This window comes from Oncorhynchus tshawytscha, linkage group LG22 (genome assembly GCF_018296145.1).
Source record: "Oncorhynchus tshawytscha isolate Ot180627B linkage group LG22, Otsh_v2.0, whole genome shotgun sequence".
Taxonomy (NCBI): domain Eukaryota; kingdom Metazoa; phylum Chordata; class Actinopteri; order Salmoniformes; family Salmonidae; genus Oncorhynchus; species Oncorhynchus tshawytscha.
Window position 1 is genome coordinate 23359624 of NC_056450.1, and position 144179 is coordinate 23503802.

General features: G+C 44.8%; 2 protein-coding genes across 3 annotated transcripts in view; one reads left to right on the top strand and one right to left on the bottom strand.

The window, feature by feature from the left end:
- Nucleotides 1–28675: 28675 nt before the first annotated feature.
- Nucleotides 28676–98404, top strand: sema3bl (sema domain, immunoglobulin domain (Ig), short basic domain, secreted, (semaphorin) 3bl). The gene is made up of 16 exons (XM_042303953.1): nucleotides 28676–29069; nucleotides 56412–56572; nucleotides 62852–62914; nucleotides 69565–69684; nucleotides 75715–75805; nucleotides 77376–77492; nucleotides 77693–77835; nucleotides 83629–83743; nucleotides 83849–83918; nucleotides 84131–84275; nucleotides 88278–88509; nucleotides 88623–88714; nucleotides 88833–88874; nucleotides 89006–89231; nucleotides 95772–95905; nucleotides 96974–98404. The coding sequence occupies exons 1-16, from the start codon at nucleotides 28961–28963 to the stop codon at nucleotides 97466–97468; spliced, it is 2355 nt and encodes a 784-aa protein (XP_042159887.1). The 5' UTR covers nucleotides 28676–28960; the 3' UTR covers nucleotides 97469–98404.
- A 23752-nt stretch (nucleotides 98405–122156) lies between these two features.
- Nucleotides 122157–144179, bottom strand: part of sema3b (sema domain, immunoglobulin domain (Ig), short basic domain, secreted, (semaphorin) 3B) — a 94383-nt gene continuing 72360 nt past the window's right edge. For both annotated transcript variants that reach the window (XM_042303954.1, XM_042303955.1), the window contains exons 4-18: nucleotides 143256–143318; nucleotides 132377–132496; nucleotides 131690–131783; nucleotides 131150–131269; nucleotides 130633–130775; nucleotides 128332–128446; nucleotides 128088–128157; nucleotides 127784–127928; nucleotides 126655–126874; nucleotides 126243–126334; nucleotides 126081–126122; nucleotides 125694–125851; nucleotides 125339–125394; nucleotides 124656–124795; nucleotides 122157–124474 (exon numbers count right to left, since the gene is read on the bottom strand). In XM_042303954.1, the coding sequence (XP_042159888.1) occupies nucleotides 123977–124474; nucleotides 124656–124795; nucleotides 125339–125394; nucleotides 125694–125851; nucleotides 126081–126122; nucleotides 126243–126334; nucleotides 126655–126874; nucleotides 127784–127928; nucleotides 128088–128157; nucleotides 128332–128446; nucleotides 130633–130775; nucleotides 131150–131269; nucleotides 131690–131783; nucleotides 132377–132496; nucleotides 143256–143318 (2076 nt within the window). In that variant the 3' untranslated portion in view covers nucleotides 122157–123976. The remainder of the gene's footprint in view (nucleotides 124475–124655; nucleotides 124796–125338; nucleotides 125395–125693; nucleotides 125852–126080; nucleotides 126123–126242; nucleotides 126335–126654; nucleotides 126875–127783; nucleotides 127929–128087; nucleotides 128158–128331; nucleotides 128447–130632; nucleotides 130776–131149; nucleotides 131270–131689; nucleotides 131784–132376; nucleotides 132497–143255; nucleotides 143319–144179) is intronic.

The following is a 144179-nucleotide window of genomic DNA, read 5'->3' on the forward strand; positions in this document are numbered from 1 at the left end:
CCCCAGCTGCCAAACTAACCCCGATTCAGGTGACCATCCTGCCCATGCTAGACTACGGAGACATAATTTTTAGAATGGCAGGTAAGTGTGCTCTCGAGCAGCTAGATATTCTTTACCATTCAGCCATCAGATTTGCAACCAATGCTCCTTATAGGACACATCACTGCACTCTATACTACTCTGTACACTGGCAATCTCTGTATACCTGTCGCAAGACCCACTGGTTGATTCTTATTTATAAAACCCTCTTACACCCCCTATCTGAGATATCTACTGCAGCCATCATCCTCCACATACAACACCCGTTCTGCCTGGCACATTCTTATAAAGGTCCCCAAAGCAAAGAAATCCCTGCTTTGCTCCTCTTTCTAGTTCGCTGCAGCTAGCGACTGGAATGAGCTGCAACAAACACTCAAACTGGACAGTTTTAAGACTCAATCATGGACACTCTTACTATCATGACACAAGGTGAGACCCAGATGCAGACACAGGAGGTAGATGGTTGGAGTCTTAAAATCCAAAGGGGTAGGCAAGAGAATGGTCATGGACAGACAAAACCAGATCAGAGTCCAGGAGGTACAGAGTGGCAGACAGGCTCGTGGTCAAGACAGGCAGCTGGGTACAAAGTCCAGAAACAGGCAAGGATCAAAACCGGGATAGACAAAAAAAGGAGAACGCAAAAAGCAGGAGAACTGGGAAAAATGCTGGTTGACTTGGAAACATACAAGACAAACTGGCACAGAGAGACAGGAAACACAGGGTAAATACACTGGGGAAAATCAGCGACACCTGGGAGTGTTGGAGACAATCACAAGGACATGTGAAACAGATCAAGGTATGACAGTTACTGACAGTTGTGGCTGCTTTGTGTACTGTTGTCTCTACCTTCTTGACCTTTGTGCTGTTGACTGTGCCCAATAACGTTTGTACCATGTTTTGTGCTGCTACCATGTTGTGTTGCTACCATGCTGTGTTGTCATGTGTTGTTGTTTTGCTATGTTGTTGTCTTATAGGTCTCTCTTTATGTAGTGTTGTGTTGTCTCTCTTGTTGTGATGTGTGTTTTGTCCTATATTTATATTGTATTCATATTTTTTTAAATCCCAGGACCCCATTTTCAGCAGAATCGGCGGAATGAATACACCCCTGATCAAGTGTAAACACAGTTCACTTTCATATCAGCAACGTTGTATTCCTTCTCGCATATCCTCCTCTTACCCTTTCCCTTCGCTTATGTGCGCAAAACATCAGCTGTGTGTGACCAGGAGAAAAAACCCTTCCGAGCCAAACCATATCATAACTGCTACACACAACCTACATCGTTTTCAGCATATTAGCTGAGGTAACATGATAGTCAACATAGCTAATAGAACTAACGCGTTAGTAAACCCACTACAATCATGAAGTATCGTTACACTGTAAACAGTTCAGCAGTTACACCGGCGGGTCCCAGTGGCAATATATTAGTAAAACCAAACGCTTACCTTGACTTGGAAGAGTTCCAGTGTTGTGTTGGATAGTCATAGCCAGCTAGCTAACATGGCATCCCTCTGTTTGAGCAGGGTGTTTTTAGTAGGCTAAACTAGCTAGCTGCATTTGCTAGCTAAGTAAGTGAAACTGAAAGTGAAAAAAAATACGATCTCTCTCTTGCTTCTCCTTCATTTTGGAAGAAATGAATTTGTTCCAAACTGTTCAACTATTGTCTTTCACTCTGAGCCAATTACTCACCACGTTTTATGCACTGAAGTGCATGTCACCTCATGCTGCAATAGCTCTGATAGGTTGGAGGAGGTCCTCTGGAAGTTGTAATAATAACTGTGTTAGTCCTTGGAAGGGGGTGAGAACCATGAGCCTCCAAGGTTTTGTATTGAAGTCAATGTACCCAGCGGAGGACAGAAGCTAGCTGCAACACCATGGTGCTACCCTATAGAGTGCTGTTGAGGCTACTGTTGTCACGACCGTCTGAATAATATGACCGTATGAATAATTGGACCACATTTTAATAATAGTGAAACTTCCAAAAACAACAAAGATATAATGATCGTGAAATACGTAGCGCGCATAGGCACTCACACAAAACAATAACCCCCCTAGTCACGCCCTTACCTATTACACCATAGAGAACCCCGAGGGCTCTCTATGGTCAGGGCATGACAGTACCCCCCCAAACGTGAGGTTTCCGACCACGAAACCTGAAACTAGATGGGGAGGGTTAGGGTTGGCAACTAGCGTCGGTGGCGGCTCCGGTGTGGGACGTAGCAACCGCTCAGACCGCAGATCCAGCCATGGAGCCGGGATGGATGCCGTACCCGGACTGGGCACCGGCGCAGAGGAAGGCTCTGGCCATGGAGCGAGACTGGACGCCGTGCCTGGACTGGGCACCGGCGCAAAGGAAGGCTCTGGCCATGGAGCGGGACTGGATGCCATGCCTGGACTGGGCACTGGCGCAGACGAAGCGTCCCGCTATGGAGCGGGACTGGACACTGTGCCTGGACTGGGCATCGGCGCAGTGGAAGCTCCGGGCCGTGGACCATCATTAGAGGCTCTGAATTGTGAACCGTCGCTGGAAGCTCCGGACTGTGAACCGTCGCTGGAAGCTCTGGACTGTGAAAAGTCGCTGGAGGTTCCGGGCTGTAGACCGTCGCTGAAGACTCCGGACTGTACACATGCACTGGTGGATGAGTGCTGGGGCTGGGGAGGCGCACTGGAGGCCTGGTGCGTGGAGCCGGCAAAGGTTGCACCGGGTTGGTGACACACTCTTCAGTGCGAGTGCGGAGAGCCGGCACAGGACGTACCGGGCTAGGAAGGCTCACTGGAGGCTTGGTGCGTGGAGCCGGCACAGGTTGCACCGGACTGATGACACGCTCCTCAAAACGCCTGCGCTGCAGCATACTCCTAGCCAACATCTCTCTCCGATATCCCTCCTCATACTGCTTCATCAACTCCCAGACTGTTACTGGCTCTCTCCTCGGGCTCGGCTGACCGCCCCTTGTGCCTCCCCCAAGAACAACCTTGGGTTTGCCCTTGGGCTGATTTAGGCCGCGGACCCCGGCGTCGTCGCTGTCCTCCTTTACTCCTCGGCGACTCCCGCCAAGGAAGGGTCTCGCATCCACCTAGTATCTCTTCCCATGACCAACTCTCCTTCACCTCCTGGGCACGCTGCTTGGTCCTGCTATGGTGGGATATTCTGTCATGACCGTCGTATGAATAATTGGACCAAGGAGCAGCGTGAGTAGAGTTCCACATTTTAATGATAGTGAAACTTCCAAAAACAACTAAGATATAATGATCGTGAAATACGTAGTTTACATAGGCACTCACACAAAACAATATCCCACCTGCCAGGTGGAAAAAAGGACACACTAAGTATGATCCCCAATTAGAGGTAACGAAAATCAGCTGCCTCCAATTGGGAACCATACACACACACACCAACATAGAAATATAATACCTAGATACCCCCCTATCCCTGACAGGGCGTGACAACTGTAGACCTTCATTGCAAAATAGTGTGTTTTAATCAATTATTTGGTGACAGGTGATTATATTTAGAATAATTTTATCTAAAAAGGATATTTGAATTTTCTTGAAATTCACTGAGGAGGATGTTCCTCCCCTTCCTCCTCTGAGGAGCTTCCACTGGCCTGTATGTAGGTAGCCAGCCAGTCAGGGCAGATAAGGAGAGGGGTCTTGGCTGGGGCTGGGGCTTGGACTAGGCTGGGGCTGAGGTTGGGGTGAGGTGGGGTTGAGGTATGTGTGTGGAAGTATGTGATGGGATTAGTGGTCTTTGGCCAGGGCTAATCTGTGTTTCCCTGGGGAGTCTGGGCCCAGGGTTGGGAGGAGTTTGGTTTGTGGCTGTGGGAAAGGCTGGTGTGTTGGCCAGGCCAGCTCCGTACAGGGCTGCCTCTGTCAATGTGGCTGATGCTGTAGGCTAATGAATGCTTATGTGCTAAGGGATTGCTTGAACCTCAAGTGGGTGTCACACAAGACACAGTTATGAGTTATTATGAGTAATTTGTCCGTTAACCTTTCTAGCTAGCGGAACCCCTCGACAACATTCCGCTGAAAAGGCAGTGCGCGAAATTCAAACATATTTTTTTTAAATATGTAACTTTCACACATTAACAAGTCCAATACAGCAAATGAAAGATAAACATCTTGTTAATCTACCCATCGTGTCCGATTTTAAAAATGCTTTACAGCTAAAGCACAACATATTATTATGTTAGGTCATAGCCAAGTCGAAAAAACACACAGCCATTTTTCCAGCCAAAGATAGGAGTCACAAAAAGCAGAAATATAGATAAAATTAATTGATTAACCTTTGATGATCTTCATCAGATGACACTCACAGGACATCATGTTACACAATACATGTATGTTTTGTTTGATAATGTGCATATTTATATCCAAAAATCTCAGTTTACATTGGCACCTTACGTGCAGGATTGTTTTGATTCCAAAACATCCGGTGATTTTGCAGAAATACTCATAATAAACATTGATAAAAGATACAAGTGTTATTCACAGAATTAAAGATAGACTTCTCCTTAATGCAACCGCTGTGTCAGATTTCAAAAAAACTTTACGGAAAAAGTATAAACTGATAACGGAGCTCAGAACCCAAAACAGCCAGAGGAATATCCGCCATTTTGGAATCAACAAAGTTAGAAACAACACCCTAAATATTCACTTACCTTTGATGATCTTCATCAGAAGGCACTGCCAGGAATCCAAGTTCATCAATAAATGACTGATTTGTTCCATAAAGTTCCATCATTTATGTCCAAATAGCCACTTGTTGTTAGCGTGTTCAGCCCAGTAATCCATCTTCATGAGGCGCAGGCACTTCATCCAGACAAAAATTCGAAAAGTTCCGTTACGGTCCTTTTTAACATAAAACATCAATAATGTTCCAACCTGAGAATTCCTTTGTCTTCAGAAAAGCTCTGGAACGAGAGGTAACTTTGTCGGGAGCGCGCGTCATGAGACCAAGGCTCTCTGCCAGACCACTGACTTAAACAGGTATCAGGAGCCCCTCCTTTATAGTAGAATCCTCAAACCAGTTTCTAAAGACGGTTGACATCTAGTGGAAGCCCTAGGAAGTGCAAACTCATCCATATCTCAATGTGTTGCCATTCGGTAGGCCAAGCTTTGAAAAACTACAAACTTCAGATGTCCCATTTCCTGGTTGGATTTTTCTCAGGTTTTCGCCTGCCATATGAGTCTGTTATACTCACAGACATCATTCAAACAGTTTTAGAAACTTCAGAGTGTTTTCTATCCAATACTAATAATAATATGCATATATTAGCATCTGGGACAGAGTAAGTGAAAAAGTGAAAACGCTGCCCCCTATCCCAAAAAGGTTAAGAGGTCATGTTCATTGATATTCAAAGTGGTATCCACTACATTTGATTGATCTTGTCCTGTGAGTATGTCCTGTGAGTATATTTGTCCTGTGAGTAACATTTGGCATTTTTGTGTATATCTCAATATTGGTGTTTTTATCTGTGTGATTAAGTTTTGATTCAGGATGTACATACAATATGTGTATGTCTGTACACATTGTTTGGATAGAGGTGGAGAGGAGCTGGGACTAGACCGTTTTGGTCACACAGGAGGGTTAGGTTTAGGCACCACTTGGAAATGGGAAATTAGCCTGGTGCTGAACTGTGTGTGTGCAGGTTTTTTTCTGGGCCAAAAAGGGGCTGATAGTGTGCGTGTCAGGGGGTGTGGCAGTGGGCGCGGCTGAATTTTAGAGACAATTTTAGAGGAGCTGAGACAAATCTTTGCAGTTTTAAAACTAATTTACTGCAATTCTACATATTCTGCCATGGTGCTGAGAGACAATGTTGCCATTTTAAAGCACATTTTCTGCCATTCTAAGCACTTTGCCATGGCTAATGCTGTGTTATTTTGCTTTACACTGTTTGGCTTGTCCAAGGATTTCAAATTGTAGAAAAATCCCTGTTTTGCAAGACACACAGACCCACTCTCACACACACTCACACACACACACATGCACGCACACACACACTAGACACCACAGGCACCACTCACTGTCTGTGTGTGTGTTGCAAGGCTCTGTGCAGGCACTGCAAGAAACAAACACACATGCAAGAGTACACACTGTTTGCTTGGATTTGGCTGGTAGGCAAGGGTGGAAAGATTCTGTTAGGAATATTTTTTAAATAAAAACTAAAAAAGCAGGCACAGAGAGGGCTTTAGGGGGAGGTGTGTGGTTCTGTGTTGGGATAGGTATCCCTCCAGAGAGCCTTTCAACTGATGAGCTGGCAGATGGTTCTGTGGTTGATGGTTAATGGGGAAAGAGGGGAGTAGGAGGGTGACATCTGGAGGGGAAGGAGGGGGTAAGTGGGTTTGTGGATAGGAGTCAGGACCTGAGGCAGTTGGCATCCCCATGACCTATAGGAGCAGAGTTAGTGGGCCTCACCTATCACCCATTTACCCCCCTCCTTTGTAGACTTGTTTGTCGACTTGCTTACGTGTTGCTGTGCGGTTTGTTGCTAACCTTACTTTGCTACCCGGCAACTTTCCCTTTTTTATTTTTTAATTACCGTTGATATTTTTATTTTTTTCCCTCGCTCGACTTTTTTCATTCAATTCTTTTCACCCCGGACGCTTTATCTGGATGTGTTTCGTCAGGACCTCCACCAGCCGAAGCTAAGTAGTAACATTAACACGATGCCTTCTAATGCAGTCGTTGTACTCATAATATACAGGAGAACGAGCGCCTTATGGCGGAAATAGCTGTGCTGCAAGCCCAGCTTCAGACACAATCGTTAGGCAAGGGTCATTTCAGTGTAGGAAAGGATGAAACAGCGTCTGTGCCACCCGTAAGTACAGATAGTAACGTTAATATGAATCCCCTCTCACGGTCCCTGCAGCCGGACAACTTTCTCATGGCTTCTGGTGGGAAATGCTGTAGGAATGCTCAACCGGTGTCGCTCATTCAGCTGACAGAAACTTTCAACCGGTTTTCTCAATTAAGCAGCGAGTCGGAGTCAGAGGCCAAGCCTTCTCTTGTCTCTACTCCTCCTGTTACGGGTCTGAGACGCCGAAGCCTCCCACCATTAGCTCCGACAAATTGAAAACCCTAGTCTTGGCGACTCCATTACCCGCAGTATTAGACTTAAAACGAATCATTCAGCGATCATACACTGTTTACCAGGGGTCAGGGCTACCGACAGTAAGGCTAATCTGAAGAGGGTGCTGGATGAAGCTAAAACTGGCGAGTGTAGAGAGTATAGAGATATTGTCGGCACAAACAATGTCAGGATGAAACAGTCAGAGGTCACCAAGCGCAATATAGCTTCAGCGTGTAAATCAGCTAGAAAGATGTGTCGACATCGAGTAAATGTCTCTGGCCCCCTCCCAGTTAGGGGGAGTGATGAGCTCTACAGCAGAGTCTCACAACTCAATTGCTGGTTGAAAACTGTTTTCTGCCCCTCCCAAAAGATACAATTTGTAGATAATTGGCCCTCTTTCTGGGACTCACCCACAAACAGGACCAAGCCTGGCCTGTTGAGGAGTGACGGACTCCATCCTAGCTGGAGGGGTGATCTTATCTACGAACATAGACAGGGCTCTAACTCCACAATGAAATAGGATGCAGGCCAGGCAGCAGGCTGTCAGTCAGCCTGTCAGCTTAGTGGAGTCTGCCACTAGCACAGTCAGTGGTCAGCTCAGCTATCCCCATTGAGATTGTGTCTGTGCCTCGACCTAGGTTGGGCAAAACTAAACATGGCGGTGTTCGCCTTAGCATTCCTGCTATTATTGAAAGAGTTTGTGAAACCTCACATCTCAAAATAGGGCTATTTAATGTTAGATTCCCCACTTCCAAGGCAGTTATAGTCAATGAACTAATCATAATCTTGATGTGATTGGCCTGACTGAAACATGGCTTAAGCCTGATGAATTTACTGTGTTAAATGAGGCCCCACCCCTCCTGGTTACACTAGTGACCATATCCCGTGCGCATCCCGCAAAGGTGGAGGTGTTGCTAACATATACGATAGCAAATTTCAATTTACACAAAAAATATGTTTTTATCTTTTGTGCTTCTAGTCATGACATCTGTGCAGCCTACTCAATCACTTTTTAAAGCTACTGTTTACAGGCCTCCTGGGCCATATGCAGCGTTCCTCACTGAGTTCCCTGAATTCCTATCGGACCTTGTAGTCATGGCAGATAATATTCACATCTTTTGTGACTTTAATATTCACATGGAAAAGTCCACAGACCCACTCCAAAAGGCTTTCGAAGCCATCACTGACTCAGTGGGTTTTGTCCAACATGTCTCCGGACCTACTCACTGCCACAGTCATACTCTGGACCTAGTTTTGTCCCGTGGAATAAATGTTGTGGAACTTAATGTTTTTCCTCATAATCCTGGACTATCGAACCACCATTTGTATTACGTTTGCAATCGCAGCAAATAATCTGCTCAGACCCCAACCAATGATCATCAAAAGTCGTGCTATAAATTCTTGGACAACCCAAAGATTCCTTGATGCCCTTCCAGACTCCCTCCACCTACCCAAGGATGTCAGAGTTCAAAAATCAGTTCAGCACCTAACTGAGGAACTCAATTTAAACTTGCACAATACCCTAGATACAGTAGCACCCCTTAAAACAAAAAACATTTGTCATAAGAAACTAGCTCCCTGGTATACAGAAAGTACCTGAGCTCTGAAGCAAGCTTCCAGAAAATTGGAACGGAAATGGCGCCACACCAAACTGGAAGTCTTCCGACTAGCTTGGAAAGACAGTACCGTGCAGTATCGAAGAGCCCTCACTGCTGCTATATCATCCTATTTTTACAATTTAATTGAGGAATATAAGTACAATGCAAAATGTATTTTTGATACTGTCGCAAAGCTAACTAAAAATCATCATTCCCCAAGAGAGGATGGCTTTCACTTCAGCAGTGATAAATTCATGACCTTCTTTGAGGAGAAGATCATGATCATTCGAAAGCAAATTACGGACTCCTCTTTAAATCTGCGTATTCCTCCAAAGCTCAGTTGTCCTGAGTCTGCACAACTCTGCCAGGACCTAGGGTCAAGGGAGACACTCACATTTTTTTGTACTACAGTGCCTTGCGAAAGTATTTGGCCCCCTTGAACTTTGCGACCTTTTGCCACATTTCAGGCTTCAAACATAAAGATATAAAACTGTATTTTTTTTGTGAAGAATCAACGACAAGTGGGACACAATCATGAAGTGGAACGACATTTATTGGATATTTCAAACTTTTTTAACAAATCAAAAACTGAAAAATTGGGAAGACAAACAATGTATACAAAATGCATCAGTCTGGTTTTAGACCCCATCAAACGACTGAGACGGTACTTGTGAAGGTGGTAAATTACCTTTTATTGGCGTCAGACCGAGGCTCTGCATCTGTCCTCGAGCTCCTAGACCTTAGTGCTTTTGATACCATCAATCACCACATTCTTTTGGAGAGATTGGAAACCCAATTTGGTCTACACGTACAAGTTCTGGCCTGGTTTAGATCTTATCTGTCGGAAAGATATCAGTTGGTCTCTGTGGATGGTTTCTTCTCCGACAAATCAACTATAAATGTAGGTGTTCCTCAAGGTTCGTTTTAGGACCACTATTGTTTTCACTATATATTTTACCTCTTGGTGATGTAATTTGGAAACATAATGTTAACTTTCACTGCTATGCAGATGACACACAGCTGTACATTTCGATGAAACATGGTGAGGCCCCAAAATTGCCCTCCCTGGAAGCCTGTGTTACAGACAGAAGGAAGTGGATGGCGGCAGATCTTAATGGTTGTGCAGTCGTCCCAAATAAAACTGTGAAGGACCTCGGCTTTACTCTGGATCCTGACCTCTCTTTTGACAAACACATCAAGACTGTTTCAAGGACAGATTTTTTCCATCTATGTAACATTGCAAATATGTGAAACTTTCTGTCAAAAATTGATGCAGAAAAATTTATCCATGCTTTTATCCCTTCTAGGTTAGACTACTGCAATGTTCTACTTTCCGGCTACCTGGATAAAGCACTTCATAAACCTCAGTTAGTGCTAAACACGGCTGCTAGAATCTTGACGAGAACCAATTTTTTAAATCATATTTCTCCAGTGCTAGCCTTTCTACTCTGGCTTCCTGGGCAAGGGCGGATTTCAAGGTTTTACTGTTAACCTACAAAGCATTACATGGGCTTGCTCCTACCTATCTTTTTGATTTGGTCCTGCCGTACATACCTACACGTACGCTACGGTCACAAGACGCAAGCCTCCTAATTGTCCCTAGAATTTCTTAGCAAACAGCTGGAGGCAGGGCTTTCTCCTATAGAGCTCCATTTTATGGAATGGTCTGCCTATCCATGTGAGAGACGCAGGCTCGGTCTCAACATTTAAGTCTTTATTGAAGACTCATCTCTTCAGTAGGTCCTATTATTGAGTGTAGTCTGGCCCAGGAGTGTGAAGGTGAACGGAAAGGCACTGGAGCAACGAACCACCCTTGCTGTCTCTGCCTGGCCGGTTCCCCTCTCTCCACTGGGATTTTCTGCCTCTAACCCTGTTACAGGGGCTGAGTCACTGGCTTACTGGTGCTCTTCCATGCCGTCCCTAGGATTGGTGCATCACTTGAGTGGGTTGAGTCACTGACGTGATCTTCCTGTCCGGGTTGGCGCTCCCCCTTGGGTTGTGCCGTGGCGGAGATCTTCGTGTGCTATCCTCGGCCTTGTCTCAGGATGGTAAGTTGGTGGTTTAAGATATCCCTCTAGTGGTGTGGGGGCTGTGCTTTGGCAAAGTGGGTGGGGTTATATCTTGCCTGTTTGGCCCTGTCCGAGGGTATCGTCAGACGGGGTCACAGTGTCTCCTGACCCCTCCTGTCTCAGCCTCCAGTATTTATGCTGCAATAGTTTATCTGTTGGGGGGCTAGTGTCAGTCTGTTATATCTGGAGTATTTCTCCTGTCTTATCCGGTGTCCTGTGTGAATTTAAGTGTGCTCTCTCTAATTCTCTCTTTCTTTTTCTCTCTTTCTTTCTTTCTTTCTTTCTCTCTTTCTTTCTTTCTCTCTTTCTTTCCTTCTTTCTTTCTTTCTTTCTTTCTTTCTTTTCTTTCTCTCTCTCGGAGGACCTGAGCCCTAGGACCATGCCTCAGGACTACCTGGCCTGATGACTCCTTGCTGTCCCCAGTCCACCTAGCCGTGCTGCTGCTCCAGTTTCAACTGTTCTGACTGCGGCTATGGAACCCTGACCTGTTCACCAGGCATGCTACCTGTCCCAGACCTGTGGTTTTCTACTCTCTAGAGACAGCAGGAGCGGTAAAGATACTCTGAATGATCAGCTATGAAAAGCCAACTGACATTTACTCCTGAGGTGCAGACTTGTTGCACCCTCGACAACTACTGTGATTATTGTCATCTATGAACATTTGAACATCTTGGCCATATTCTGTTATAATCTCCACCCGGCACAGCCAGAAGAGGACTGGCCACCCCTCATAGCCTGGTTCCTCTCTAGGCTTCTTCCTAGGTTCTGGCCATTCTAGGGAGTTTATCCTAGCCACCGTGCTTCTACACCTGCATTGCTTGCCATTTGGGGTTTTAAGCTGGGTTTCTGTACAGCACTTTGAGATATCAGCTGATGTAAGAAGGGCTTTATAAATAAATGTGACTGATTTATTGATCACTACATAATGACCCTATGGAAACTTGTATCCCCCTCACTTACCCTTACCTTCCCAACATGATTCTACACATCTATGGATGTTAAAGAGTCCTTGTAGGTAGGAAGAGTGTTTAACTCCAGGCTGGGATTGATATTTGTCTAGAATTAAAACAGGATTACGGGAGCACCTGGCCTCCATCTGGAGAGCACAGTGTACAGAGGCGGATCAGAGGAGGTGCTAGGCCCCTCATTACACCCCCATATTTATACACTAAGCACCTTTAATGGGCGCCTGCCAGGGGTCTCTCACCCCACACACCAGGGGCAGAACAGGCTTAAACTACAGGAGAATATGGCTGATGTCCCTGTGTGGTTCATTAGCACTAGGCTAACCTTTATAAGATTGAAGGCTGTAAGGCTGCCACCATCATCATCATCATCACACACACAACAGCTCCCACTTTTCTGTTTGTTTGTGTGACTGTGAGGACTGGAACCCTGAGAAATAGCACACTTAGTTATACTGCCGTACTTCCTCCTCTCCTCCTCTCTCCTAACCCTGTGCAATAAACATTGTTCAGCTGCACTTACTTTTCGAAAGGAGCGGTATTGAGGCGTTGGCCTCGGAGGGCATAATTGGATTGGACACACAGTATATCGTTGAGTGTTTTCCGAGGGTGGGAATAACGTTACATAGGGGCTATACCCTGTGTTTAGATAGATAGGTACCATGTGGAGTGGATGGCCAGGTGAGGAGGGGGAGAGAGAGAGATTGATAGTTGCCCCCCTCCGTTCATGCTCTTCATAATCCCTCACAGTGGCTGCCATTCAACACTTCAGCAGCAGCATAAACATTTATGCAGGGCCACATTTTTATGTGCACTGTAATTTTGGACGAGTGCTTGTATATATTCCACATCTGTTGCTGTGGGGTATTGATGTTAGGGACAGTATAGGATGGAATCACAAGCTGTAATGTAAAATCTATAATAATTGTTTGGCAAAAATGTAGATTTTGTACTGCCAGCCCTTGTTATAAGTAACAATCCTTCGTAGGAAGTGCTTACATTACTACGCATATTATTTGTCAATTGTGGAAATAAATTAAGATATATATATATTCACTACCGTTCAAAAGTTTGTGGTCACTTAGAAATGTTCTTGTTGTTGAAAGAAAAGCACATTTTTAATTTTAAAAGGCTAATTGCTCATCACTTTTGTTGCCAGCGGTTTAGACATTAATGGCTGTGTGTTGAGTTATTTTGAGGGGACAGCAAATTTACACGGTTATACAAGCTGTACACTCACTACTTTACATTGTAGCAAAGTGTCCTTTCTTCAGTGTTGTCACATGAAAAGATATACTCAAATATTTACAAAAATGTGAGGGGTGTAGTCACTTTTGTATATACTGTATATATACAGTACCAGTCAAACATTTGGACACACCTACTGTACTCAAGTGCATTTTTAATTTGCTGATGATGTTGACCTGAAACAAAGAAATGTAATAATAATAAAAAATGCAGTACCAGTCCAAAGTTTGGACACACCTACTCATTCAAGGCTTTTCTTTATTTATACTATTTTCTACATTATAGAATAATAAGACATCAAAACTATGGAATAATTTAGGAACCAAAAAAGTGTCAAACAAATCAAAATAGATTTTAGGTTTGAGATTCTTCAAAGTAGCCATCCTTTGACAGCTTTGTACACTCTTGACATTCTCTCAACCAGCTTCATGAGGTAGTCACCTGGAATGCATTTCAACTTACAGGTCTGCCTTATTAAATGTTAATTTGTGGAATTTCTTTCCTTCTTAATGCGTTTGAGCCAATCAGTTGTGTTGTGACCAGGGGAGTAGACAGAATTTTTTGGGGGGATAGGCCTCGTATAATTTGGATAGGTATTTCTTCGACTTATCTATTACATTTTTTTGCGATGTGCACGGTATGTTACTTCGTAATACAATTGTTTGTATTGTAATACAACCTCGTTACATATACAAATAATTACCAATCCCGGCATATTAAAATAAGACAGTAATTTTAGACCAGTTGCCAACTTGCCAACAACATAAATTGTATCTTCATGCGCACTTTAATCTCGATGGAAAAACAAGTCTATATTTGATGTTACCATTTATACCACGGTGGGCAGTAGTACTATAAAAAGGTACCTTACCTTTAGTAGACGTATCATAAGGCGTAACCTACATCACAAGGCACAGACAGCGAGGCTTTGAGTTGAATATGGTGATGATTTCCTCATAATCCAATGTATCTGTCAGTTCACGGCCAACTGACACGGCAGCTCCTCGCCCAAGCCTCTCCAGGTTCTCCTTTACCCAAATCCAGATAGCAGATGTTCTGAAAGAGCTGCAAAACCTGGACCCGTACAAATCAGCTGGGCTTGACAATCTGGACCCCCTATTTCTGAAACTGCAACATGTCATTGGAAGTGTGACAATGATCCTTAACAGAGAGTTAAAATATCATCAGGGCAGCTGTCAAGTACACTCATTATGGAGGAAAAGTCACTCTTTCCCATGTTCATTTTGCAACTCAACTGCTGAATAAAAACAGTGAATTCAGTAACCTCAATTGATATTGCATAATGATCGCATGTGGTCTTCAGCTGCTCTTTAAGGCCGCAGGTTTGGGATTCTTTGGAAAAGGAGGCTGCCTCTTGCATGATCCCACATGTGTCTTCTTCTTCTGAGTTTAACTCAGTAATCTGTCTGTCTAGAATATTGTTCCAAAGTTGCCTCAGGTCACCGTCACTCTTGATGCTGGATGTTTTCCCTAATGAAGTTGTGACTACACTGTACAAACACTACACTACACAATTTTACAGGCAGTTTTCGCTGCCGTAATGCGCTCACACCCCAATTACTAATATCATGCTTAATCCTCATCTCTTCAGTTAGCTTGAGAACTTTATCAAAGTCTCCACCTGAGTTAGCTCTGAACGTAGAAAAGCTGCTTTTGAGAATTTCAATTTCAACCAATACAGTCCGTCACAGATAATGTAGAGCTTTGTAATCCCTTCGTAGCAAAATCACTAGTGTCAAACAATTTACTAAACGTGACTAACAGGAATAAAAACTTCTTGTTCTCGATTTGTTGTAAGAGGGCATCGGCTTCTAATGTGGTTTGTCCACAAGCCTCTGGAAACTCTGCAAGAACCTCTAAAATGACATCTAGCAATAACAGCACTTTACACACAGACCCTGATTTTGAAGTATGTGGAAGGTGCAGAATGAACTTCATCTTTTATTCTCCACAGTAACAATGATGCTGCACATTCCAGCAACTCGTTCTGAATTTCACTGCTCATAATCGTGGCATTGTGAGGTAGCTCATTAAACCTGTTTTGTATTCCTGAGTCATACTTTGAGATGAAATTGAAGATTTCTAAAAAGTTACCTTTGTTGATTGTCTCTTTGGTTTCTCTATGCCCTCTGAGTGGAATTTCCTGCTTTGCACACAATTGAACAATATCTATGACCATTTTAACATGTGCATCAACGGCAGACAAATCTGTCGGTGGACCTACTGCAGGTTCACCCCCACCCGCAGCATCAAGACCGAGAGGAGACGGTGGGGTAGGCAAGCATGCCTGGCTCAATGGGGCATTTGCGGTTGTGATGGCGATTGCGGTTGTTTCTATCCTGGCACCACCTGTTAATGTCTCATTCTGGAAGCCATCAGTAGATTGATCCAAATTATTTTCTGGCACACACTCCTATTCCTCCAGACGTCTTTTTTTGAAGAACCTATCGATCGACATTTGGTTTGCCATTGCTAGAAGTAATAAATTAACTTAGCTAGTGAGTCAATTCGAGTAAGCTAGCGTGGTAGAGCTTGCAAGTTTATTTACTACAAAGTTTATCCACGTGATGTTGCCAAGTAGTTCAGGTAAACCACCATATACATTTTTTTTTAAATGTAACCAATTGTCGGAAGCCAAATTGATTGTCACGGACTATTTCTTTGTTACATAGAAAGTGAATCTCACATGCATTTATTTAAAAAATGTAATAAAATAAATACAAATAAAAATGTATATGGAATCATTTCTGGAACTTTTTTTGGGGTTGAGATGAAACTGGCCTACCCGTGGCTACGCCGCTGGTTGTGACAGGGTAAGGGTGGTATACAGAAGATAGCCCTATTTGGTAAAAGACCAAGTCCACATTAGCTCACATAAGCTAAGAGAAATGACAGTCCATCATTACTTTAAGACATGAAGGTCAGTCAATATGGAAAATGTCAAGAACTTTTAAAGTTTCTTCAAGTGCAGTCGCAAAAACCATGAAGTGTTATGATGAAACGTGCTCTCATGAGGACTGCCACAGGAATGGAAGACCCAGAGTTACCTCTGCTGCAGAGGATAAGTTCATTAGAGTTACCAGCCTCAGAAATTGCAGCCCAAAATAAATTCATCACAGAGTTCAAGTAACAGACAGATCTCAACATCAACTGTTCAAAGGAGACTGAGTGAATCGGGCCTTCATGGTCGAATTGCTGCAAAGAAACCACTACTAAAGGACACCAATAATAAGAAGAGACTTTCTTGGGCCAAGAGACGTGAGCAATAGACATTGGACCGGTGGAAATCTGTCCTTTGGTCTGATGAGTCCAAATGTGAGATTTAATGGTTCCATCCGCCGTGTCTTTGTGAGACGCAGAGAAGGTGAATGGATGATCTTCGCATGTGTTTCCCACCATGAAACATGGAGGAGGAGGTATGATGGTGTGGGCATCCTTTGCTGGTGACACTGTCAGTGATTTATTTAGAAATCAAGGCACACTTAACCAGCATGGCTACCACAGCATTCTGCAGCGATACGCCATCCCATCTGGTTTGCGCTTAGTGGGACTGTCATTTGTTTTTCAACAGGACAATGACCCAATGCACCTACAGGCTGTGTAAGGGCTATTTGATCAAGAAGGAGAGTGATGGAGAGCTGCATCAGATGACCTGGCCTCCACAATCATTCGTCCTCAACGCAATTGAGATGGTTTGGGATGAGTTGGACCGCAGAGTGAAGGAAAAGCAGCCAACGAGTGCTCAGCATATGTGGGAACTTCTTCAAGACTGTTGAAAAAGCACTCCAGGTGAATCTGTTTGAGAGAATTCCAGGAGTGTGGAAAGCTGTCATCAAGGCAAGGGATGGCTAAAGAAGAATCTAAAATATATAATCTTGAAGAATCTAAAATATATAATGTATTTGTTTAATACTTTTTTGGTTATGACATGATTTCATATGTGTCATTTCATAGTTTTGATGTCTTCACTATTATTCTACAATGTAGAAAAGAAAAACTCTTGAATGAGTAGATGTGTCCAAACTTTTGACTGGTACTGTATATACAAAGTGCATTAGGAAGGTATTTTGTTATGTTACAACCTTCTTCTAAAATTAATTAAATAGCTTGTTTCCCCTCATTTATATATACGAATAAAACTGAAATACATATGTACATAAGTATTCAGACCCTTTGCTCAGTACTTTTTTGAAGGACCTTTGCCAGCGATTACAGTCTCGAGTCTTCTTGGGTATGATGCTTGGCAGACTTGTATTTGTATTTCTCTGATTCTTCTCTGCAGATCCTCTCAAGCTCTGTCAGGTTGGGTGGGGAGTGTCGCTGCACAGCTATTTTCAGGTCACTCCAGAGATGTTCAATCGGGTTCAAGTCCAGGCTCCGGGTTCCAGGTTTCCTCCAGACGTGAAGCTTGGCATTCAATATTGGTTTATCAGACTGGACAATCTCGCTTCTCCAATGGTATTACAGTCTTTAGGTGCTTTTTCGCAAAATCCAAGAGGGCTGTCATGTGTCTTTTACTGAGGAGTGGCTTCTGTCTCGTCACTCTACCATAAAGGTCTGATTGGTGGATTGCTGCAGAGATGGTTGTCCTTCTGGAAGGTTCTCCCATCTCCACAGAGTAACTCTGGAGCTCTGTCAGAGTGACCATCAGATTCTTAGTCACTTCCCTGACCATGGCCCTTCTCCCCTGATTGCTCAGTTTTGACAGGCAGCCACTAGAAGAGTCTTGGTGGTTCCAAACTTCTTCCATTTAAGATTGATGTAGACCATTGTGTTCTTCAGGACCTTCAATGCTGCAGACATTTTTTCGTAACTTTCCCCAGATCTGTGCCTCGACACAATCCTGTATCGGAGTTCTATGGACAATTCCTTCGACCTCATGGCTTGGTTTTGCTCTGACATGTAATCAATTTTAGAATAAGGATGTAACATAACAAAATGTGTAAAAAGTGAAGGGGTCTGAATACTCTTCAGAATCTTTTTCCACCAGTCTTGAAGGAGTTTCCACATATGCTGAGCACTTGTTGGCTGCTTTTCCTTCACTCTGCGGTCCAACTCATCCCAAACCATTTCAATTTGGTTGAGGTCAAGGTATTGTGGAGGCCAGGTCATCTGATGCTGCGCTCCATGTCTCCTCTTCTTGGTCAAATAGCCCTTACACAGCCTGGAAGTGTGTTGGGTCATTGTCCTGTTGAAAAACAAATGACAGTCCCACTAAGAGCAAACCCGATGTGATGGAGTATCGCTGCAGAATGCTGTGGTAGCCATGCTGGTTAAGTGTGCCTTGAATTCTAAATAAATCACTGACCGTGTCACCAGCAAAGCACCATTACACCACCTTCTCCATGCTTCAGGGTGGGAACTACACATGCGGAGATCATCCGTTCAACTACTCTGCGTTTCGCATCTACATGGAAACAAAAATCTCAAATTTGCACTCATCAGACCAAAGGACAGATTTCCACCGGTCTAATGTCCAATTCTCATGTTTCTTGGCCCAAGCAAGTCTCTCATTCTTATTTGTGTAGTGGTTTCTTTGCAGAAATTCAACCATGAAAGCCCGAGTCACGAGAATTATTTCTTTAAGCTTTTATTTTTTTCATCACATTCCCAGTGGGTCAGAAGAGTACATACTCTCAATTAGTATTTGGTAGCATTGCCTTTAAATTGCTTAACTTGGGTCAAACGTTTCGGGTAGCCACAAGCTTCCCAAAATAATCTGGGTGAATTTTGGCCCATTTCTCCTGACAGAGCTGGTGTGACTGAGTCAGGTTTGAAGGCCTCCTTGCCCTCACACGCTTTTTCAGTTCTGCCCACAAATTTGCAATGGGATTGAGGTCAGTGCTTTGTGATTGCCACTCCAATACCTTGACTTTGTTGTCCTTAAGCCATTTTGCCACAACTTTGGATGTATGCTTGGGGTCATTGTCCGTTTGAAAGACCCATTTGCGACCAAGCTTTAACTGATGTCTTGAGATGTTGCTTCAATATATCCACATAATTTTCCTACCTCATGATGCCATCTATTGTGTTAAGTGCACCAGTCCCTCCTCAGAAAAGTCCCCACAACATGATGCTGCCACCCCCGTGCTTCACGGTTGGGATGGTGTTCTTCGGCTTGCAAGAATCCCCCTTTTTCCACCAAACATAACAATGGTCATTATGGTCAAACAGTTCTATTTTTGTTTCATCAGACCAGAGGACATTTCTCCAAAAAGTACAATCTTAGTCCCCATGTGCACTTGCAAACCGTAGTCTGGCTTTTTTTATGGCGGTTTTTGAGCAGTGGCTTCATCCTTGCTGAGCTGCCTTTCAGATTATGTCGATATGGGACTCGTTTTACTGTGGTTATAGATACTTTTGTACCTGTTTCCTCCAGCATATTCACAAGGTCCTTTGCTGTTTTTCTGGGATTGATTTGCACTTTTCACACCAAAGTACATTCATCTCTAGGAGACAGCACTGATTTTGAAGGTAGGCCTTGAAATACATCCACAGGTACTACTCCAATTGACTCAAATTATGTACATTTGCCTATCAGAAGCTTCTAAAGCAATGACATAATTTTCTGGAATTTTCCAAGCTGTTTAATTAAAGACACAGTCAATTTAGTGTATGTAAACTTCTGAACCACTGGAATTGTGATACAGTGAATTATAAGTGAAATAATCTGTCTGTAAACAATTGTTGGAAAAATTACTTGTCATGCACAAAATAGATGTCCTAACCGACTTGCCAAAACTATAGTTTGTTAACAAGACATTTGAGGGATGTTTTAAAACAGAGTTTTAATGACTCCAACCTAAGTGTATGTAAACGTCCGACTTCAACTGATAAGGTTTGATAAATTCACCTCTGAAGGTGAAATGTATACTTACATTCTGAAATCTTGCTCTGATTTATCATTTCAAGCGTGCCAGAGATAACATGAAGTGTCGTTTTGTTTAGATAAAATAATTGTTCATATTCTAAAAAGGTCCATATATCCTGCACGATTAATTTTGTATTTCCACTCGTTCAATTTGCAGAGAAAGGAATCTGTGAAAATCTAACGCTAAATGTTGTTTCAACCAGTCAAATTACATTCATATTTATTTCTCAGAGATCCTAGAACGTATCCAGACTTCACTATATCATTAGGAGTGTCGTATATCCCACAGGACACCAAATTTGGTCAGAAAGCGACGCCTTCAAGGCGCACCGATGACACAGGAGGTCTTCACTTGATTGACTGTAACGTTGTCAAATAAGCACCAATTGGGATTTAACAAAGCTAGCTAGATAGCCAATGAGCTGGGCTTTATAGGAGTATGCACAATTTTGCTGCTAACCTTGTGCGACAGCAAGCATTTTCCTTTTGGACAAAAAGTTCAAGAATATGGAGAGTTGTGAAGTTATTAAAACTAGGTGTTTTGCAAATGTTGAACTTACAATATGGCTACTAATACTGGAAAAGCTAAATCAAATTCCAAGTATACAGATTTGACAATATTCTTGCAGAAAAATGTAATGTAAATGTACATTTGGGCAAATCGTGAAGGACACCTGGGTGACTTCACACTAAATGTAATGTATCTTGCTCATACTTCAAGTTACCAGTCTGAAACTTTGCACATACACTGCTACCCTCTTGTGGACACCATCGTAATTACAAGCAGAGTCATGGCTAGATTTGGGACCTTTCTGTTGGATTTCAAAGATGGTGGTAGAATGTTTTTTTTTTCTTTGTATTTTCTTTGTATTTCCTTCTGTATGTCATTTTAGGCTAAAATTGATAATTAATCATTGAAATGCATTCCAGGTGACTTCCTCATGAAGCTGGTTGAGAGAATGCCAAGAGTGTGCAAAGCTGTCATCAAGGCAAAGGGTGGCTACTTTGAAGAATTTCAAGTATAAAAGATATTTGTTTATTTATCTCACACTTGTTTGGTTACTACATGATTCCATATATGTTATTTCATAGTTTTGATGTCTTCACCATGATTCTACAATGTAGAAAATAGTAAAAATAAAGAAAAACCCTTGAATGAGTAGGTGTGTCCAAACTTTTGACTGGTACTGCATTTTTTATTATTATTACATTTCCTTGTTTCAGGTCAACATCATCAGAAAATTAAAAATGCACTTTCAGTTCTCTACTCTTTTACAATGTGTCATAGTGTTTCCTGTAGTTAATATGCACAATACATAATGCCCAGACAGGCTGTGCTGGTATATGTCAAAAGAAGGAAAAAGGGATATGCTGAGACAGACTGATGAGGGAGGGAGGGAGGGAGGGAGGGAGGGAGGGAGGGAGGGAGGGAGGGAGGGAGGGAGGGAGGGAGGGAGGGAGGGAGGGAGGGAGGGAGGGAGGGAGGGAGGGAGGGAGGGAGGGACAGATAGTCATCTGGCAGAGGTTGTCCCAGTGTTTAGATGTGGCCTCAGTGCAGAGACTGATAAGCAAGAGGAAATCTCAGATTAGCTGTAATCAGCACAGCCTCGTTTATCTGTTCACACTTTGACCCATCCATTCAGAGAGAGAGAGAGAGAGGGGGAGGGGGGGAGCAAAACTCTGCCCTTCAATTCCCCACAGCTAAGGGAGAAAGGGATGAAGAGGGAGAGGAACCAGAGTTCCAGCTCCAAAATAACATATATTCCACCAATCCAATTAATTTAGAACTTGGTTTGGTCTCCAAAACTAAGTTAGAAGAGTTAAGCACCTTGCAGGGATGGAAGTTTGCACAGTACAGACAAGGTACAGGACAAGGTACAGGATCAGTACAGACAAGGTACAGGATCAGTACAGACAAGGTACAGGACAAGGTACATGATCAGTACAGACAAGGTACAGGATCAGTACAGACAAGGTACAGGATCAGTACAGACAAGGTACAGGACAAGGTACAGGATCAGTACAGACAAGGTACAGGATCAGTACAGACAAGGTACAGGACAAGGTACATGATCAGTACAGACAAGGTACAGGACAAGGTACAGGATCAGTACAGACAAGGTACAGGACAAGGTACATGATCAGTACAGACAAGGTACAGGACAAGGTACAGGATCAGTACAGACAGGGTACAGGATCAGTACAGACAAGGTACAGGATCAGTACAGACAAGGTACAGGATCAGTACAGACAAGGTACAGGATCAGTACAGACAAGGTACAGGACAAGGTACAGGATCAGTACAGACAAGGTACAAGATCAGTACAGACAAGGTACAGGATCAGTACAGACAAGGTACAGGACAAGGTACAGGACAAGGTACAGGACAAGGTACAGGATCAGTACAGACAAGGTACAGGACAAGGTACAGGACAAGGTACAGGATCAACACAGACAGGCTGGACCACATAGCCTTTGAACATGTCACTGTGTATAGGGAGTGGGACCACAAAACCAGCCAAGACTTAGGGTGTGTGAAAGGGAAAGCCCCCTGGCCATCTGTTTCCAGTTGGGTTTGATCACTCAAACTGATCTGGGGCCAACAATATGCCCTTTCAGTGACATACTCACTGGTCGCGGCTACGTGCTTGCATTAAGGCAGCGCTGTGATCGGCCCATCAGAGGCATAAAATAATCCAGTTTACCTCAGTCTAAGGATTGGGCCCAGCACTCTGCTGTGTTGTAGGCAGGGGTCTGGTTTAGTTGAAACAGGACCATTTCTTAATTTTAAGACAAATGAGATTTTAGTTGAAAGAAGGTGTCATGTTCAGGAGAATGGGGTAAGTTGAGCCAAAAGGGTAAACTGAGTCACCCTTGTGAAGGAAGAAACCACATGGAACAAGTGGTAAGCAAGTTAAGTCCAAAAAAATGATTTTCACCAAGTCAAATGAATTGATTTTGTTAGAGGTTTCATGATGGTTGTACACTACATGACCAAAGGCACTGATGTTGGGCGATTAGGCCTGGCTCGCAGTCGGCGTTCCAATTCATCCCAAAGGTGTTTGATGAGGTTGAGTTAAGTTCTTCCACACTGATCTCGACAAACCATTTCTGTATGGACCTCGATTTGTGCACGGGGACATTGTCATGCTGAAACTGTTGCCACAAAGTTGGAAGCACAGAACTGTCTACAATGTCATTGTAAGATGTAGCATTACGATTTCCCTTCACTGGAACTAAGGGGCTTAGCCCGAACCATGAAAAACAGCCCCAGACCGTTATTCCTCCACCACCAAACTTTACAGTTGACACTATGCATTGGTGCAGGTAGTGTTTTCCTGGCATCCGCCAAACCCATATCCGTCCATCGGACTGCCAGATGGTGACTGCTTGTGTGCGGCTGCTCGGCAATGGAAACCCATTTCATGAAACAATTATTGTGCTGACGTAGCTTCCAAAGGCAGTTGGGAACTTGGTAGTGAGTGCAACAGATGATTTTTACCGTCTACGTGCTTCAGCACTCGGCGGTCCCATTCTGTGAGCTTGTGTGGCCTACCACTTTGCGGCTGAGCTGTTGTTGCTCCTAAACATTTCCACTTGACAATAACAACACTTGAATTGTTGAATTAGTGGTTGTGGTAGTGGTAATGTTTAATTCAGTACAAAAATGTGTAGGCGGCTTAATTTACCATAACCCACGGCCCAACTTACCCCATACCCAGGGTAAATTGTGCCAAGACACCACTTTTTTTGGACAAGCTATGTTTTCAAAACTGTTTACATGAATTCTGATTATTTCCAGGGATACCTAACATCCTGAAATATAGGTAGATATATTTGTTAGAAAGAAGATTATATTTCCCTTGACGCAGTGATGCTAAATGTAAAATATAGCACAATTTACCTCACTCTCCCCTACCTATAAGATAAATGGTTTGGCTTTGGATTGGTCTAATGTTCTTTCTCCAACTTTATGGGCTGCTTGACACATATTGTGCCTACTGTATGGAAGAGTGTGTGTGTGGTCTGTGGGGAGTACTATAGAGTCCAGTACATTTCTCTCCCTGCTGGACTATAACGGTAAACCCTAAAGTTACCCAGAAGATACATACGCACACTCACACACACGCACACACAGGCACACACAGACACACACACACTGATAGACCACCCGTGTGTAACACTAAAATCAAACAGACCTAAATATTGACCAAAAAAACAATCACTCAACACACAACACATTCTAGGCTCACAAAGCAGTAAAGCAGTGCTACACATACACACAACCACACTGCCACCCTCCCTTTGACAGACTTGATGAATGGCTTTCTGGACGGAGGGGGTAAACAAATAAACATCAGAAACCATGATCTCTGAGTCAGGGGTTATAGGTCACGGTGAATGACAATGCTGCTGTGATCATCTGTGTTCAGGTCACGACCTTAACATTCTGCACCAATCACAGCGCAGCATCACTGTCCCTGAGCCAAATGTAATGGACTATCTGCCGTACTTAACATTATCGTTGCATATCATAAATACTTATTTAGTAAGAGTGTTGTGTCTTCCAGATTCCCAGACGCTCTAGAGATGATAAAACCAACCATCAGGAAGGGAGATTATCCTGACATGTCTCCCCATAGAGGGAGCACTACTCTGGGGCCCGGGGCCAGGGAACCGTCCCTCAGCCCTCCTGGGTGTAGGCTAGGAGCCAGGGAGCTATCAGTTTGGTCAGTAGTGGATAAGAGGGCTATTGAGCAGTCACGCCGTTCTAGAGATATGAAGGTTTTGGAGAGTTCCAAGAATACAGTGCATTCGGAAAGTATTCAGACCCCTTCACTTTTTCCAGATTTTGTTAAATTGCAGCCTTATTCTAAAATGGATTTAAAAAATGTATAAATCCTCATCAATGCCCAATAATGACATTTATTACAAATACAAACTGAAATATCACGTGTACATAAGTAATCAGACCCTTTACTCAGTACTTTGTTGAAGCACCTTTGGCAGCGAATACAGCCTTGAGTCTTCTTGGGTATGACGCTACAAGCTTGGCACACCTGAATTTGGAGAGTTTCTCCCATTCCTCTCTGCAGATCCTCTCAAGCTCTGTCAGGTTGGATGGGAAGCGTCGCTGCACTGCTATTTTCAGGTTTTTCCAGAGATGTTCGATCAGGTCAGTCTGGGCCACTCAAGGACATTCAGAGTCTTGTCCTGAAGCCTCTCCTGCTTTGTCTTGGATGTGTGCTTAGGGTCGTTGTCCTGTTGTAAAGTGAACCTTCTCCCCAGACTGAGGTCCTGAGCGTGCTGGAGCAGGTTTTCATCAAGGCTCTCTCTGTATTTTGCTCCGTTCATTTTCCTCTTCACCTGACTAGTCTCCCAGTCCCTGCCACTGAAAAACATCCACATAGTATGATGCTTTCACCACCATGCTTCACCGTAGGTATGGTATTGGCCAGGTGATGAGTGGTGCCTGGTTTTCTCCACACCTGACGCTTGGCATTCAGGCTAAAGAATTAAATCTTGGTTTCATCAGACCAGAGAATCTTGTTTCTCATGGTCTGAGAGTCCTTTAGGTGCTTTTGGCAAACTCCAAGCAGGCTGTCATGTGCCTTTTACTGCGGGGTGGCTTCTGTCTGTTCCACTCTACATAAAGTCCTGATTGGTGGAGTGCTGCAGAGATGGTTGTCCTTCTGGAAGGTTCTCCCATCTCCACAGAGGAACTCTGGAGTTCTGTCAGAGTGACCATTGGCACTTCTCCCCCGATTGCTCAGTTTGACCGGGTGGCCAGCTCTAGGAAGAGTCTTGGTGGTTCCAAACTTTTTCCATTTAAGAATGATGGAGACCACTTTATTCTTGGGGACCTTCAATGCTGAAGACATTTTTTGGTACCCTTCCCCATTTTTTGGTACCCTTTGTTTGTTTCAGTACATGAATCGAAACATGCATTCTTGTAATACAATATGTGTTGTTTTTGACTGAGTATCAGTTGTTCATTCTGACTATGTATGTGAGGCAGTAGGAGCGTTGAGTCTGCTGACTACGAAGCTCCTCCTAGTAAGCAGCTACCTCCCATGCTGCTGTGTTTAAAGGCACCGGTCAGCGGTCACTGTACAGGTCAGTCTGCAATTAGGGTCTGATTAGACTGAGGCCCTCTGGGGTGTCTACAGGGCTCCTGAGCACCCTTGACAACCCCCAGGGTCAAAGGTAAAATGTAACTAGGGTAGGTCCATGAGCCTGGGGGTTAGGCCCACTGATATAACCATGGCAACCCAGGTGGCTGATAGGTAGGGTGGCAGGTACATTGTCTCATGAAATGTACGAGTTATGCACACAGCAACTTGTGTAGCCATTTTCCCTCAACACATCCAGACCCATCTACAGTCACTCTGCACCTGCACTAAGATACTATATATATTGGAGGTAAGCTACTATATATATCGGCTCTCCTTCCTGTCCAGACTATAGCTGCACACAGACACACACGCACGCACACACATCCCTGACTCCTCTCCTCCCCTACTCTGGAAGAGTACAGAGGATAGGCTGAGGTGAGGCGGACTGTAGAAATAGATTCTAGACTGGTCCCAGTGGAGAGACGCAGCCTACTGCTCCTCTCTCCTCACTCCGCTCTGATCCACTTCCACTCCCAGTGTCCACGCGCAGCTCAGCTCCAGAGAGGGATGAAACATTTATGAACCCCCCCTTTCTGTCTCTAATGGATAGGCTGCCCGCTGGCTGTGGCTCTCCCACCACTGCCTCCTCTAGCTAGCAGAGCAGGGAACATGGAGACCATGCATGGAGGGTAGCGGACAGCTAAGTTAGTAACGTACAGTTATATCACCTTCACTGAGTATGTGGACATCTGAGTGACATCACACTATTTCCAAATCATCAAGATTTGACCCTCAATACAGGGGCATTGGACGGGAGGAGAAAAATATAGTGAAGAAAATGCATTAAAATGTTTTAATTAAGAAGCCTCACACTATGATTGTCACAGTTGTATACACTGAACACAAATATAAACAAACATGCAACAATTTCAAAGATTCTACTGAGTTACAGTTCATAGAAGGAAATCAGTCAATTTAAATAAATTCTTTAGGCACTAATCTACAGATTTCACATGACTGGGCAGGTGCGCTGCCATGCGTGGGCCTGGTAGGGCATAGGCCCAGCCACTTGGGAGCCAGGCCCACCCACTGGGGAGCCAGGCCCAGCCAATCAGAATTTGTTTTTCCCCACAAAAGAGCTTTAATACAGACAGACACGCTCCCTCAAAACTTGAGACATCTGTGGCATTGGGTTGTGTGACAAAACTCACATTTTAGAGTGGCCCTTTATTGTCCCCAGCACAAGGTGCACCTGTGTAATGATCATGCTGTTTAATGAGCTTCTTGATATACCACACCTGTCAGGTGGATGGTCTATCTTGGCAAAGGAGAAATACTTACTAACAGGGATGTAAAGACATTTCTGCACGGAATTGGAGAGAAATAAGCTTTTTGTGCAAATGGAACATTTCTGGGATCTTTTATTTCATGGAACATGGGACCAACACTTTATATGTTGCGTTTATATTTTTGTTCAGTATATGTATTATCTGTATTTTATTTTATACTTCACACTTAAGCTTGGAGCTTAAGTATTTACTGTACACTGCATGTGACTTGATAAAAATGTAATCTAAGCACTTGGATAGTATAGTAGGGCATCTGTCATTGCGTTGTGGTTGTTTTCAATGTGTTTTATGTCATGCGATCTTGATGATAGGTGCTGTCAGACTTGTGTGTGTGTGTCTGCATGTTCAATATGGCCTCAGTATGGCCCGACTGGACATGGAGTGTGTCATAGAGACAGGCCCAGACATAATCATTCTCTGTCTCTGTCTCTGTCTCTGTCTCTCTCTCTCACACACACACACACACACACACACACACACACACACACACACACACACACACACACACACACACACACACACACACACACACACACACACACACACACACACACACACACACACACACACAGAATATAAGCAGTTCAACATTCTCTATGACATTCTCAATCATACTACTTCTGATCTGGAGGACTCACCAAACACAAATGCTTCGCTTGTAAATGATGTCTCTGTGTTGTAGTGTGCCCCTGGATGTCTGTACATTTAAAAAATCTATTGAAAATTGCGCCGTCTGATCTTCTTATTATAAGCAATTTGAAATGCTTTATAGTTCTACTTTTACTTTTGATACATAAGTATATTTGAGCAGTTACATTTACTTTTGATACTTAAGTATATTTAAAATCAGATACTTTTAAACTTTTACTCAAGTAGTATTTTTCTTGGTGACTTTCACTTTTACTCGAGTCATTTTCTATGAGGGTATCTTTACTTTTACTTAAGTATGAGAATTGGGTACTTTTTACACCACTAATTGTTACTTTGTTCAATATGTTTTTCAGTTAAATGTAAATCCTTTAAGGTCTTCTTGAGATTGCATCACTTTGCCCCAAATATCCAATAGTACTTCTTGCGCACAGACCATGATAATTTATTCGTTTCACTCCATGTCAGGTTAAAATACCTAAACAGACGCAGGGTTTGAGCTTTACTCAATTACAGCCCCTCATCGACAAAATAATGTAACAAACTTATTTATCACATAGTGTGTAAAGTGGACTCTCCGATGAGCATTTTCGTTGAGAGCGTGTCTGGCGAGAGGCGGGTCGCTTGGAACGCTTCCCTTTGCTGGCTGCTGCTCTGTTCTCTTGCTCCTCCAGAGAAAGGCGGGGTTGTATAGCGAAGTCTGTTCAGAGGTAGAAACAAACCCACGCTGTCAAGCCCGGCACAGAGAGAGTGGTGGACCCGGAACAAACTAATATCTGAGAAAATTATGCACGGAGTCTAGATACAGGAGTGACTGAGTCCTTCACGTTTATGACAAACAGTTTTATAACTTATGAAAATACAGTGCTACAATAATTTTGAATTTAAATATTCGTTTGTTACAGAAGTGAATTGCAAAACGTCCCAAACTCAAAGATCTATCGAAATTCAAAAGGACATTTCCAAGGATGAAGGAATTATCATATTTCTGCCAGCGGATGATTCGGTTTGCTCTTCTTCTAACAACAGTCTCAGCTACCAAGATGAACGTACCACGACTCAGACTTTCATACAAAGGTAAAATACATTCAAATACATTCATTTGATCACATTTATGTTTTCTGGTCAGCTATTGATTATTTTTCTTATTTTCAAATGTTTTATTATTTCAACAACGTCTAAGACCCGGATGGGTAGGAACGTTTTGACCGATCTAGGCTTACAACTGGGGAATAATTAAATTATTATTTTGCCTAATAGTCTATTCATATTCAACTATGTGTCATCATTTGAAAATAGATTTTGACAGAATGCGCACAAGGTGTTTGAACATGTGCATTACTTTTTCCAGGGCGTGTATGTGAATTATAGCCTATTGCTTTGTATCCATTATTAGGCTACCCACTCCCATGTAAGCACCTCAAAGGCTAGTGTGTGTTTGTGTTTGTGTTCGCCTGTGTTTTCGACAAGACACATCACAGACGTCAGGGCTCTCCACAGAGCAGAGCCATTCAAAGCGTGTGAGCCCAATTGTGGGCAACAGTATGAATTTCTTAAAGGTGTGTTGCAAATAATATTGTAGAGTATTATAGGCCTATGCTTGCACAATTCAGACAATGGGATAAAGGCAATTAAATATATTGGTGTTAATGAAATTATATTCTATGTGCTGTTGAATTCAATGTAATCTACATCATTTATTGGACAATAAGAAATACAGTATGTTCTATTGTTCAGTTCATGAGAACATGAGTTAATGTGTAAGATTTTTGAGAACATTGAAAAAATTAAATAGGCCTAGATACAAAAAAATACAACATTCTATAGGTATATTATAGCTACAAATTTAGCTTCTGAGTGTTTTTAATGCACAGGCCTGTTTTATATAATGTGGATGAGTTAAATATTTTAATTCCTCAGTGTTGTAACCTACATCCCACGCACAGGCTTCTTGGAGGGTCTTGTCAAGGTGGGAAATGATTGTTTAAATATGGTTGACTGTGGTCTACTGTAGGCAGCGAGCGGTTAGTCGAAGCCACACATTTAGTTTGTTGGTTTTAACGTGGATACATCGCCGACCTTTCTCCCTGAAGGGATTTTTGGTGTATTTTCACCTCTTTGCGGTCTGGCACACCGTGGCGCGCGAGACGTTTATTTCATTCCTGCGCCGCGATTAAGTTTTATAGAGCGAGCGGACACTGCTGTTCGAGACGGAAACCTCTAGGCTCTGTCTTCGCACACTCAACTATGACAATATATGGATTCATAATGTATTGTCTAACCACTTACATTCAACTGCTGTTTTATCTGCGGCTCATAGACTAGAGTGGGATAAATCAATCTCACAAGGTTAGAAATGTGGAATTATGGTTGTACATGCCTTGAACGTGTGATACCCCTGAGTATCTTTGTCATCTCAGGCTGCCTGTATATGTATATGCTTGATTTGGCGGGAACATAGAGTTGTAATTTCCTGGTCAGTGTTCACAAACATGGCCCTTCTCCAGTCCCAGTGGGTCTGCAAGCATTAGTGATAAAAGTCCAACGGGATTTCCTCCTGTTGGACTAGATGTTTTCAATAGAAAATAATTATGTTCATATTTTCTTCATCCTGTTGCTGACAAATGCCACATCTGACTGACTTGTAAAATGTAGCTGGTATTGACTCAAATCTTTCCCCTAGCCAGATCCCACTATAAAGCCCTGAGATATCATCCTTCCCTGGGGATTTAGAGGCCATTTAGAAAAAGGAAAAAAGTGTAATTATCTTATTTAATCTATTAGTATGGGTATTTAAAGCAGGAAGGGGTACTAAGCAGCACACCTTCCTCTGAATCACCACTACCTCTCCTTCCCTCCATCTGTTACACCCCTCCTCCCATCTACTCCTTCACTCAAAGATAATCATCAGACTGTTAAGCCTCCAATCGGTCCTTCAGACTAGAGTCCCAGGTCCCCCTAACCCACCCCTTTACTCCTTCCCCCCCTTCACTCCCCCATTCCCCCCTCCCCTCCTTCTAACCCTCTTCGCCCCCTGGTGGTATTGGTTGATGTTGGTATTGGATCTGGTAGTGCCCCTGCCTCCTGCTCTGTGTGATTAGTCTGGGTGTCAGGCTGGATGGATGGTTGGTGTCGGAGCAGGCAGTGTTTGTGATGTGAAGTGGGGAACCCCTGGTGGTGGGCTCTTAAAGTGGGTCTGGGTCCCCGGGGATGGGGGTCTAGGGGCCGGGTGTGTACTAGGGGTCTCAGGGGCTGTCATTGTAGCCCCAGGTCTGTTCTGTGTGTGCTGGTGAGTGTTTGTAGATGGAGACCCCCAGCCCCGTGGCCCTCTGTCTCCTCACCTTCCACCATGTCCTCCCTTCTCCCCATCCTCCCCCTCCTCTGCCCCATCAGGCATATGTAGACCTCAGCAGGGTAAATAAGCCTGTACACGCTCAAATGCACTGACACAAACAGTCGCACGCACGCATGCTGCACACACACACAACACACACACACACACACACACACACACACACACACACACACACACACACACACACACACACACACACACACACACACACACACACACACACACACATCTCTCTCTTGCTCACATGTACACAAGCACAAATACACACATAAACACAGGGCTCCTCATCTTCATCCACTTTGAAAGGATTCAATTTGTTTCCAGAGTACTGCAGATGGAGAGGCTGTTTGTTTTAATTCATTAATGTGTTTGTTTTACAGTGTTTCCCAGATGTTGTTGAGGGGTGATTGAGAAGGAGCTGAATAATCTGTCATTGTCTGGAGATCCAGAGGCTGGAATGTTGGGTGTTTCCATCCCTCTCTCTCTAGCTCCCAGACTTCTGCAATAATCTAGAAACATAAGGCAGAAAAAGGGGTCTCAGAAACCAATCCAGTTGGCTCATCACACCAATCAACAGCATTCTGTACAGCTCCGAGAGTGAAATACGGAGTAAAACCTTTTGGTGTATGACAGAGGTTGACAGAATTGGAGTGGACTAGCTCCTGCTGGCATTGCCTCTCAGCTCAACTCCAGGAGTGTGTTTAGAGTGTGTATCCATGAAAATTGTCATTATGGAATCACTTTAGGAAAGCAGAAGCTCAAGAAAGTATGAGGAGTTGTTCTAATTAAGCAATAAAGCCTGAAGGGATGTGGTATATGGCCAATATACCACAACTAAAGGCTGTTCTTAGGCCCAGAGGTGCCTTATTACGGTTTTAAACTGGTTACCAACATAATTAAAGCAGTAAAAATATATGTTTTATCATACCCTTGCTATACGGTCTGATATAGAGCTCGAACCACCCAGTTTATAATATAGACTGTCTGCCATTGAGTGGTGGATTGTTCTAGAATGTCCATCAACAATGTCTGTGTGTTCCAGTATCTCAAAAAACAAGATGGCTGCCTTGCTGCTGCTATGCAGGAATGGTGACAGTAGCAGGTAGCTATCTGCTAGACGCCCGACACCTCAGCGCTGTCATCTCTTCTCTTATCACACTCTGTGACGCTCTCACACGTGTGTGTCTGGTGTCTGAGCCCTGATAAAGTGTCACCATGTCTGCCACCTCTGCCGCAGCACTCTGAAGTTACAGCTCCCAGACGACAATGCCATCAGATCACACAGCACCGACAGAGGAGTGGAGAGAGGGAGAGGAACACATGAGATGTGTGAGAGAGGAGAGTGGAGGCTGGGAAAATGTAAGAGAGAAAGAAATTGCCCGAGAAAAGGTTCCACTTGTCAGACCTATGGAAACTCTTCGGACTCTGGCAAACCTATTGTGTTTTTCTTTATGCCTATAAAGGAAATTACAATGAAGTGATGTTGAGGAAAACATATTTCTTGTCAGGACAGATCATTTGACGTGGAACCAGAGGGTTTTTGTAATGCCTCATCAAGTCAGTGAAAGCAGGTGGGGTTATGAACTCTACGCAACCTCTCCTCAGACCCCTTCTACTCCTCAGATCCCCTCTACTCCCAGCACCACCAATATCTCCCAGTCCCAGTAAGGGCATGTCAGTGTGACTGGGAAGTAATGATTACACAGCCATGGCTGGAGCTCCATCATGAGAGACCCGTGGCTTCCTCCAGTCCAGTGGTGACTATCACTGAGAGCTATACACAGCCTCTAATTAGGTAACATGCCTTTCTCCCCCTGTTTCCCTTGCTCCTCTCCCCATACTGTCTCATCTGGTCGGGGTTTGGGCTTTTCGGTCTGTAATGGCCAGGTTCCGTATTGAGTGGAGAGTGATCTGATGTTGAGATGTTTTCAGTGTTTAGATTTGGTTCTGATAAGCTACAGTTACTGTACTGTGTTGGTCTATCCAAGTCACTAAAGGGCTAACTCTGGGCTTTCCCATGCTTTTAGTCGTTCTGTTTGGAGTCATGTCCATTTGACCCATTTCACACACACACACACACACACACACACACACACACACACACACACACACACACACACACACACACACACACACACACACACACACACACACACACCACACACACACACACCACACACACACACACACACACACACACACACACACACACACACACACACACACACACACACACACACACACACACACACACACACACACATACACACACACACACACACACACACACACACACACACACACACACACACACACACACACACACACACACACACACACACACACACACACACACACACACACACCATACACACACACACACACACACACACACACACACACACACACACACACACACACACACACACACACACACACACACACACACACACACTGATAGATAGACACACTGATAGATTCATCTCTTGGTCTGTTTCTTTAACCTCTCTGTAGATCATTGTCTGTGGAACCATTAAGGTCCAGCTGAGCCGCAGCATTTACAGTTTTTTTGGATTGCTTACACACTAAAATTAAAAGTAGTACACTATTAGCAAAACCTTACACTCAAGAAGCAAAACATCAGCCCATATTTGCACAACTATAAGCACATTGTCAACCTCACACTTGTTGCAAAACTCTACACACAGTGATTTGCAAAACGCTAAACACACTTAACATACATTACACACAAAAATCTATCATGAAGTCACGTCCTTGCAATACCAAAGCACTGACTGTCAGATTACCACACCCTCCAACCTATTGGTTCAACACAGTCATCGGGTGTGCAAACACTCGTTTGCTTAATTGTAGACACACCAATCAGGTGTATTAGCACTATAAAAAGCAGCAGGTGAGTTCATCGGCCTTCAAGCACAATGGAAAGAGTCAGAGAAAGAGGAGGAGGAGGACGAGGAGAACGAGGAGAACGAGGAGGACGAGGAGGATGAGGAGGACGAGGAGAACGAGGAGGACGAGGAGGACGAGGAGAACGAGGAGGACGAGGAGGAGGAAGAGGAAGACAAGAAGGTGCTCAAAGAGGACCGAATCTGACAAATGAGATCCGCGCTACACTGGTTGACCACGTTGTCAACCACGGCCTGACGCTGAGGGAGGCTGGACTGCGAGTACAGCCAAATCTAAGCCGATATACAGTGGCAAGTGTGATGAGAACATTTAGACTGGAAAATAGGTATTGTAAAAATATCATCATATCAAAAACATCTGCACGGTTTCAGTAACTGCTTACAGTACTGTATTCTATGCACTATCAGCACTTCTGTTACCTTTTCCTGCGAAATTACTGTACTATTGTATACTGTTTTTTTTCTACATAGGTTTGAGGGTCAGGGACGACAAGGGGGAAGGCCTCCTATGTTCACAGAACAGCAAGAGAGGGAGATAGTAAACATGGTTTTGGCCAACAATGCTATAACACTCAAGCAGCTCCAAGCTAACATGGTCAATAACCACGCCCTTTTCAACGACATCCATCAGGTCTCAACAGCAACACTGGCACGCATCCTAAAAAAACAACATATTCAAATGAAGCAAATTTATCGAGTGCAATTCCGAAAGGGTGAAATGACTGCGGCATTATTATGCAGAGGTATGTATTCACTTTAGCAGTGTGATGTTGCATACTGTCTCATAATCTTTTACTGTACTGTAATATGTATACTAGATCTACACTGAACTACACAATTTTGCCTGACACTGTTTGTCAGAGAGTTTTACGAATGGATAGAGAGGAGATCCAGCATGAGTTCATTTACGTAGATGAGGCTGGGTTCAACCTGACGAGAACACGAAGGAGGGGAAGAAACATCATTGGCCACAGGGCTATAGTCAATGTCCCAGGGCAACGTGGGGGTAATATAACACTCTGTGCAGCCATTACACAGAATGGGGTCCTCCACCGCCATGCCCATATGGGCCCTTACAACACAGCACTCATACTTACATTCTTGGACCAATTGCACAACATAACAGCAGCAAATCAAATCGATCATATGCAATACATTGTTGTCTGGGACAATGTGTCTTTCCACTGCTCTGCTCTGGTTCAGAACTGGTTTCAGCAACATCCACATTTCACCGTCCTATATCTTCCACCATACTCTCCATTCCTCAACCCTATAGAAGAGTTTTTCTTGGCATAGAGGTGGAAGGTATATGATCTCCGTCTCCAGGCTGAGGTACCCCTCATCCAAGCCATGGAGGAGGCCTGTGACCAGGTGGAGGTAGCAGCAATGCAAGGATGGATTCGTCATTCAAGACGTTTCTTTCCAAGGTGTCTTGCTAATGACAACATTACCTGCGATGTTGATGAAATTCTCTGGCCAGATCCAGCTAGGCGAAGAGACAATGTCTAGTTATTTTTTAATTTTTTATTTTATTTTGATCTTACATCTTACATTACGTAAAGTGACGTTTAGTTACAGTATTATGAATCTCCATGTCAACATTTTGGGCGTGTTGAGAAATAAATGACTTTCTTCAGTCTGCAACATTGGTCTTGTGTAGTGTTTGGTGAATTGACATTATATTTGTACTTTGTTGATAGTAGCCTACTCTAATCATAGGGAAGTAGAAGTGCTAAAAGTGTTTTAGGTTTATCACAGCAGAGTGTAACTCGTGCAAACAGAGCATAGTAATGTGAAACGTGTGTGTTTCATATGGTAACAAAGTGTGGTTTTTAAAAAGTGTATAGTTTTTACAAGAGTGTTTAATTTTGCAAAGGATCTGTAGTGTTTTGCTAATTGGGTGTGTGGTTGTGCTAATTGTGTGTAGTGTTTTGAAAACACGGGCCCTGTTTTGAAAATCGTGCTTAAGCAATCAAAAAAAACTGTAACAAACTAAAGCAGCACCATAGAGAACAGCTGGGTCAGTGTGGCAGGCCTCTACAGGCCTGGCTCTATAGGAGGACTGTGTGTGTGTTAAGGGAATGTTAGGGAAAAGAGAGGGATTGATGAATGCATGAATGGAGAGGATGGTGGTATAGCGATGGAAGGAGGATACAAGGAGGGCTAGCAATGTGTGTGTGTGTGTGTTGGTGTGTGTGAGAGAGAGATTGTCTGTGCAAGTCTGTTTGTCTATATACACACTATACATTACAGCATAAGTCTCTGTGTGTCATCTGTATTTTTGATTGTGTGTGTGCGTGTGTATTGTATATGTGTATAAATCAGTGATGTGTATAAACTCTGGATTACTGAGGACACTGTATTGAAACCATCATGCAGCCATCTTGGTACTCCTCCTCAATTATAAAAAAAGAGTTTGGAAGCTATAGAAAAACATTAATTCATGTCTAAATTAGTTTTTGACACATTCTTCCTGTTTGCCCCTGTCCGGGGGTATCATTGGATGGGGCCACAGTGTCTCCTGACCCTTCCTGTCTCAGCCTCCAGTATTTATGCTGCAGTAGTTTATGTGTCGGGGGGCTAGGGTCAGTTTGTTATATCTGGAGTACTTCTCCTGTCTTATCCGGTGTCCTGTGTGAATTTTCGGTATGCTCTCTCTAATTCTCTCTTTCTCTCTTTCTTTCTCTCTCTCGGAGGACCTGAGCCCTAGGACCATGCCTCAGGACTACCTGGCATGATGACTCCTTGCTGTCCCCAGTCCACCTGGCCGTGCTGCTGCTCCAGTTTAAACTGTTCTGCCTGCGGCTATGGAATCCTGACGTGCTACTTGTCCCAGACCTTTTATTTGACCATGCTGGTTATTTATGAACATTTGAACATCTTGGCCATGTTCTGTTATAATCTCCACCCGGTACAGCCAGAAGAGAACTGGCCACCCCTCATAGCCTGGTTCCTCTCTAGGTTTCTTCCTAGGTTTTGGCCTTTCTAGGGAGTTTTTACTAGCCAACATGCTTCTACACCTGCATTGCTTGCTGTTTGGGGTTTTAGGCTGGGTTTCTGTACAGCACTTTGAGATATCAGCTGATGTACGAAGGGCTATATAAATACATTTGATTTGAATTTGATTTGATTTATTATATTACAAAAACCTTAATGTGAACATTTAAATGAAATTATGTGAGCTAAACATAAAAAAACGTTTTCCTAAAAGTATTATTCTTTTAGAGACTACTAATGTTACTATCCCCTAACCTTAACCCTTAACCACACTGTTAACCTTGTGCCTAACCCTAATCTTAATCTAATCTTTTGTTATAGACTTTGTGGCTGTGTTAACTAGTGGAAACCCTAATTCTATGCTTTACAGATGTAGACTGACTGTAGCTCCAGATTGGATTAGATTTAGGCTGGTGACGCCATTCCAGTTTGTAATGCTCCTAATTCACTGTTTTAGTCAGACTCAGACATGAGGTAGCTACCACCATAGCTGAATCCATTATTTAGTTTTGCCCTATAAAATACAGAATATATTTGTATGAGCAACGAACTAACTTGCAAATCCAACTTGTAGTCTAACGTTAGCTAGCATGTAGCTAGCTAGCTAGCCTGCCTCGCTACTATTATCAAATGATAACATTACATAACCAACAGTATCTCTTTTCTTTCAAGGGCCAGATTAATCGATTCCCCTCAATGAAGGGAACCGAAGTGGGAAGAGGGGCAATTTGCACGTGGAGCTTGGCAAAAGGGGGTATGATTTCTTGACATCACTGAGGATCCAAACTCTGTTTTGGATGAGAATGACTTTATGACCAAAATTATCCTAATTTACACTTTGTAGTCAATTTTGACACTAGAATAACTGTTTCTGACTCGTATCGATGCCACATAGACCTTTTTAAAGGGATTAGTTCCTGTTTAGGTGCAACTCATTCTTTAAAGGTGATGGATGCCAGGGATTTGATGTCGGCTCTCGGTTTCTTCATAAAAGGCTCTCCCTCTCCTAGTCTTGGGTAAACATCTCAGACCTCTGCATATTTCATCATATTTCATTGGAGAGAAAGAGAGAGCAAGAGGTCCTGCTTGGCCCGTAGTGCAGGCAAAGAAAGAAGGAGGGAGAAAATATGAGAAAAATAGGTCTGGAGTTTGAGGAGGAGGGAAGAGTATTTACTTTAGGCTTTCAACCTACAGCAATCCCTGCATTCACTGTTACTCTGTGAGGAGTGAGTGGGGTTTGTATATTTTCTGACTGCTGGTGGGGTTGGTCCTTTCTTCCGTGGCTAGTTGACCCGGTGAGAGAGTTAGTGAACAGGGCTACAGTTTCAACTGGGGTCGCAGGGCCGTGGTCCTGGGGGTCTCATTTGGCTATGGTACTGGGGGTCTGGGGAGCTGGAGGGAGGTTGGGGGGGGTAGTAGTATTGATAAGAATGTCTAAATGCAAGGGGGTCCTGTACATTTACCCCCCCCATACTACTGTAATCACATTGATTGAGTGCCACATCTAATTCTCTGATTCTCTGATTTCTCCTATTGGCTGATGTTCAGTGCAGTAAACACAGGAAGCTGAGAATATTATTCTTGCCTTTTGGCAAATGAAACAGAGGATTGGTAGAGTGTAAGGAAGGTCCTGTGGTCTCAGTGTGTTGGTCTGGGTGAGGCTACGTGTGTGGGTGTAATGTTGAGTATCGTAGAATTAGATTGGATGAGGAATTAACTTGGAGTCTGTCTGTATGTTGTCTCTGTGCGTGTGTGTGTGTGTTAGTCAGTTAGTGTAATGTGTGTGTATATACATGTGTCTACCCATGTCTTCGCACTAGAGATCCAGAGTTGTGTGGCTGTGGGCCAGTGAAAGGTGAGCAGGAGAAAGCGTGGGGTGATGGGAACCCCCTCTGAGAGCGTTCACAGCGCAAGGGGAACAAAGTTAGTGTCGCTCACAATGATGTGCGTCGCTGTGAACAATCCCCCCACTGTAAGCTGCATTTGGACACGGACTTTGTTGGGACACGGACTTTGTTCCTCGTGCGCTGTGAACGGTCTCAGAGGAGGTTCCCATCACCCCACGCCTTCTGGGGCGGCAGGTAGCCTAGTGGTTAGAGCAATGGGCCAGTAACCAAAAGGTCGCTAGATCGAATCCCAGAGCTGACCAGGTAAAAATCTGTTGTTCTGCCCCTGACCAAGGCAGTTAAACCACTGTTAGGCCGTCATTGTAAATAAAGAATTTGTTCCTCACTGACTTGCCTAGTTAAATAAAGGTCTAATAAAAAATTGTCTCATCAATTCATTCCACCCTGGAGCTGTTGACAGGAAGTGCCAAGAGCAACAACGCCTGCTGCATTTGATATAAACTCAGCAAAAAAAGAAATGTCCTCTCGCTGTCAACTGCGTATATTTTCAGCCAACTTAACAACTTAACAGCCAACTTAGTTGTATGAACACAGCAAGATTCAACAACTGAGACATAAACTGAACATGTTCCACAGACATGTGACAAACAGAAATTGAATAATGTGTCCCTGAACAAAGGGAGGGTCAAAATCAAAAGTAACAGTCAGGATCTGGTGTGGCTACCAGCTGCATTAAGTACTGCAGTGCATCTCCTCCTCATGGACTGCACCAGATATGCCAGTTCTTGCTCTGAGATGTTACCCCACTCTTCCACCAAGGCACCTGCAAGTTCCCGGACATTTCTGGGTGGAATGGCCCTAGCCCTCACCCTCCGATCCAACAGGTCCCTGACGTGCTCAATGGGATTGAGAAAGAGGGCTCTTCGCTGGCCAACACTGATATTCCTGTCTTGCAGAAAATCAAGCACAGAACGAGCAGTATGGCTGGTGGCATTGTCATGCTGGAGGGTCATGTCAGGATGAGCCTGCAGGAAGGGTATCACATGAGGGAGGAGGATGTCTTCCCTGTAAAGCACAACGTTGAGATTGCCTGCAATGACAACAAGCTCAGTCCGATGATGCTGTGACGCACCGCCCCAGACCATAACGGACCCTCCACCTCCAAATCTATCCCGCTCCAGAGTACAGGCCTCGGTGTAACGCTCATTCCTTCGACGATAAACGCAAATCAAATTAAAGTTTATTTGTCACATGCACCGAATACAACAGGTGTAGTAGACCTTACAGTGAAATGCTTACTTACAGGCTCTAACCAATGGTGCGGGACAAAAAAAAGGAAATAAAAAGTGTGTGTGTAGGTAAGTAAAGAAATTAAACAACAGTAAAAAGACATTTGAAGAAAGAGTAGCAAGTTATATACAGACACCTGTTAGTCAGGCTTATTGAGGTAGTATGTACATGTAAGTATTGTTAAAGTGACTATGCATATATGATGAACAGAGAGTAGCAGAAGCGTAAAAAAGAGGGGTTTGGTGGGTGGTGGGACACAATGCCGATAGCCCGGTTAGCTAATGTGCGGGAGCACTGGTTGGTCGGGCCATTTAGGTAGTATGTACCTGAATGTATAGTTAAAGTGACTATGCATATAAGAGAGAAACAGAGAGTAGCAGCAGCGTAAAAGAGGGGTTGGGGGGGGAACACAATGCAAATAGTCCCGGGTAACCATTTGGTTACCTGTTCAGGAGTCTTATGGCTTGGGGGTAAAAACTGTTGAGAAGTTTTTTTGTCCTAGACTTGGCACTCCGGTACCTCTTGCCATGCGGTAGTAGATAGAACAGTCTATGACTGGGATGGCTGGGGTCTTTGACAATGTTTAGGGCCTTCCTCTGACACCGCCTGGTGTAGAGGTCCTGGATGGCAGGCAGCTTTGCCCCAGCGATGTACTGGGCCGTACGCACTACCCTCTGAAGTGCCTTGCGGTCGGAGGCAATTACCGTACCAGGCAGTGATGCAACCGGTCAGGATGCTCTCGATGGTGCAGCTGTAGAACATTTTGAGTGTCTCAGGAACAATGCCAAATCTTTTTAGTTTCCTGAGGATGAATTGGCTTTGTCATGCCCTCTTCACGACTGTCTTGGTGTGTTTGGACCAATCTAGTTTGTTGTTGATGTGGACACCAAGGAATTTGAAGCTCTCAACCTGCTCCACTAAAGCCCCGTCGATGAGAATGGGGACGTGCTCGGTGCTCCTTTTCCTGTAGTCCACAATCATCTCCTTAGTGTTGGTTACGTTGAGGGATAGGTTGTTATTCTGGCACCACCAGGCCAGGTCTCAGACCTCCTCCCTATAGGCTATTTCGTTGTTGTCGGTAATCAGGCCTACCACTGTTGTGTCGTCAGCAAACTTAATGATGGTGTTGGAGTTGTGCCTGGCCATGCAGTCGTGGGTGAACAGGGAGTACAGGAGAGGACTGAGCACGCACCCCTGGGGAGCTCCAGTGTTGAGGATCAGCGTGGCAGATGTGTTGCTACATACCCTCACCACCTGGGGGTGGCCTGTCAGAAAGTCCAGGATCCAGTTGCAGAGGGAGGTGTTTAGTCCCAGGATCCTTAGCTTGGTGATGAGCTTTGAGGGTACTATGGTGTTGAACACTGAGCTGTAGTCAATTAACAGCATCCTCACATAGGTGTTCCTTTTGTTCAGGTGGGAAAGGGCAGTGTGGAGTGCAATAGAGATTGCATCATCTGTGGATCTGTTTGGGCGGTATGCAAATTGTAGTGGGTCTAGGGTTTCTGGGATGATGGTGTTGATGTGTGCCATTACCAGCCTTTTAAAGCACTTCATGGCTACGGACGTGAGTGCTACGGGTCTGTAGTCATTTAGGCAGGTTACCTTTGTGTTCTTGGGTACAGGGACTATGGTGGTCTGCTTCAAGCATGTTGGTATTACAGACTCAATCAGGGACATGTTGAAAATGTCAGTGAAGACACCTGTCAGTTGGTCAGCATATGCCCGGAGCACACGTCCTGGCAATCCGTCTGGCCCCGCAGCCTTGTGTATGTTGACCTCTGTAAAGGTCTTACTCACTTCGGCTACGGAGAGCGTGATCACACAGTCGTCCGGAACAGCTGATGCTCTCATGCATTCCTTAGTGTTGTTTGCCTCGAAGCGAGCATAGAAGTGATTTAGCTCGTCTGGTAGGCTGTTGTCACTGGGCAGCTCACGGCTGTGCTTCCCTTTGTAGTCTGTAATAGTTTGCAAGCCCTGCCACATCCGATGAGCGTCGGAGCCAGTGTAGTATAATTCAATCTTAGCCCTGTATTGGCGCTTTGCCTGTTTGATGGTTCGTCGCAGGGCATAGCGGGATTTCTTGTAAACTTCCGGGTTAGAGTCCCGCGCCTTGAAAGCGGCAACTCTACCCTTTAGCTCAGTGCGAATGTTGCCTGTAATCCATGGCTTCTGGTTGGGGTATGTACGCACAGTCACTGTGGGGACGACGTCCTCAATGCACTTATTAATAAAGCCAGTGACTGATGTGGTGTATTCCTCAATGTCATCGGAAGAGTCCCAGAACATGTTTCAGTCTGTGATAGCAAAGCAGTCCTGTAGTTTAGCATCTGCTTCATCTGACCATTTTTTTATAGACCGAGTCACTGGTGCTTCCTGCTTTAATCTTTGCTTGTAAGCAGGAATCAGGAGGATAGAGTTGTGGTTGGATTTACCAAATGGAGGGCGAGGGAGAGCTTTGTACGCATCTCTGTGTGTGGAGTACAGGTGATCTAGAATTTCTTTCCCTCTGGTTGTACATTTAACATGTTGATAGAGATTTGGTAGTACTGATTTAAGTTTCCCTGCATTAAAGTCTCCGGCCACTAGGAGTGCCGCCTCTGGGTGAGTGGTTTCCTGTTAGCTTATTTCCTCATACACCTGACTGAGTGCGGTCTTAGTGCCAGCATCTGTCTGTGGTGGTAAATAAACAGCCACGAAAAGTATAGCTGAGAACTCTCTAGACAAGTAGCGTGGCCTGCAGTTTATCACAATATACTCTACTTCAGGCGAGCAATATCTAGAGACTTCCTTAGATTTCGTGCACCAGCTGTTGTTTACAAATATGCACAGACCGCCCCCCCCCCTGCTCTTACCAGAGTGTTCTGTTCTATCCTGCCGGTGCAGCGTGTATCCCGCTAGCTGAATATCCATGTCGTCATTCAGCCACGATTCCGTGAAGCATAGGATATTACAGTTTTTGATGTCCCGTTGGTAGGATATTCGTGATCGTACCTCGTCTAGTTTATTGTCCAATGATTGCACGTTGACGAGTAATATTGACGGTAACGGCAGCTTTCCTAGTTGCCTTCTGCGGGTCCGGAAGAGGCATCCGGCTCTTCTTCCTCTGAGTCGCTTCCTTTTGTGAATAATTGGGATGTCTGTCCTGTGGGGTGTTTGGAGAATATCGTGTGAGTCCTGCTTGTGGTTGTTGTTGTTGTTGAAGAAATCTTTGTCTAATCCGAGGTGAGTGATCGCTGTCCTGATATCCAGAAGCTCTTTGTCTAATCCGAGGTGAGTGATCGCTGTCCTGATATCCAGAAGCTCTTTGTCTAATCCGAGGTGAGTGATCGCTGTCCTGATATCCAGAAGCTCTTTGTCTAATCCGAGGTGAGTGATCGCTGTCCTGATATCCAGAAGCTCTTTCCTTCCGTAAGATACGGTTGCAGAAACATTATGTACAAAGTAATTTACAAATATCGTGAAAACTCCCCACATAATAGCACAATTGGTTAGGAGACCGTAAAACGGCGGCCATCTCCTCCGACCATCACCCCTGGTGAGACAAAACCACGACTCGTCAGTGAAGAGCACTTTTTGCCAGTCCTGTCTGGTCCAGCGACGGTGGGTTTGTGCCCATAGGCGACGTTGTTGCCGGTGATGTCTGGTGAGGACCTGCCTTACAACATTCCTACAAGTCCTCAGTCCAGCCTCTCTCAGCCTATTGCGGACAGTCTGAACACTGATGGAGGGATTGTGCGTTCCTGGTGTAACTCGGGTAGTTGTTGTTGCCATCCTGTACCTGTCCTGCAGGTGTGATGTTCGGATGTACTGATCCTGTGCAGGTGTTGTCACATGTGGTCTGCCACTGCGAGGATGATCAACTGTCCATCCTGTCTCCCTGTAGCGCTGTCTTAGGCATTTCACAGTACGGACATTGCAATGTATTGCCCTAGCCACATCTGCAGACCTCATGCTTCCTTGCAGCATGCCTAAGGCATGTTCACGCAGGTGAGCAGGGACCCTGGGCATATTTCTTTTGGTGTTTTTCAGAGTCAGTAGAAAGACCTCTTTAGTGTCCTAAGGTTTCATAACTGTGACCTTAATTGCCTACCATCTGTAAGCTGTTAGTGTCTAAACGACCGTTCCACAGGTGCATGTTCACTGTTTCCCATTAAGCATGGGAAACAGTGTTTAAAACATTTACAATTGAAGATCTGTGAAGTTATTTGCATTTTAACCAATTATCTTTGAAAGACAGGGTCCTGAAAAAGGGACGTTTCTTTTTTTGCTGAGTTTAGTTATTGATATTTATTGGATACAGATGCACGAATGTGCGCACACATATAAGCGCACGCACGCACGCACACACACACACACACACACACACACACACACACACACACACACACACACACACACACTCTGATCACACACACTGCGATACCTCAGCACTCCTGGCGATTACATAGGCCGCCATTAACTTATACTTGAGCCAATACTCCATACAGGCCACGTGTGTGTTAATTAAGAGAGTAGCTCAACATGGGGTGCTGCCTGCCACTGATAGGGAGAGTCAGCTGGTACAGGGGCCAGGGAGACTGCCTGCCTACTAGTGTTTACGAGGGTAATTTCTTCATTACAGAGAGAGAGAGGAGGAGGGAGACCTTCTCAGCAGGGTCTGACAAGACTAGCCTGGACTGGACTGGGCATTCCAGTACCCCTCTAGACCCTCCAGAAGTGGCCTGGTTCTTATCCACCTTGTTGGGAAGCACTAGAACATTGGACAGATGATGGACCATTTTATTGGGACGTATTATCACATGCCTGTCCTATTTCACGGCCCTCCATACCAGCCATTCCCAATTCAGCCCTAATTCCCCCATAATGCCAGGTTTAGGTTGTTTTATGAGCACTGTGTGTGAACCAGTAAGGTTTGGACTGAGTTTTGGGTGAAACCTCACTCCACTGTGAAAGTCATTGGCAAAGTTTACAGTGTCCGAGGCTGTCCTTCTGGCAAGGGGTTGATTGAGGTCTGGGATGCTGAGGTCACCCTCTCCCCCCCTCTCTCCCTCTCCACCCTTTTCTGGTTGGCTCTATAGGGGGATCGTGTGACCCTGTCAGATAAGCGTCCTGAGACGACAGATAAAAGAGATTTTCCTGTGTGTGTGTGTGTGTGTGTGTGTGTGTGTGTGTGTGTGTGTGTGTGTGTGTGTGTGTGTGTGTGTGCGTGTGTGTGTGCGTGTGTGCGTGTTTGCGTGTCAGTGTCCAGTGGATCCCTTCAGACAGAGCCCTGGCAGTGGTGTGAAGAATGTACTACAGCTCTACCTCAGAATCCACAGGGACAACTTATGTCTCCACTGAGGACTTTCACAACACTATCTGAGGTCTTAGACATAGAATGTCTAAATGGGTTTTTAAGAAGCAAAACAAACGAGCTTAGGAGTTGAGGGAAGGCCCAACGCACCTTCAATGTGTACATTACTCTCTCTGTCAAACAGACACACAGGCACTCCCTCACACATACTCAGTGTAGAGCTTCACCATATAATGCCATAGAAAGACCAGGTCCATACCAGTCAGTAGTAACCCAGAGTATTGTGTCACCAGCCAAGACAAACACCTGACTTCTGTCCCATAGACTCAAGTAGCCATAATAGACCCCATAGAGATTCACAGTCTCCATACACTGTGGAAGAATCTCGTTTGCATTCTCCTTGCGTCCTCTCTCCTTTCTTCACTTCTCCTTCTCAAAACCCATTGGAGGAGAAGCTCAGAGGGGAGGGACCTCTGGCATTCTCAACCAATGGGTTTTGAGAAGGAGACGAGGAGAGAGGACCTAAGGACAATGCAGTTGAGATCTTCCCTGTAAATATTATCTAATTAGGAAAGAACAGCTCTGGGGATGATACACAGCACCTATTTTTCTGGGTGAAATTGTTATTTTCCTGTGTGTATGTGTGCCTGTGTGTGCGTGCAAGTTTTCTTACTTGTGTGTGTATGATTCTGTGGTCGGTTATATATGACAGGCCCGGAGATGGTAAAGGACACGTGGGCAGAAAATACAGGGCTTTCATGTGTCACGGGCATCTGTGGTGGGGCAGGTGGACACAGATAATGGTGGCAGCCAAGTGGGTCCCCAGTGGGTCCGTGCACAGAGGAGGGGGTGGGTAGTCCAGACAATGTGGAAAAGATGGAGGAGGAGGTGGGAGGGTTGATTTGTATGTAGACCCAGATTCCTGCCATTCTTGGCACACAGCAATAATATACAGCAGTGCTAAAACAAGGAACACTGGCCTGGGAAGTATTTTAGTAGTGTAATAACTTTAGTGTATGTGTGTATGAGTGTGTGCACGTGTTTATCTATAATAGTGGGGACTAGAAGTCCCAACTGGGGACATTTGGTTAGTCCCCACAAGAGCAAATGCTATTTCTATGGGGTTTAGGGTTAAGGTTAGAATTAGTTTTAGAATTAAGTTTATGGTTAAGAGCTAGGGTCAGGTTTAGGGTTAGGGTTAGATTTAGGGTTAGGGAAAATAGGATCTTGAATGGGACTGAATTGTCTGTCCCCACAAGATTAGTTATACAAGACTGTGTGTGTGTGTGTGTGTGTGTGTGTGTGTGTGTGTGTGTGTGTGTGTGTGTGTGTGTCTCTCTCTGTGTGTGTGCACTATAAAAAAAAGCCAATATAACCAATTGCTTAAACAGCGTTCTACTGTGAGTTGAGTTTACTTTAAAAGGACAAGAATTTTAGCTAATGTGTTCAAGTTTGTTTACTCAGCAAACTCTGCTCAAAGTGAGCTGAATATCAACAAGTTTGTTGAGTAAAATTACAAATTCATGTTTGCTCAAAATCCCACAAAACTACACCCATCATTATCATACTTCCCACCATAGTTGATTAAACTTATGCCACACAGCGATAAATATCATACATGTTTCTAAAATAATGAAATGTGAATTATTGGACTTAATGTACCCGATAGTGAGATGGCTGTTCCAGTTCATATGATTTAGGTAGCTCAATAATCAATCTTGGCAAGGCCTCTGAGAAATATGAAAATAATGTAGAATACATTCTCAAGCGGAATTGTATCTTCACTTAACCTACATTTCAAAATGTAGTGATCATACAATTCAACCAGAGAATGTATGTTGGTTCTAATATATCACCAAATTTTAAGCAAACTTACAATCCTATTGCAGCTGATTGCCTTACAATATATTTTTTTACATTGTGTGTGAACCTGTCAGATGGAGGGAGAAGGTGGGTTAGAGATGTAGCGGTGAGAGGCATGAGGTGGAGACAATGAGAGAAGGGATGTGAGTGTTTCACCATAGTGTGGCTACGGGGGTCTAATGGGCATCAGATGTGCCCCCCTCCATAACACTCCTCCAGCCAGCCCTTAACACACTAACTACTAACACTGCTTGGCTTGGGGCACAATTTGTACCTACAGATGATATAGTCAGATTGAAGAGCCTTGAGCACTCCCTCACACACAGCCTACTTTTCACCAGCCTCTCTCTCTCTCTCTCTCTCTCTGTCTCTCTCTCTCTGTCTCTCTCTCTCTCTCTCTCTCTCTCTCTCTCTGCCTTAGTCTCTCCTTCTCACACTATTTAAATATTTATTTTCCTGTCTAAGCACTGAAATAATACAGCTAGATTGGGGTTATGTCTATGAGAAACCCCATCCATCAGAAAATGTCTTTACATACACAGCTGTGATGGAGGAGGAACATGTTGGCATGTGGCTGAGGCATCCAGAGGATCTGTATTGAGTACAATTTCCCAGAAGTGATTGGATGTTATGGTTACAGAGAATGTAGGAAATTGCATGTTGAATGTTTTGTGAGTTTTTTCCCAAGCCTGGAGTTGGTCAGAGGTTACCATTAGGCAAAACTGGTTAACTCATCGTTGTTTCCACGTAATTCCAACCCCCCAAGGGGAAATCTGATTGGATTTGCAAAAAGTCATCAACGTAAGGGCATTTAGTCTTTTTTTCACCCATCTTTTAACCTAAATCCAATGATAGGGTGATATTAGTTGTAGATTTCACGTTGAGTTCATGTTAATTAACAACTCAACCTAATGTAAATGAAAACTAGACGCTGAACTGACGTCTGTGCCCAATGAGCATCATTATCCCTAGTCAAAGTAGGTGGCTGAGGCATCGTCTGGGTCAATGGTGTTGTGGTTAGCACTCAGACAGACCATAATCAGGGACACTCTGCATTAATATTGAATTGGTATTGGGTTAGTATTTGGATAGTCTGGGCTAGTCTGGGATTTCCTTGGTTAGGCTGTCTTATCTGTTGAATCAATATTATCCCTGGGCTCAGGTGTCAGCTCTGAGGACCATCCAGACAGGGAGTTGGACACACGCACGCACGCACGCACACACACACACACACACACACACACACACACACACACACACACACACACACACACACACACACACACACACACACACACACACACACACAAACACACACACACACACACACAACACACACACACACACACACACACACACACACACACACACACACACACACACACACACACACACACACACACACACACACACACACACACACACACACACACACACACACACAAACACACACACACTATTACGGGGCATTAGCCTATGGGGTGCCAGTATAGTGCAACCAGATGAAGGGCTCAGAACAGATGTTTACACTCTTAATCCACTGGATAAACAAACAGGAAGACTGAAGAGGGGAGAGGAGGAGGAGAACCCTCGACTCCCGCCCTCCCTGATCCCCTCCTCTCTCTCCCCAGTCTCCAGTGTTTGGTTCCCAAAGCCTCAGACCCTCAGAGAGTGACCCCTCTTTCTCTGTTTATTTGTGTCTGTGGGACACTGCAATGGGAAGACAGTGGATGTTGGTTAAAAGCTGCATGTAGGAGCATAGTTAGTTTTGTTGAGTTTAAGGCAGAGGGTTTTGCTGTGATAATCAATATTTGACACATTGACAACAAATGGTTATTACTTAGATTTGGCAAGGATGTTCTTATTTTGGAGCATTACGTTAATGTAAATGTGGCATATTTATCTCCATATGTACAATGTTGTTCTTTACATTTGGGGTTATTTTTTTGGTAACTGTAGGGTTCTAAATGATTTGGCAGATGTTTTACTGTCGTGAGGTTTTTTAAAGAGGGAAAAAGACAGAGAGTTGAAGATGGAGAGCGAAGGAGAAAAAGAGGAGAAGTGTGTGGTGTATGTGTGAAGTATGACTGTTTTCTGAGGCGTCAGGCTGTTACAGTGATAACAAGCTACAGATGAGCTGAAATCTGTTAGGTATTAGCTTGCCGCCACCACCTTTCTGCGTGTGTGTTTGATTGTGTGTGTTTTATGTGTACTGCACAGTATCTTCAGTTTTGGGGGGTTGGGAACAGAGAGAGGAGATAGTGGCTAAAGGAATGGAGTAGGAGCTGCATCACTGATAGGTTTCATTTCCTCCGAACTTGTCAAAACACAGAGGTGAGAGCAGAGCAACAGATCTCGACCTCATAGTTGGCTATCTCAAGCTTCAACACTCACTCCAGACTGAAATCTATCCTCAGCTCATACAGATCAGTGGAAAACACTGAACCCCTACATGCATTTACAGGTGTACGCTGATAACTTAAAATGAAAACAGTGACTGAATTTCTGCAAGTGTTCAGTTAGACTCTGTTCAGTTAGACTCTGTTCAGTTAGACACTGTTCAGTGGGCCTCTGTTCAGTTAGACTCTGTTCAGTTAGACACTGTTCAGTGGGCCTCTGTTCAGTTAGACACTGTTCAGTTAGACACTGTTCAGTTGGACTCTGTTCAGTTAGACTCTGTTCAGTTAGACACTGTTCAGTTGGACTCTGTTCAGTTGGACTCTGTTCAGTTAGACACTGTTCAGTTAGACACTGTTCAGTTGGACTCTGTTCAGTTGGACTCTGTTCAGTTGGACTCTGTTCAGTTAGACACTGTTCAGTTAGACACTGTTCAGTTGGACTCTGTTAAATTGGACTCTGTTCAGTTAGACACTGTATCTTTGTCTGTAACATGGTCTGCTACAGAATAGTATTGATGGATGTTTCCTTCTGCTTATACTGTACATGTGTCTCAACCCTACTACCCCTCTAGGTATCTCTCTTCTGTACTGTCTGTATTTGCTAACCTGTCTGTCTCCAGTATATATATATAGGTATACATATGTCACCTGTGGCCTTGTGGCCCTCATCTGTGCTTATCTCTGTGCTCCCCTGTCTGTTAGGAATGTATGTCAGTACCCCCTCCCCCCCCATTTCTCCCCGTTGATGCTCATGTCTACAGGACCTGTTTTTGTGTCTGTGAGTTAGATCTCCTGTCTGTCAGTTTGTCCGTCCATCCGTATGTCTGTATGCTGAGTCAGTGGTACCTTAGGCTGCGTTCTGTTGGGAGGTAGGCTTAGTCTTTGAATTGGAAAAGACTTCAAATAACTTTTATAAGGTCTTAATAACAGGCAGCCCTGTTGTTTGGCTTCTGCTGTAGCGATGGTTTCATCAGATTCCAATTAAAGGGGTTGGGTCTGACTCGTGCCACCTCAGCTTTTCCATTCATATACATTTTATTCACAATTAGGAAATATATGAGGGGAAAAACACTGTAAAGTGAAAAGTGTTCTCCAATGCTTTCTACAGTTCATTATGGTGATGAGGGATAACTGTGTGTGTGTGTGTTGGTGTTTAGCTGGCTGTTAAAAAGCTGTAATAGTGTTTATGTACATGGGAAGATCAATGCCTAGAGCTTGTATGATATCATCAGTGTATGTCTCTGCATGTCTGTCATCTCTCCGCTGTCACCTTCTCTACTGAGTCTCTCGGCCTTTCCGCGCGTGCACACACACACACACACACACACACACACACGCTGATAGACGAGCCCCTGTCACTCAGTGCTCCTCAGTGTTCGCTGAGTGATGCATAAGGTCCCCTCTGTAACCAGCGACACCTTGTCCATCCGTGGGGCCCTACAGAGTTCTGGGCGTCAGGTCCTCACAAGACACAGAGAGAGAGACACACACCCCACACACAACCCCCCACCCCCAGAGACAGAGAGACCCCCCTCCCGACACACACTGGGCTGATCAGGCAAAAACATACAAACCACCACCTCACATCGAACTTGAACTGCGTATCTAGGCCACTCTTGCAGAGAGAGACTGTAGATGTGTTTGTTATTTGATGTTGTTGCCAGAATAGCTGGAGATCCAACAGTGAACTAATGTCTGTGAGACATTAAAGAGTAGAAATGGCAGGCTGAAGAGATGTTTGAAATATTATTACAACACTCCCTGAGCTGAATAATACCTTAGGTACCACTCTGCCTTTTAATGAGCTCAGCGCTTCTGATCTGATGGTTAGAGATCAAAGGATTTTCTCTCTCTCGCTCTCTCTGAGTTCCACCTCCTGACTCTCGATTGGTTTTGGGAAGAGGGAGATCTGATGTGTACAGACCAGTCTGGCAACACTTCACAGAGACCACCGACAGAGACACACACACACACACAGTTTTTCTGTCTTCTCTTACAACACTCCAGCCAAGATGTCAGGGGAGCATGCCTGGCCTCCCTACTGTGCTCTATGTTTATGGTCTGCGTGTGTTTGGTCGATCTGGGTCTGCACTGTAGAGGAGAGCCAGTAAGAAGAAGGCGAGTGGAGAGTGGAGAGTGGATACTGTGCACACTAAAAAGTAGGGTTCCTCAAGGGTTCTTTGGGTGATTCTTCAGTATGGAACCATATTGTCCCAAATAACCCTTTGAGGCCTTCAATGGTTATTTTCAGTTCAAAATAGGATTGTTTCCTATTTTAGTGATGAAGGGTAGTGTCATTCCAGTTGATCTAATCTGTTGTGTTATGCTATGACAGTCCCATTTGGCTTAGTTGGTAGCGCATGGCACTTGCAATGCCAGGGTTGTGGGTTCAATTTCCACCGGGGATCAGTATGAACAAATATGAAAATATATGCACTAACTACTGTACATCGTTCCGTCTGCTAAATGACTGAAATGTTAATAGAAACATGTACTGTATATGACTATGGCCAGTGATGGTGTCTTGTGAAAAACTCATGTATGGTAATTGAGAATGGTTGACTAAATCAGTAATTCTTCATTTTCTGCATGGGAACACCAGCCATTCCAGAGCTAGCACAGCTGATTCAACTTACTAATAAACACAATAATAACACCTATGGACGTTTAACAATATAATATGGCTATTAATCTAGAATTAAAACCATGTATGGTTCTACAAAGAACCTTCCATAAAGGTTCCATAAAGAATCATAAAAAGGGTTATATTTAGCAGCAAATAGAGTTTTAACCATAGTGGAATTCTTGGGGTTATAACCATAGTGGAATCCTTGGGGTTGTAACTATAGTGGAATCCTTGGGGTTGTAACCATAGTGGAATCCTTGGGGTTGTAACCATAGCGGAATCCTTGGGGTTGTAACCATAGTGGAATCCTTGGGGTTGTAACCATAGTGGAATCCTTGGGGTTATAACCATAGTGGAATCCTTGGGGTTGTAACCATAGTGGAATCCTTGGGGTTGTAACCATGGAATCCTTGGGGTTGTAACCATAGTGGAATTCTTGGGGTTGTTAGCGGGGGTTGTAACCATAGTGGAATTCTTGGGGTTGTAACCATAGCGGAATTATTGGGGTTGTAACCATAGTGGAATTCTTGGGGTTGTAACCATAGCGGAATTCTTGGGGTTGTAACCATAGTGGAATTCTTGGGGTTGTAACCATAGCGGAATTCTTGGGGTTGTAACCATAGCGGAATTATTGGGGTTGTAACCATAGCGGAATTATTGGGGTTGTAACCATAGTGGAATCCTTTTTTTGGTGCTATATAGAAACATTTTCTTATGATTCTTTATAGAACCTTAGGAATTCTTGGGGTTGTTATTTATGAAACCATACTTTTTTGGTGCTATATAGAAACATTTTCTTATGATTCTTTATCTTGTTATTTATGAAACCATACAGGTTCCATTTAGAACCGTATGAGCATGGTTATTTATAGAACCTTCAATTCCCCCCCATATAATACCAAAATGGGTTCCAAGCCGAATAACCCTTATATGGCACTACAGTGCCTTCGGAAAGTATTCAGACCCCTTGACTTTTTCCACATTTTGTTACGTTACAGCCTTATTCTAAAATGGATTAAATAAAAAAAATCCTCAGCAATCTACACAGAATACCCCATAATGACAAAGTGAAAACTGTTTTTTAGAAATTATATACATAAGTATTCAGACTCTTTGCTATGAGACTCGAAATTGAGCTCAAGTGCATCCTGTTTCCATTGATCATCCTTGAGATGTGTCTACAACTACAACAGGAATCCACCTGTGGTGCATTCAATTGACTGGACATGATCTGGAAAGGCACACACCTGTCTATATCACCCACAGGTGACAGTCCATGTCAGAGCAAAAACCAAGCCATGAGGTGGAAGGAATTGTCCTTAGAGCTCCGAGACATGATTGTGTCGAGGCACAGACCTGGGGAAGGGTACCAAAACATTTCTGCAGCATTGAAGGTCCCCAAGAACACAGTGGCCTCCATCATTCTTAAATGAAAGAAGTTTGGAACCACCAAGACTCTTCCTAGAGTTGGCCAGCCGGGGACAAGGGCCGTGGTCAAGAAACTGATGGTCACTCTGACAGAGCTCTAGAGTTCCTCTGTGGATATGGGAGAATCTTCTAGAAGGACAACCATCTCTGCAGTGCTCCACCAATCAGACCTTTATGGTAGAGTGGCCAGACGGAAGCCACTCCTCAGTAAAAGGCACATGACAGCCCGCTTGGAGTTTGCCTAAAGGCACCTAAAGACTCTCAGATCATGAAGAACAAGATTCTCTGGTCTGATGAAACCAAGATGGAGCTCTTTGACCTGAATGCCAAGCGTCACGACTAGAGGAAACCTGGCACCATCCCTACGGTGAAGCATGGTGGTGACAGCATCATGCTGTAGGGATGTTTTTCAGCAGCAGGGACTGGGAGACTAGTCAGCATCGAGGCAAAGATGAACGGAGCAAAGTACACAGAGATCCTTGATGAAAACCTTCTCCAGCTTGCTCAGGGCCTCAGACTGGGGCGAAGGTTCACCTTCCAACAGGACAACGACCCTAAGCACACAGCCAAGACAACACAGGAGTGGCTTCGGGACAAGTCTCTGAATGTCCTTGAGTGGCCCAGCAAGAGCCCGGACTTGAACCCGATCGAACATCTCTGAAGAGACCTAAAAATAGCTGTGCAGCAACGCTCCCCATTCAACCTGAAAGAGCTTGAGATGATCGGCAAAGAAGAATGGGAGAAACTCCCCAAATACAGATTGAAGCGTTATACAAGCTTCTGGCGTCATGCCCAAGAAGACTCGATGCTGTAATCCCTGCCAAAAGTGCTTGAGTAAAGGGTCTGAATACTGATGTAAATGTGATATTTTATATTACCATATTTTTTTTGTAAATTAACAAAAATGTCTAAAACCTGTTTTTTCTTTGTCATTGTGGGGAATTGTGTGCAGATTGATGAGGAAAAATATATATTTAATCAACTTTAGAATAAGGCTGTAATGTATCCAAATGTGGAAAAGGCAAGGGGTCTGCCGACTTTCAGAGGGCACTGTATATAGAACCATTTGTTTTTAGTGTTGTGTGTGCGTGTGTGTGCGTGTGTGTGCGTGCGCGTGCGTGCGTGCGTGTGCGTGTGCGCGTGTGCGTGTGTGTGCGTGTGTGTGCGTGTGCGCGTGCGTGTGTGCGTGCGTGTGCGTGCGTGTGCGTGCGTGTGCGTGTGTGTGTGTGTGTGTGTGTGTGTGTGTGTGCGTGCGTGTGTGCGTGTGTGCGTGTGTGTGCGTGTGTGTGCGTGTGTGTGCGTGTGTGTGTGCGTGTGTGTGTGCGTGTGTGTGTGCGTGTGTGTGTGCGTGCGTGTGTGCGTGCGTGTGTGTGCGTGTGTGTGCGTGTGTGTGTGTGTGTGTGCGTGTGTGTGTGCGTGTGTGTGCACGTGTGTGTGTGTGTGTGCGCGTGTGTGCGTGTGTGTGCGTGTGTGTGCGTGTGTGTGTGCGTGTGTGTGTGCGTGTGTGTGTGCGTGTGTGTGCACGTGTGTGTGTGTGTGTGCGCGTGTGTGCGTGTGTGTGCGTGTGTGTGCGTGTGTGCGTGTGTGTGTGAGCAAACATGCGTATGTGTTGATGGGTGGTGTACCTCAGAGTAGCGCGTTCCAAGTCAAGCCCAGATACGTCTTTCTGCAACTAATGTGTATTACAGGCATATGACATCCTATAAACACTGGGACTCCACTCAAACTGCTATTGATCTTTATTTGTCATCTCAAAACACAGAACACTGAGTCATTCTCTAGCTGAGCCAAACCTTCCAGTTCTCTAATGTTCTGGAAGACCCCTGAATACCTCTGAACAAACATGGAGATCTCCTTCCCAGCAGGGAGCCCACCCAGAACAACAACCCAAATTCCATCTTAATCACAAACTGACTTTTCTTCAGCATATTGAGCAGATTTATAGTAGTCCTCCATATTGATGTATTGCATACAAAAAAGAAAGATAAACATCATTAAAAACAGGTTACTCCATATTTGCACAGTATGGCTAATAACATAGGACATGACTGCATGTGCTGAAATACAACAGAGACATCATCTAAACGACAGGCTCCTCACTGGTCACAGACATCAATTCAACATCTATTCCACTAAATGATGTGGAAACAACATTGATTCAACCAATGGGTTTCTACGTACTCCATGAATGGAGACCGGGTCAGGTGAGATTTCTTCCGGGACCCACACACGGTGTACCTAACCTTTTCAAATGGCAGAGATGACATCACCTCCTTGACCTACTGCATATTGATGTTTTTCTTAGTTTTCCACTGGGTTTATATATCTTCACATGCCCACTCTGTTCTTCTCTGCATCCATCCATCCATCCTCCTTCACCTCCTCCCCCCACAGACCTTGTAGCCACCAACCGGTCCTCTATCTTCAGTGGTCACCACGGTCAGCTTTCCCTGAGCGCTTTGTTTCTGGACGAGTACCATGACCGCCTGTTCCTGGGGGGCAAAGACGTCCTCTACTCCCTGAGACTGGACCATACCAACCTGGACTCCAAAGAGGTGAGTCCATGTTCCCTGTAATATATACTGTCAACTCATGTACAATAAACCCCACATAAATAATTATTTCTAAACTCACCCATTGTCTTAGTGTTGTTGTTTGAGCTGCTGACTAGGGTGGCATGTACATCTCACCAGGACTCCTTATAGTCACTTAACAGACACTCTTATCCAGAGCAATTTACTGTAGTGAGTGCATAAACCATACTTTTTGTACTGTTCACCTGTGGGAATCAAACCCACAACCCTGGCATTGCAGGTGCCATGCTCTACCAGCTGAACCACACAGGAATACCATCCTCAAATGTCTCTAATTCATCTCTCTTTAATCCAGCTCCAATTTTAGGATTCCTAACTTAATCCCTGTAGAGATGAACACTTTAACAGTTTGAGTTAGTGGGAATTACTGCTTGAGCGGTCTGTCTGTCTGTCTGTCTCTGTCTGTCTGGCTGGCTGTGTCCTCATTCACCCTGTGATATACATCCTCCTGTGTGTGTCACACTTATCCTGGTCTAGCATTTACACTAAACTGGTCTCTTCTTATCAGGTCTCTGTGGTTTCCCACCTGATAGGGTAGCAGAGGGAGAAAGAGCGATTGAAAAAGAGAGACAGGAGAGAAAGCTTAACCATAGCCCCAGGTTTCTCCAGCCTCCTCCTCACATATCATTACCTCTAGAATGATTAATCCCCCTCTATCCCTCCTTCTCTCTGGTCCTCCATCATAGACTAAGCTCTCTGCTCCTCCCTCCCTGCCTCTGTATATCACTTAACCTGCTATGTACCAGTTTACTGTTAGACTCCATTTAGAAAGTTAACTCACTATTTATTATAAATATTTTTTTATGTAGGGAGAAGATCAGCTTTAATATTGCAGATATATTGTAGCTTCCATCAATGTAATTGTCTGCATCACTTCCAATCCCCATATATTTTGTTGGTGCATATACTTACATACATATATTAACAGTTGAAGTCGGAAGTTTACATACACCTTAGCCAAATACATTTAAATCTCAGTTTTCACAATTCCTGACATTTAATCCTAGTAACAATTCCTAGGTCAGTTAGGATCACCACTTTATTTTAAGAATGTGAAAATGTCAGAATAATAGTAGAGATACAATTTGAAATAAATAATTATTTCTTTCATCACATTCCCATTGGGTCAGAAGTTTACATACACTCAATTAGTATTTGGTAGCATAGCCTATAAATTGTTTAACTTGGGGCAAATGTTTCGGGTAGCCTTCCACAAGCTTCCCACAATAACTGAATCAGGTTTGTAGGCCTCCTTGCTCGCACACGCTTTTTCAGATCTGCCCACAAACTTTCTATGGGATTGAGGTCAGGGCTTTGTGATGGCCACTCCAATACCTTGACTTTGTTGTCCTTAAGTCATTTTGCCACAACTTTGAAGTATGCTTGGAGACCCATTTGCGACCAGGCTTTAACTTCCTGACTGACGTCTTGAGATGTTGCTTCAATATATCCACATCATTTTCCTGCCTCATGATGCCATCTATTTTGTGAAGTGCACCAGTCCCTCCTGCAGCAAAGCACCCCCACAACATGATGCTGCCACCCCCGTGCTTCACGTTTGGGATGGTGTTCTTCGGCTTGCAAGGCTCCCCCTTTTTCCTCCAAACATAACCATGGTCATTATGGCCAAACAGTTATATTTTTGTTTCATCAGACCAGAGGACATTTCTCCAAAAAGTACGATATTTGTCCCCATGTGCAGTTGCAAGCCGTAGTCTGGCTTTTTTTATGGCGGTTTTGGAGCAGTGGCTTCTTCCTTGCTGAGCGGCCTTTCAGGTTATGTCAATATAGGACTCTTACTGTGGATATAGATACTTTTGTACATGTTTCCTCCAGCATCTTCACAAGGTCCTTTGCTGTTGTTCTGGGATTGATTTGCACTTTTCACACCAAAGTACATTCATCTCTAGGAGACAGAACGCGTCTCCTTCCTGAGCGGTATGATGGCTCCGTGGTCCCATGGTGTTTATACTTGCATACTATTGTTTGTACAGATGAACGTGGTACCTTAAGGCGTTTGGAAATTGCTCCCAAGGATGAACCAGACTTGTGGAGGTCAACAATTGTTTTTCTGAGGTCTTGGCTGATTTCTTTTGATTTTCCCATGATGTCAAGCAAAGAAGGTAGGCCTTGAAATACATCCACAAGTACACCTCCAATTGACTCAAATTATGTCAGAAGCTTCTAAAGCCATGACATCATTTCTGGAATTTTTCAAGCTGTTTAAAGGCACAGTCAACTTAGTGTATGTAAACTTCTGACCCACTGGAATTGTGATACACTGAATTATAAGTGAAATAATCTGTCTGTAAACAATTGTTGGAAAAATGACTTGTGTCATACACGAAGTAGATGTCCTAACCGACTTGCCAAAACTATAGTTTGTTAACAAGAAATTTGGTTGAAAAACAAGTTTTAATGAGTGGTTGAAAAACGAGTTTTAATGACTCCAACCTAATTATATGTAAACTTCTGACTTCAACTGTATATACATATCTTTAAAAAAATACATATTTCCTTAATTACCCTCCAACCCCACCACCCCTCCCTCAATTGGAGCAAACTAGTGAACAACAACGCTTAGGCCTGTAATTCCAGTTTATACATACTATATACATTTTATGTATATTTTAAGTTAACTCACTATTAGTAATGTCTATACTCCTAGGCTCAGTCTGGCTGGGCCCACTAGTCTTTGACAGGGAGAAACAAACATGGATGAGTTGGAGAGATGAGGTCACAGAGACCAGGTTGGCCTGTGAACTGCCCACAGCTCACTGCCCACAACTCACAGCTCACTGCCCACAGCCCACAGCTCACTGCCCACAACTCACTGCCCTCAGCCCACAGCCCACAGCTCACTGCCCACAGCTCACAGCCCACAACTCACTGTCCTCAGCCCACAGCTCACTGCCCACAACTCACTGCCCTCAGCCCACAGCTCACTGCCCTCAGCCCACAGCTCACTGCCCTCAGCCCACAGCTCACTGCCCACAACTCACTGTCCTCAGCCCACAGCTCACTGCCCTCAGCCCACAGCTCACTGCCCACAACTCACTGCCCTCAGCCCACAGCTCACTGCCCACTACCCACTGTCCTCAGCCCACAGCTCACTACCCACTACCCACTGCCCTCAGCCCACAGCTCACTGCCCTCAGCCCACAGCTCACTGCCCACAACTCACTGCCCTCAGCCCACAGCTCACTGCCCACAACTCACTGTCCTCAGCCCACAGCTCACTACCCACTACCCACTGCCCTCAGCCCACAGCTCACTGCCCTCAGCCCACAGCTCACTGCCCTCAGCCCACAGCTCACTGCCCACAACTCACTGCCCTCAGCCCACAGCTCACTGCCCACAACTCACTGCCCTCCGCCCACAGCTCACTGCCCTCAGCCCACATCTCACTGCCCTCAGCCCCAGCTCACTGCCCTCAGCCCACAGCTCACTGCCCACAACTCACTGCCCTCCCACAGCTCACTGCCCACAACTCACTGCCCTCAGCCCCAGCTCACTGCCCTCAGCCCACAGCTCACTGCCCACAACTCACTGCCCTCCGCCCACAGCTCACTGCCCACAACTCACTGCCCTCAGCCCACAGCTCACTCAACTCACTGCCCTCAGCCCACAGCTCACTGCCCTCAGCCCACAGCTCACTGCCCACAACTCACTGCCCTCCGCCCACAGCTCACTGCCCACAACTCACTGCCCTCAGCCCACAGCTCACTGCCCTCAGCCCACAGCTCACTGCCCACAACTCACTGCCCTCCGCCCACAGCTCACTGCCCACTACCCACTGCCCACCACCGCTTCTTAAGAGCTTCAACAGCCACTCTGTCATATCATATTTGGGAAGTGTTTGAACTGTTTCAATACAGTCTTAATGGTAATGACCAACCATGGCAGAAATAAAACAAATACATGCCCATTAAACTCATGTAAATGTGCCACATTAAGATTTTACTCTAAACTGAAATGATTGCAGCTCGATATAGACCTTTAGCTATTGAGGAGCCAATGAATGTGGTCGGTTCTTAACAAACATGACCCCCTAGTTTCAGTCACACTAGAGACTAGATAAGAGTAGATTTAAACATACGGTCTGTGTGTAGTTTAGTATGTTATGGATCTACTTGATGCATGCCACAGTAAGGTCCTTGATTGGCCAGCTCATGCCAGGGTTTGTCAGTGCTTGTTATGATTGGCTGGTGCCTGGGCTTTCCGGCCAATGGATGACCCTACTGAGCCAAACAGGAAAAGGAAGTTAATCAGCACGCTGACAGCCAAGCTCTGGTAAGAAGTTGCACTAAGGCACAGAAACCCAAGCTGACCAGATCAATGACTAGACATAGGGGAAACTTTATCCTGCAATTGGTGTTGATGACTAACATGTCAATATGGTTAAACAGAGGGACAGAGTTATAAAGACAAATAGAACATGATGACCACAGTACTTCCTATTTGAATCCAGGAAAGGAATATTAGTATAAATAGCGCAGTGTTGACTATCAGATTGACTGATTCTGTGGTTCAGACCATAAAAAGGCATGTTTCAGACAGGCAGGCAGGGATTTATTGTGGTTCAGTTCCAGACAGGCTCGATAAAGGGATAAAGTGTGATTTATAGAGGAGGCCCTAATCCTTTCTGTAACATTCATTTATGATATGATAGCTGTGTTACAGAAAAGCACCTGTATCAGGTGTCGTTTTCTCTCTTATGATGAATAGCCATGCACTATAATGTAGGAGCATGCATGTACATGCACTATAATGTAGGAGCACGCATGTACATGCGCTATAATGTAGGAGCACGCATGTACATGCACTATAATGTAGGAGCACGCATGTACATGCGCTATAATGTAGGAGCACGCATGTACATGCACTATAATGTAGGAGCACGCATGTACATGCACTATAATGTAGGAGCACGCATGTACATGCACTATAATGTAGGAACACGCATGTACATGCACTATAATGTAGGAGCACGCATGTACATGCACTATAATGTAGGAGCATGCATGTACATGCACTATAATGTAGGAGCACGCATGCATATGCACTATAATGTAGGAGCACGCATGTACATGCACTATAATGTAGAAGCACGCATGTACATGCACTATAATGTAGGAGCACGCATGCATATGCACTATAATGTAGGAGCACGCATGTACATGCACTATAATGTAGAAGCACGCATGTACATGCACTATAATGTAGGAGCACGCATGCATATGCACTATAATGTAGGAGCACGCATGTACATGCACTATAATGTAGGAGCACGCATGTACATGCACTATAATGTAGGAGCACGCATGTACATGCACTATAATGTAGGAGCACGCATGTACATGCACTATAATGTAGGAGCACGCATGTACATGCACTATAATGTAGGAGCACGCATGTACATGCACTATAATGTAGGAGCACGCATGTACATGCACTATAATGTAGGAGCACGCATGTACATGCACTATAATGTAGGAGCACGCATGTACATGCACTATAATGTAGGAGCACGCATGTACATGCACTATAATGTAGGAGCACGCATGTACATGCACTATAATGTAGGAGCACGCATGTACATGCACATAAGCACAGACACAAATACACATGGACACAATTGCGGATGGACACGTACGCACACTGTCACAGAAAGTTACTGCTTCCTTGATTGTTTTCTTGGTACTCTGTATAGACCTCTTCCCGAAAGCTAAATAAGCTTTTAAATGAAACACACAAAAAAGCCATCTGCGATTCAGTAATTTAAAACACAGTATCTGATGGTGCCAAAGAGGGGCTTTCCAAAAACAATCTTGAATAAGCTGTATATTGATGATATAGAACACACTGTAAATGTATCACACGGCCTAAATTACTACACTGTGATTACAGTTCCATGTTCGACCCACCCACATCAATTAGCACTGATTAGCCCATGGATGATTGTGTGGGAGCAAAGACTTAGTGAGATACCTCCTTGGATTTCATGTGATCTGGTACGTTTTCATTGTTTAAACTGTGGCTAATAATGTTCTCATGCCCTAATTGCCTGTAGTTATATTGTGGATTTAGGCAGTGTACAATGTTATGACGTGATCTTCTCTCTCTCTCTCTCTCTCTCTCTCTCTCTCTCTCTCTCTCTCTCTCTCTCTCTCTCTCTCTCTCTCTCTCTCTCTCTCTCTCTCTCTCTCTCTCTCTCTCTCTCTCTCTCTCTCATTGTAGATCTACTGGCCTCCGTTGCCTGGTAACAGAGATGAATGTGTCCAGAGAGGGAAAGATTCTCAGGTGAGTGACAGCTCAGTCAGGCCTCTCTACTTCCTATTTACTCAAATAATGTCACATCTATGGTTTCCACCGGTCTAGCCTATTCAGCTGCTCTATCAGCCACTCTAGACAGTAACATTCTAGTTACCTTACTGACTGTACTGTACATTCTACATTGCCACATCTGGATCATGTTATCAGGAAGCTAACCAGCAAATTGATGTCGACAGTTGGCTTGCTGTGTCAACACTCCCTTTTCCTATATCCTACAGGCGACAGCCATAGTCCCATGCATCATCCCACCATCCCATCATCTATCCATGCCTCCATCCCTGGGTACAGTGAAGTTGTTTAACAGCCAGTGAATGAGATAGGGAGTCTTTCAATATCTAGTAATATCCCCACCCACATGGCTGAGGTATTCAGAGTCGGGTTCCCGACACAATGAACACCAGTAATTACATCTTTAAGAAGACTGCCCATATTGAAACTGGCCCTCACTCCCCAGTCAGACACTCTAAAGACACTTGCGGTTCCATGTTTAATATCTTCTGTCCCCTAAGCCTTGGGTAACGACAGAAAGTGAAACAACCCCCGCATCTGGTCTGGGTTAAGTGGTTTGGCCTGTAAAACAGGACTAATCTGTCTCTGTGGATGTGGAGGGAAGTTTAAGACCCCCCCATTGGGCGTCAACACTGGCCCTATAGGTAACTGTGGCGTTTGAAGTGGCAGGTGAGGAGGGTTATCTAATATCAGGAGTTATTACGCGTTTCCTCCTCCAGTATGAGGTATGTGAGCTGGTGTTCTTAGGGGAGAGGAGCAGTCATGACAGGTTAAAGTTGGGCCCACGGTAACTCAATCTAACCTGTGCCAAGGGAGCTGTGGGCTGTGTGTGTTTAAGCTCCCTTCCGTACCCCTGGAGACACACCCATGCACCCCAGAAGCACTCACCTACCATCAGACTCATTCAGACCACAGTTCAAGTGGAGTTGGTTCTTGTCCTCTCCATCGTTCTTTTAAACAGGCCTGGACTGAATCTGTTGCTGGAGATACGTTGTTTGTCAGAGAGGAAGAGGGGCCCATGTTTCTAGTCTAGTGTCTAGCATCATTAACAATGACTGGTCTGGGAGGTAGAGGCGAAGTGTGTCTGCTGGGAATGTGTGTACAGGGTCACATCGGTAACACTTCTCACCTCTAGTTCCTCCCAACCGGAATACGACACACCACCTCCACCCCAGTGCCCTCTGAGGCTAGGGACTCCATGAGAAAGGCTTTCAGGTACTGTATGTGTTGTTTACCCTATGTAAGAGGGGGTGGTCCCCAGTGGACAGGCCCAGTTATGTCGTTGTCTCTGGGTCATTGATGGGGTGCCCTCTCTGCCGCTGTTCTCTACCTGACAAAGACTCGGACATGGACACACACTCAATCAGGGCTCTATTTGCACCTTTCCCCGCTGCTAGACAAAACCCCAGGCAATGTCATAAGTCAAAAAGTTGCAAAGGCATGGATAGGTGTTGGTTTGACTGGTTGAAATGGACTTGTTTGTGTTCTTGGCAGAGAGAAAGGCTTGGTTCACAACCCTTCATGAGGACTGATGTTATCCCAGTGGGTGCAGGGACATGTGAGTGTGTACAGAGCAGCTCATTCCGTCACAGATGGACACTTAAATGTGTGTTCTAAATATACCCTGTCTGCCTATGCCAGCGGGCGGGTGAGTGAGGACAGAGCAGCTCATTCCATCACAGATGGACACTTAAATGTGTGTTCTAAATATACCCTGTCTGCCTATGCCAGCGGGCGGGTGAGTGAGGACAGAGCAGCTCATTCCGTCACAGATGGACACTTAAATGTGTGTTCTAAATATACCCTGTCTGCCTATGCCAGCGGGCGGGTGAGTGAGGACAGAGCAGCTCATTCCATCACAGATGGTTAAATGTGTGTTCACCCTGTCTGCCTATGCCTCCCATTAAACGGGTGAGTGAGGACAGAGCAGCTCATTCCGTCACAGATGGACACTTAAATGTGTGTTCTAAATATACCCTGTCTGCCTATGCCAGCGGGCGGGTGAGTGAGGACAGAGCAGCTCATTCCGTCACAGATGGACACTTAAATGTGTGTTCTAAATATACCCTGTCTGCCTATGCCAGCGGGCGGGTGAGTGAGGACAGAGCTATCCCTCCCTCTCTAACTTTGTTAGGCAGTGTTGGACATGGAGACCTCCCATTAAACAAACACCGTGGAGTGAAGCGGGCGCTGCCACTGACTAGACACTGACTAGACACTGACTAGACACTGACTAGACACTGACTAGACACTGACTCGACGCTGACTAGACACTGACTAGACACTGACTAGACACTGACTCGACACTGACTCGACACTGAGACACTGACTAGACACTGACTAGACACTGACTAGACACTGACTAGACACTGACTAGACACTGACTCGACACTGACTAGACACTAACTAGACGCTGACTAGACGCTGACTAGACGCTGACTAGACGCTGACTAGACGCTGACTCGACGCTGACTCGACACTGACTCGACACTGACTCGACACTGACTAGACGCTGACTAGACGCTGACTAGACGCTGACTAGACGCTGACTAGACGCTGACTCGACGCTGACTCGACACTGACTCGACACTGACTAGACACTGACTAGACACTGACTAGACACTGACTAGACCGCCTGGCTGATTTTAAAGCCGGAGCGCGTTGTGTTACTATTGTTGCACCTATTCAGCGTTCTGATGGTCGCAATCTGTCTCCTTCCCTTATACACAATGTGTCTGTGTCTTGGAGCTGTAGGATGTGCATACTACTTCCCTCCATTGACTGTGGGGGGATGGAGGAGTTAGAGGTGGGTGCGTGTCTGTGAGGGTATTTTATTGACTGGCTAAAGGAGGGGAACCGGCTGTTCAATGGGGCTGTGTGACCCCGCTGGTTGACCACTGGGTAACACCTAACGTGTTTGCTTTATGATGGCCTTTCTCACAGGTCGCGACCACATGACCCCTAATTTCATTGGCCCCAGCAGACATAGATGTCCCACAGCCCCTCCCTCAGCAGGAACCAGACAATAACAAAGCAGGAACTACAGAGGTTGTGGCTTTGGGAGAGTTATTAGTCCGAGTGGATGGGTGAGAGATTTGAATGTTTAAAGGATTTGTAGGAGACTTTTGAAGAACTTTGTGAGACTCTGAGACTTCATGCATCAGGGAGCTGGAAACTCAGCTTGGTGCCATTTGGCACAGTGCCCTGGCATTATCCAGCACTGCCAGAGGAAACATTCCACTATGTTCATTAATGGGTACAGCCGTACTTATGGGTACAAACGTGAAAGTGACTTGGTTTAAAAAGTGAATCATCTACTAACCAAGGACAAATATGCAGACAGACACTGTGGATCGCTCTAGGCTAACAGTACGTCTAAGCTTACTTGATATGAACAACTACTGCTGGGCTAAAGCAACCAAACTTTAGGAGTTGAGCACGTCTTATAGTGCATTTGATGCCTACGCTTGTGTCTACCACTTGTCTGGGAGCTGGTGGGATTGTGTTGTGTGTCTCTCTAAGTTATCAATGTTCACATCTGTAGTCTGCTCATCTGGCCTTCTCCTCAGCACACTGCTTCTTTGCTCTTTCTTCTCCATGTAGCTCCAGCTGTGTGGACTACAGAGACTTGGACTGAAGCATCCTGCTTTTTCCAAAACAGCTTTGTGTGTGCCTCTTTGTGTGTGTTTGCATCCATGTGTGTCTTCGAGTGTGTGTGCACAGCTGTACGCCTGTTTGACGGTGTGTGTGTTTGTCTTTCTCTCTCTGCGTGTGTTTGTGTGTTTCCCTCAACGATGGTCTTGATTTCCTGTTAGTGTTAACAGCGCTGATTGCTCTCCAGTGAATGCATGCTGTTTACACTGGAACAAGATGTCTCCATCCCTCAGTATAATCATCTGAGGCCTGATGGTATTACCCTACCACCCCGCCTGTCTGTTACACACTCAATATTATGGAGAAATACATTACGAAGGATCTGCCACTCATCAGTTTATACACTGAGTGTATAAAACATTAGGAACATGGAGGAGACAGGGCCAGGAGGCTGCTTCTCTCCACTGGGACCAGTCTGGAGTCTATTTCTACAGTCCGTCTCACTACAGCCTACCCTCTATACTCTACCAGAGCAGGGGAGGAGAGAGGGATGGTGGTAGGTGAAGAGAGGGAGGGAGGGAGCGTTTTGGGTAATTAAAACCTGAGAGGAGGAGTATGTGCGTAAGGAGGAGTGTGTGTGTGTGTGTGTGTGTGAGAAGAGTGTTGTGAGAGGAGTGTGTGTGTTTACGTGAGGAGGGTGTGTTTGTGCGTGAGGAGTGTGTGTGTGTGTGTGTGTGTGTGTGTGTGTGTGCGTGAGGAGTGTGTGTGTTTACGTGAGGAGGGTGTGTTTGTGTGTGTGTGTGTGTGTGTGTGTGTGTGTGTGTGTGTGTGTGTGTGCGTGAGGAGTGTGTGCGTGAGGAGTGTGTGCATGAGGAGTGTGTGTGTGTGTGTGTGTGTGTGTGTGTGTGTGTGTGTGTGTGTGTGTGTGCGTGAGGAGTGTGTGTGTTTACGTGAGGAGGGTGTGTTTGTGCATGAGGAGTGTGTGTGTGTGTGTTTGTGTGAGGAGTGTGTGTGCGTGAGGAGTGTATGTGTTTACGTGAGGAGGGTGTGTTTGTGCGTGAGGAGTGTGTGTGTGTGTGTGTGTGTGTATGTGTGTGTGTGTGTGTGTGCACGAGGAGTGTGCGTGAGGAGTGTGTGCGTGAGGACTGTGTTTGTGAGGAGTGTGTGTGTGTGTGTGTGTGTGTGTGTGTGTGTGTGTGTGTGTGTGTGTGTGTGTGTGTGTGTGTGTGTGTGTGTGTGTGTGTGTGTAGCTATAGTCTGGACAGGAAGGAGAGCCGAGTCATGTTTGGCTGATAGATACGAAGCACACCTGGCTTCACTCCAAACCTCCAATATACTGTACAGTGGGTGTACAAAACATTAGAAACCCCTTCCTAATATTGAGTTGCACCCCCCTTTGCCCTCAAACAGCCTCAATTTGTTAGGGCATGGAATCTACAAGGTGTCGAAAGCGTTCCACAGGGATGCTGGCCCATGTTGACTCCAATGCTTCCCACAGTGTCAAGTTGGCTGGATGTCCTTTGGGTGGTGGACCTTCTTGATACAAACGGGAAACTGTTGAGCTTGAAACAAACAGCAGCGTTGCAGTTCTTGACACAAACCAGTGCCCCTGGCACCTTCTACCCCGTTCAAAGGCACTTCAATATTTTGTAACAAGTGACATCAATAAGGGATCATAGCTTTCACCTGGATTCCCCTGGTCAGTCTATGTCATGTTCAGAATGTTTTGTACATTCAGTGTATAATAGTGTATAATACTCAATTTACAAAAAAAATTTAAGCTGAAATTGGGATTTTATTTTAGGAATAAGGCCTTTTCTTTTGAATCCAGAAGGAGGCTAGTATCAGCTACATTTATGCCTCTACCTGACTATGGGGATATTTTATATATGAATGCTCCGCTCAGTGTTTGAGATCAATTGACACTCTTTTCCATGGCACTTTGATTTATTTTAAACTGCAAAACCCTTACACACCACTGCACTTAGTATACCAGGGTTGGCTGGCCTTCTCTAGTCACTCGTAGGCTCAGTCACTGGTATACTTTTATTTACAAAGCCATTTTGGGTTTACTACCTTTTTATTTGTGCATTTTTATTATTCAGAAATGTGGTGGCTATTCTCTTCGTTCGCTGGACTTTATCCTGCTAACTGTTCCAAATGTCTGAACTGAAATTGGTAAAAGGGCTTTTATGTACTCTGCACCATCGTCTTGGAACGCCTTACAAAATACTTTTAAACTGGAAGAACTTGTCCCGATTGGTGTTTTTAAATCATTATTGAAGGATCTTGAGGCTGATTCCCTGACCTGTCAATGTTTCTCATTTGCTGTTTTTTACTCTTGTGAATTCTATGGTTTTTACTAGATTACTTGTAGTTTTTCATGTTGTCTGTCTGTAATTTTTTTGTAATGACTTGGTGCTGCCTATCTTGGCCAGGGCACTCTTGAAAAAGAGATTTTAATCTCAATGAGCCCTTCCTGGTTATTTTAAATTTTTTGAAGTAGTCACACACACACACAGCAGCTAAGTGGACGAGTTTGACCCTCTCACCCTAGGGCAGTGACACTCTTGGCTTGTTTCCTGTTGGTCACTGTGACACCACTCCTCAGCTTCTATTGTGAAACTTCAACAAAAGGATACATCTGTGCCCTTCCTGAGGGCTCGAGGATTCTATTTTCTCTTATTCTGTCTCTAGATCTCCTCTCTTATTCTCCCCCCCTCTCTCTCTAGCTCTCCATCTTTCTCCTTCTCTTCTCTCTGTTGCCTGATCCCTCCATGTGGCCCTGTCTTTGGCTGTGGGAAAGATCTGGGAAGCCCAGCGTTTGTTGAAGTTTATTGTTTTTCATCTTTTCAAATCTTGTTCTTGGCCCTTATTGCTAACATGTGGAATCAATGGCCTTTGTTAAGAAATATTTTTGCTCTACACAAAATGGTCAGAAATTGGTTGACAGTTTATTGTTGTCCTGTGTATGTGTATTTATTTAACCTGTGTGTGTGTGTGTGTGTTCACAGACGGAGTGTGCCAACTTTGTGCGCCTGCTGCAGCCCTATAACCGCACCCACCTGCTGGCCTGTGGTACGGGTGCATTCCAACCCATGTGTACCTATGTGTACGTGGGCTACCGTGGAGAGGTAAGACCCCACTGCATCACACACACACACACACACACACACACTGCACACACACACACACACACACACACACACACACACACACACACACACACACACACACACACACACACACACACACACACACACACACACAGAGGCTCTGACAGATGAGTCACCCTGGTTTTGCTCTACATACTCTCTCCTCCAGCAGCCAGTAATCAGATGAGGCTGTCTGGTCTGGTCTTATGCTGACTGACTCCCATACCTTTGACTGCCTCAGTCTCCTCACCTCGTTGTAAAGCTGTAGTATTGTGATCATGGCAGTACCAACTACTCCCTATGGATTGTCTGTCTGTCTGTCTCCGTTGTATAGTATTTGATACCTGATACTGTCTTATTGGATCCAGTCTGCACAGTGGTCTTGAGCACAGTGGCACTCCCTCTCTCTCTCTCTCTCTCTCTCTCTCTCTCTCTCTCTCTCTCTCTCTCTCTCTCTCTCTCTCTCTCTCTCTCTCTCTCTCTCTCTGAGACAGTGTGTACAGAAAGAGGCAGCAGGCTGTAGCCGTCAGTAACGTTCAGTGCTCTGGCTCCAGGCTCAGAGCTCCAGGCTGAGGACACATGGCCCAGGGTTGTGCTCCAGCATGCAGCTGTCCAGCGGGGCCCTGCTGCCCTGGTGTGAGGCCCTCTGTTGGTGCCTGTATGTGGTGAAACCCCACAAAGCTGCACACAGGCCCATGTGGCTCACCCAGCAGGAGGGGATCGGACTGGGCATGAGGGGATGAGGCACTGGGCTTGGAGGGTTGGTGAGGGTTCCACCTATTCAAGTTGGGGGATGGAGGTTGTGGAACCAACAGGGTGTTATGTGAGACAGGGAGGGTATATTTATAGGCAGGGAGTGGAAGGGTGGTCTGTCTGTGGTGGTCATATTGGGGGTCTTAGTGTGTTTGTGTGTGTGTTGGTAGTTAGGGTGGAGGCTGCTGGATTAACTGCGAAGGGTTGTGTGTTCTGCCATGCTGACCCTCTCTCTAAATTCATCATCCTGTGTGGTTTGGACCTATGCTTTATGACACTTCATTAAAAACCTTTAGGTCTTATCTCTGTGCTGCCTCTGACAAGCTCACCATGACACTGAGAACAATACATCTACTTTGTAGAGTAGAGCAGCATAGTGTGTGTGTGTGTGTTTGTTTGTGTGTGTGTGTGTATGCTTGTGCGTGTGTTTCTATGTCTCTCTGTGCCTGTGTGTGTTGGTAGATGGATACAGTGTGTTAAGGTGTGAAGGCGACGTAAGGCAGCTGACTGCACATCTGTCCTGGGGAGGCCTGGAACAGAGGGCAAACACCCTGTCAAAGGTCATCCCACCCACAGACCGGCCTGAAGGTTCATGACCCCCCCATGAGCAAATAAAATATGAATGGATAAGAGAAACAACAACAACAAAAACATTTTTTAGCAATGAAGTCCTGCGGTCTTAAAACTAGTGTGTGTGTGGCAGTGGAGGCTGCTGGGGGAGGACGGCTCATAACGGAAACCATATGTTTAAGATTTGATACCATTCCACTTATTCCGCTTCAGCCATTACCACGAGCCAGTCCTCCCCAATTAAGGTCCCACCAACCTCCTATGGTGTGTGTGTGCGCGCGTGCGTGTTCGCGTGCGTGTGTGTGTGTGTGTGTGTGTGCGCGCATCAAAGAGCATGTGTGTGTGCCAGTAGTCGTGTCAGGCTTGGTAGTGGGGTTGCTGGGCTGTTTGGCTTGGCAGGGCTGACTACAGAACGACAACAGACATGACTAGTCCCCTCGCTCTGCACCGAGTTACCACAGAGAGACTGGATCTGAGAGAGACTAGCCAGGAGGAGAAAGAGAGGGAGGCTGGGAGTAGAGAGAAGGGGGGTGGGGAGGGAGAGGTGGATGAAGTAGAGAGAGAGGGGAGGGAGAGATGGATGAAGTAGAGAGAGAGGGGAGGGAGAGATGGATGAAGTAGAGAGAGAGGGGAGGGAGAGATGGGTGAAATAGAGACAGAGAGGGGAGGGAGAGGTGGATGACGTAGAGACAGAGAGGGGAGGGAGAGGTGGATGAAGTAGAGACAGAGAGGGGAGGGAGAGGTGGATGAAGTAGAGGGAGAGGGGAGGGAGAGATGGGTGAAGTAGAGAGAGAGGGGAGGGAGAGATGGATGAAGTAGAGAGAGAGGGGAGGGAGAGATGGATGAAGTAGAGACAGAGAGGGGAGGGAGAGGTGGATGAAGTAGAGACAGAGAGGGGAGGGAGAGGTGGATGAAGTAGAGACAGAGAGGGGAGGGAGAGGTGGATGAAGTAGAGGGAGAGGGGAGGGAGAGATGGGTGAAGTAGAGAAAGAGAGGAGGGAGAGATGGATGAAGTAGAGACAGAGAGGGGAGGGAGAGCTGGATGAAGTAGAGAGAAGGGAGGGAGAGATGGATGAAGTAGAGAGAGAGGGGAGGGAGAGATGGATGAAGTAGAGAGAGAGGGGAGGGAGAGATGGATGAAGTAGAGAGGAGGGAGGGAGATATGGATGAAGTAGAGACAGAGAGGGGAGGGAGAGATGGATGAAGTAGAGAGAGAGGGGAGGGAGAGATGGATGAAGTAGAGGGAGAGGGGAGGGAGAGATGGATGAAGTAGAGAGAGAGGGAGGGAGAGATGGATGAAGTAGAGAGAGAGGGAGGGAGAGATGGATGAAGTAGAGGGAGAGGGGAGGGAGAGATGGATGAAGTAGAGAGAGGGGAGGGAGAGATGGATGAAGTAGAGGGAGAGGGGAGGGAGAGATGGATGAAGTAGAGAGAGAGGGGAGATGGAGAGATGGATGAAGTAGAGAGGGGAGGGAGAGATGGATGAAGTAGAGAGAGAGGGAAGGGAGATATGGATGAAGTAGAGACAGAGAGGGGAGGGAGAGATGGATGAAGTAGAGAGAGAGGGGAGGGAGAGATGGATGAAGTAGAGGGAGAGGGGAGGGAGAGATGGATGAAGTAGAGAGAGAGGGGAGGGAGAGATGGATGAAGTAGAGAGAGAGGGGAGGGAGAGATGGATGAAGTAGGGGAGGAGGGAGAGATGGATGAAGTAGAGAGAGCGGGGAGGGAGAGATGGATGAAGTAGAGGGAGAGGGGAGGGAGAGATGGATGAAGTAGAGAGAGAGGGGAGGGAGAGATGGATGAAGTAGAGGGAGAGGGGAGGGAAAGATGGATGAAGTAGAGAGGGGAGGGAGAGATGGATGAAGTAGAGAGAGAGGGGAGGGAGAGATGGATGAAGTAGAGAGAGAGGGGAGGGAGAGATGGATGAAGTAGAGAGAGAGGGGAGGGAGAGATGGATGAAGTAGAGAGAGAGGAGGGAGAGATGGATGAAGTAGAGAGAGAGGGGAGAGATGGATGAAGTAGAGGGAGAGGGGAGGGAGAGATGGGTGAAGTAGAGAAAGAGGGGAGGGAGAGATGGATGAAGTAGAGACAGAGAGGGGAGGGAGAGCTGGATGAAGTAGAGAGAAGGGAGGGAGAGATGGATGAAGTAGAGAGAGAGGGGAGGGAGAGATGGATGAAGTAGAGAGAGAGGGGAGGGAGAGATGGATGAAGTAGAGAGAGAGGGGAGGGAGATATGGATGAAGTAGAGACAGAGAGGGAGGGAGAGATGGATGAAGTAGAGAGAGAGGGGAGGGAGAGATGGATGAAGTAGAGGGAGAGGGGAGGGAGAGATGGATGAAGTAGAGAGAGAGGGGAGGGAGAGATGGATGAAGTAGAGAGAGAGGGGAGGGAGAGATGGATGAAGTAGAGAGAGAGGGGAGGGAGAGATGGATGAAGTAGAGAGAGCGGGGAGGGAGAGATGGATGAAGTAGAGGGAGAGGGGAGGGAGAGATGGATGAAGTAGAGAGAGAGGGAGGGAGAGATGGATGAAGTAGAGGGAGAGGGGAGGGAAAGATGGATGAAGTAGAGAGAGAGGGGAGGGAGAGATGGATGAAGTAGAGAGAGAGGGGAGGGAGAGATGGATGAAGTAGAGAGAGAGGGGAGGGAGAGATGGATGAAGTAGAGAGAGAGGAGGGAGAGATGGATGAAGTAGAGAGAGAGGGGAGAGATGGATGAAGTAGAGAGAGAGGGGAGGGAGAGATGGATGAAGTAGAGAGAGAGGGGAGGGAGATATGGATGAAGTAGAGACAGAGAGGGAGGGAGAGATGGATGAAGTAGAGAGAGAGGGGAGGGAGAGATGGATGAAGTAGAGGGAGAGGGAGGGAGAGATGGATGAAGTAGAGAGAGAGGGGAGGGAGAGATGGATGAAGTAGAGAGAGAGGGGAGGGAGAGATGGATGAAGTAGAGGGAGAGGGAGGGAGAGATGGATGAAGTAGAGAGAGCGGGGAGGGAGAGATGGATGAAGTAGAGGGAGAGGGGAGGGAGAGATGGATGAAGTAGAGAGAGAGGGGAGGGAGAGATGGATGAAGTAGAGGGAGAGGGAGGGAAAGATGGATGAAGTAGAGAGAGAGGGGAGGGAGAGATGGATGAAGTAGAGAGAGAGGGGAGGGAGAGATGGATGAAGTAGAGAGAGAGGAGGGAGAGATGGATGAAGTAGAGAGAGAGGGGAGAGATGGATGAAGTAGAGAGAGAGGAGGGAGAGATGGATGAAGTAGAGAGAGAGGGGGGAGAAGCAAAAGAGAGGAGGTAAAGTAAAGAGAGTAGAGAGGTGCTGTAAGGAGGATAAATGAGGTATAGAGAATGAGGTATAGAGAATGAGGTATAGAGAATGGAAAGTAAAAGAGGTTTGATTATGTGAAAAAGATGAGTGAGATTGAACTATGGAGATTCACAAAGCAAGAGTTCTAATTGGAATTTGAATTCAAGCTGATTGATCTGATCACGATAACTAATGTTACTAGATAGAGTTTATTAAAAGGAGGTTAGTTTCTGTGCGTATAGGGTACTGTGTACTGTATGTGTGCAGCCCGGAGAGTTACACAGCTCAGGGAGAGGTAACATATGGTGCTTCTGCCACTATTTAGCTCACTGAGAGAGGAACAGCAGAGATCCTCTACCACTTGCGCTTGCCAAGGTTAGGGAGGGAGGGAGGGAGGGAGGGAGGGAGGGAGGGAGGGAGGGAGGGAGGGAGGGAGGGAGGGAGGGAGGGAGGGAGGGAGGGAGGGAGGGAGGGAGGGAGGGAGGGAGGGAAAGAACACCTGACCACTGTGGCTGACCCAAACTTAAGGAAAGCTTTGACTATGTACAGACTCAGTGAGCATTGAGAAAGGCCACCGTAGGCAGACCTGGCTCTCAAGAGAAGACAGGTTATATGCCCACTGCCCACAAAATGAGGTGGAGACTGAGCTGCACTTCCTAACCTCCTGCTAAATGTATGACTATATTAGAGACATTGTGGAACTCAAAGCCAACCTTCCTCTCTCCTCAATGACAGTGTCAATATAGCTGGAAAGGTCCTTGTGCCACTGGGAATCCCTGTGTGATTCAAAGCCAAGGAAAGGGCACTTACTGGAAAGGGCCACAAAATCAAGGACATACCGTGTTATTTTAATCATGGTAGCGTTATTAAGTGTAATTTTATCCTGCTGCCTTCCATGTCATGGTGTCCTACATGACAGTGTGTACAGTCATTCAACCAGAGAACCACAATGCCTCATTATCTGCACTAGGAACTGCTACCCAGAGCTGGAGACTGTGGATAGTTCACAGAGAGGACATTCATCTGGGTCCTGATTCACTTGGAGCTCACCCTGTCTGTCTTTTTACACTCACTGTGTTACCCCTTGTTACTCCTGTCCCTCACTGATGACATCACTACAGTCAAAGAGTCACTACTCTATTAGAGTCACTATGTATTAGAGTGACGTACTGTATGTTGAAATATTTACAATGAGTTCAGTAATTGCCCTTACGGCCTTACATTCAAATCGTAAGATTTTCTTAAGAATTTCACTGTAGCCTGTATTTGCACTTGCAACCCTGGACATGTGACTATTAAACTTCTAATCTAATATTTTAATGATATGTGATATGATATGTGATATGTGGATTTTTCCTAATCCCAATTCTTTTTTTTCCCCTAAACAGCATGTTTTCACCATGGACCCTACCAAAATGGAGAACGGACGGGGGAAGGTTCCTCACGACCCCAGCCTCCCCTTCGCTAGCACCTTAATTGGTAGGTCCTGTTTTCTGTGTCTTTATTAGTCCAGTATGTTTATCTCAACACAACAGCCGGAAGGGGTTTGAGGTTTCTGATTCTGGGAGATACACTGTAGTAAGGGTGTTCCTCTCTTGTTGTCATTCCACATAGCTTGTGAAATAAGCCAGATTTACTGCATTAACATGCAACGCTAGAAGTCGCAGGGGTGAAAAGTGTGTGTGTGTGTGTGTGTGTGTGTGTGTGTGTGTGTGTGTGTGTGTGTGTGTGTGTGTGTGTGTGTGTGTGTGTGTGTGTGCGTGCGTGCGTGCGTGTGTGCGTGCGTGCGTGCGTGCGTGTGTGTGTGTGTGTGTGTGTGTGCGTGTGTCCTCCCACACTGCCTCTGCTGCTGAACCCCACAAACTCCAGGATCTGTCCCAAAATGCATTGGATCTGGCAGGCAGACACACAGGGACGGCCAAAGGCCCAGCAGTCTATCCTTGAGCACACTGATACACAAAAGACAAACCCTACACAAACAACGTAATATTCCACTAATGCTCACTCACATACACTGTATAAAGCTAACATGGAAAAACACACACACACACACACACACACACACACACACACGTTGTGTACATGTTCTACACTGTTGAATCACATCTATTATCCTCTATTCATTCTGTAGGGACTTTTGAATCATGATTAAGGTGTAATTTCTGGTCGCAATGGATAGATTCATCAGACAGAGATAGAGAGAGAAAGAGAGATGGGGAAGAAATAAAATAGAGAGAAAGAGAAGGGGAGACGGAGAAGGAGAAAAAGAGAGAGAGAGGAAGACAGAGTGTATTTGTCATGGCCATTGTGTCCCACTAGTAAAGAGAGCTCTTTGGCAGGGGGAGGACAGGAGGTCAGTAACCCTCCTCCCCGCTTCCTCACACACACGCATCCCTCTGATGTTTCTCTGCATCTCTTCTTTCTCTGGGATCAGCTATTGAAAGAAGCTATTGCCTTTCAGCGGGGCCAGAGTCTGCATTAATCACACTTCTCAAAACTCTGTGGGACCAAGCCAGACTGACTATCTGTTTGTGCATGCTCAGGGGTGTAAGGCAGCCCCACTGTCTCTGTACAGCTAGCTGCTATTATAATTCAGCTCCTTGGTTGGGAAACGATCATCGGAGCCATAGATACACACACATGTGCTCGCACACACAGGTACTTCCATCCTCAGTCAGTGAAGTGATGGCAGGGCTTAGGGAGCTATGACACGGCCACTGTAGATGAATATACTCTTGTTAGGAGCATGACCTGAGCTCTGTCATGTAGAGCAGGGATAGCATTTCATCTGATACGAGTTCAGTTGGGAATGCTGTCTGATTCAATGGGAGATGCTGTTACAGACAGTTGATCTGATCTTTGTCCAGTCTATGAACCTTCTCTAGGGATGCAGGACATGTGGCTTGGGGTATGTCTACTATATTGGCCAATTTTGTATTCCTGTCATCGTGACATTTTTCCCCTGCCATCCCTTATTTCCTCATCCTCTCTCCTCATCCCCTCCTCTTTCATTCGCTTCCTCCATCCTTTCCTCTCTGTCTGTTCCCAGGTGGGGAGTTATACACAGGGCTGACTGCAGACTTCCTGGGTAGAGACTCAGTGATCTTCCGTAGTCTGGGAGGTCGCTCCACCATGAGGACTGAGACGGACCAGAGACTGCTGCATGGTACAACAACTGTACTGTACTCAGCACCCACACTGAATACACACCTAAACCAATATCAATTATACACCCATTCTACACCACTTGGTTCTTACATCTTCTATAGACACTACTTGCTAAGAAATAACTCCTATTTGCGCTCTTTTTTTCACTGACTCTCTCACTCTCTCACTCACCCACTCTCTCTTCTTCCCTCTCTCCAGATCCTAAGTTTGTTGCGGCCCACCTCATCCCTGATAATGATGACCGTGACAATGACAAGGTGTACTTCTTCTTCACGGAGAAGGCCATGGAGGCCGGGAACAGAGAGGGGGCCATCCACACCCGAGTAGGACGTGTGTGTGCGGTAAGAGAAATATACATACAGTTGCACCTAACTAAATCGCATACCACCCCAACAGATCAACAGATGATGCAATCTCTATTGCACTCCACACTGCCCTTTCCCAAATGGACAAAAGGAACACCTATGTGAGAATGTGGTTTATTGACTACAGCTCAGCAATCAACACCAGAGTGCCTTCCAAGCTCATCACTAAGCTAAGGACCCTGGGACTGAACACCTTCTACAACTGGATCCTGGACTTCCCGACAGGCCACTCCCAGGTGGTGAGGGTAGGCAACAACACATCCACCATGCTGACCCTCAACATGGGAGCCCCTCAGGGGTGCGTGCATAGTCCCCTCCTGTACTCCCTGTTCACCAGAGGCTGTGTGGTCGCGCACGACTCCAACACCATCATTAAGTTTTCCTCTACTGAAACAATGGTAGTAGGCCTGATCACCAAAGACGCTGAGACAGCATATATGGAGGAGGTTAGAGACCTGGCCGTGTGGTGCCAGGACAAAAACCTCTCCCTCAACGCCAGCAAGACAAAGGAGCTGATGGTGGACTACAGGAAGTGGAGGGCCGAGCATGCCCCCATTCATATCGACGGGGCTGTAGTGGAGCCAGTCAAGAGATTCAAGTTCCTTGGTATCCACATCACTAAGGACCTATCATGGTCCTGCTACGTTCCCCAGCTAGAAATCCAAATAATGTTGCTCAAACAGAAACTAACAGAGTCACTGACAACAACTACACAAAACGGGTGGGTTTTAGCAGGGGTTCTGTAAGACACTCATGGGTGTGTCCACTGAAAGTTGACTAACAACAATAACTGGAACCTAAAGGACACTCACCATGAGGGACCACTAAATTTGCCTCAGAAGAGGCAAACAAAAGAAAAACCCCACAATAAACTTAAAGACAGGAAGCAAACCAAAAATGTGGAGCGAAATTAAATCAGGGAAATCAGACAAAGGAATGTTATTTTTTTTTACAATTAAAAAATAGGGAGTGCCAACTAAAGGTGGGCCAGCCACTCTTAAATAGCACTTAAATAGCACATGGGCCAGCCACTCTTAAATAGCACATGGGCCAGCCACTCTTAAATAGCACATGGGCCAGCACAGGTGAAACACCTTCCCACTAACGAGATGGCAACCAGCACAGGTATAACACATACTGATGAATGAGGTGACCCCAATGGTGCGCCCTACGTGCTAACGAACGAGGTGACACCAATGGTGCGCCCTACATGCTAACGAACGAGGTGACCCCAATGGTGCGCCCTACGTGCTAACGAACGAGGTGACACCAATGGTGCGCCCTACATGCTAACGAACGAGGTGACCCCAATGGTGCGCCCTAAATGCTAACGAACGAGGTGACCCCAATGGTGCGCCCTACGTGCTAACGAACGAGGTGACCCCAATGGTGCGCCCTAAATGCTAACAAACGAGGTGACCCCAAAGGTGCGCCCTACGTGCTAACGAGCTACGCACGCTAAAGTCCAACCTCAAAACATAAATGGAAAAACCAAAGCCTGTACAGTCAAAACACACCAACACAGTCTTGAAGAGGGCACGACAATGCCTCTTCCCCCTCGGGAGGCTGAAAAGATTTGGCATGGGCCCTCAGACCCTCAGAAAGTTATACAGCTGCATTATTGCGAGCATCTTGTCTGGCTGCGTCACCAAATGGTATGGCAACTGCCATAAGACTGCTGGACAGTTAATCACATGTCTACCTAGACTATTTGCATTGACTCTCTTGCACTAATGCTATTTTTTATTTATTTAACTAGGCAAGTCAGTTAAGAACAAATGCTTATTTTCAATGACAGCCTAGGAACAGTAGCTTAACTGCCTTGTTCAGGGGCAGAACGACAGATTTTTACCTTGTCAGCTCAGGGATTTGATCTTACAACTTTTCGGTTCCCAGTCCAACACTCTAGCCACTAGGCTATGCACACTCACTGGACTCTACCCACACATACTACACTGATCCACCAACATTGGAGGGAAAGGGCTAGGTAGGCATTTCATGGTAAAGTTTACACTTGTTGTATTCGGTGCATGTGACAAATATAATTTGATTTGATAGTTCACTCTCCAGGACCCCCGAGGTCAGTCTTCAAATTCTCTGAGACCACGTCATGATCTGGGGCTTGGGAACTGGATCATGGCTCAGAGTTATTTCCACAGTGGAGCTTCAGCTCTGGCATAGTGATAGTTTAACGTTTAGTTACAGGGAGATGTGCTTATAGTATCGCCTTACAGGGAGGGGCTCTAATGGTTTAGTCAGGCCACAGGTGGGCGGGTTGGGGAGAGCTGACATTCCCCAACAATTGGCGTCTTTCTTCCTCCTTACACACACAGCTGTTGGATGTGCTCTGGTATGAGCGTCAGAGTGTGCATGTCTCCCATCTCTCTCACACAGTCATACATCCCTTCTGACACACACACACACACTCACACACACACACACACACACACACACACACACACACACACACACACACACACACACACACACACACACACACACACACACACACACACACACACACACACACACACACACACACACACACACACACAAACAAACACACACACACACACCCAAACACAGTCCCCACAGTCCCACCCAAATCTCTCTCCATACATCGTATATTTCTTCCTGTACATCCCTCCCCAAGGCGTTGTTAAACACTGCCTGCTATTATCAGTTCCACCAGAACAGGACCACATCCTTCCAAGAAAGCAATGATCTGATCCCAGACAGCTTACACAGCCCTGGTGTCTATTAAACGTCCCTGTCTGTCTGTACGCTGCCAGTATGCTAGCGCTACAACAATACACTATAAAACAGTATGGAGGAGAAGACAAGCTCATATGATTACATCTCCATAACCCGTGCTCTCTGTCTCCCCAGTGTCCAGTGCATGGTTATAGAAGGGTTTACTAGACAACTTTCCCACGGGAGAGGACAGACAGAGTTAGTTAGCTACAGTATGTACTTCTATGATTTTTAGTCCTGCTGCCGTATAGATAATGGTTATTCTTTGTTTGGGTGTAACTGATCAACTCTATTTGTTTGCCTCGTATTGACAATTATACTGTATGTCTAGTCAGTGTGAGCCATCTCTCCTCTCTCCATCCCTCTTCTGGTTAGTGTATGTGTTGTCTGTATGACTGAGATGTTATGGTTATGATGGTGGGGGTGTGCTGTCTGTATCATTGAGATGTAATGGTGATGGTGATGGTGGTGATGTGTTGTCTGTATGATTGAGATGTAATGGTGGTGGTGGTGGTGGTGATGGTAGTGGTGATGTGGTGATGGTGGTGGTGATGTGTTGTCTGTATGATTGAGATGTAATGGTGGTGGTGGTGGTGGTGATGGTGGTGGTGATGGTAGTGGTGATGTGGTGATGGTGGTGGTGATGGTTGTGGTGATTGGATGATGGTGGTGGTGGTGGTGGTGATTGTGATGGTAGTGGTGGTGGTGGTGGTGGTGGTGATGGTTGTGGTGATGATGTAATGGTGGTGGTGGTGTGTTGTCTGTATGATTGAGATGTAATGGTGGTGGTGGTGGTGGTGATGGTAGTGGTGATGTGGTGATGGTGGTGGTGATGTGTTGTCTGTATGATTGAGATGTAATGGTGGTGGTGGTGGTGGTGGTGATGGTGGTGGTGGTGGTGATGTGTTGGTGGTGGTGGTGTGTTGTCTGTATGATTGAGATGTAATGGTGGTGGTGGTGGTGGTGGTGGTGGTGATGGTAGTGGTGATGTGGTGATGGTGGTGGTGATGTGTTGTCTGTGTGATTGAGATGTAATGGTGATGGTGGTGGTGATGGTGGTGGTGGTGGTGGTGGTGATGGTGGTGGTGGTGGTGATGTGTTGGTGGTGGTGGTGTGTTGTCTGTGTGATTGAGATGTAATGCGGACGACACAACAGTGGTAGGCTTGATTACCAACAACGACGAGATGGCCTACAGGGAGGAGGTGAGGGCCCTCGGAGTGTGGTGTCAGGAAAATAACCTCACACTCAACGTCAACAAAACAAAACAAAAGGATATGATTGTGGACTTCAGGAAACAGCAGAGGGAACACCCCCCTATCCACATTGATGGAACAGTAGTGGAGAGGGTAGTAAGTTTTAAGTTCCTCGGTGTACACATCACAGACAAACTGAATTGGTCCACCCACACAGACAGCATCGTGAAGAAGGCGCAGCAGCGCCTCTTCAACCTCAGGAGGCTGAAGAAATTTGGCTTGTCACCAAAAGCATTCACAAACTTCTACAGATGCACAATCGAGAGCATCCTGGCGGGCTGTATCACCGCCTGGTACGGCAACTGCTCCGCCCACAACCGTAAGGCTCTCCAGAGGGTAGTGAGGTCTGCACAACGCATCACCGGGCGCAAACTACCTGCCCTCCAGGACACCTACACCACCCGATGTCACAGGAAGGCCATAAAGATCATCAAGGACAACAACCACCCGAGCCACTGCCTGTTCACCCCGTTATCATCCAGAAGGCGAGGTCAGTACAGGTGCATCAAAGCTGGGACCGAGAGACTGAAAAACAGCTTCTATCTCAAGGCCATCAGACTGTTAAACAGCCACCACTAACATTGAGTGGCTGCTGCCAACACACTGACTCAACTCCAGCCACTTTAATAATGGGAATTGATGGGAAATGATGTAAAATATATCACTAGGCACTTTAAACAATGCTACCTAATATAATGTTTACATACCCTACATTATTCATCTCATATGTATATGTATATACTGTACTCTATATCATCTACTGCATCTTTATGTAATACATGTATCACTAGCCACTTTAACTATGCCACTTTGTTTACATACTCATCTCATATGTATATACTGCACTCAATACCATCTACTGTATCTTGCCTATGCCACTCTGTACCATCACTCATTCATATATCTTTATGTACATATTCTTTATCCCCTTACACTTGTGTCTATAAGGTAGTAATTTTGGAATTGTTAGCTAGATTACTTGTTGGTTATTACTGCATTGTCGGAACTAGAAGCACAAGCATTTCGCTACACTCGCATTAACATCTGCTAACCATGTGTATGTGACAAATAAAATTTGATTTGACTTGATTTGATTTGATGGTGGAGGTGGTGGTGGTGGTGGTGATGTATTGTCTGTATGTTTGAGATGGTGGTGGTGGTGGTGATGGTGATGGTGGTGATGGTGGTGGTGATGTGTTGTCTGTATGATTGAGATGTGATGGTGGTGGTGGTGGTGATGTGGTGGTGGTGGTGGTGTGTTGTCTGTGTGATTGAGATGTAATGGTGATGGTGGTGGTGGTGGTGATGTGGTGGTGGTGGTGGTGTGTTGTCTGTGTGATTGAGATGTTATGGTGGTGGTGATAGTGATAGTGATGGTGAGTTGTCTGTATGATTGAGATGTAATGGTGGTGATGGTGGTGATGGTGATGGTGAGTTGTCTGTATGATTGAGATGTAATGGTGGTGATGGTGGTGATGGAGATGTGGTGAGTTGTCTGTGTGATTGAAATGTTATGGTGATGGTGGTGGTGGTGGTGGGTGTCTGTGTGATTGAAATGTTATGGTGATGGTAGTGGTGGTGGTGGGTGTCTGTGTGATTGAGATGTAATGGTGGTGATGGTGGTGATGGAGATGTGGTGAGTTGTCTGTGTGATTGAAATGTTATGGTGATGGTGGTGGTGGTGGTGGGTGTCTGTGTGATTGAAATGTTATGGTGAGGGTGGTGGTGATGGTGGTGGTGTGTTGTCTGTGTCCTCTATAGAATGATGTAGGTGGACAGAGAGTGCTGGTGAATAAATGGAGCACCTTCATCAAGGCCAGACTGGTGTGTTCTGTACCTGGGCCTCATGGCATTGACACACACTTTGACGAGCTGGGTGAGACACACATACACACACAAGCACAAATAATGTATGCTCGCAGGCACCAAACCTGAGCACATTAACAAAAGTACTCAATAACCCTTGTATTTTGTTTCACAGAGGATGTTTTCCTGCTTAGAGGCAAGGATGAGAAGAACCCAGATGTTTATGCCATCTTCAGCACCATCAGGTGAGCTCCACACATGGTTACACACGTCCATATCGCCGTCTATGAATTTGACAGTGGTTGCATTCCTCCAGACCCATCCCTTACCAAAACAAGCGGCAAGGCGGATATTTTGTTGTTTTTCAAATCCCAGTCTGTAGCTTTAACATGTACAATGGAGGAACCAAACCCTAATGAAATCAGTCCCTAACATTAAACGTTCCTCTCTCCCCTAGTAACGTGTTCCAAGGCTTTGCAGTTTGTGTGTACCGTATGGCAGACATCAGAGAAGCCTTCAACGGGCCTTTTGCACACAAGGAGGGACCTGACTACCAGTGGGGGGCTTACGAGGGCAGAGTGCCCTATCCAAGACCTGGGGTGGTGAGTAATACCATACAGTACCATACTGCAGGCTACCATGCCATATCTACAAACTAATACTTTGTTTCAGACTCCTTGTCAGCTTGCTTGTGTGAGAGAGATCAGGTGATCAAACTGGGGCGAGAGAGAGAAATTGAATGAGAAAGGGAGACAGACAGCGACAGAGAGAATGAAGAAGAAACTCCAACAGAGGGATAAAGAGCTAGTCCAGTGTGGTTACTGTTGGTCCTCCCCTCAGCAGCTCTGCCTCATGTTTTCTTGTCATCCACATCACTGTAATTTAGCTTCATTCAGGGCCCGAGTGTCAGAGCAGAGTCGGCACCTCTGTGGTTTCAATCCACACACACAGGCCTGATTAAGAAGTATGTCCTGGCTGAGAGAGAGAGAGAGAGAGAGAGAGAGACAAGACATTCAGGGGCACGCCTGTAATTCATTTTTCTTTTACCTTTATTTAACTAGGCAAGTCAGTTAAGAACAACTTCTTATTTTCAATGACGGCCTAGGAACAGTGAGTTAACTGCCTTGTTCAGGGGCAAAATGACAGATTTTTACCTTGTCAGCTCAGGGATTCGATCTTGCAACCTTTCGGTTACTAGTCCAACGCTCTAACCACTAGGCTTCTTTTTAAGAACCCCAGCATTGTTGATTTTTTTTAATGGTTTGTTTCAATCTCTATGTTTTTGCAACTAAATTGATTTATTAATTCATCTAATGCTACTCAAATATAAATAATTTATATTTATCTAAACTAATCCAATATGTTACTTGTTGTTCCAGTTTAAATGGTTAAGTAGTCTCATATGCTGTATTAGTAGTTTTCCCAACCTGACAGTCATTCTGAAGTATTCAAAATGTTGGATATCCCCACTCTGGTTGGATTCTAATAGGAAATACACATCATAATGTGACTTGCAGGCCTGAAACCCATGAGTTTTAGGTCATTGTATTAGGGTAAAACTAGGCCCTCAAAATAAGACCTTATTAATAAATACTTTGTATGTTGTATTGTGTTAAAGAATTGAATGTTAATGATAACATATTGGCTCTGGATCTCACTTGGTGAAGACCACAGGTCTACAAATCAATGAATGCAACAACCATGTGTTCATCAAAAAAAATGTGTCATGGGTATTAACTACAATTCACTGGAAAGGCACTCTGGGAAATATTCAAATACGGCTTTACCCGAGCATTGTGTTCATTTAACTGACAAGTGTGGACCCGTATAGACACTGGAGAATTTACTGTGTACATGCTCCTATACTAATACTCTACATAGGCTGGGGGAATCTGCTCCAGTTTGCTCATTCCTGAGGTTCACTAATGTAAACACTCCTAAGCCAAAGACACCCTAAATTACTGGATCAATATATAGCTGACTGGCTTGGATCTGTGTGTGTCTCAAATAGCACCCTATTCCCTATAAAGTACACGACTTCTGTCCATTGGGAATAGGGAGCCATTTTGGATGCATCCTCTGTTTGGCACTGTGGAGACATTTGGCTATCTCCTCCCTCAAACAGAGATCACCTCAGCTGTACTGTTTCTGCAAGCTATTGTGCAATCTTCTGTGATTTAGTGCTTAGGCTGTGCATAGTTTTCACAGCCGTAATGAGAGTAGATAAGAATTTGGCAACAATTTTTTCTCCATTCCTGTCAATTCAGGAATTTAGATAGGCTTTGATAGCAGTAGTGGTGCGTGGGTGAAATCACTGGGGAAGCTAAAAAAAAGCATTATTACAACCTACAACCAGTCAGAAGTTTGGACACACATACTCATCAAGGGTTTTTATTATTTTCTACATTGTAGAATAATAGTGAAGACATCGAAACTATGAAATAACACATATGGAACCATGTAGTAACCAAAAAAGTGTTAAACAAATCTAAATATATTTTTGATTTTAGATTCTTCAAAGTAGAGTTACCTCTGCTGCAGAGGTTAACTTCATTAGAGTTACCAGCCTCAGAAATTGCAGCCCAAATAAATGCTTCACAGAGTTCAAGTAACAGACACAACTCAACATCAACTGTTCAGAGAAGACTGTGTGAATCGGGCCTTCATGGTCAAATTGCTGAAAAGAAACCACTACTAAAGTACACCAATAAGAATAAGATTCTTGCTTGGGACATGAAACATGAGCAATGAACATTAGACTGGTGGAAATCTGTCCTTTGGTCTGATGAGTTCAAATGTGAGATTTTTGGTTCCATTCGCTTTGTGAGATGCAGAGAAGGTGAACAGATGATCTTCGGATGTGTGTTTCCCACCGTGAAGCATGGAGGAGGAGGTATGATGGTGTGGGGGTGCTTTGCTGGTGACACTGTAAATTATTTATTTATCCGACCTCAACCCAATTGAGATGGTTTGGGATGAGTTGGACCACAGAGTGAAGGAAAAGCAGCCACCAATTGCTAAGCATATGTGGGAACTCCTTCAAGACTGTTGGAAATACATTCCTCATGAAGCTGGTTGAGAGAATGCCAAGAGTGTGCAAAGCTGTCATCAAGGAAAAGAGTGGCTACTTTGAAGAATCTAAAATCTAAAATATATTTTGTTTTGTTTAACACTTTTTTGGTTACTAAATGATTCCATATGTGTTATTTCATAGTCTTGATGTCTTCACTATCGTTCTACAATGTAGAAAATAGTAAAAATGAAGAAAAACCCTTGAATGAGTAGTGTGTCCAAACTCTAGACTGGTGCTGTATTGTGTTGTGATAATTGCATTGTTTGCTCTGTATCCTGTTAGTTCATATGCCTTGCGACTGTGATATATAGGCCTAAAGGCCGAGACAAAGAGAAGACATATTGGCAGAATAAATTCAACCACAGCTTTGTTTCATCACAGGAGATGCCTCCATTATTCCAGCACCATTTCAACATTTCCACATCATCAAATCACCAATGTTTACTCTAATACAGTGACAACTCAAAGATACTAAACACAATTTAGTCCAAAACTTTGTCATACAGTAAACGCTTTAATTTTTTGTTGTCTTAGGCTACCTGGCTAAAATGCTTGTTAGCTAGCAGCGTAACTTATTTTCATTGGCAACTATAGCTAGTTAATATTAGCCTTCTACATCTAGCTACATATTGAACTCCCATCGTCTCAGGCTAGGTGCACAATGTAGCAAACATTGGTTGGATCAGAATCGGCGTTATAATCATTGGCTAGTACATAGAATTAAGTAAAACCACAAGATCAAATCCCCATCTCCGTCCATGGCTAATTTAGAAAAGGGCAGCAACACAACAAGATGCAACAATTCAAGTTGTTTCTGTCAATGACATATGCTCTCGATGCGATTTGATTGGAGTGATGCCAAATCCAAACTGGCTTCCCTTTACACTTTTTTTTTGGTGCGCCAGGACCAAGGCTGATTGGCTATTATTTTTTTTAAATGATCAAGGGAGGCCAAATGGTCACGGGTATCCCTTACATTCAATGTTATGGGCAGCAACACTGTCATACTCTTTTGGACCAGACTGCTTTAGATAGATGGCCTACACATACAGAGGGGCTGTTTTGCTCGCTCGGATGCTATCTCAGGTCAGATACATTCAGCATCTTGCGATTTGAAGGAAAATGATGAAACATAGAGACGAAAGATACATTTTATATATATATTTTTTTGTCATTTTTGGGGGGGGAAGCCTGGCTTCCGTTGGCATCTATGAATACACGTCCATTCCATGTCCATTCCAACTTACAGTAACTGAAATAATTTTTTGCAATGCTGTCAGAAGTGCCTATGGATTAGTCAATGTTATGACAGAATTTTAAGATATCTTCCCAAGCAGTGTTGAATATGACTCCCAGTCAAACATTGTAAGGGAGTCACAGAGAAACACAGACCTAACTTACTAAATGACTCATCAACTGATCTCTAAAAACACCGCTGAATAAAACGTTCATGTCACATTCCCCCTTTTACATTTAACACAAATCACATGTTTTTATAAAATTATTACTAAAGAGTTCCTCTCATCTCCAGTGCCCCAGTAAGATCACCAACCAGCCTGGCAGACAGTTTGGCAGTACCAAGGACTTCCCAGACGCAGTGCTCCAGTTTGCCAGAGGGCACCCCCTGATGTGGCGACCGGTGTACCCAGCCATGAAGCAGCCTCTGCTGGTCAAGGCCAACTTGCCCTACCGCCTCAAACAGATCGTGGTGGACCGTGTAGAGGCAGAGGATGGACAGTATGACGTCATGTTCATAGGCACCGGTTCGTCCTAACTTCTCCACATTTCTGTAATTAGTTTGAGTGGTGACTAGTCAGGAAACATGAGTGTATTGAGATGTAAGTTGACCATTTTGTCCTCTGACCTCTGACCCCAGACATAGGCACTGTTCTGAAGGTCATTGCATTGCGCAGCGGCAACACTCTGGACACAGAAGAGGTCACTCTGGAGGAGCTGCAGGTCTTTAAGGTAACTAGATAAGATGCCTCCTTTCTCCTCTGTCTCCCCTCCTCCTCATGTATTTAAAAGTCTAACCAATTCACAATGTCTGAATGCGAATGAAATATAATATTTTTATGTTATCAAGGTGCCAACTCCCATTACCTCTTTGGAGATCTCAGTAAAAAGGGTGAGTAAATGTAAATTATTTATCACAGTTGACATAAACTTAAAGAAAACATGCAAGCACTGAAGCCAACACCACGATAAAACATTAGATTCTCATTCTCTGGTTGTACTCTGACCCCTTTCCACACACAGCAAGCACTGTACGTGGGTTCTCCGGTGGGTATGGCCCAGCTGAGGCTTCACAGGTGTGAGACGTATGGGAAGGCCTGTGCTGAGTGCTGCCTGGCCAGAGACCCCTACTGTGCCTGGGACGGCACCTCCTGCACTCGCTACACCTCGCTCAGCAGACGCCGCTATCGCCGTCAGGACATCAGGCATGGCAACCCGGCCCTGCAGTGTATGGACCAGAACCTCAGTGGTGAGAGAGGGGGAGATGGAGGGTAAAGGGTGGGAATGAAAAGCTTGGGAATTAAATGAGTGTAAATTAATTACAAAATGAAGATGATAGACTATGTGAGAAGGATATACAGTACGGAGACTCACAACATGCCAAGTGCCCTTGGGGGAAGGTAGGGCACTCTAATATCCTGTTGATAAATGCTTATTAAAATGTTGTGCATGACAGAAGGGGGAGGGGGGTGAGCTAGTCTGGCTGTCATGGTGGCCAAGCGGAAATTGACCCAAAGTATTTGCTCCAGGGAGGTCACAGAGGTCAAACCTGTCCATTGAGAGGCATTAGACTGAGAGGTGAGGTAGGACAAACACTGGGACGGCATCTGTACATAGCCCATCTGTAAATAGCCCATCCAAATACCTCATCCCCATACTGTATTTATTTATTTATTTATTTATCTTGCTCCTTTGCACCCCAGTATCTCTACTTGCACATTCATCTTCTGGAGCAGAACTATCACTCCAGTGTTTAATTGGTATATTTGTAATTACTTCGCCACCATGGCCTATTTATTGCCTTACCTCCCTTATCTTACCTCATTTGCACACACTGTATATAGATGTTTTCTACTGTATTATTGACTGTTTGTTTGTTTATTCCATGTGTAACTCTGTGTTGCTGTATGTGTCTAACTGCTTTGCTTTATCTTGGCCAGGTCACAGTTGTAATGTAAATGAGAACTTGTTCTCAACTATGCGACTATTTTTAAATATATTTAACTATGGTTAAATAAAGGTGAAATAAAAATAAATAAATAAAAAAAAAATCGTAAATGGTACCCTATTGCCTACATAGTGTACTACAGGAAGGATTGGTTTGGTTACTTTCTAAATGTAATCTGTTATAGCTGCTAGTTACCTGTCCAAAATGTTTATCAGGAATGTAACTTTTGGATTACCCAAACTCGGTAACTGATTACTTTCAGTTACTTTAAAAGGCATTAGATGAAGACAAAAATGACCCATCAAACACATTTAGTGTGTCATCATAAATTTGGTTTGTCTGAATGTAAAAGTGATCCAATAAGTAATCATCTAGTTTTTCAAAAGTATCTGTAATCTGATTACAATATTTGTGCTGGTAACATAACTGATTACAGTTTGTAACCAGATTACACCCCAACCCTGACTACAGGGCTTTGGTGAAAAGTATAGTACACTACAGTATATAGGTTATAGGGTACCATTTGGGCTGCAACCTGGGTCTGTAGAGAAATAAATATAAATAGCATCTCTGATTTTCTCTCAGGGGAGAGCGAACAAGACATACACTGTAAACAATGTATAGGTTGGATGACCAAAGGCCAGTTGATATCATGTGTAGTTTATATTGTATAGCCCAGTGTCAGTCCTACAGTCGTGGCCAAAAGGTTTAGGAGAACGACACAAATATTAATTTTCACAAGGTCTGCTGCCTCAGTTTGTATAATGGCAATTTGCATATACTCCAGAATGTTATGAAGAGTGATCAGATGAATTGCAATTCATTGCAAGGTCCCTCTTTGCCATGCAAATTAACTGAATCCCCCCCCAAATATTTCCACTGCATTTCAGCCCTGCAACAAAAGGACCAGCTGACATCATGTGAGTGTTGATGAGGACAAGGCTGGAGATCACTCTGTCATGCTCATTGTGTTCGAATAACAGACTGGAAGCTTCAAAAGGAGGGTGGTGCTTGGAATCATTATTCATCCTCTGTCAACCATGGTTACCTGCAAGGAAACACGTGTCATCATCATTACTTTGCACAAAAAGGGCTTCACAGGCAAGGATATTGCTGCCAGTAAGATTTCACCTAAATCAACCATTTATCGGATCATCAAGAACTTCAAGAAGAGCGGTTCAATTGTTGGGAAGAAGGCTTCAGGGCGCCCAAGAAAGTCCAGCAAGGGCCACGTCTTCTAAAGTTGATTCAGCTGCAGGATCAGGGCACCACCAGTACAGAGCTTGCTCAGGAATGGCAGCAGGCAGGTGTGAGTGCATCTGCACGCACAGAGTGAGGCAAAGACTTTTGGAGGATGGCCTGGTGTCAGCAAAGAAGCCACTTCTCTCCAGGAAAAACATCAGGGACAGACAGATATTCTGCAAAGGGTACAGGGCTTGGACTGCTGAGGACTGGGGTAAAGTCATTTTCTCTGATGATACCCCTTTCCGATTGTTTGGGGCATCCGGAAAAAAGCTTGTCCGGAGAAGACAAGGTGACCGCTACCATCAGTCCTGTGTCATGCCAACAGTAAAGCATCCTGAGACCATTCATGTGTGGGGTTGCTTCTCAGCCAAGGGAGTGGGCTCACTCACAATTTTGCCTAAGAACACAGCCATGAATAAGCCAACAAATCCTGTGAGAGCAACTTCTCCCAACCATCCAGGAACAGTTTGGTGACGAACAATGCCTTTTCCAGCTTGATGGAGCACCTTGCCATAAGGCAAAAGTGATAACTAAGTGGCTCGGGAAACAAAACATCGATATTTTGGGTCCATGGCCAGGAAACTCCCCAGACCTTAATCCCATTGAGAACTTGTTGTCAATCCTCAAGAGGCGGTTGGACAAACAAAAACCCACAAATTCTGACAAACTCCAAGCATTGATTATTCAAGAATGGGCTGCCATCAGTCAGGATGTGGCCCAGAAGTTAATTGACAGCATGCCAGGGCGGATTGCAGGGGTCTTGAAAAAGGGGTCAACACTGCAAATATTGACTCTTTGCATCAACTTCATGTAATTGTCATTAAAAGCCTTTGACACTTATGAAATGCTTGTAATTATACTTCAGTATTCCATAGCAACATCTGACAAAAGTATCTAAAGACACTGAAGCAGCAGACTTTGTGAAAATGTATATTTGTGTCATTCTCAAAACTATTGGCCACGACTGTAGAGGGACGTGGAAATCATGTGTAGTTTATATTGTATATCCCTGTGTCAGGTCTAGAGCGAAGTTGTTATCTGACAGAACACAAGCTGTGTTTGACTGAGGTGACAGGTCCCTGTGTAAAATGTGCATCCCTCTGTTGGGAGCCAGAGTGATAGCAACATGAAACACATGCTTTATCTTAAAACAACACACTTGTGTATATACTGTACACAGACAGATAATGTAACACAGATTATCACAAATATACACAACTTGTGCTGTATTTGGATTCCTTGTTTGTATCTTATAGGTATGAAACATATGCTATGGTGCAGTTGAAATACACAGCATTACAGTGCAGTTGAAATACACAGCATTACCGGTGTGTAAGAAATGACATCATACATGACGTGACGTGACGTGGTGTGATCATGACAACATACAGGTACTCAAGTCCTTCTGTTCACCTGATTTAGAATTCCTCACAATCAAATCTAGACCGCATTATCTACCAAGGGAATTCTCTTCGATTATAATCACAGCCGTATATATTCCCCCCCAAGCAGACACATCGATGGCTCTGAACAAACTTTATTTCACTCTTTGCAAACTGGAATCCATATATCCGGAGGCTGTATTCATTGTAGCTGGGGATTTTAACAAGGCTAATCTGAAAACAAGACTCCCTAAATTTGATCAGCATATCGATTGCGCAACCAGGGCTGGAAAAACCTTGGATCATTGCTATTCCAACTTCCACGACGCATATAAGGCCCTGCCCCGCCCTCCTTTCGGTAAAGCTGACCACGACTCCATTTTGTTGATCCCTGCCTACAGACAGAAACTAAAACAAGAAGCTCCCGCGCTGAGGTCTGTTCAACGCTGGTCCGACCAATCTGATTCCACACTCCAAGACTGCTTCCATCACGTGGACTGGGATATGTTCCGTATTGCGTCAGACGACAACATTGACGAACATTGACGCTTTTAATCAGGGCAAGGTGACTGGAAACATGACCGAATACAAACAGTGTAACTATTCCCTCCGCAAGGCAATCAAACAAGCTAAGCGTCAGTATAGAGACAAAGTAGAATCTCAATTCAACGGCTCAGACACAAGAGGTATGTGGCAGGGTCTACAGTCAATCACGGATTACAAAAAGAAAACCAGCACCGTCACGGACCAGGATGTCTTGCTCCCAGGCAGACTAAATAACTTTTTTGCCCGCTTTGAGGACAATACAGTGCCACTGACACTGCCCGCAACTAAAACATGCGGACTCTCCTTCACTGCAGCCGACGTGAGGAAAACATTTAAACGTGTCAACCCTCGCAAGGCTGCAGGCCCAGACGGCATCCCCAGCCGCGCCCTCAGAGCATGCGCAGACCAGCTAGCTGGTGTGTTTACGGACATATTCAATCAATCCCTATCCCAGTCTGTTGTTCCCACATGCTTCAAGAGGGCCACCATTGTTCCTGTACCCAAGAAAGCTAAGGTAACTGAGCTAAACGACTACCGCCCCGTAGCACTCACTTCTGTCATCATGAAGTGCTTTGAGAGACTAGTCAAGGACCATATCACCTCCACCCTACCTGACACCCTAGACCCACTCCAATTTGCTTACCGCCCAAATAGGTCCACAGACGATGCAATCTCAACCACACTGCACACTGCCCTAACCCATCTGGACAAGAGGAATACCTATGTGAGAATGCTGTTCATCGACTACAGCTCGGCATTTAACACCATAGTGCCCTCCAAGCTCGTCATCAAGCTCGAGACCCTGGGTCTCGACCCCGCCCTGTGCAACTGGGTACTGGACTTCCTGACGGGCCGCCCCCAGGTGGTGAGGGTAGGCAACAACATCTCCACCCCGCTGATCCTCAACACTGGGGCCCCACAAGGGTGCGTTCTGAGCCCTCTCCTGTACTCCCTGTTCACCCACGACTGCGTGGCCACGCACGCCTCCAACTCAATCATCAAGTTTGCGGACGACACAACAGTGGTAGGCTTGATTACCAACAACGACGAGACGGCCTACAGGGAGGAGGTGAGGGCCCTCGGAGTGTGGTGTCAGGAAAATAACCTCACACTCAACGTCAACAAAACTAAGGAGATGATTGTGGACTTCAGGAAACAGCAGAGGAACACCCCCTATCCACATCGATGGAACAGTAGTGGAGAGGGTAGCAAGTTTTAAGTTCATCGGCGTACACATCACAGACAAACTGAATTGGTCCACCCACACAGACAGCATCGTGAAGAAGGCGCAGCAGCGCCTCTTCAACCTCAGGAAGCTGAAGAAATTCGACTTGTCACCAAAAGCACTCACAAACTTCTACAGATGCACAATCGAGAGCATCCTGTCGGGCTGTATCACCGCCTGGTTCGGCAACTGCTCCGCCCACAACCGTAAGGCTCTCCAGAAGGTAGTGAGGTCTGCACAACGCATCACCGGGGGCAAACTACCTGCCCTCCAGGACACCTACACCACCCGATGTCACAGGAAGGCCATAAAGATCATCAAGGACATCAACCACCCGAGCCACTGCCTGTTCACCCCGCTATCATCCAGAAGGGGAGGTCAGTACAGGTGCATCAAAGCTGGGACCGAGAGACTGAAAAACAGCTTCTATCTCAAGGCCATCAGACTGTTAAACAGCCACCACTAACATTGAGTGGCTGCTGCCAACACACTGACTCAACTCCAGCCACTTTAATAATGGGAATTGATGGGAAATGATGTAAAATATATCACTAGCCACTTTAAACAATGCTACCTAATATAATGTTTACATACCCTACATTATTCATCTCATATGTATATGTATATACTGTACTCTATATCATCTACTGCATCCTTATGTAATACATGTATCACTAGCCACTTTAACTATGCCACTTTGTTTACATACTCATCTCATATGTATATACTGCACTCAATACCATCTACTGTATCTTGCCTATGCCACTCTGTACCATCACTCATTCATATATCTTATGTACATATTCTTTATCCCCTTACACTGTGTCTACAAGGTAGTAGTTTTGGAATTGTTAGCTAGATTACTTGTTGGTTATTACTGCATTGTCGGAAATAGAAGCACAAGCATTTCGCTACACTCGCACTAACATCTGCTAAACATGTGTATGTGACAAATAAAATGTGATTTTGATTTGATTTGAAGCTGTGGGCTGAATGAGAGGGTCTTTAAGAACCTTTTAATTTACCAAGTAATGGAAACTAGGTTGTATTTATGGAGAAGCTTCACTGAACCTTGACACGCCTGTGCTGAGAATAAGACAGATCCCTGTCGGGTTTGTCATGGTGTGAGAGGGGAACAGAAGGGCGGAGAGAGGGGGAACAAAAGAAGGAAGGGTGTAGCAGTCAGAGGGGCGGAGAATGTGTGTTTGCTCACCCGAAGGTGTGTGTGAGGGGTGATGAAAGTTCTCTGCCAGGCCTAGGAGTTCCTTAGGGTTGGATTGCATTACACTGACATTGAATAAAGGCACTAAAAAGGGAGATTTTGTCTCTACCATAGCTGAAGATGACATGACCAAAGTCACAGGGCCTACTGAGAACACACCATACTCTGAAGATCACATTTCTAAGTGTACATACTCTAATGTTGTGTCTGCTGTGCTACAGTGGAGGAGCTGGACGTAACAGAAGACAGAGTTGTGTACGGGACAGAGAACAACAGCACCTTCCTGGAGTGTGTTCCCCGCTCCCCACAGGCCACTGTTACATGGCTGCTCCAACGAGACGGCCGCAAGGAAGAGGTGAGATAGATTGATCAATGGAGGGGGGGAGAGAGTGCGAGAGACAGATGGAGAAATCACGAGAGTGTTGGAAAAAGATGGGGAGAAAGAGAGGGAAAGTCTGATGGAGGATAGAGCAAGAGATGGAGCAAGAGGTATGAGACAAAAAGCAGAGAACAAGTTTTTTTTAAACTGAGGGGGAGATTTAAAGAGATGTTTGAGAGAGCGAGAGAGCGAGAGAGAGAGAGAGGGAGAGAGAGCGAGAGAGCGAGAGAGAGCGAGAGAGAGCGAGAGAGAGGGAGAGAGGGAGAGAGACAGACAAGTCCGCTCCAGCTTAGTGCCCTGTTACATGTACAGTAAAGCTCCTGTTTCCTCAATGCCAGGGTCTCTTTATGGTTCCTCTAGGCTTAATGGAGTGTTTCAGTCAAGCATGTACGTATTAAGACATTAGAGCAGCTTTCTATTTCCCACCAAATAAACCTGGCTCTCAGCTGTCAATTGGAGAAACCAGGCTGCCCTGTTTGCTTTGGCACAAATACACACCGTGGCAGAGAGAAAGGACAAAAAAACTACTGCTGAATTTCATGGCAAAGTTTTTCTTAGCCTTCCAAGCTGAGAAAACAGCACAAAAACTCAACGTTCACCCTTTCCCCCTCTCTGTGCCATACCTCATCCACTTTGCATCTCCTCATCCCTCCATCTCACCACCACTTTGCATCCCCTCATCCCTCCATCTCACCACCACTTTGCATCCCCTCATCCCTCCATCTCACCACCACTTTGCATCCCCTCATCCCTCCATCTCACCACCACTTTGCATCATCCCTCATCTCTTTGCATCCATCCCTCCATCTCACCACCACTTTGCATCCCCTCATCCCTCCATCTCACCACCACTTTGCATCCCCTCATCCCTCCATCTCACCACCACTTTGCCCCTCTTTATTTCTTCTGTTATTTTTTACCTCTATATGTTCCCCTCTTGCCTTCCTATCTCCCCTTCTCAATCTCTTCTGTTCTCCCTCCATATCTCTCTCTTGTTATTTCCCTTCTCTTCCTCCCTCCCTCACCCTCCCTCTCTCCCTGCAGGTGAAGCTGGATGACCGAGTGATGCATATGGAGCAGGGCCTGCTCTTCCGCCGTGTGTTCCGTCAGGATGAGGGTGTGTATGTGTGTCTCTCCCGTGAGCACGGCTTCACCCAGACCCTCACCCACCTCTCCCTGGAGGTCCTGCAGGGGAACACACTGAGTGAGCTGCTGGCCCGTGACGACACCCCCCTCGACGGTCCCCTGGGGGTAAAGGGGTACCGGTCCTGGCCACCCTGCCATGCTTACAGGAGCATCAACCCCCTCAGCCACCTGCGCCCCTGGTTCAAGGACATCATGCAGCTGATTGGCCCATCCAACCTGCCGCACGTGGAGGAGTACTGTGAGAGGATGTGGTGCAACGACAAGCTGCGGCGTAAACACAAGAGCATGCTGGACAAGTACCGGCAGGCACAGGATAGCGCGCGCAAGACCCGCAATAAGGGCTCCGGGGAACGCAACCGGACGCCGCGGGACGTCAGCAACCGACAGCCGTAGAAGGGAGGGAGAAACAGATGAAGGGAGGAGAAAGAGAAGGACTACATGACATGATGAATGAGAGAAGGAAGAGGTGGTAGTGATATGTATTGTAGAAAGATGTACTGCCAACAGAGATGAGGGTTGAGACTGATTTAGAGGCAGAAGGGAGGAGGAGAAAGAGAGCGACAGGTACTCATGGCACTCATCAACTCTCATTTGCTTCATGAAAAACCCTCAACTGTTTCCACAAAGGGACCCTTTTCTTCTCCACGCACCCTTGCAACCTCAGTGTCTCTGTATGATTATGGATTGACTGTAACATGCTGCAAATAGTGTGTGTGTTGGACTGCTACAACTGATCTCCTTCAACCCAACATTGCACTCATTTCTCTTAGGTCATTGAGCCCATTCCATGTTACCCATTCTGTGATTGCTTCTGTGTTCTTCGCTCTGTACCCCTTAAAACGGCATTTTCGGAGCCTTTGCCTTACCCTGCACCTCAACACACACTACACTGCTAGAAAAAACATTGTCCTATGGCTCACTTCATATACAGTCAAAAAGTTATTTAAAGAACCCCAAAGCACCGTTATTTTTTAGCAGTGTAATCCCATCACCCTGCAAATAATTCACAACAGCAAATTCTATCCACACACACTCACACACACTGTTGAGCGAACATACAAGCACACTCACACAACCATCACTCAACCAGCCATAACAACACACAAGCACACTCACACAACCATCACTCAACCAGCCATAACAACACACCAGACAATTGCTTTAACTGGAAGTTGCCATGAGACGATTGTTGACGGTTCAACAGAGAAAAGGCCTGTTTGTTGCTTTGTATTATCAGCTAGACTCCAGGTCCCACCATTCCTTTGTCTGTCGTAGGTGTTGTTCTCACTCCTGACAAAGGAAGGAAAATAAAAAGGGTCATTGGCGCTGGCTGAATGTTCTGCTGATGCTTTGTAAACACTGGTTCTTAATTTAAATACAGGATTTCTCCGTTGTTGAAATACAATGTTTCACTAACATACTTCACTGGAAGCTCTCCCTCCACGGGCGCTGGTTGTAGCGGAGGGTGGGAGAGAGAGAGCAATTATTAGCCTCCTGTCCTCCTGTCCTCTCCTTTCTCTCCAAATATTGTTTCTGATCGTATGTTAGACCGACCAGATGTGACGGAGAGAGTGTCGCAGGACTTGTATAGACAAGAATGGGGAGTTGATGACTATTGATGATTGGATTACTGTAGGTATGCCCTGGTTTGAGTGGTTCACTATACAGTACCAGATCTTATTCTGATTGGTTATAAAGATGGCATTAACACAGTATTTTTCACCAAAAGGGAAAATACACTGCTCCACACAACACAATAGCTTATGGCACACAACTATGCAAAAACAGGCTTGTTGAGTAACTAAAAAAAACAATAACAGTGAATATGAATAAAACAATGAAAAGGTTACTGACAAAATGCCATTTGTTTTAGATTTTTCTGGAGCTCCATCTCGCAGTTACTATCAGCAATAGTTTAAAGAACAAAACAGTCGTTTTGACATGCTTTGTTTTGAAAATGTCAATCTTAGACTACAACATAAAGTGAGACTTCCAATGTCGATGACGTGTGGTTTGTAACTCATTGGCGGGTCTCTTTCACAGGGAAGAGCCTAATTTAAATGTTGTATTTATGTCTTATTTAATGAGCTCTCCTGCATGCGGTGTAAGTGTACTTAACATACAATACCAGTCAAAAGTTTGGACACACCTACTAAGGGTTTTTCTTTATTTTTACTATTATCTACACTGTAGATTAATAGTGAAGACATCAAAACTATGAAATAACACATATGGAATCATGTAGTATGTAACCAAAAAAGTGTTAAACAAATCCAAATCTATATTTGAGATTCTTTAAAGTAGCCACCCTTTGCCTTGATGACAGCCTTGCACACTCTTGGCATTCTCTCAACCAGCTTCACCTCGAATGCTTTTCAAACAGTCTTGAAGGAGTTCCCACATACTGTATGCTGCTTTTACTTCACTTCACTCACAACCAGCTGTGGTAGCCATGCTGGTTAAGTGTGCCTTGAATTCTAAATAAATCACAGACAGTGTCACCAGCAAAGCACTCCCACACCATTACACATCCTCCTCCATGCTTCACGGTGGGAACCACACATGCGGAGATCATCCGTTCACCTACTCTTTCCTGTGGCGGTCCTCATGAGAGCCAGTTTCATCATAACGCTTGATGGTTTTTGTGACTGCACTTGAAGAAACTTTCAAAGTTCTAGAAATTTTGCGGATTGACTGACCTTAATTTCTTAAAATAATGATGGACTGTCATTTTTCTTTGCTTATTTCAGCTGTTCTTGCCATAATATGGACTTGGTCTTTTACCAAATAGGGCTATCTTCTGTATACCACCCCTACCTTGTCACAACACAACTGATTGGTTCAAACGCATTAAGAAGAAAGTAAATTCAACAAATAAGTGTTTAACAAGGCACACCTGTTAATTGAAGTGCATTCCAGGTGAATACCTCATGAAGCTGGTTGAGAGAATTCCAAGAGTGTGCAAAGCTGTCATCTAGGTGGCTACTTTGAAGAATCTCAAATGTAAAATATATTTTGATTTGTTTAACACTTTTTCGGTTACAACATGATTCCATGTGTGTTATTTCATAGTTTTGATGTCTTCACTATTGTTCTACAATGTAGAAAATAGTACAAATAAAGAAAAACCCTTCAATGAGTAGGCGTGTCCAAACTTTTGACTGGGACTGTATAAATACATTTCTTCCCCCCAAACATAAACCTCTGACTGCATTTTCTTGCTGACTCCATACACTTGTCTGTCTTTCTGTAGGAGAGCTTCTGTGATGTTTTGCGTGGTGACGTTTAGGGACCAGGTTGTGGTGGGTTTGTGGTGTTGTAAATTTGTGGGCCTATAGGGGTGGGGAATGGTTTAACGAGCCAATGAACAAGCAGATTGGCACATGTGGTTTTCTGTTGCCAATTAGAAAAACAAGACTTCCGTCTTGGAGGTGTGTTTCTTGGCCAATTCCACGTTTGGTTAATGATGCTTGTCCCCCTTGAGACACTGTAGAGACGGAAGCATATTTCACTTCCTCAAAATTCCCTGAATGAGTCTAAGATAATATAGGAAATCTGTGATTAAATTAAGTTTTTACTGAGAATGTTTCAGTTGGCAATTGTAAATCTAACTAAGGTATTTGGTGCATTATTCTCAAGTAAAAAAAATTGCATTTTGTCTTACGTAAACAAAGTCGGGCTGCTGAGCAGGTCTGCCTCACTGTCTATGCTATTGGATAGAGAGCAATCACCGCAGCTGTTCACCCCAGGTTAGTTGTCAAATCAAAACCCAACCTTAATTTACCCATTGTGACACACGGATGTTCCAAACTCCATTTTAGACGAGATTGACTTTAAGACCAAACTTATCCTGTTTACACATTGAAGTCAATTTTGACACTAGAATAACTGTTTCTGCCTAATATTCATATCACATAGGTCGTTTTCAAAGGGATTTGTTGCTTTTTAAGGCTGTGAGAGTTGTAGGCAAGGGTGTGGGGATGTGGGATGTTGTTGTAGGGAGTGGGTGTATGGGGGTTGTGGTCCAGTGGTCCAGTGGTAGAGATTAGTTCTGTCAGGTCAGAGAGGAAGGAGAGTCCTGATCAGAGCCAGGAATAATGCAATCACACAGACAGACCAGACTGCTTTTATCAATCTACAAGATGCTTGCTTGCGTGCGTGCCTTTGCAGCAAGTATTTGTGTCCAGGGATCAGCGGCTGCTCTGTGTATGAGTATGTCTGTTTGTCATCTGGCAGTGCAGTGTTCAATGTTTTGTCTGTTGTTGGCATGTTTGGAGCAGGCTAATGAAGTATGCCAAATCAATTGTAATACTATCCCTGAGTAACATCTCAGGGGCTTTGGCTACACAGGCAGCCCAAATGTGATATTTCTTTCACTAATTGGTCTTTTGACCAATCACATCAGCTCTTTTCACATCAGATTTTGTTCAGAGCTGATCTGATTGGTCAAAAGACCAGTTAGTGAAAAAAAGTTCAGAAGTGGGCAGCCTGAGTAAACACAGCCAATGAATCTGAAAAAGATTGAATTGATTTTAGGATAAAATGGTTTCTTGAGTGTAAACATTAGACGTGCCCCATTTGAGTGTAAACATTAGATATGCCCTATTTGAGTGTAAACGTGCGCTAGGTTGTGGTGCATTTCATTTTTGAACTCCTAGTTGGCGAACTCCAGCCCCCAGCCTTGTTATTGTTATCAATGAAGGTACTCTTGCGTGTAATTGTAACGTAATTGCCAGGGTAACGTCTGTATAAAAGCTTAGAATTGTTTTTAGTTTTTTGTCGGGGAAGCAAAAGACATGGTCTCATAAACCCAACCCCAACCCAACCACCTAAACGCCTTGACAACCTGAGCACAGACACAACCACAGAGCCTGTCCTGAAACTGTAAAACACCTCAGCCCATTCTGTCCTCATTCTTCACTGTGTGAAACAAAACCGCAGAGTGGTACAATGTGACATTGTCGGAGGGACATAGGCTGCGTTTACAGAGGCCGTTCAATTCTGATGTTTTTTTGACCAAGCAGATCACCTATGAAAAAGATTTGTGAAAAGATCTGATGTGACTGGTCAGAAGACCAATTAGTGGAAAAAATATCAGAATTGGTCTGCCTGTGTAAACACAGCTTTAGTGGGTCAGACTTATGGGCAGCAGCATTAACCGTAGAGGCTCCATTGGACCCAATCCCCCATAAACCCTCTTTATCCACACAGCAGGGGTGATGGGAACTCCAGCTGCTGCAGCCATTTCACTTAAGGCCCTTTACTCGTTAAAGATCAGCATTGCACACCGGTTACAGTCACGTTAGGAGCTTAAACAGGTGGGTCTCCTTCAATAATTTTACCTCTTTTGAGGAAGCCTGGGTGCCAGGCAAGCTAGTGTGGGAGGGAGATCAGGACTGTTAAGCCTTGTTCATATCGACAGTTTGAAGTGACTCAAACCCAATTTTTTTGCATATCTGATTTGAATCTGTTCTCTTTTTTTCAGTCTGAACAGCCAATAAGCACGTTGAATCTGATGTTTCAACCCACATTTCAAACCACTTTTGTAGGTGGTTTGAAGTCAGATACAAATCTGATTCCTGGCCATAAGACTTGTATTGTTTTATTTAACCTTTATTTAACTAGGCAAGTCAGTTAAGAACAAATTCTTATTTATAATGACGGCCTACCAAAAGGCAAAAGGCCTGCTGCAGGGACGGGGGCCTGGGATTCAAAATAAAAAATAAATACTATATAAATATAGGACAAAACACACATCACACATCAACAAGAGAGACAACACAACACTACATAAAGAGAGACCTAAGACAACAACATAGCAAGGCAGCAACACATGACAACACAGCATGGTAGCAATGCAACATAACAACAACATGGTAGCAACACAACATGGTAGCAGCACAAAACATGGTACTAACATAATTGGGCACAGACAAGAGGAGAGACCCAGGGATGTGTGTGCTTGGGGGACCTTTAACAGAATGTGACTGGCAGAATGGGTGTTGCATGGAGGATGATGGCTGCAGTAGATATCTCAAATAGGGGGGAGTGAGGCCTAAGAGGGTTTTATAAATAAGCATCAACCAGTGGGTATTGCGACAGGTATACAGAGATGACCAGTTTACAGAGGAGTATAGAGTGCAATGATGTGTCCTATAAGGAACATAGGTGGCAAATCTGATGTCCGAATGGTAAATAACATCTAGCTGTCTCTGTAATCTAGCATGGGTAGGAGGGTCATCTGAATCAGGGTTAGCTTGGCAGCTTGGGTGAAAGAGGAGCGATTACGATAGAGGAAACAAAGCCTAGATTTAACTTTAGCCTGCAGCTTTGTTATGTGCTGAGAGAAGGACAGTGCACCATCTAGTCATACTCCCGAGGACTTGTATGAGGTGACTACCTCAAGCTCTAAACCCTCAGAGGTAGTAATAACACCTGTGGGAAGAGGGGCATTCTTCAACCACTTGACCTTTGTTTTGGAGGTGTCCAGAATGGTTAAGGGTAGAGAAAGTTTGTTGGACACTAAAAAAGCTTTGTTGTATAGCATTTAACACAAAATCCAGTGAGGGGCCTGCTGAGTATAAGACTGTATCTACTGCATATAAATGGATGGGAGATCTTCCTACTGCCTGAGCTATGTTATTGATGTAAATTAAGAAGAGTGTGGAGCCTAGGATCGAGCCTTGGGTACTCCCTTGGTGAGAGACAGTGGCTGAGACAGCAGATTTTCTGACTTTATACACTGCACTCTTTGAGAGAGGTAGTTAGCAAACCAGGCCAAAGACCCCTCAGAGACATCAATACTCCTTAGCCGGCCCACAAGAATGGAATGGTCTACCGTATCAAAAGCTTTGGCCAAATAAAAAAAAATAGCAGCACAATATTGCTTAGAATCAAGGGGAACAGTGACATCATTGAGGACCTTTAAGGTTGCAGAGACACATCCATAACCTGAGTGGAAACCAGATTGCATACCTGAGAGAATACTATAGACATCAAGAAAGCCAGTCAGTTGATTATTGACAAGTTTTTTCCAACACTTTTGATAAACAGGGCAAAATAGAAATAGGCCTATAACAGTTAGGATCAGCTTGATCCCCCTTTAAATAAAGGATGAACTGTGGCTGCCTTCCAAGCAATGGGGACCTCCCCAGAAAGGAGAGACAGGTTAAAAAGGTCAGAGATAGGCTTGGCGATGATATGGTCAGCAACCTTAAAGAAGAAAGGGTCTAAACCATCTGACCCAGATGTTTTTTGGGGGTCAAGTTTAAGCAGCTCATTGAGAACCTCAGACTCAGTGACTGTCTGCAGGAAGAAACTTTGTAGCAGGGCAGGGGAAAAAGAGGGAGGAGCATTGGGATAGTTGCGTTAGAAGGGGTGGGAGATGAGGAAATGTTGGACAGGCAAGGAGGCATGGCTGAGTCAAATAGGAATCCTGACTTAATGAAGTGGTGATTAAAGAGCTCAGCCATGTTCTTCTTGTCAGTAACAACCACATCATCAACATTAAGGGACATGGGCAGCTGTGAGAGGAGGGTTTATTCTGCAGGTCTTTAACCATTTTCCAGAACTTCTTGGGGTTAGACCCACAGAGAGAGAACTGAGAAATCCTAATGAATAAACAAATTAGGCACATTTGTGGAGTCTTGATACAACATTTTGAACCGAAATGAAATGGTTCATTAGATCAGTCTAAAACATTACGCAGACACTTCTGTTAAGTTACATTTCCACAAACGTCAAAGTGTTTCCTTTCAAATGGTGCCTCAGGGCCTGAGCTACAGGCAATTTGCAACGGGTGTCGTCGTCTGAAGGACCAAAGCACAGCGTGGTAATTTTTCATGACTATTATTGAACTGAACACTGGAACAAAATAACAAAGAGAATAAATGAAACCGAAACAGTCCTGTCAGGTGCAGAAAACACTAAACAGAAAATGACAACCCACAAAACATAAGTGGGAAAAAGCTACCTAAGTATGGTTCCCAATCAGAGACAACGATAGTCAGCTGTCCCTGATTGAGAACCATACACGGCCAAAACAAAGAAATACAAAACATAGGAACATAGAATGCCCACCCAAATCACACCCTCTCTAAGGTCAAGGTGTGACACAGTTAGATTTGGGTAAGTCATTTTAGGCGAAAATTGAAAAAAGGGTCAGATCCTTAAGAGTTTTTAAAGTAACTAACTTTGGCCTTCTGGATAGCCTGAGTGCACTTCTTTCTTATTTGCCTGAACGATAGCCAGTCAGCCCTAATATGCGTGTGCCTGAACAGTCCAATATGATTTATTTGCCTTCAAGTGTTTTTAGACTGATATTTGGCATGTCTTGTTGCTTACTAGCTACCCTGTTGACAGTTTGACAAGAACATGTGGTAGTTAACTAGCATGTTGATTGTTTACAAACACATTAGTGAATGAGCTAGAAAGCTACACAGCTACCTAGTTGACTGCTGTGGCTAATCAAAAAGAACTTTGACATTTGGATCATCTTATTCGTTGAGGCTTTACACTATGATTTTAAACGTTCAAAGCAACTGGGAAACATCAATGGAATGGAAGCCTTCGCCACTGCTCACCCATCCTTTGTTACTATGACAACTAGCATAGCCATGTCAGCAAATTACTGCTGTCTGAACACACACACACAAATCAGATTTGGTCACTTGAAAAACAAGACAATTTGCATTAAGGCCTGCAACGTGAAAAGGCTTTAGACAGATTTGAGCATTTTAGGCTTTAAATACATTAAGGCCTGCAACATGAACAAGGCTTTAGACAGTTTTGAGAGTGATATTTGAGAAGCAACGTGAACAAGCTTTAGACAGATTTGAGCACAACGTGAACAAGGCTTTAGACAGATTTGAGCATTAAGGCCTGCAACGTGAACAAGGCTTTGACAGATTTGAGCATTAAGGCCTGCACGTGAACAAGGCTTTAGACAGATTTGCATTAAGGCCTGCAACGTGAGGCTTTAGACAGATTTGAGCATTAAGCCATGTCAGCAAATTACTGCTGTCTGAACAACTTTAGACAGATTTGAGCATTAACACAAATCAGATTTGGTCACTTGTTGAAAAACAAGACAGATTTGAGCATTAAGGCCTGCAACGTGAACAAGGCTTTAGACAGATTTGAGCATTAAGGCCTGCAACGTGAACAAGGCTTTAGACAGATTTGAGCATTAAGGCCTGCAACGTGAACAAGGCTTTAGAGCGCTTTTTGACAACTTAGGGGTTTCCTAATATGAATGCTGTAATGACGTTGCATTGTGATATGCTGGGCCATACAACTCCATGTCAACCTTACCTATTCCATTGTGTTGAGTAAATATAAAATGTACACACTAAAACAGGCCAGAGACGATTATGTGCCAAATATGTCGATGTCCCCTTCAGCAAGACACTTAACCCTAACTGCTCCTGTAAGTCACTCTGGTTAAGAGCCTCTGATAAATTACTCAAATGTAAATGAAAAAATGCTTACAGGCAGAGAAAGTACCCATATAGATAGTGTTGGGAAGCTACTCTGAAAATATAGTTTACCAAGCTACCAATTACTTCACACTGGAAGAAGTTAAGCTACCCTATAACTATATATAGTTTACTTAACTAAATGTACTTTGAAAAAGTAGTTCACTACATCCAACCACCTTCTGGTAAATTATCATATCTAAATCTGAAATGTCAGACTACAAATTGCGAGAACAGATCACTCTGGTGTCAGATGTCAACAGAATGTGTCATTTAGCCTATTTAACACTGTTTCAAGTGACAATTGGGCAGGTTTGATATTGAAAAATGAAATAAATTCTTGGCTACTTCACCATTATTTTATTTTTGCAAAAAAGCAGTGTGCAGGTCCAGTAGTAAGCCACACCTCGACATGGCAAAAATGAAATTAACTACGGAAAACATTACCAATATTTGCATTTAGTTCAACTACCGTCAAGCTACTGCAAAATGTAGTTATATTACTACATAGTTGAACTACATGTAGTTCACTACAGTACTCCTCGACAGTGCCAATATAATGTACATGCCTTAGTTAATGGTTTCACCAGCTAGTACGCACAAACTTACATAACCACTATCCCTGTTTAACATCCCATAAACACACTTTATATAACGTTTAGACAATATAAAACACTGTAATAATGCCACAGGCCCAATCCAACATCACTCTGGTGACATAATTGCTGGTTGTTGATTCATACACAAAACACACCCTGTTAGTTGACTGTCTATAGAGATACTGCTGCTCCATGAATGTGCAATGTACAGACTTATGTCCACATTGTGGTTTATCAGGTGTAGAAATCCCAGCATGTATCTGCAGCAACACGCCATCCGGGGTTGTGTTTGCTATAGAGCACAGATGAAATTGGCAATGGTTAAACTGCTAGTCATGGCTTCAACCTGGATGTAATAGAGGTTGAGTCCGTCTACAGGGTAATCACTGAAAATACACCAGAGAAAAAACAACATCCACAGAGCCCAATCCAAACAGCCTTTGACAACCGTCTGGTCTATGAAGTCTTTGAAACGTCCACCAGAATCAGACATGAGAGGATTTGAGGACTGTTCCCAGATCAGATTTCTGTCTCTAGCCCCAACCTGCAGTCAAACTGCCAACGTGGTGTTCTGGGAGGCAGAAGGTTGGGACAAAGTTCTGGGTCTGACAGACAGTTTGTGTGTAACTGGCACTCTTCAGCTGCCAGTAGAGCCAGGGGCAGACCTCACCTCTCCTCTGGTGGGACTCAGACACACAGACAGAGGTGGAAGAAGACTGATTCAAGGTTATTATAGATGTGTTTTTATATTTGTTTTATTTATGTACATTTAAAATATATATATATATATATATATATGTATATATATATATATATATATAATTCTGTTTAGTTTGTTAGTATTCAGACTTTATTTACTAGTAAGTTTTAATTTTATAAAAACATTTATTTGATTTTTTTTATTTTAAGTTTCAGTTGTAGTATTATGGACTAGGCTTGGTGGGTATAGCAGATATGGAAATAGCCCCGGGATGGTTTTTTTACCATAGTTTTTCAGTACATTTCTATATTTGTAGCTACTTTTAAGTAAATGCCTGCAGTCAAATTGTGAAATATGTTGGAGATAAAGCAGATTCCGTTCTTCATTTCCCCTGTCACATTATTTTGCACTATGAAGCTTACCGTAGTTCCCCAAAACAGTTGAGCCAGTCACGCGTTCATTTGTAAATAACACAACAGGAAAAAGCGGGGGCAGGTGAGTTCAGCTGTGTGTTGACGTTTTATATTTCAAGTCATTGCTTTATTCCTTCAATCAAGTGATCAGGGACATGCAACTATAGTTGTCCTTCACAGAAAATGCATTAGTGCAACACATTCAGCAGAAAATAGCAGAGAAGGACTATATGAGTGTAACGGATGTGAAACAGCTAGCTTAGTTAGCGGTGGTGCGCGCTAAATAGCGTTTCAATCGGTGACGTCACTTGCTCTGAGACCTTGAAGTAGTAGTTCCCCTTGGGGAGTTTCTCCCATGCTTCTCTGCAGATCCTCTCATGCTCTGTCAGGTTGGATGGGGAGCGTTGCTACACTGCTATTTTCAGGTCTCTCAAGCGAAGTTCGATCGGGTTTCATTCCGGACTTTTGCAAAAACCTCTAAAAACCTGTTTTTGCTTTGTCATTATGGGGTACTGTGTGTAGATTGATGAGGGAAAAACGATTTAATCAATTTTAGAATAAGGCTGTAACGTAACAAAATGTGGAAAAAGTCAAGGGGTCTGAATAATTTCCAAATGTACTGTACACGTAGATAGGGATAAAGTGACTAGTCAACAGGATAGAAAATGAGCAGTAACAGCAGTAAAGAGTCCGTGCAAAAAGGGTCAATGCAGATCGTCCGGGTATCTATTGGTTAACTATTTAACTAGCTATTTATCAGTCTTATGGCTTGAGGGTAGAAGCTGTTCAGGGTCCTGTTGGCTCCAGACTTGGTGCATCGGTATCGTTTGCTGTGCGGTAGCAGAGAGAACAGTCTATCATTGGGTGGCTGGAGTCTTTGACAATTTGCAGGGCCTTCCTCTGACACAACGTGCAGTAAGAGGTCCTGGATGGCAGTGGCTCGACCCCAGTGATGTACTGGGTCATACGCACTACCCTCTGTAGCGCCTTACGCTTGGATGCCAATCAGTTGCCATACCAAGCGGTGATGCAGCCCGTCAAGATGTTCTCAAAGATGCTGCTGTAGAACTTTTTGAGGATCTGAGGTCCCACGTCAAATCTTTTCAGCCTCCTGGTGGAGAAGAGGCATTGTGGTGCCCTCTTCACAACTGTGTTGGTGGTGTGTGTGGACCATGATAATTCCATAGTGATGTGGAACTTGAAGATCTAGACCTGCTCCACTACAGTCCCATTTATGTGAATTTCCACAATCTTGCTGACGTTGAGGGAGAGGTTGCTTAATGATGGTGTTGTAGTCGTGTGCGGCCACGCTGTCGTGGCCCCCGGTCAGCATGGAGGATGTGTTGTTTCCTACGTCAGGAAGTCCAGAATCAAGTTGCAGAGGGAGGTGTTTAATCCCAGGGTCCTTAGTAGGGTCCTTGGCGCTGTGTGTGTGTGTGTGTGTGTGTGTGTGTGTGTGTGTGTGTGTGTGTGTGTGTGTGTGTGTGTGTGTGTGTGTGTGTGTGTGTGTGTGTGTGTGTGTGTGTGTGTGTGTGTGTGTGTGCGTGCTTGTGTGCCTGCGAGCGGCATGTCAATGAATTATTTTAGTTTCTTTGAAAGAATTCCTCATGCTGTGCAATTCCTCATGATCTCTACCAGCTATTGCTGAAATATTGATTTGTTTTAAAAAAATGACACATTTTGATAATAGGTTAAACATTAATGCCAAAAGATGACTCGTTTTCGTGATCTTGCTCTTCCCAGAACATGACCCACTACAGTCATACAGGGAAGAACTCTTGTCATTTACAGGCAACCATTTGCTGTGAGCCAATATGGGAATCTCACAGATAGTGCAACACAGTCATAATCAGTACAGAGGATATGTGTGTGTGTGTGTGTGTGTGTGTGTGTGTGTGTGTGTGTGTGTGTGTGTGTGTGTGTGTGTGTGTGTGTGTGTGTGTGTGTGTGTGTGTGTGTGTGTGTGTGTGTGTGTGTGTGTGTGTGTGTGTGTGTGTGTGTGTGTGTGTGTGTGTTTGTGTGTGAGCGTGCGTGCGTGCGTGTGTGTTATCTCAGAACTAATGACCAAAGTGGGCCGCAGCGCAGGCTGGGTAGAGTGTGATGTGAAAAGGAACAGGCAGTGTGTGACTCCAGCCATGTGATAACTGCACCAGCTGTGCTAAGTAATAACACAGTGACCTAAGGAACCTGAGATACACTGTTCAGAAGTAGGTCATACAATGGATACCAGATACAGTCAAACTCTCTTTCTCTCACTTCCTCTCTTTCGCACACACTTAAACCTGTTACATCCCGTGCTAATACAAACAAATTAGGGTAAATCAATAGGAAAACACATTAGAACTAATAATGAATGGTTTATGAGTTAAATCATTTCCCTACATTTCAGTGTTGTCACAGCTCACTCAGCCGTCTTTCATTGTAATCACAGGATGTGTCCAGTTCTGAGAGCCACCTTCTTGTGCTACTTCCTTCCTGTGGGTGTGGGCCCTGCCGTAAGCATTGTCCACTATAGCCATATATTCCTGTCCGCTCACTTACAGTAGCTCAAACACACTGCCCTGCTCTATTTACTCTGCACAGCACAGTTCAATGTAGCGCAAAGCAACACAATGTAGTTCTGCTTCAGAAAGCACATTACTGGACATAGGTGAAGTCATTGATGGATTGGATAGTAAGAGAAGGAAACTTTCTCTGATAGTGGGTCCCAGTTTAGTCTATCCACCATACAGTTCCATCCAGGAGAGACTAGAATACATCATGGAGATCATGTCTTTTCTAATGTGCTGTGGTCTGAACCTAACACTCAGACCACAGATGCATGCTCTTCAACTGATCGCTGCCCGCACCTGCCCGCCCGTTCAGCATCATTACTCTGGACGGTTCTGACTTAGAATATGTGGACAACTACAAATACCTAGGTGTCTGGTTAGACTGTAAATCCTCCGTCCAGATCCACATCAAACATCTCCAATCCAAAATTAAATCTAGAATCGACTTCCTATTTCACAACAAAAAGCATCCTTCACTCATGCTGCCAAACATACCCTCGTAAAACTGACTATCCTGCCGATCCTTAACTTTGCCGATGTCATTTACAAAATAGCCTCCAACACTCTACTCTGCAAATTGGATGCAGTCTATTACAGTGCCATCAATATTGTCACCAAAGCCCCATATACTACCCACCACTGCGACCTGTATGCTCTCATTCGCTGGCCCTCACTTCACATTCGTCGCCAAACCCACTGGCTCCAGGTCATCTATACGTCTCTGCTAGGTAAAGCCCTGCCTTATCTCAGCTCTCTGGTCTCCATAGCAGCACCCACCCGTAACACACGCTCCAGCAGGTTTATTTCACTGGTCACCCCCAAAGCCAATTCCTCCTTGGCTGCCTTTCCTTCCAGTTCTCTGCTGCCAATGACTGGAACGAATTGCAAAAATCACTGAAGCTGGAGACTCATATCTCCCTCACTAACTTTAATCATCAGCTGTCAGAGCAGCTCACAGATCATTGCACCTGTACATAGCCCATCTGTAAATATCCCATCCAAGTACCTCATCCCCATATTGTTATTTATTTATTCACTCCTTTGCACCCCAGATTCTCTAATTGCACATTCATCTTCTGCACATCTATCACTCCAGTGTTTAATTGCTAAATTGTAGTTACTTCGCCATGACTTCCTATGTATTGTCTTACCTCCCTAATCTTACCTCATTGGGCACACACTGTATATAGATTTTTTTCTATTGTGTTATTTACTGTATGTTTGTTTATTCCTGTAACGGCTTTCTTCCTGGGAAGGAGAGGCGGACCAAAACGCAGCGTGGTTAGAGTTCATGTTAATTTAATAAGTTAACTCAAACATGAACAGGATACAAAACAATAAACCTGAAAACCTGAAACAGCCCTAACTGGTGCATAAAACACAAAGACAGGAAACAATCACCCACAAAAACCCAACACAAAACAGGCTACCTAAATATGGTTCCCAATCAGAGACAATGACTAACACCTGCCTCTGATTGAGAACCATATCAGGCCAAACATAGAAATAGACAAACCAGACACACAACATAGAATGCCCACCCAGCTCACGTCCTGACCAACACTAAAACAAGGAAAACACAAAAGAACTATGGTCAGAATGTGACAATTCCATGTGTAACTCTGCGTTGTTGTTTGTGTTGCACTGCTTTGCTTTATCTTGGCCAGGTCGCAGTTGTAAATGAGAACTTGTTCTCAACTGGCCTACCTGGTTAAATAAAGGTGAAATAAATAAATAAAAACAAAAGACCATAGGCACGCTATATCACAGAGAAGCAGACAGCTAGATGAATTCACAGTATTTCGGGGTGGTAGGTAGCCTAGTGGTTAGAGCATTGGGCCAGTAACTGAAAGGTTGCTGGATTGAATCCCCGAGCTGACAAGGTAAAAACCTGTTGTTCTTCCTCTGAACAAGGCAGTTAACCCACTGTTCCTGTTAGGCTGTCATTGTAAGTAAGAATTTGTTAAAAAATTATTATAAAAAATGAATCCCACAACATTGCCCCCATCAGACCAGCATTCTGATCCTTTAAGATAATGTTGTTCAAGCCCTAATGAAACATACTTATTTTAAGTGGTAATTTGAGGTACGGTTTCCATCCTTTCTGTGTAAATTGCCCTGGAGGCTGTGTAAGCACCCTCAGCATCTCTCAGACTCTCTCTGTGTCTCTCTGCCTCTCCCAGCCTCTCTATGTCTCTCTCTGCCTCTCCCAGCATCTCTATGTCAATTCAATTCAATTCCCAGGGCTTTATTGGCATGGAAACATGTGTCTAACATTGCCAAAGCAAGTCCCAGACAACATACAAAGTGAATATATAAAGTGAAAAACAACAAAAATTAACAGTAAACATTACACATACAGAAGTTTCAAAACAGTAAAGACATTACAAATGTCATATTATATATATATACAGTGTTCTAACAATGTACAAATGGCTAAAGGACACAAGATAAAATCCCAGCATCTGTATTTACAATGGTGTTTGTTCTTCACTCTGCCCTTTTCTCGTGGCAACAGGTCACAAATCTTGCTGCTGTGATGGCACACTGTGGAATTTCACCCAGTAGATATGGGAGTTTTTCAAAATTGGATTTGTTTTCAAATTCTTTGTGGATCTGTGTAATCTGAGGGAAATAGTCTGTCTGTCTGTCTCTAATATGGTCATACCCAGTGCAGCTCAGTTTCCACCTATTTTGTCTGAGCACATAGCCTGTCTTCTCTTGAGAGCCATGTCTGCCTACGGCGGCCTTTCTCAATAGCAGCTATGCTCACTGAGTCTGTCATAGTCAGGGCTTTCCTTAATTTTGGGTCTCACAGTGGTCAGGTATTCTGCCTGTGTACTCTCAGGGCCAAATAGCATTCTAGTTTGCTCTGTTTTTTTGTTAATTCTTTCCAATGTGTTAAGTAGTTATCTTTTTGTTTTCTCATGATTTGCCTGGGTCCCATTGTGCTCTGTCCTGGGGCTCTGTAGTGTGTGTTTGTGTTTGTGAACAGAGCCCCAGGACCAGCTTGCTTAGGGGACTCTTCTCCAGGTTCTCTCTCTGTAGGTGATGGCTTTGTTATGGAAGGTCTCTGCCTCTCCCAGCATCTCTATGTCTGTCTCGGTCTCACTCTGCCTCTCCCAGCCTCTCTATGTCTGTCACTGTCTCTCTCTGCCTCTCCCAGCCTCTCTATGTCTGTCACTGTCTCTCTCTGCCTCTCCCAGCATCTCTATGTCTGTCTCGTTCTCACTCTGCCTCTCCCAGCATCTCTATGTCTGTCTCGGTCTCACTCTGCCTCTCCCAGCCTCTCTATGTCTGTCACTGTCTCTCTCTGCCTCTCCCAGCATCTCTATGTCTGTCTCGTTCTCACTCTGCCTCTCCCAGCCTCTCTATGTCTGTCTCGGTCTCACTCTGCCTCTCTCAGCCTCTCCCAGCCTCTCTATGTCTCTCTCTGCCTCTCCCAGCCTCTCTATGTCTGTCTCGGTCTCACTCTGTCTCTCTCTGCCTCTCCCAGCCTCTCTATGTCTGTCTCGTTCTCACTCTGCCTCTCCCAGCATCTCTATGTCTGTCTCGGTCTCACTCTGCCTCTCCCAGCCTCTCTATGTCTGTCTCTGTCTCGGTCTCACTCTGCCTCTCCCAGCCTCTCTCTGTCTCTCTCTGTCTCTCTCTGCCTCTCCCAGCATCTCTATGTCTGTCTCGTTCTCACTCTGCCTCTCCCAGCATCTCTATGTCTGTCTCGGTCTCACTCTGCCTCTCCCAGCCTCTCTATGTCTGTCTCGTTCTCACTCTGCCTCTCCCAGCATCTCTATGTCTGTCTCGTTCTCACTCTGCCTCTCCCAGCCTCTCTATGTCTGTCTCGGTCTCACTCTGCCTCTCCCAGCCTCTCTATGTCTCACTCTGCCTCTCCCAGCCTCTCTCTGTCTGTCTCGGTCTCACTCTGCCTCTCCCAGCCTCTCTATGTCTGTCTCGGTCTCACTCTGCCTCTCCCAGCCTCTCTATGTCTGTCTCGGTCTCACTCTGCCTCTCCCAGCCTCTCTCTGTCTCTGTCTGTCTCTCTCTCTGCCTCTCCCAGCATCTCTATGTCTGTCTCGTTCTCACTCTGCTCTCCCAGCATCTCTATGTCTGTCTCGTTCTCACTCTGCCTCTCCCAGCATCTCTATGTCTGTCTCGGTCTCACTCTGCCTCTCCCAGCATCTCTATGTCTGTCTCTGTCTCACTCTGCCTCTCCCAGCCTCTCTATGTCTGTCTCGGTCTCACTCTGCCTCTCCCAGCCTCTCTATGTCTGTCTCGGTCTCACTCTGCCTCTCCCAGCCTCTCTCTGTCTCTCTCTGTCTCTCTCTGCCTCTCCCAGCCTCTCTATGTCTGTCTCGTTCTCACTCTGCCTCTCCCAGCCTCTCTATGTCTGTCTCGGTCTCACTCTGCCTCTCTCAGCCTCTCCCAGCCTCTCTCTGTCTCTCTCTGTCTCTCTCTGCCTCTCCCAGCCTCTCTATGTCTCTCTCTGTCTCTCTCTGCCTCTCCCAGCCTCTCTATGTCTGTCTCGGTCTCACTCTGCCTCTCCCAGCATCTCTATGTCTGTCTCGTTCTCACTCTGCCTCTCCCAGCATCTCTATGTCTGTCTGTCTCGTCTCTCACTCTGCCTCTCCCAGCCTCTCTATGTCTGTCTCTGTTCTCACTCTGCCTCTCCCAGCCTCTCTATGTCTGTCTATGTTCTCACTCTGCCTCTCCCAGCATCTCTATGTCTGTCTCGGTCTCACTCTGCCTCTCTCAGCCTCTCCCAGCATCTCTCTGTCTCTCTCTGCCTCTCTCAGCCTCTCCCAGCATCTCTCTGTCTGTCTCTCTGTCTCTCTCTGGCTCTCCCAGCCTCTCTATGTCTCTCTCTGTCTCTCTCTGCCTCTCCCAGCATCTCTATGTCTGTCTCGTTCTCACTCTGCCTCTCCCAGCATCTCTATGTCTGTCTCGGTCTCACTCTGCCTCTCCCAGCATCTCTATGTCTGTCTCGTTCTCACTCTGCCTCTCCCAGCATCTCTATGTCTGTCTCGGTCTCACTCTGCCTCTCCCAGCATCTCTATGTCTGTCTCGTTCTCACTCTGCCTCTCCCAGCATCTCTATGTCTGTCTCGTTCTCACTCTGCCTCTCCCAGCATCTCTATGTCTGTCTCGTTCTCACTCTGCCTCTCCCAGCCTCTCCCAGCCTCTCTATGTCTGTCTCGTTCTCACTCTGCCTCTCCCAGCCTCTCTATGTCTGTCTCGTTCTCACTCTGCCTCTCCCAGCCTCTCTATGTCTGTCTCGTTCTCACTCTGCCTCTCCCAGCCTCTCTATGTCTGTCTCGTTCTCACTCTGCCTCTCCCAGCATCTCTATGTCTGTCTCGTTCTCACTCTGCCTCTCCCAGCATCTCTATGTCTGTCTCGTTCTCACTCTGCCTCTCCCAGCCTCTCTATGTCTCTCTCTGTCTCACTCTGCCTCTCCCAGCATCTCTATGTCTGTCTCGTTCTCACTCTGCCTCTCTCAGCATCTCTATGTCTGTCTCGTTCTCACTCTGCCTCTCTCAGCCTCTCTATGTCTGTCTCGTTCTCACTCTGCCTCTCCCCCACACACTCTGCTCATTGTCCTCTCCTCTCCGTGTTCTTCTCCTTCGCTCTCTGCCCACCTTTCGCTGTTTGTTTTTTAAAGAAACACTTTCTGTTGGTGCGTGTTTGGGTTGTGGGGTGTTGTGGTTGTGGCTTAGATCTGTCAGTGTTGCTCGTGGCCCAGGGTCCAGGGCTCAGGGAGGGGAGGGGAGGTAGCGAGAGAGGGTTGTCACTGAAACCCTGCCTCCTTTATGTCAACACTTTCTCCAACACAACACACTGGGGTTAATCACTCCAACAAGAGGGAGATAATTACTTCTAATTAGAACCATTCATCATTAGACCTGTCACTGCATGGTGGGGGGTGGGGGGTATGTGTGTGTGTGTGTGTGTGTGTTTGCGTTTACGTGTCGTTAAGTAGTTGTTACAATGCAGTGAGGAGAGGGAGAGTGAGAGACTTTTCAGGGTTTTTCCACCATACTGCCTGCACTGGACACTGGCCCTCTCTTTAACTCTTCAACCACAGAGGCCAGACTCATTCAGACTGCACCTTAAAACATATACTGTAGACGTCCTGCTTGGCTAAGGAAGAATAATGAATAAGCTCAGTAAGAAAGCTACATTAGGAAGTTAGGGAAAATCAGTGAGTATTACACAGTAAATGAAGAGACTTGGCCTCTCCTCAGGCAGTAAAGCACAGTGCTTAAATCATTGAGTGAGAGGCAGAGAAATTATGATTCTCCCTACTGATGATCTCCCCCCTTCTATTCTCCTGAGATGATTACTCTCCTTGACACATTCCAGTGGCCCAGTGGTGGCCCCATAAAGTTTCCCCTTAGGGTTGTAATGATGTGCAAAACAACCCTGGAAGCAACAGTCATAAAGATGCATTGAAATATTTTCCCCAGGTGACCTGTGTGACTATTTATGTACTGACATGTACTGTATGTGTAACTGATAGACACACACACACACACACACACACACACACACACACACACACACACACACACACACACACACACACACACACACACACACACACACACACACACACACACACACACACACACACAACCATGTATGTATGTAAATTGTAAAGCCTTTTGTCTGTAATGTCTTTTTCGTTATGTGTCGGATCCCAGTAAGACTAGCTGTTGCCATTGGCGTTGACTAATGGCGATCCTAATAAATTAAATTAAAATCAAATTATGTAGTTAGGTAGGTAGCTTACCGGTAAAAGTGTTGGGCCATTAACTTAAAGGTTGCTTGTTCCAATCCCAGAGCCAACAATGTGAATTTATTTTTCGATGTGCCCTTGAGCTTTAGGGTGACCCTGGCTGTGACCCCACTCTCAGAGGGTGTCTCGGGGAGTTGTGATATGCAAAATCATATTTGAAATAGGACAACTATAAGCCCCCATCAAATTATTATTATTATGTTAGCGTTCTCTTAGGTGCATGAGAATCAGTGAAAAAAGAACTTGGCGGGGGCAAGGGTTAGGAGCTAAAGTTAGGGTTAGGGTTATGGTTTTGGCTAGGGTTAGGGTTAGGATCTAAAGTTAGGGTTAGGGTTAGGGTTGAGCTGGGGTACGGACATGACGTTAGCGTTAGGGTTGAGCTGGGATATGGACATGATGTTAGTGTTAGGGTTGAGCTGGGGTATGGACATGACGTTAGGGTTAGGATTGAGCTGGGGTATGGACATGACGTTAGGGTTAGGATTGAGCTGGGGTATGGACATGACGTTAGGGTTAGGGTTGAGCTGGGGTATGGACATGATGTTAGTGTTAGGGTTGAGCTGGGGTATGGACATGACGTTAGGGTTGAGCTGGGGTACAGACATGACGTTAGCGTTAGGGTTGAGCTGGGGTATGGACATGACGTTAGGGTTGAGCTGGGGTACAGACATGACGTTAGCGTTAGGGTTGAGCTGGGGTATGGACATGATGTTAGTGTTAGGGTTGAGCTGGGGTATGGACATGACGTTAGGGTTAGGATTGAGCTGGGGTATGGACATGACGTTAGGGTTGAGCTGGGGTATGGACATGACGTTATGGTTAGGGTTGAGCTGGGGTATGGACATGATGTTAGGGTTAGGGTTGAGCTGGGGTATGGACATGAAACTAATGGTAGGGTTAGGATTGAGCTGGGGTATGGACATGACGTTAGGGTTAGGGTTGAGCTGGGGTATGGACATGACGTTAGGGTTAGGATTGAGCTGGGGTATGGACATGACGTTAGGGTTAGGGTTGAGCTGGGGTATGGACATGACGTTAGGGTTAGGGTTGAGCTGGGGTATGGACATGACGTTAGAGTTAGGATTGAGCTGGGGTATGGACATGAAGCTAATGGTAGGGTTAGGGTTGAGCTGGGGTATGGACATGAAGTTAGGGTTAGGGTTGAGCTGGGGTATGGACATGAAGTTAGGGTTAGGGTTGAGCTGGGGTATGGACATGAAGTTAGGGTTAGGGTTGAGCTGGGGTACGGACATGAAGTTAGGGTTAGGGTTGAGCTGGGGTATGGACATGAAGCTAATGGTAGGGTTAGGGTTGAGCTGGGGTATGGACATGAAGTTAGGGTTAGGGTTGAGCTGGGGTATGGACATGAAGCTAATGTTAGGGTTAGGGTTGAGCTGGGGTATGGACATGACGTTACGGTTAGGGTTGAGCTGGGGTATGGACATGAAGCTAATGGTGGGGTTAGGGTAGAGCTGGGTTATGGACATGACGCTGATGTTAGGGTTAGGGTAGAGCTGGGTTATGGACATGAAGCTAGCGTTAGGGTTAGTGTTACTGGCATGAAGTTAGGGTTAGGATTGAGCTGGGGTATGGACATGAAGTTAAGGTTTGTCCTATTTGGTCCCAGTCGGGAGACCAGATGCTGCTGGATGTGGTGTTGGAGGGTCAGTAGGAGGCACTTTCTTCTGGTGTAAAAAAATATCCCAATGCCCCAGGGCAATTATTGGGGACGTTGCCCTGTGTAGGATGCCGTCTTTCGGATTGGAAACTTAATCGGGTGTCCTGACTCTCTGTGGTCACTAAAGATCCCATGGCACTTATCGTAAGAGTAGGGGTGTTAACCCTGGTGTCCTGGCTAAATTCCCAATCTGGCCCTCATACAGTCACCTAATCATCCCCAGCTTACAATTGGCTCATTCATTCCCCTTCCTCTCCTCTGTAACTATTCCCCAGGTCGTTGCTGTAAATGAGAATGTGTTCTCAGTCAACTTACTGGTAAAATAAGGGTTAAATAAATTAAATTAAAATATTTAAAAAACCAAACATTCAAACAGTGTATACTACTATCCTGTTACATGCTGGTGCAATGTGTGCCCCTCTGAGAGTGCCCTGTAATCTCAGGAGAGGGCATGAGGTACTCAACTGCATGTTAATCTAAGCCCCTCTGTAACCCTGTAAAACAGGCTGCGGAAATGAGTCCTCAATTAGGCTTGCTGGTCCTAGGACCCCACGGACCTCCCAGCTCATGAGTTCATACACACATACCAAGCCCTTCTCTACTAGCAAGCATTGTAAGGGGTACGGGGGGTTAGCAATACAGTAATATGTCAATGTGATATTTCAGAATTATTTTCTACACATTTGCAAAAAATTGAAAAAACTGTTTTTGCTTTGACATTATTGGGTATTATGTGTAGATTGATGAGAAAAATAAACAATTCAATCCATTTTTGAATAAGGCTGTAACGTAATACAATGTGGAAAAGTCAAGAGTTCTGAATACTTTCCGAATGCACTGTACATGGGCATGAACATTGATCATGAACATTATGATATTTCTATGAAGAATGTGAGGCATAATGTTGGTATGGTTGCTCCACTAACCCCCCTTTTCCACAAAAGCCGCTCCTGGAGAATGTCAAGGGCCCAGTGATATGAAGGGGTTAAGGGGCAGTGATGGCCTATAAGGGGTTGGGGGACATGAAGGCACAGATTGGTTTGTAGATAATGGGAAGGAGAGTGAGGAGAGTGAAACGGGGCTCCCACTTCCCCACAGTACAGGCACAGAGCCCCCCCTCTCCTCTGTCGATACAGGGATGCCATCCTGTGTACGAAATAGGAATTGCATAGCTGTTGGTTGTTGATGTAAGGCTGCAGTAGTAGTGTAAAACATAGTAGACGACATATGACAATAAACTCCTCAGATGTAAAGTAACTGGGTATTTTATTGTGTTAAAAACAATCTGACATAACAATCCACAACGAACTTTGGAAGTAATACAGTGCACCATGTCAACTTTGGCCTTGAACTTTGAACTGTCTTCACAGACCACCTCTCCTCCTTAACCAATATCAGCTCTCCTTTCCCCCAAATATACACAAAACAATCACGCACGCACACAGACACACACACTCTTTCTCTCTCAGAAATAATGTTGGGGTGCGTAACATAGCAAGGAATAGAAAGGATCAGCGATTGGAGGGCAGTGTAAAGAACAATGATGCTAATTGGACAACCGGATCAACATTTACAGAAAGATGTTTTAAATGATGGTATTTTTGGGAGAATGTGTAGGCCTATGGTACAAATATAAGCACTCTATTCAATCCGTATCACAGAAGTTCAGCGTTACAGCGTGATTGAAATTTAAAGGCAGCTCAATCGGAAACTGCCTTAACATTTCTAGTGTGCAAACTCTACCGCTTCAGCAATACAGATTGAATAGAGCCCTTAGTCTCTACAAGAAAACCAAAAAAATCCTCCACATCATATTAGCTTATCTGCACACATAAATACATAGCATAACCATATTGACATTGTGCTTTCTCAACTCAGTCGCACTTCTCAGAAGTAGCCCAAAGGCTGGAACATGGTGATATTGAGTCGTTTCATCCTACCATCCAAAGGGAATGTACACACTCCCACCCCCCTGGACCGGATCGTACATAAAACATTCTCCATTCAGGCTGCTAAGGCGTCCATTTTCTCTTTAACCCAATTTAATTGCGAGAAGGTAGAGAGAAAAAACAGGGAAAATATGCGTACTCACTATGAAACACTATTTTCCACCATCATGATAGAGTGGCTAAATATTAGTACTAATATTTATATATTCCGTAATTCCATTATTTTCCTTTTAGATTTGTGTGTATTGTTGTGAATTGTGAGATACTACTGCACTGTTGGAGCTAGAAACGCAAGCATTTAGCTACACCCACAATAACATCTGCTAAATATGTTTATGTGACCAACACAATTTTATTTTATTTTATATTTGGATGTTGCGTATTGCTGTAACCTGATTGGCTGAACACGATATCCATCATCCAGGACTAGCATTCGCTACTGTAGCATGGTGGTGGAAAATGGTGTTTCATAAAGTATGCATATTTTCCCCATTTCTATCTGCTTTCTCACCATTAAATCAAGTTAAGGTTGAAATGTATACATTTGTAGCCTGAATGGAGAATGTTTTATGTATGAACAGGTCGACGTGGGACATGAGTGTACAGCCAGCTGCATTCCATTCCATTTGGACGGTAAGATGAAATGACTCAATATCGCCATCTGCAGGCCTTTGGGCTATCTCAAAGGGTATGTCCCAAATGGCACCCTATTCCCTACATAGTGCACTTTGGCTGCCTCCCTAAATTGCACCCTATTCCCTAAAGTGCACTGCTTTTGACCAAGGCTTACAGGGTTCTAGTCAAAAGCAGTGCACTTTAGGGAATAGGGTGCAATTTAGGGAGGCAGCCAAAGTCTCCAATGTCCATATGTAGCCACTAACATTGGTCATGCAATTAAAGAGCACAAAACTACAGTCCACTTAACTTATTTTCCTCAGGCATTCAAGAGTTAATAATGACATCTTTATAAAGCAGGTATAAATAACAGACAGGATACATCTAAACGCTCTCGTAGATTCCACTGGGATAAGGGAAAAAGTAAAAGCATGTTTTATTTTACAAAGCCACTTGTCTTTCACAACAGACTATATGTCAGTATATTGAATCACCACAGAAAGTCCTTGGACCAGGCCAGGTCTGTACACGGAAAAATCACTAGGTTGCGCTCTACTCACACCACTTCACAGAGGACAAACAGGTTTTGCTGAACACAAGGCAGCAACGGTATCCTGTGTAATTGACACACAGAGACGGGACTACAGAAAAAGCAACAAGGAGGGGAGTTCTTATAATGTCTGTACTTTATCATTTTGTTTTATTGTACCTGATTATTGTCTTTGAATTCAGACAAAACTGTCATTTATTTGCAATTCTTGGCACCTCAGTGGTGATATTTGTCTGTATGTGTTTATGATATAATGGACATATTACGTAGCAGGGAATTGACCAGAAACACTCTTCAGCTCTCTTGCCAACACGCGCGCTCACACACGCACACACACACGCACACAGACACACACGTCTACATAAACAGTGTAAATGAACAAAGTAGGTACCATTTAGAATAAGAATCAAGATGTTTTCACACATAAATATCATGCTTTTAGCCCAAAGATGGGATGTCGTATTTAAAGTCTACTATTCTTTCACAAGGCCTTGCAATCCCACCTACACATTGATGTTGAGCAGTCTGTCACTAGTACCATCTCAACTCCCACATGTCATTGTGTCAGCACACAACACAAGTCATTACAATCAGAAAATACACACAGGTCATTTAAATAAAAGACTCAATAAAACACAAAACATATTTCTTGTCACCCCATGAACATATATGTAGAATACCTTCCACTTGCTCTACCTTGTCAGCCATTTTGTAAAACAAAATCACAATAGAACCATTCTATTGATCCTGTACACTCTCTCTGCTTCAGAATCTACCCTCATTGTGAGTACTCTATATATACTGGAATGACAGTATAGCGCCTTCTCCAATCTGTAGTTGTTTGGACCAGAATGCTAAGAAGTATATCAAAGCCTAGCTCTACCACAAAGCACACGTCTACATTATGTTATCTTTGCATATAAAACACGTGAAATGTGATTATATCTACGTGGATCAATCTGTATTTGGAGTTATGCGTATTCTGTCTTGATCCCATTGTTTTTGTCCATCTCACGATTTGTCATCCATATCATCATCAAATTCATTGTCATCATGGGTTGTAAATGTGTGTATGTCTGTTTCCGTTCTGATATTCCAGTTACGAGCCAGTTGTATTTCCGTTGAGAGATTGAGTTACACACACTGAGCCATCCTTTAACTTGTCAGGCTGTCTGTCTGGCTGTCTGTCTGTCTGTCTGTCTGTCTGTCTGGCTGTCTGTTCAGTTTATTCTGCTGTGGTGAGGTCTCTATCAGAAGCTCTCCAGCAGAGTGCATACAAAGTGACTGACAGCTGGGGCAGATAGAATTAGGATGGGGTATTAATAGGAGGCAATACAAGCAAGGGGTGGTAGTCAGGGGTCAGGTGTCAGGGAAGAGTGAAGCATCATGGGGCAGTAGATAGTGGGGTGTCGGAAGGTAAATATTCACAAAGAAGGAGGTGCTGTGTGTGTGTGGTTGACCTCCTCCATAAGTCCTTGGTCTCTATCAGTCTCTGTCCCTCTCTTTTCCTCCTCTTTTTTCCTCTCTCCCTAAACTCTGTCTGTATCAGTCCCTCTCCTTCTCCTCTCTCTGACTGTTGTTACTCCCCTGCGCTTCGCGGTGCTCGTGGGGAGGGCTTCCCGTCGTGGGTTCGGCGGTTCCTCCCCTTGCGGATGTCCTGAAGATGCTTCCACTTCTTGTTAGGGGCCTGGACCACAGGGCCGAGGGGCGGGGCCTGTTTGGCAGGAGAAGCCGGGAAGCTCTTTCCCGATTGGGCATTCTTGCGCGCCCAGACCTGCTCGCAGATCTGGTCCACGGTGCTAAGATTGGGGTGGTCCACCAGCTGCATGAAGTCCCGGTACCACATCTTCTGACTGGTGGAGGGTGGGCCGCCGCTACGGGGGTCCAATCGGAGGAGAGGGTCAGCGGGTGGAGAGGGGGAGGAGGAAGAGGGTACTACCTCCAGTGTGATGTCCAGTAGGGTCTGGGTGAAGCCGTGCTCCATGGCGTGGCACTGGTAGAGGCCCGTGTCACGTTTCAGTACCCTCCTTACCAACAGTCCCCGCTCTGTGTGCAGGACACGGTCATCTAGACGCAGCTGGATGATTAAAGCACACACAACTGAAGATTAGAGCTTGAAACAGTCAATCTGAACCAAAAATCACTTTAAAAAAAATAATTATTGGAGGGAAAGAGTTACTATAAATGACCTCTCGACTGTACAGCCGTTAACTGCAATTTTGCCTAGTAGTTTCATACCTCCCTCTATGTGCTCTCACCTCTTCCCTGGGGTTGTGGGGGTGTTTCTGGAAGGTCCAGGTCACTCTGGCCTGCAGGGATTTGGGGATACACTCCAGGAAGGTACTGCTCCCCTCCACCCCAAACAGCCTCCTCTCTGCCACGCGGTGCTTGTGGTGGTCTGTACCCCATCAGATAATGTGAGATTGCAATTTTATTCAACATTTATTTGACAAGCCTTGAGGTTGACAACTTATTATTTCCAGTAGTGTAAGTAAATGTGCATGGGTGTTAATATGCCATCCTAACTCTGAGATAATCACACAGACCTTTCCCTTTCTTGTGCAACACCCTCACTGAGCACATGATATGACATAATTGTGTGAAATCACCATGTCGTGCCATTTGGGTAATTTGTATAATAATTCATGTCATTGTGAGTGACAGAATGCTCTATTGTAGTCTGGGATGTAGGGGTGAGTGAGGTCAGGATGTGGCTTTGGCACGGGCCAAAGAGAGATTATGGCACAGAATCCCACTAATCACCCTGCCCTCTATGAGTGGGAGCATGGGAGAGGGAGTTAGATCCTGGTCACAGTGCGCTGAATGCTAACTTGAGATCAGAGTGTGTAACTAAAACTTTTCTGCAAATCTCCTATTGACATCAGCCTAATTTCTGTGAAAGTCTGAGTTCGGGAGTTACAGCAGAGTGAAAGAGTCTTACCTCCTGAACACAGGGTGTTGGGGTCTCCATTCCTCACGTCCTGACGACGGAAACGCCTGGAAAACAAGAACAAAGTGAAGCGTTGATAGAACACAGTACAAAGCGTTGCTACGTCTGATCTCTTGTGATTATAATGACGAGGGTAGTAGTCCATTGGGGTATGTACACTAAGAGTAGGGTTGGGGAGTTTAGAGTTGACTGGGTAGAGGATCAGGTTTGGTGATGTTTACAGTTTTAAAGGTAGCGGGTAAGGTTGGTTAGGGTCCATTGTTGGGCAAATAGCATATACTGTAGGTTGTTTACTATCTGGTGTTGGGAAGATACGTTGTACGTTAGAATTTGGAAATTTGTGAACCGTTTGGTGTTGGGAAGGTAGCGGGTGCAAGAGGTGCCGTCCCAGGCGCAGTATGGGTCTCTGGCCAGGCAGCACTCAGCACAGGCCTTCCCATAGACACTGCAGCGATGCAGAGGAACCTGGGCCAGACCCGTGTCTGAACCCACATACAGCTGTTGCTATGGGCAGAGAGATAGAGGAGCAATGTTAGTGACATACAGTCAAATGGATATGAAATATCTTGGAATTCATCTTGGAGAGCTCGTACATTGGTGCCTATCCTTCTGATGTCATGTTAGCGCTTAGCTCTTTTCTCACTTCAAATGTATTTTTGTATTTTCTCCCCCACCTTTCTATGCCCCTCAGAAGATGCTTAACAGATTCTTTAGAGGTAAGTGTGTCTCTTACCCGCTTTGAGGAGATCTGCATGTTAATGATGGATGAGGCATCCTGCAGAGAAGAATAAATGGTTAATTATCCCACTCCTAAATATAAACATAACTATATACTTCCATAATATACTCAATAATGTATACATACGGAGGTAGCATGATGGATGGGTCCTCTCACCTTGAACACCTCTAGCTCTTCCAGTAGCAGGTCCTCCATGTTCTTCCAGCTCTCTTTAGGTACAGAGATCACCTTCAGCACGGTCCCTTTGTCTACAACACAGACAGGTTTCAGACTGGATCACACACTCTATCCCTGCTTACTATTTCATATACACACGGCTCATTTTATACACTCTACTTAGTATAACACACAGAAGTGCCAATGTGGGGAAAACAAAGCACACTTACACTGTTATCAGTATAAGTGTGTATAAGTGTGGATGCCAGTCTGTTTCTGATCTCTTGACAACTAATGGAATTGTCATGCAAAATGTTTGGATTGAAAATGACATGTTGACAGTTGGCAAGAGCACAAACAGATCTGGGACCAGGCTAAGCATAACGAGTAAGGGCTACATATAAGTAGTTACCTGTGCCAATGAACATGACGTCATACTGCCCGTCGGCGGCGCCCACCCGGTCCACAGCGATCTGGGTGAAGCTGTAGTCTACGTTGGTCCTCAGGAAGACTGGCCGGCGGTTCAGGGGGTATACAGGGTTAAACATCAGAGGGTGGTGACGTGCAAACTGGATCACGTCGTCAGGGAAACCCTTGGTGGACTCGAAACTGCCGAACGTCTTGCTGGGGCACTAAGGGGTCAAACAGAGTAACAGCACAGCACATTGTTAGGTTATTGTGGTTATTATAAGATTATTATCAGGTTATTAGGGTTATTATAAGGTTATTATGAGGTTGTCGGGAGGTTAAAATTAGTTAAAACAGGCTGTAACAAACATTACACATATAAGCCTATTTAAATGAGTCTGAAGTGAAAAACAGACATGGTCCTCTAACTAAAGGTTAAAAGGGTAGAAGGTCATTCCTAGACCAAACATTGTATGTAGAGAATATGCGTTTCTATGATCTATGAACTTAATGTTTATTATTTTCGTTGACTGTCAAATGCTGTATCTTTAAAACTTCTCTAGGATAGGGGGCAGCATTTGGAATTTTGGATGAAAAGCATGCCCAATTTCAACTGCCTGCTACTCATCTCCAGGAGATAAAATATGCAGATTATTAGTAGATTTGGATAGAAAACACTCTGAAGTTTCTAAAACTGTTTGAATCATGTCTGTGAGTATAACAGAACTTATGTCGCAGGTGAAACCTGGTGAAACCTGAAACCTGTGCCAACAGAAGAAGCTTGTCAAAGGTAAGGCATGATTTATATTTTTATTTCTGAGTTTTGTGTCGCACCTGCAGGGTTGAAATGTTTTCTCTTTTATTTACTATGGTGCTATGCTCAGATAATAGCATCGCTTGCTTTTATTGATCGAATGACTATGACTTTTCAGATCACCCAGCAGTGCTATTGGCAGAGTTAACTCCAGGTAAAGGTTGCAATTCTTCAGCCATTCCTGAACCTGCGACAAAAAATGATTTTGTGTCTTCGCAGCAAAACCTGCAGAGTTGGGGTGGATGTATTTTCTGTTCAGTGAATTGTGGAAACAACGGGTAGCCATCTGCGTTCAGTAAATTTCCACAGAGCTACGTACCATGCCAGGGCGTGGGTAGGGGACTTTGCCCTGGAAGGGGACCCACTGATAGTTTGGCCCCTCTTTGTGGGCGAAGGGCCCCAGGAAGGCCCTGCGGATGTCATTCATGGTGTAGATACACACGGCTGATCCCTTGAATACACTGCTGCTGGGAGGCACGGGACGCACAGTTAGAGACAAGGCCTACTATTAAACATACTATCATAGTCAGGAACTACAGTAACACACAGGGTGGGAAGACACATGCACACACACACACACACACACAGAATAACTCAATACATCGCCTTGTTTAAACTCTGACCTAGAGGTAGAGAAGACGGTGTAGACCAGAGGGTTCTTCCTGTCCCTGGTCTGCAGCAAGAATACGTCCCCTGTGGCAGGTACACAGGTCAGAGGTCAAAGGTCAGAGAAACACAAACATAACCTCCCGCTCTGTCCATTTAGCTCAGATGAATCTTCATTGGTTGTGTGTAGATATCCCCTGCCCAGATATAGCCTGGAGTGAGAGCTAGGATCAGATAACTCAGACTTTAACGGTTACTTACGGAGCTCATCAAAGTAGGTGTCACTGCCGTCACTGCCTGGCACAGAACAGATGAGACGAGTCTTCAGGAAGGTGGTCCACTTATTGACCAGACTACGCTGGCCACCCATATCATTCTGCAACAACAAACCAAATAGACATTATAGACCAATGTTATTAAGTCAAGATACCCGTAATAATATGTAACTGTTGTATGAACAATAATCATTGAACAATGTTGTATACAAAACAGTGTCAATGACACAGTATACTGGATGTGTCCACCAGAGGCGAAGGAAAAGTTATGAATGTATGGAATAGTATTAACTAGGGTACGGTTTGGTACAGTATGATTAAGTATGATGCAGCATGATACAGTATGGTACAGTGTGATACAGTATGGTACAGTATGGTACAGTATGATACAGTATGGTACAGTGTGATACAGTATGATACAGTATGGTACAGTATGATACAGTATGGTACAGTATGATTAAGTATGGTGAAGTATGATCAAGTATGGGAAAGTATTATTAAGTATGGTACAGTATGATACAGTATGATTAAGTATGGTGCAGCATGATCAAGTATGGTAAAGTATGATAAAGTATGGTACAGCATGATTAAGTATGGTACAGTATGATAAAGTATGGTACAGTATGATTAAACATGATACAGTATGGTACAGTGTGATACAGTATGATACAGTATGGTACAGCATGATAAAGTATGGTACAGTGTGATACAGTATGATACAGTATGGTACAGCATGATAAAGTATGGTAAATATGATTAAGTATGTTAGAGTATGGTACAGCATGATACAGTATGGTACAGCATGATACAGTATGGTACAGTGTGATACAGTATGGTACAGCATGATACAGTATGGTACAGCATGATACAGTATGGTACAGCATGATAAAGTATGGTACAGTGTGATACAGTATGGTACAGCATGATACAGTATGGTACAGCATGATACAGTATGGTACAGTGTGATACAGTATGGTACAGCATGATACAGTATGGTACAGCATGATACAGTATGGTACAGCATGATAAAGTATGGTACAGTGTGATACAGTATGGTACGGCATGATACAGTATGGTACAGCATGATACAGTATGGTACAGTATGATAAAGTATGGTACAGCATGATAAAGTATGGTACAGCATGATACAGTATGGTACAGCATGATACAGTATGGTACAGCATGATAAAGTATGGTACAGTGTGATACAGTATGGTACAGTATGGTACAGCATGATACAGTATGGTACAGCATGATAAAGTATGGTACAGTGTGATACAGTATGATACAGTATGGTACAGCATGATAAAGTATGGTAAATATGATTAAGTATGTTAGAGTATGGTACAGCATGATACAGTATGGTACGGTGTGATACAGTATGGTACAGCATGATAAAGTATGGAAGATATGATTAAGTATGATACAGTATGGTACAGTATGATACAGTACGGTACAGTGTGATACAGTATGATTAAGTATGGTACAGTATGGTAGAGTATGATACAGCATGATTAAGTATGATACAGTATGGTACAGCATGATAAAGTAGGGTGGTGTATGATTAAGTATGATTACGTATGATACAGTATGGTACAGTATGATTAAGTATGATGCAGTATGGTGTATAATGATACAGTATGATTAAGTATGATAGAGTATGATTAAGTATGGTACAGTATGATTAAGTATGGTGAAGTCTGATACAGTATAATTAAGTATGGTACAGTATGGTACAGTATGATTAAGTATGATAAGTATGGTATAGTCTGATACAGTATGATTAAGTATGGTACAGTATGATTAAGTATGATGCAGTATGGTATAGTCTGATACAGTATGATTAAGTATGGTGCAGTATGGTACAGTATGATAAGTATGATGTAGTGTGGTACAGTATGATTAAGTATGGTGAAGTATGATTAAGTATGGTGCAGTATGATTAAGTATGATAAAGTATGGTCAGTCTGATACAGTATGATTAAGTATGGTACAGTATGGTAGAGTATGATTAAGTATGATACTGTATGGTACAGTATGATTAAGTATGGTACAGTGTGGTACAGTATGATACAGTATGGTACAGCATGGTACAGTATGATTAAGTATGGTGCGGTCTGATACAGTATGATTAAGTATGGTGCAGTATGGTAGAGTATGATTAAGTATGATACTGTGTGGTACAGTATGATTAAGTATGGTCGGGTGTGGTACAGTATGATGCAGTATGGTACAGTATAAGATGTAATACAGTACAGGTACAGTATAATCTGAGTGGCGTTCTCACCCTGCAGAGCTGTCCGATGCGGGAGTAGGTGGACTTCCCCAGACCCTGAGCCTCCACCGCCGTCTCCCGGAAGAAGAAGAAGATCTTATCATCGTCTGGGTTCTCACTCTCTGGCACCCAGAACGAACCCACAAACTTAGGCTCTGGAGGAGAAAACACTGCATGTGTTATAATGCACTATAAGGCACAATAGGTAATATACATTCACTTATATGAGCCATTATATGTGTGTGTGTCTCATAGAAAATGTTACCACTTGATACACACACAATCATACACAATTAGAGATACAAACTTGGTCTCGTAGGAATCGTGCTAATAGTATCAACAACACATACTTACATAGGCAGCTACACACCCATACTGACAAACAGTGCACACACTCAACACACACACACTCAACACATACACACACTCAACACATACACACACTCAACACACACACACTCAACACACACACACTCAACACACACAGACACTCAACACATACACACACTCAACACACACACACACTCACCGTTGAGCCAGCGTGAGTCGTGTTGTTCAGTGCGGATGGATGGTCGTCCCCCCAGACTGCGGAAGATGGTGAAGTCTCGTCCCATGAGGTCTGTGGCCACACCCGCATACAGCTCATCACCTTAGAGATAGAAAGAGAGGGGGACAACATGCAGTTGCTACGCTATGAATTTATAGTACCTGTGTAAGTGGCTGCAGTGCCATCTCGTACCACCAAAAGACGCCTTGAAGGCTCTTGTGTACTTGTGTACATTTTAGTCATCTAGCAGACATTCTTATCCAGAGCGACTTTCAGTTAGTGCATTCATCTTAGGTAGCTAGGTGGGACAAGCACACATCACAGTAATAGGAAGTACATTTAGTAGAGTAGGCTGATAGCCTAAAGGTTGAATGTATCCTTAACCACAGATCTAGGATCAGATTACCTAAACTATTTACCATTCTAAACCGTTAAGAGGATGACAAGCTTTTGACGCTGTATCAGATAAGGAGAAACTTCCACCTACTCTGTCTGAGAGGCTGACAGAAATGCAAGACTCACCTATCAGTACTGAGGCTGCAGGGTGACGGGGGTCATATGGACTTTTCCCTTTCCCATCCTCCACCTTGGACAGGTCAATCCTGAACACATAGTCCTGGAGGGGGAAGAGAGGGAGAGGGGGATATGGGGGAGGGGGGAGAGAGAGGGGGAGTGGGGAGAGAGGGAGAGGGGGAGATGGGGGGGGGGAGGGGGGGAGGGGGGGGAGGGGGAGAGGGAGGGGGAAGGGGGAGAGAGAGAGAGGGGGAGAGAGGGAGGGGGAGGGAGAGAGGGAGAGGGGGAGATGGGGGAGGGGGAGGGAGAGAGGGAGAGGGGGAGATGGGGAGAGAGAGGGAGAGGGGGAGAGAGAGGGGGAGAGAGAGAGGGGGAGAGAGAGAGGGGGAGAGATGGATGGGGGGGAGAGAGAGAGGGAGAGAGGGGGAGAGAGAGGGAGAGGGGGGGAGAGAGAGGGAGGAGATGGAGGGAGAGGGGGAGAGAGAGAGGGAGGGTGGAGAGAGGGGGGGAAGAGAGGGGAGGGAGAGGGGGGTTACAGTGCAGAGTAGAACCATCATAGATATATAACAGGTGATCAGATAGGATCTCATCCATGGTCTCTACTTGTGTGGATGAAAGAGAGAGAGAACTGGGAAATAGGAAGACGACAGATGAGCTGGAGGTGTGTGTGTGTTTTCTTGTATGTGTGCCTCTTACCTCCATCTTCTGTCCCACCTCTACGAAGGCGCAGGTGGGGTGGAAGGCCCCGGTTCCACAGGCATATAGGTGGGTGCGGTTGTAGTGGTGCACTATCTTCACATAGTTCACACAGTCTGTCTGCAATACAAGCACACACACACACACCAGTTTAACAATGTCCCTTCTCCCCTCAGTTACAAGCGCCATCAACAGAGCATCCCCTCATTTTACTTTAACTTTTTACCTTCACAATGCATTTAATGATGTGCATTCTTCACATATCTTACACTGCCTGCTTATAAAACATTATTATTCTCTTCTCCTGTCTGCACCACATCTCCCTCCTCCCTCCGCTAACCCTAACCCTAACCCTAACCCTAACCCTACCCCTCAACGGCCCGTTGCCCCCATAATGGCCGCTTGCTATAGCATACCAGCGTTTCTAGAAAGTCGGTGGTCACTGACTAAACAAAGCCCTGACGTAACATCCTGCACTAGGTGCCCTTTGACCCCCAGGAATAACAGTGTGCAGCTGAAACGCAAGCTCCACAGGCCCAGGGCAGGGAGGGCAGGCAGGGTGGGACACCTTGCACAATGGGCCCTGAGTTAATGAGTAAACTCTACAGGCCGTGACTGAGCCACACACAGGGAGGTTAAAGGAGAGGAGAGGTTTTAAAAGGAACCCATCTTACTCCATACAACCATGTTTACCCCTACCAGACGGACCAAGGCCTTTACCTCTGATAGAGACAGCCAGAGAGGTTAACAACCACTCCCCCACTCTACACTTGCCCCTTCCTTCAGTCCCTTAGTGCGGCACCAGCTGTTCTGTTCTCCACTCCCATACTGTAATTATCTATGGGGCCATCCCCCCACCCCTCTCCCTCCTTCCTCTATCTGCTCATCTGAGCAGGTCACTGGTTCCAGCGTGTGGAGTAACCCCCCAGACACCAGCTATTGAACAACACACACGGAGACACAGGCACACACGCGCACGTACGTATGCATGCACGAACACACACATCACATCTGTCTGTCCAGGGTCAGGTTTCACCCCTTATCCATCTGGACCCCGGGGGAACACCGGAGAAGAGGTTTACAAAGAGAGCTGACACCACACGGGGGAGATATCAATGTATCTCTTCTTTCTCGTGTGTGTCGGCTCCTCTCTCTGTCAGTGTCTCTATTTGCCTATAAGTCAGTATACATACATGAACTTAGTGTCTGATTCATCCATCTAGTCCTGTTCTCTGTGATTAGCCAGTGTCCCTCTGGGTCAATCTGGGGGATTACAAAGCCTGTACCCTTCAGCTATTAATGCTAGGAGGGAAAATATATAAGAGGTCATTTCTTCTCCTCAATAAATATAATATACTGAATAGTCCACCTATCATTGGCAAGTATGTGTATGTGTGTGTGTGTCTATGTGTGCATGTGCGTGTCACTAAACTTTAAGCCTGTATGTGAGTGTTTGATGTTGAACCAGAATTTAGACATGTTTGTTAACCAGTCGTCTCTGTTCTCTCTATTCTGTCTTTATCCCTGTTTGGCTGTGCCCCGCCCCAGTGAGTGACATACAGGGTTATGTACCCAGTGACGCTGTAGCCCAGCCTGGCCCTGCCTGCTAACCGGAGTTCTGCCTCATTAACCCAGACACACACAGCCCTGCTGCCCTGGTCTGGAACAAAGGGCTTCACAGAGCCTGGCGCTTTCAAAGACCGGGGTGTCAGAGACCATGGGGGTCAGAGACCAAAGGGGGTCAGAAATGGGGGTTGTCAGAGACCAGGGGAGGCAGACCCTCTGGTATTGCAGCCCTATTGCATACACTCTAACACACACACACACACACACACACACACACACACACACACACACACACACACACACACACACACACACACACACACACACACACACACACACACACACACACACACACACACACACACACACACACACACACACACGCACAGAGGGAGGCAGACAGAGGGAGGCTTTGATGTGTGGCAATGTGGAGGAGAGAGAGAGAGAAAGGGTGAGGTCACCCTCAACTGGAGCCCCAGCACCTCACACAGGAGTAACAGAGCAACGGACAACCCGCCCAGACCAGCAAGACACCCGCCCAGACCAGCAAGACACCCGCCCAGACCAGCAAGACACCCTCCCAGACCTGCGACCCTCCCAGACCAGCAAGACCCCTCCCAGACCTGCGATACCCCCTCCCAGACCTGCGATACCCCCTCCCGAAGGACCTGTACCGGGAGAACCAGCGGCAAGGAGACATACACACCCCCCCCCCTCCTCCAGATCAGACCTATGCCTCTTCTGCCCTCCCCCATGCCTCCGCCCCTCAGCAAGGACCTCAACATGACAGCTGCACATATGCCCAGGCCATGAGCAGAGCAACAGGCCCAACCTCCACTAATACTTTAACGATGACAGCTTCTCCATCCTAGATGGAGAGATGAACCACATCCAGACCCAGAGAGATGTACTACTCTCTGTGACGACCTAAATGCCAGAACTGGACATTAACCTGACACTCTCAGCACACAGGGGGACAAACACCTACCCCCCAAACGGGTCACAACTCCTGCAGCTCTGTCATATGCTGGATCTGTACATAGTCGACGGGCTTTGAGGGGACTCCTATGGTAGGTACACCTACAGCTCATGCCTTGGCAGTAGTACTGTAGTACTTTATCACTGACCTCAACCCAGATTCTCCCAGAGTTCACAGTCAGCCCACTGACACCCCTATCAGATTGGAGCAAAATCACAGTCTACCTGAACAGAGCAATACTCAACCCTGAGGCATTACAGCCAATGGAACTGCATAATATTAAGAAATGTTATCGATGGAAGGAAAGTAGTGTAGAAATGAATTAGGTAACAAAAATTCCATCCCTTTTAGACAACTTCCTGGACAAATGTTTCACTGTAATAGTGAAGGTGTACATTTGGCAGGGAAGGCCAAATATTGTATTTGACCTTTAACCTGTTGACGGGTTAGGGTTCCCTTTTGGGAACGACCCCTCCCCCGTTCAGCTGGAACGTGGCGCATGGAATGCAAAAATATTCTTAGAAATATTTAACCTCCACACATTAACAAGTCCAATAGCTCAAATGAAAGATAAACACCTTGTTCATCTAGCCAGCTAGTCAGATTTCTAAAATGTTTTACAGCGAAAACATAGCACATATTTTTGTCAAACCACCACCAAAGACACAGCTAATTTGAATAGCCACGGTGAACAAAATATGCAATCAACAACCGCAGGATTAAAAGAAAAATAATTCACTAACCTTTTGAAAATCTTCATCAGATGACAGTAATAGGACATGTTATACAGTACATTTATGTTTTTTTCAATAATATGCAATTTATATCCATAAATCTCTGTTTACAATGACGCCATGTTCAAAAATGCTACTCAAATGTCCGGAGAAATGATGATAGCCCCGGCAGATAACGTCAGATAACAAGAACAATACACATCATAAACTTTGACTAAATATACATGTTCTACATATAGTTAGAAAGATACACTTCTTCTTAATGCAACCGCTGTGTTGCATTTATTTTTAACGTTACAGAATTTGTTCACTAGGCTATAATATGAGACGGCGCTCATAGATTAGCAATATGACTCCGCTATCTTGGAGTCCACAGAAACCCAAAATGAACACATAAATATTCCCTTACCTTTGATGTTCTTCGATCAGAAGACGTGGAAGGAGTTATACTTACCAAAAACTGCGTTTGGTTTTCAAGTCTGTGTCTTTAGGTTATCAAACACGACAAATTCCGGTTGAAATGCAGCCAAAATTCTAGTGGAAGCGCATCTAAACTTCAAAATTACATATTATATGTCGACTAAACTGGTCAAACTAAGTGCAGAATCAAACTTTAGCATGTTCTAAACATGCAAAATAATCCTTAGCTCGAACAGACAAACCTACATCGTTTGGTCAATCCTGGAAGAAAGAGAGCTCCGGACCTGACGCGCGCATGAAAGTACATGTATTTTCGCGTGACCTGGAGGTTTCAGCGCGCCAAAACTCGAGGGAGCACGCGATTCTCACAATGAGAGGCCCCACTGAAAGAGGACACCGCGATGAAGAGATAGGAACTGTTGCCAGATCCGTAGCTGGTTGGGAAGGGTGGGGGTGATGACGTCAAAGTTGGGCCAACTTTCATGATGACAAGAGAGAGTTTGGGAGAATGGCTGCCCTGAGAGTTCTGCTTTACATACAGACATAATTTGAACGGTTTTGGAAGCTTTAGAGTGTTTTCTATTCAATAATAATTATTATATGCATATATTAGCAATTTTTGACAGATTTCTTTTCTGTTTACTATGGGCACGCAATTCCTCCAAAGGGGGCAGTAGTCAGCCCTATCTTTAACATTAACTTCCCTATTAAATAAAATAAAAATTCAACCAGCCAATCTAAGAAAATTAACAACAATGAAAAATGGTTTGATGAAGAATGCAAAAACCTAAGAAAGTAATTGAGAAACCTATCCAACCTATCCAACCAAAAACATAGACACCCCAGAAAATCTGTGCCTACGCCTTCACTATGGTGAATCACTAAAACAATACAGAAATTCACTACGGAAAAAATAAGGAACAGGATGGCAGAAATCAGCTCAGTGTAATTGAAAAATCCATAGAATCTAACCTCTTCTGGGGAAATTGGAACACACTAAACAAACAACAACACGAAAAGTTATCTATTCAAAATGGATATGTATGGATAAACCACTTCTCCATTATGTGTGTCTCTATAACAAAGAACAAACATCAAAAACAAATACATGATCAATTACAGATCTTAGAATCAGCCTATTAAAGACGATCAGAACCCATTCAATTACATTGAATGAACTACAGGACAAAACACAAACCGCCCAACCCAAAAAGGCCTGTGGTGTTGATGGTATCTTACATGAAGACCACAAATTCCAATTGGCTATACTTAAACTCTTTATCATCATCCTCAGCTCTGGTATCTTCCCCAATATTTGAAACCAAGGACTGGTCATTCCAATCAACAAAAGTGGAGACAAATTTGACCTCAATAACTATCCTGGGATATGCATTAACAGCAACCTTGGGAAAATCCTCGACATTATTATTAACAGCAGGTTAGTTCTTTCCTCAGCGAAAACAATGTGCTGAGCAAATGCCAAATTGGCTTTTTACCAAATGACAGTACGACAGACCACGTATTCACCCTGCACACCCTAATTGACAAACAAAACAAAACAAAAAAAACACAACACTTTCTTTCCACAGGGCCGTGGGGTGAGACAGGGATGCAGCTTGAGCCCCACCCTCTTCAACATGTATATCAAAAAATTGGTGAGGGAAATGTCTACTGTTTGCTGATGATTTGGTGCTTCTCTCCCCAACCATGGAGGGTCTACAGAAGCACTTAGATCTTCTGCACAGATTCTGCCAGACCTGGGTGCCCTGACAGTAAATCTCAGTAAGACAAAAAAATAATGGTCATCCAAAAAAGGCCCAGTTCCCAAGACCACAAATACAAATTCCATCTAGACACCATTTCCCTAGAGCACACCAAAAAAACATACTTCCACCTAAACATCAGCACCACAGGTAACTTCCACAAAGCTGTGAACGATTTGAGAGACAAGGTAAGAAGGGCCTTCTACGCCATCAAAAGGAACATCAAAACACTTTAATCAGTTGTAGAACCCATTGTCCTTTATGGTTGTAAGGTCTGGGATCCGCTCACCAACCAAGAATTCATAAAATGGGACAAACACCAAATTGAGACAACATGCAGAATTCTGTAGAAACATCCACCGTGACTAACATACAACACCAAATAATATATGCACAGCAGAATTAAGATGATACCCACTAATTATCAAAAATCCCAAAAGATCTGTTAAATTCTACAACCCCCTAAAGGAAGCAATTCCCAAACCTTCCATTACAAAGCCATCATCTACAAAGACATTAACCTAGAGGAGAGACCCCTAAGCAAGCTGGTCCTGGGGCTCTGATCACAAACACAAACAGACCACACAGAACCTCAGGACAGCAACACAATTAGACCCAACCACATCATGAGAAAACAAAAAGAGAATTACTTGACACATTGGAAAGAAACAAACAAACTGAGCAAAAACTGGAATGCTATTTGTCCCTAAACAGAGAGTTCACAGCGACAGAATACCTGACCACTGTGACTGACCCAAAATTAAGAAATGCTTTAACTGTGTACAGATTTAGTGAGCATGGCCTTGCTATTGAGCATGGCCTTGCTATTGAGCATGGCCTTGCTATTGAGCATAGTCTTGCCTTTTGTACTTCAACTATTTGCACCTTGTTACAACACTGTACGTAGCCATGATATGACATTTGAATTACCTCTATTCCTTTGAAATGTTCACTGTTCATTTTGTTTATTATCTATTTTAACTTGCTTTGGCAATTTAAACACATTTCCCTTGTCAATAAAGCCTTATGAGTTGAAGGGTATAAACAGAAAGAGATAAAAGAGAGATAGAGAAAGAGAGTGTTTGAGAGAGAGAAAGATACTGTAAGAGAGAGAGAGAAGTGAGAAGCTTAAGAAGAGAGTGAAAAGAAGCAAGAGAGAGCGTGAGAAGCGAGAGAGAGAAGTAAGAAGCAAGAGAGAGAGAGAACGAGAAGAAGTAAGAAGCAAGAAGAGAGAGAGAGAGAAGCGAGAGAGAGAACGTGAGAGAGAACGAGAGAGAGAGAGAAGCGAGAGAGAGAACGTAAGAAGCAAGAGAAGCGAGAGAGAGAGAGTGAGAAGCGAGGGAGAGTGAGAAGCTAGAGAGAGAGAGAGAGAAGCGAGGGAGAGTGAGAAGCTAGAGAGAGAGAGTGAGAAGCGAGGGAGAGTGAGAAGCTAGAGAGAGAGAGTGAGAAGCAAGAGAGAGAGAGAGAGAGAGAAGCGAGAGAGAGAACGTGAGAAGCGAGAGAGAGAGAGAGAAGCAAAGAGAGGGAGAGTGAGAAGCTAGAGAGAGAGAGTGAGAAGCTAGAGAGAGAGAGTGAGAAGCGAGGGAGAGTGAGAAGCTAGAGAGAGAGTGAGAAGCGAGGGAGAGTGAGAAGCTAGAGAGAGAGAGTGAGAAGCGAGGGAGAGTGAGAAGCTAGAGAGAGAGAGTGAGAAGCGAGGGAGAGTGAGAAGCTAGAGAGAGAGAGTGAGAAGCGAGAGAGAGAACGTGAGAAGCTAGAGAGAGAGAGTGAGAAGCGAGGGAGAGTGAGAAGAGAAAAAAGGTATGAAGAGAAGAGGCTTTAAGAGAGAGAGCGAGGGGGGAATTGAGTAAGTGATCCCAATGTCAGAAGCCAAGGTTCTCCCTGACTCCACTCACATGGGTCACCTGACCCCTGACCCCACAATACCCCATTCATTAAACACTCCTCTCCTCTGACTGAGAACATGCACATCACAGCCGCTACACAGGGCAGGTTACAACAGCACACAAGGGCAGGTGACTCGCTCTCTCTCTGTTTTTATCCTACTCTCTCTCTTTCCCTTCCTTTGTCTTTCTCTCTCCCACCTCTATCTCTGTCTCTACCTATTAAGTTCTCTCATCTTCTTTATTCTCTCTCTCTGTCTGTCTGTCTGTCTGTCTTTATCCTTATATACTATACATACTGCCTATATCTCTCTACCCCCCACCCCCTTCTACCTCTCTCTCTCTCTCTCTCACTCTCAGAGTGCTGAACGCTTGGCTGGTCTGTGGTAAGAGAGTGTCACTCTGACAGTCAGGGGTTTAGTACAATAGAGCTCTGTGAGAACCAGGATAGAGAAACCATCCAGGAAATTCCTTCCTTTAATAATGTTAATGACTAAGAATAACATGGTGCACAGTGGCAGGGTGCTCCCATAATTAAGCACTTTACAGTAGAAGGAAATCATTTTGAGCAGTAAAAAAATGAATAAAATCCAAAGCATACCCTTGGACAGTTTTGCTGGCTAATTATTTTGCCATTACACAATGCCATTCTACTTAGCAAGTCCGGAATGAATCCCATGTATTACCAGACAACATTTCCCGGTAACGTTTGGCTAGGACTGCAGGTTAAGCAGTCTAGCAGAAAGCCGAAGACATTGAAATAGATCTGTCCTCATCCTTTGTGACCTGTTTACTGTGTGAAGTGCGTACAGAATATGACTTTGATTCTTAACGAGCTAAGCTGCTGGGTGCCTCGGCTACATTGGGCTGAGAATCACCCTGTGAAAACGGAGCACATTTGTGAGAGGCAGAGAGACAGGACCAAGACAGTCCTGGCTCAGCCATGAAATGAAATGAGTCTCTTTGTTTCTCTGGGAAAAAAACAGGACAGATAGAAAAACAGATAGTGAAAGAGGAAAAGAGAGAGAACTTGTTTTAAAGACAACTCTTTTTTTCTTTCCTGCCCTGGTTCAGGCCACTCCCTGCAGAGACACACACTGCACTATAATTAGGGGTCAAGAGTGAGATCACTGTGTGTGTGTGTGTGTGTGTGTGTGTGTGTGTGTGTGTGTGTGTGTGTGTGTGTGTGTGTGTCTCTCTCTCAGGTGATATTAGGACCTCACAGTCGGATGACTTATGAGCTTATGGAGTCACACTGTCTATGGCACAGCTCACCTTGTCTCCGAAAGTCCTATTCGCACGGGACTAGTATTACTAGAGAACGTTGATTATGTAATTATTACCCCGTTATTCCAGCAGACGATTCGGACAGGATACTTTCTTTTTACAAACTGCCTTCTGTAATTGTTCATTTTTTTCAATAAATGTACAGCTATGATGGAAGCCTGGAGGTTTTTATTCTAGTAGTGAAGATATTCAGGTCGATAACAGGGCATCACTGTTAACTCGAGCTTGTTTCCCAACTTTCTTTACCATACCAAACCATGTTTTGTAAAGTGTCGCCATTATATTTGAATTGAGGAATACACTGCGATCCGCAGTGTACGTCATAAAAGCATTGACTGTAAAAAAACATTTAGGCCCTTCATTTATAGGCTATGAGCAGCACGTCATAAAATGTATCAAATCAGTTATTGTTTTCTTGCTCAAACCGTGAGCAACACCTGTCAAACTCCGACATTTCTTTCAAAACATAGGGATTGGCATGGAATTTCGATTGGCATGGGATTAGTGTTACCAGAGGAGTTTGCCAAAAAACTGTAAATGATTCTGTCTGGAATTGTTACTCTCCTGCCATATAAAAATGACTGACATGGCAGATACGGACTAAAATGACAGATGTGGTGTTTTGTGCTCGTGCACATAATTACATTACCTGACCTCCAAATGACATTTTTATTTTATTTAACTAGGCAAGTCAGTTTAGAAAAAAAATCGTATTTACAATGACGGCCTCGGAACAGTGGGTTAACTACCTTGCTCAGGGGCAGAACAACAGATTTATACTAGCCCAACGCTTTAACCACTAGGCGGTCGCTACCTGTCGCTACCTGCCGCCCCCAACATCACCTGACCTCCCCAGTAAAACTGGGGCGAATAGGACTTAAGACAAATGCAGACAGAAGACCAAAACCTCACCTACATATTTTATGAAAAAGAAAGGAGAGAAAGAGAGAGAGGACAAACAGCTGGTTTCATCCTTCTCAGTGCATTCAGACATCCACGTCAATCAGTGATGCTTGGTGTAGTCTGTCTGTGTCATTATTTAAACACAACACACCACAGAGCAAACACCCAGGAGACCAGATAATGACACTGCCTAATCCACACACACACACACACACACACACACACACACACACACACACACACACACACACACACACACACACACACACACACACACACACACACACACACACACACACACACACACACACACACACACACACAGATGAATGTAGGCACACGTCCACAGTCAGAGACACACACATGGTCAGGGTCACCATGTGATATTGAGAAAAGGGAGGAAACGGAAGAGAGAGAAAGAGGAGGGAAAATACAATGAAAGCATTTATCTTGGGCCCTAATGTGATCCTACTTCTTTCCTTTGCTCATTCTGTCTTTTCCTCACCTCTTTTCTCTCCAGGATATATACACACACACACACACACACACACACACACACACACACACACACACACACACACACACACACACAGTTCTTTAGGTGAAACAGGAGCCAGTTGTGCATTATGAATGGGGCTCGTTGTCGGTCTCCTCCAGCTGTGTAATCATACTGATTAGGGATTTCTGTTATCCAGAGCTCCACACATTCACACACAGATCCTGTGCACGTACGAATGTGCACAAACACACAAGCACATCCACGAACATGCATTATGTGAATACACGCACTCACATACAGACACACATTTAGCTTGAAGTGAGAGAGCTAGATGTGCAAAGTGTATATTTGGGTGGTCTGAGTGGCCTAAGGAGTTTGTAGGGTGTGTCAGTGGAACCCTACCCTGTCTGCACCCACCTACAGCCAGAGGAAGGAGCGTTCAGGCCCCAGGTCAGAACAATGGAGAGGATTGGACAGTCACACACATTCACCATCCAACACAAACAACCCAGTCAACCAAACCTTTAGTTCACTGACATACAGCACACTGTAGTTACTAACACTTCCGCTCTATGTGAGTGGGTGAAAGGCAAAAGGAGGATTGGGAAATCAGAGTGTGAGATGTGTCCGGATATACTGTGGCTTTAACTGGGTGGTGATATTGAATGAGAGTAGTGTTGGAAAGTGACCTTTCACAGCTGGTTTATTTCTGTCTGAGAAGTTACATCCTCAGAGTCACAGGAACCAATGTACTGTCTGCCTCGGTGAGATACTGTATATCAGAGTAAACATGAGAGTTTAAAACCTCTAAATAAAGTATTTTGATGGTAGCAGTGGCTGTTACTCACATTGATGTCCTTTCCTGCCCAGTTACACTCCTCCCTCCAGTCCACCGGGGCTGGCCAGTAGATCTGAAATGCACAGGTCAGAGGTCAGAGGAGGTAGCAGGATGGAGGTAGGTCTGGGGTCGTGACCTCGAGCAGGGACAGGCCTGCCCGCCACCCTGAGGGACATTTCTGAGGGAGCGCCTCTCTTCTCTCCTCCTTTCTATCACTTTTCCTCTCTTCCTCTCTTCCTGGCCCCCACACCACAAGTCACACAGTAGAAAAGCACACGACCACGAGCGAAAACAGCTTTTACGACAAGAGAGCCACTAGTGCGAAAACAAGCTGTAAATCATATCTCACCAAACCACAAACAGAGTCAAACAATCTGCTCAGCACTCAGATTTCACACAGTCTGCAAGAACCTACAGACCCTGTAAAGTGTAAGGTTATAGGGTGCATGTTAGGTTGGTTATAGGGTATGGGTTAGTGAGTTATGTGTGTGTGTGTGTGTGTGTGTGTGTGTGTGTGTGTGTGTCCTCACAAGGATAGTAAAACAATAAAACAAATTAAAGTGGGGACATTTCAACGGTCCTCACAAGGAATAGGCACATTTTAGGTTTACAATTAGGGTTAGAATCAGGGTTAGGGTTAAGGATTAGGAGTTCAGTTTAGGGTTAGGGGTTTGTGATTAGGGTATAGGGTTATGGTTAGGGGTTAGGGTTAAGGATTAGGAGTTCAGTTTAGGGTTAGGGGTTTGTGATTAGGGTATAGGGTTATGGTTAGGGGTTTGTGATTAGGGTATAGGGTTAGGGTTAGGGGTTAGGGTTAAGGATTAGGAGTTCAGTTTAGGGTTAGGGGTTTGTGATTAGGGTATAGGGTTATGGTTAGGGTTTGTGATTAGGGTATAGGGTTAGGGTTAGGGGTTTGTGATTAGGGTTATGGTTA

What these genes read in the sequence shown, in the direction of transcription:
- sema3bl (XM_042303953.1), top strand. Translation starts at nt 28,961, where the DNA reads ATGAAGGAATTATCATATTTCTGCCAGCGGATGATTCGGTTTGCTCTT. An exon ending in CCAACCTGGACTCCAAAGAG is followed by an intron (nt 56,573 to 62,851) that starts GTGAGTCCATGT and finishes CTCTCATTGTAG; the next exon opens with ATCTACTGGCCTCCGTTGCC. An exon ending in TATGGACCAGAACCTCAGTG is followed by an intron (nt 89,232 to 95,771) that starts GTGAGAGAGGGG and finishes GCTGTGCTACAG; the next exon opens with TGGAGGAGCTGGACGTAACA.